The sequence below is a fragment of the Salvelinus alpinus genome, chromosome 2 (genome assembly GCF_045679555.1).
Source record: "Salvelinus alpinus chromosome 2, SLU_Salpinus.1, whole genome shotgun sequence".
NCBI lineage: Eukaryota > Metazoa > Chordata > Actinopteri > Salmoniformes > Salmonidae > Salvelinus > Salvelinus alpinus.
Genome location: NC_092087.1, coordinates 66,345,119 through 66,479,371, shown reverse-complemented (window position 1 = coordinate 66,479,371; position 134,253 = coordinate 66,345,119). Strand labels below are relative to the sequence as shown.

The following is a 134,253-nucleotide window of genomic DNA, read 5'->3' as shown; positions in this document are numbered from 1 at the left end:
TCAATGCAGATAGTCTGTGTAGGTATTTGGTAACTATTTAGCTGTCTTATGGCTTGGGGGTTGAAGCTGTTGAGGAGCCTTTTGGTCAATGACTTAGCGCTCTGGTACCGTTTCTGTGCAGTAGCAGAGAGAACAGTCTATGACTTGGGTGGCTGGAGTCTTTGACAATTTTCAGGGATTTTCTCTGATACCCCCTGGTATACAGGTTCTGGATGGCAGGGAGTTCGGCCCCAGTGATGTACAGGGCTATACTCACTACCCTCTGTATCGCCTTTCGGTCAGATGCCGAGCAGTTGCCATAACAAGTAGGGATGTAGCCAGTCAAGATATTCTCAATGGTGCAGCTGTAGAACCTTTTGAGGATCTGAGGGCTCATGCCAAATGTTTTCAGCCTCCTGAGGGGAAGAGGCGTTGGTGTGTTTGGACCATTATAGGTCCTTAGTGATCTGGACACCGAGGACCTTGAAGCTCTTGACTTGCTCCACTATAGCCCCGTCAATGTGGATGGGGGCATGTTCGGCCCTCCTTTTCCTGTAGTCCACGATCATCTCCTTTTGTCTTGCTCACGTTGAAGGAGAGGTTGTTGTCCTGGCATTGAGATTCTCCTGATTGACGACAAATGGTCCTCCCTAAGCACATCACTCTATGAGTCAGCAGCCCGTGCCATCGGCTACTGAAGAAAGAAACATTACGACTGGTTCAATGAAAACGCCATGTACATCTCCACCCTACATGACAGCATACACAAGGCACAAAAAGCCACACTGCACAACCTCACTTCCGGGGCCCTCAAAAAGAAATGGGAGGGAGGCACTGAGTGCTCTTAGACATCTTCAAAATGAGTGGTGGATCACCAACGCACAAGAAATCCAGTCTCGTGCGGACAGAAATGACATTCACAACTTTTATGAATCCCTGAAGACCACGCACAGCCCAAGAAGTTGCTTTCTCTGTCCCCTCAGAAGCGCAGATGGGTCCACTCTCATAAAAGACTAAACTAAGATAGTCCAGAGGTGGGGTGAACACTTTGAAGCCCTCTTCAACCAGATGAACCCAGTTGACTTCTCAGTCCCGGATGAGCACCCAACCCTGCCCACCATCCAGAACCTTGATCTCCCACCTCTCCTGAGGTCTGCACCACCATCAGGTCCCTGAAGAACAACAAAACTCCTGGACTGGACTCCATCCTTGCTGAGATCCTAAAACGGGGGGGTATCTCTGTACCAGAGCAGTTCACCTGTTCATCTCTGAGATATGGAGACAAGAGAGCATCCGCCATCAATGGAGGGATGCAAACATTGTCACTATATACAATAACCATGGGAACAAATCCATCTGCGGCAACATATCCCTCCAGTTGCTGGCAAAGTCCTGCCGAAGGTCATACTCCGCAGACTCATCGTCCCCATCCCTGAAGACCTGCTACCAGATTCCCATTGCGGCTTCAGAAAGAACAGAAGCGCGGTGGACATGATCTTGTGGGAGTATGGGAGTATCACTTTAATTTGAGATCGCTGTACCTGACCATTCTATGTTGTCTGACATTTCTGGCCGGGGTTCAATCTTGTTCGAATGTTTGTAATGATATATCTGAAGGCCAGACTGATGTACGTATCAAGCGAAGACCCAGAAACCTACCTGGTCATTTCCTTTCATCCAATATGTGTTGTAATGTTCTGCTGGAGCTTATTGATCAACTTGAAATACACCAGAAAACTCAAGATGGTATTGACTCCTGGTATGACAGATTCTGTGATGTGCTATATAGTGAATTGGATGACTGTGTCAAGGCTAAATTTGTAAATGCTTCCAGAAAAAATTAAGGGCCAAAAGTGGGTAAACCCTTCTGGAATAAGGAACTAGATGTGTTATATTCACAGATGAGGTTGTCTGGAAAAAAAAGTTTCTAAAAATAGGAAATAGAAAAGTTGTAAGGAAGACCTAAGAAATTAATTTAAAGCATATTAACATACATTTGATAAAAGACTACGGTGTACAAACCGTAGATTTAGTTGTGGGCAAGCATTACAACTGGAGCAGCTTCAGACCAACAACCCACAACCGTTTTGGGGTGAGATAAACAAGTTGGGCCCCAAAAAGGTAAAGCAAATTCCCGTGGAAATTGTATTGGAAAATGGAGAACTTCGTTATTGAACTGATATTGTTTTTGGGGAAATGGGAAAGAGATTTTGCACTTTTATTTTCAGGCGTTAACAGCCCTTCTATGTTTGATGATAATTTTTTTAAGAAACATGTTCTCGTAAAGATGAGTTGGAGGAGGAAATGCAACAGAAGTCATACTCCCCTAACCAGTATCTGAATGTCAGTCTTACCCTAGAAGAGGTCAGCACGGTGGTCGAGGGTGCTAAACCAAAGAAATCTACAGGAATGAATGATTTATCTAATGAAGTTTTGAAGCCACTTAAATTGTTCCAAATACTATTTGAACTCTTCAAGGCTTGTTTTGATAATCTTTATGGAACATAACCATAATCAAGCCTAACCCCAAATCCTCCAAAGAATGACCCTAAAATCCCATTGAACTATAGAGGGATAAGTCTCACTAGCAATTGTATTCTTGTATTCTAAATAACAGGCTCTCCCACTATCTAGAACTGTCTGGTCAGCTTGCTGATGAACAGAATGGCTTTAGTAAAAGCCAGAGCGTGTATAGACCATATACACTATATAGACAAAAGTATGTGTACACCCCTTCAAATGAGTGGTTTCGGCTATTTCAGCCAAATCCGTTGCTGACAGGTGTATAAAATCAAGCACACAGCAATGCAATCTCCATAGACAAACATTGGCAGTAGAATGGCTCAGGGACTTTCAACTTGACACCGTCATTGGATGCCACCTGTCCAACAAGTCAGTTCGTAAAATTTCTGCCCTGCTAGAGCTTCCCCGGTCAACTGTAAGTGCTGTTAATGTGAAGTGAAAACCTCTAGGAGCAAAAACAGCTTGGCTGCAAAGCCACACAAGCTCACAGAATGGGACCGCCGAGTGCTGAAGCGCGTTGTGCGTAAAAATCATCTGTCCTTGGTTGCAACACTCACTACTGAGTTCCAAACTGCATGTCCGAGCAGCCACACACAAGTGGTGTAAAGACTCTGGAGCAGTGGAAGCGCGCTGAATTACATGGATGAATCTGGATTTGGCGGATGCCAGGAAAACGCTACCTGCCCGAATGCATAGTGCCAACTGTAAAGTTTGGTGGACGAGGAATAATGGTCTGGGGCATGTCATGTTTCGGGCTAGGCCTCAGTTCCAGTGAAGGGAAATCTTAACGCTACAGCATACAATTATATCCTAGACGATTCTGTGCTTCCAACTTTGTGGCAACAGTTTGGGGAAAGCCCTTTCCTGTTTCAGCATGACAATGTCCTCGTGCACAAAGCGAGGTCCATGCAGAAATGATTTGTAGAGATCGGTGTGGAAGAACTTAACCGGCTTGCACAGAGCCCTGATCTCAACACCTTTGGGATGAATTGGAGCGCCGACTGCAAACCAGGCCTAATTGCCCAACATCAGTGCCCGACCTCAATAATGCTCTCGGGGCTGAATGCTCTTGGGGCTGAATGGAAGCAAGTCCCTGCAGCCATGTTCCAACATTTAGTGGAAAGCCTTCCCAGAAGAGTGGAGGCTGTTATAGCAGAAAAGGGGGGACCAACTCTATATTAATGCCCATGATTTTTGAATGAGATGTTCAATGAGAAGATGTCCACATACTTTTGGTCATGTAGTGTATCATTACGAAATGGGTGATGGACATCCACAAATTAATACAAACCATACGAAACGTATTTCGGATTTACTTACAGAATCGTACGAAATGCTCTGAGACCAGGTCCGTGTGTCACAACAGCCGTGTCACAACAAGGCCATGGAAACAGAGAGTGGAGTGACCCTGGACTTCAGATTGGACGGGAACCTCTTCAACATTAAGAGGATCCAAGCTGCCACAAAGCTCAAATCTGAACGCATAATTGAGCTCCAGGACACCGATGATTGCCCTGAAGCGCTACAAGCCAACCTCACAGCGGCTGTGAGAGCATATAGCAGAATGTCTGCTAACATCCCAAAAACAGAGGTCCCATGTCAGGTGGTCAACTGAAACAGCCGCGTTCTCCATCTCAGACTCATCACTTGCCATTGTACCACACTTTAAATGTCTTGGAAGCATCCTCTCGGAAGACTGCAACATCGACCAGGATATCCAGAATCGGGTCAAACAGACCTCATCCTCCTTTGGACGGCTGAGGTAGAGGGTTTTTAACAACAGCAACCTGAACCTACACACTTAAGTTGCTGTCCACCAGGCAGTGTGTGTATCTACACTCCTTTATGGATGTGAAACATCCAGTCTACAGCCGACACTTTAAACCACTGGAGTCCTTTCACATAAAATGCCTCCAACACATTTTGAAAAGGACCTGGCAGGACCGTGTTCCGCACTCCGATATCCTGCAGACAACCAACAGCCGGAGCATTGAGGCGTCCATCACACGCCAGCTTAGATGGCGTGAATGGCAGAGAATCGACTGCCGCGGAAGATGCTGTACTGACAGCTACAACTGGGCCGTCGCTCTGCAGATGGGCAGAAAAAGTGTCTTAAGGACCAACTGAAGACACCAGTAAAGAAATGTGGGATGAGCCCTGCCTCCTTCGAAACTGTTGCTGAGGACCGTTCCACCTGGTGCAGTGGTCCGAGAAAAAAAGACTCATGAACATGCTGCACTGGCCTCAACGGGACAGGCCTTTGCGGGCTCTGTCCGTGGCAGACAGTGCGCATCCCGCATCGGATTACACAGTCATCACCTGACCGTACTGCTGCTCCAGTTTCAATTGTTCTGCCTGCAGCTATGGAACCCTGACCTGTTCACCGGACGTGCTACCTGTCTCAGACCTGCTGTTTTCAACTCTCTAGAGACAGCAGGAGTGGTAGAGATACTCTGAATGATCGGCTATGAAAAGCCAACTGACATTTACTCCTGAGGTGCTGACCTGTTGCACCCTCGACAACCACTGTGATTATTATGAACATTTGAACATCTTGGCCATGTTCTGTTATAATCTCCACCCGGCACAGCCAGAAGAGGACTGGCCACCCCTCATAGCCTGGTTCCTCTCTAGGTTTCTTCCTAGGTTCCTACCTTTCTAGGGAGTTTTTCCTAGCCACCGTGCTTCTACACCTGCATTGCTTGCTGTTTGGGGGTTTAGACTGGGTTTCTGTACAGCACTTTGTGACATCAGCTGATGTAAGAAGGGCTTTATTAATACATTTGATTGATTGATTGATCAGCGAACACACAAGCAGTAGAGGAATTCATCATCGGATACGATGAACTACTTTAAGCAAGTAAGTGTGTGTGTGTGTGTGTGCGTGTGTGTTGATGGGTGTTTACTTTTCATTTAAACCTTGTGGTTTGGTGTCTCGACCGGCTGAATAGAGGCAGATATTTCCTCGTTTCTCACACACACAGACACACAAACACACATACATACACAGAAGCATGTGCACGCAAACTAACAAATGCACACACACACACACACAAATACACACACACACACACACACACTGCAAAGTCTTTGTGAGGAAACAAGTCAGAATTTCACACCCACGGCTCAGACAGCTCGTCAGCCCAAGAACTGTGCCACAGTTCCTCCTCCAGTCCAGACACAGCTAATGGAGGAAAATATGAGCCTTTAGAACACACACACATACACACACACTCACACTTGCAATTACATACACACATGCACACACAGACACAATCCCTCCCCCTACCCACACACAGTCCTACAGTATATAACATATTCATGTGTAGAGTGTATATATTTTATGTACTGTATGTGTTGTGTTTATACAGTGTTAGGTCATGTGCTCAGGGTGCACTGTACTGCAAAGGTGTGTGTGTGTGTGTGTGTGTGTGTGTGTGTGTGTGTGTGTGTGTGTGTGTGTGTGTGTGTGTGTGTGTGTGTGTGTGTGTGTGTGTGTGTGTGTGTGTGTGTGTGTGTGTGTGCGCACTGTACTATATGGAGATGGGACTGCTAAGCAGACTGAATGGAAATGTGCCGGAGGGGCCTGCAGTGCTGGAGCAGATGGGCGGGCCAGCGTGGTGCACCCGCACGCCAGTGTGTGTGTTTGTGTATGCGTGTGTGTGTATGTGCGTGTGTTTCTGTCCCACCTAGCATGCTATGTAAGGCAGCCTGACATGATGAGGTCTCTCTTGTTATCATGCGACCCGCTAGTGTGTGTGTGTGCGTACGTGTGTGCGTGTGTCATTCTACCCCACAGAGCATGCTCAGCGAGGCAGCCTGACATCATGGGGTGTCAGGCCTCTGTTTTGAGGCCTCTGTTGAAAGGCCTCTGTTTTGCCATGTGAACAGCTAGAATCGCGTGTGTGTGTGTGTGTGTGCGTGCGTGCGTGTTTATGTGAGGAGTCGGCAGGGAGGGTGCAGAAGTCCACATTTATTTTCTCAAAGAACTCAGTCTGGCTTTCAACTTACTGTTGAAATGTGTAATAGTAGAATGCACAAAGTGCAGTTTCGAAATGAGGTAGTTCATCATCAGTTCCTCTTGTCATGTTAGTCATTGCAAACCTTAGAGAGCTATTTACAACTTGTCAGAAATGTCCACATCAACTAGCCCATGTCAGCTAACATTTTTTATTGAGTTTTTTTTGTCCATAGAGATTGTTGTAATTTTTTTAGTCACTCAAATATCACATGAATAGACCTTAAACATGGCAGAATGTATAGAATTGCAAGAAAATTTGCTTTAAAACTGCTAAATGTTCTTAGCACCCATGACAAAATGTGTAGATTTGCAGGATATAATCTTTAAACCTGCTAAATTCTCTCTACCAACAAGAGTTGTGTGAACAGTTTGTGTCATGAACAGTGGTTGTGCCCATAGAAATAGACGTGGCGCGCACAGGCGGGGCATGGATGGTTCCCTAATGCTGGAAGGGGGGCACCATGTGAAAAAGTTAGGGAACCCCTGGTCTAACTATTTAATAAGTTCTGGGGGGAAATATATTTTTAATAAAAATTATGCAATTTTTTATCTTAAATGTCAATGATCTAATAACGCTTAAACTCAGATTTTTTTCATATTCACATATGTTGTATTTTAGACTCTATTCTACGTCATCTGAGGTTTTTATGTTGTGCACGCCAACGGTTGAATACAAGCTGGGTGTCATGTTTTGGCTGATAAAGGTAATAAAATTGGAATAGAATTTAAATATCAACTTTCAAATGGTTTCAAAAGATGATTGGAATTCCACACATCAGAGAATGTTGACTTGAATGGGAATATCTGCTGTTTTAAATGATGCGGTCAATCCTCCATTGGAAACCTATTGAAATCATAGAAATATAGGCAATAGAATAGAGATGACCATTCAATTTACATTTCAATGGTGTACCAGCTAAATTGAAGTAGTCTGAAGGGTTAGGCCCATTCTATGAGTCTCTACTTCTATGAATGAAATGACAGCCACCCTGTATTCAAGAGCATGTTGTCTCAGCCAATGGCAGGCACAATACAAAAAAAAACTCAACACAAAAAGTGCCTTTGTTATACACACACTCACACACACACACACTCTCACACACTTTTACAGTAAAGTACACACATGAACGCACACACATACTCACATAGTATTACACAGTGCACACACTCACACATGAATGCACACTCACTACTCACACACACATGTATGGTACACACTCGAATGCGTGCACATTCGTTTCTCACATACACAGTGCACAGTTACACGTGAATGCACAGACGAATAGTCATACACTCGCACGCAAGCACACACACATACACACAGCCCCCAGACAGCTGCTGTTGATATCTCATGCTTTTTCCTGTGTCCTCCTAACCTCTTCTTCACCCTGTTACAAACTGGGCTGAAAAATATTCCTCCCTCCCCCGCTCTCCTTCTCCCTCTCTCCTATGGTCCATGGGCGGCAAAATCATCCTCTCTCTCTCTCTCTCTCATATCCACACAGTGAGGTGGTGACGAGAGCTTCAGTATGCATGACTACCTGCTCTCGACACCACCCCCCATTCACTTACATGTACCTCATGAATATTAAATTGGGGAAAACAGAAGAACAGTATTGCTGATCGGGCCCATGTGTCCGTCAATGACACACCGTGGCCAGACATACACCTATTTTATGAGATCTTTGGTAGCCTCCCACGCAGACACCCACACACACACATGCAGGAATGCACGCACACAAGCGCACACATACACACACACCCCCGTAGCTGAAACATGGAAACCCTTAAATCAAAGCATCAGCATCAGGCCCGAGTTACCAAGATAACCTCTTTCCTGGTTAACCCCACGGGCCCTGGTTGAAAGTAGAGCACTATATGGGGAATAGGGTGCCATTTGGGACGCACCCATTGGGGTTCTCTGGTTTTCTACTCTAACATTTATCAGACTTTTAAAAACATGGCCAAGTCTATATTTGAGAATCAGCCACTCTCACACCCTATTGGTTTCACACATGTTTTCCCATCATACAAAGTCACCACCTGTGGTCTATTGGTCGACACACCCAGAGGCTCCACCCTCCTGTAATAGTCTGGTTTTGGCCTAGTATACCAAGGGGACATAACTTCTGTAGGCCATATATTCAAGAGCCAGCATGTTTATGTGGGAAGCTACAGAGGCCGACTATGTATAATTTTTTACAGTATATTGTATACTGCGTCGCCTTCGAGTTTCGCCTATTCGCAAGTGGAGGAGTTTTGATTTGAGTGCACTGAGTGCATGGTTTGTGTTGGTGTGTAAAATAAAATAAAAAAGAAGTGTCGTTTAAAAAAAAATCAACATTTCTCTTTTGTGCAGAGACTTACGAGTTAGTGTCCGTGTATAGTTTCTCTGTAGAGAACATGATGCATATTTGCATGCACATTTTTACTGCACCGGCTCTCGTCGACCGGTCCAAAGACTGATTCAGACAGTCTGTGCAGTGTGTGTGAGGGTGTGTGTGTGTGACTGTCTTGCGTTTGTGTGGAGGCCAAATCAAACGAAACGCGAACGAGCGTTGCTTCGCGTAGACGCGAGACAAATGGACTTGCTTTCTAATTTGAGGTGCATGGCGCTTTTGACGCCGTTGGCGCTCGCGGCTCGTCTGTTTTCTGTCATTCACTCCGTGCATTCTAATTCCAGCGTGTACACGCTCGTTTGTGTTTCGTTTGATTTGGCTTTGAGGCTACATAAACCTGTCCACACAGCAACCCTACAGCTTGGATGGGCCATCTGGGTTGTCAATAGTACCCTTAGCTACAAACCCCACCACCCCCAAAATCGCTCCATCCCCAACATCAACCCATCTTATCCAGAATCCTTCACTGCACTGCCCCGGCTCTCTACGGCTGACACCAGGTGACAGGATTACAGAGATTGGACTCAGCAGGGGAAGGTGTGTGTCTGTGTGTGTGTTTGTGTATGTGTGCTGTCCCATTTCTCGAGGATACACACCATGAATGAGGGAGTAGGTAAATTGGCCCTAACCACTGATTCAGGATCAGCCACAGATTATCTGATCCTAGATCTGTTGTTATAAGGGGAATCCCTTTCTCCAGCATGAATAACAGAGGAGGGCATACCAGTCATTCAAAACAGACAGGTGATAGCCCGATAAATGTTTGTGCTGGGAGACAGTAATATCCTCTTTATAACCCCCCCCCCCCTCTCTCTTTTTCATTCTCTCTGTGAGATCTAATAATACTATCCCTTAATCTCTCTCTCTCTCTATAACAATATCCTGTCAATGTCATTTCTTTTTCTTGCACGCTCTCCAATAATACTTCCTAAACTCTATCTATCTTTACTGTATTTACTTTCTCCCAAAATGCATTTTGAGGTTATATAACTCCATATGGACCGTGTCCCTTTCCCTGTCTCACTCCCTTTCCCCAATCCTATCTCTCTTTTCCTGTGTATGTTTTGATGTTTTCCCCTCTTCACCGCTCTCTCTCTTCCGGTTCTCCCCCTTTCTTCTGTCAGCCCAATGTTTAGATACTTCAGCCCTGTGATGAAATGCCTCTTCTCCCTCTCTCTCTTCCCCTCTGTCTCTCTTCCCCTCTCCCCATCACAGGGTGGCGTCCAGTCCAGACACACACACCCACTAGGCAGAGTCATCCCCCAGAGCGCCGTGATCTGTGGCGTTGCATAATGTTCTGTAGCGTTGCGTAATGTTCCGTAGTGTTGTGAACCCCCCCTATGAGTTGTAGTTCCTCCACCCGACTCCACAGATGTTCAATCAGGCCAAGCTGTCGGAGCGTTTTCCTGTCTCAACCCTCTGATTTATTTGACTGCAGCATTTTGAGATGGGCCCATTGGTAACAACATGTAGATGTTTTGGTTTTCATAACTACTGTTGTAATGTATGTACTGTACTATACTGTCTATTGGGTTTCTTTGGGGATACATGTGTGATCACTAAATGAAACTAAACCAAAGTTGTTGTTTCTGAGCACCGATAGTCACTGAAAGTAAACCTGAGATTGTCACTAGAATTCATACCTGTACAGTTTTCACACTCAGTCAAAAAAGGTTGACAATGGTATCGAGACGCTGATTAGCTTTCAATGTACACCAGCCACCCCCTTTAGTGTGTCCGCTATATCGGTCCCACCAGAAATGAGCCACGGTGTTTAATCACCTCCACCTCTGTGTTTGGGTTCTAGCTGCGACGAGTGTGTGTGTGTATGTGTTTGTATGTGTATGTATGTGTGTGTGTGTGTGTGTGTGTGTGTGTGTGTGTGTGTGTGTGTGTGTGTGTGTGTGTGTGTGTGTGTGTGTGTGTGTGTGTGTGTGTGTGTGTGTGTGTGTGTGTGTGTGTGTGTGTGTGTGTGTGTGTGTGTGTGTGTGTGTGTGTGTGTGTGTGTGTGTGTGTGTGTGTGTGTGTGTGTGTGTGTGTGTGTGTTAGACCACAGCCTTGTGAAAAACGTCAGAGGGGCCCGTGAGGCTACACCCCTCAGTGGTTTCTCTGATGTTACTGATACTCTCCCCCTGTCCTTCATACACCACTCCCTCACCCCACCACCACCCACCCTTTGAACAGAAAAATAGAGAAATACGCACAGGCACATACGAAGACGCACACAAACACACACACACACACACACACACACACACACACACACACACACACACACACACACACACACACACACACACACACACACACACACACACACACACACACACACACTCACACACACACACACACACACACACAGACTTTCCTGTGGAAACAGCTGTGACCTATCATCTCAACAGGGCCCGGCCCCTTTCTCCCCCCCCCCCCCCCCCCCCCGCATGGAAAACGATACCTTAATGGATCTACCACTCCAAGGCCTCTCAAGTGTTTGGCTGGACTGGTGAGAGTATTCCTGGATGACTGGAATTCATTGTACCCCCCCCAACCCCACATCCCAACTCACCTCCCATACTCCATCCCAAACCCAGAGGCCCAAGGGGGGATGTGGGGTGTAATGAGGGCAAGGAGGAGGGGGGTGGTGGCATGGCAGAGAGAGAGAGAGAGAGAGACTCCTGCAGCATAGCACCCGTTTCAAAATAGCTCACAGCAAATGTACCCTCTTTCCAACCTCTCTCCCCCTTTCCCTCCCTTCCCTCCCTTCTTCCCCGAGCTGTAATGGAAACCACTACTTAACCAGGCCTTGGGACAAACTGTGGCGTTATTGTTGACGAGCGGAGCGACTGAACGGAAAAAAAGGACACAAGAGGGGGCCTGTATCATGTCTGCATTTTGAAGGGGGGGATGGATGGATGGATGGATGGATGGATGGATGGAGGAGGAGGGTGGAGCGCAGCCAGGAATAGAGGAACGCTAATGATGAGAAGTCCATATGTTCACTGCCCACTGCTGCGCTGGTGAACTGTTGACTCTGTCGGAAAACCAAACAGCAACGCCGGAGAGAAGGTTTCTTTAAGGGAACCTGAGGCATGTGTTGGAGAACTGTGCACGTGCATCGTTTTTTTCCCCCTATCACTCAAAACCTCAACTTTGATTTAGTGCAGTTTGTTTACTGCTTGTTTACTTGGTAACAAGCACTGTCTATTGTCGTCACCCAGTGTCATCCTACAAAAAATGCAAGAAAGAGCATGAAAAGATAAAAACTTAGCGCAATTCAAGGATATTGATAGTAGTTCATCAAACAACGAAAACAGAGGGGAAAACAGAGGGAGAAAGCGTGAAAGCAGAAATAGACAGAGGAGGAAAAGCTAAGGAGGGAGAGGAGAGCGAAAGAAAAACAAAGGGGTCTCCAGCTCTGCTCCCGGCAAACATGCCACTGTTGATGAGCGGAAAGTGGATGAAAGAGAGAGGGAGAAAGAGGGAGGGAAAGAGAGACAGTATTGTTGACAAGCGGGAGGACGTCTTCCCGAGAAACAACGGCACGTAACTATGTCTGCCAAAGAAAAGAAAACAGCCAGAGACTGACAGACTGAGAGAGAGAAAGAGAGAGTGGGAGGACTGAGATAGAGATAGAGAGTGAGAGAGTTTTTTCCCCTCCAAAAAGTCCCCAAGCCCCTTGATATCCAAAGAGAGAGAAAGAGAGAAAGAAAGAAAGAGGGGGGGAGAGAAAGAGAGAGAGAGAGTACTTTCCCTCCAAATAGTCCCCAGGCCCTTTGACATCAAGGCCCCAACTCACAACGCTTGCATCGTAAGAGGGGGGGAACGAGAGAAGAGATGAGGAGAGGAGAAGAACAGAGAAGAAGAGAGAATGTAAGCCAGCCCAGAGAACTCCCAGGAGCAGAGAGAGGAAAGAGACATTGGGAGGGGTTCAACAACTCAATCAATTAGCGTGTCATCCGCTTTCACTGGGAAAAAGACAGATCGGTGTTTCTAGTGTGCCAGAGTTGACAAGGGAGGAAGGAAAAGAGCTCAGATGAATTGTTTGGACCTGGGTTCAAACACTACTTTCAAATAATTTATTGGTGTTTGATTGAGCTTGCCTGGCATATAATGGACCACTAGAATAGCCACAAAACTGCAACCCTCTCTCATCTGGCACTCCAGGCAGGCTAGAGCAAATGCTCAAATTATTTGAAAGATTTCAAATAGTATTTAAACCCAGGACTGGAAGTGTTACTGCATTCTTGTGTGATGACTACAAAAAAAGTGAGTGAGTGAATAGAAGCGGAGGCCACACTCTCCACACCTTATCATGGGCAAAGAATGTCTCGCACCAAGGGACCGTTTTCCTGTTTGAACAAAGCGTTTTATTTGACAGCTGCGATTTGTTCATTTGATTTTGCTGAGCCATATCTAACAACTTAAACCCTTATCTGGGTGCTAGCGCCTCAATGTTTGCATTGTTACTGCAAATTCCTCAACAGGTCTTCCCTGAAAAAAAAGGGAAAGAAGACAGAATCATGTAAGGATAAACAAAACCGACGACGACGATCTGACTAGCTGTCGACAAGCCTCGAGTATATAAACAGAAACCGTTACATCATCATACTCAAACAAACGTTTTTCAAGGCCTCACGTACTATCAGAGCGCATGAGAACAACTTGTAGCGGAGAGATATTTTTGACACAGCTAGCTCCCAGGGGCCCGGGTGCCGAGGGGGCGAGGGGGGACTGGGCTTTTCTATCTATATGCAGGAGGTGTAGCGTGAGATACGCGCTCGCATTCCAATCAGAACGAGGTCTTGCAAGCCAAGTAGCTGTCCCATCCAGCCGTCCGATTTTAATCTCCACGTCCTTGGCATATTGGCAGCCCATGCTGCGGGTGAGCGCAGGGTCACACGGCCCGGAACGTCACTCATTTCAAAGGCCATCATCAAGGGCCCTCCCTCTCCAGCCATCCTCCTCCAACAAGGCCCCCTATTCATCGTCTATGGGGCTGGAGGTGATATGTGCCTTGAATTTCATTGGCAGGGCATTGGTTGTTAAGGCATACTAAGCAACACAGCGATGACATTTATGTTTGTGTTTTCGCACCTGCGGGCTAGTAGAGTTGAGCTGTTATGGAGTGTAAATGTATGTTACAGGTGTAGAGAATATATTGACGTGTATGTCGGATTTGACAGGTGTCAGTTTCCAGAGCGCAGATATACAAACTGAATGTTTATGTGTATGTGTGTGTGTGTGTGCATGTGAGGGCATAACACATTTCTACCTCCTACAGTGCTTGGTCCGATGCCAGGAGTACCACTGTTTCTATGGCCATCTGCCAATGTTATCCACTATTATTTTTCACTCACACCTCTAGCGCTCACACCCACATAGTATGCCTTTCACGCAAACACACACACATTAATTTTCACCCCCACGCACACGCACACACACGCACGCACGCACGCACGCACGCACGCACGCACACACACACACACACACACACACACACACACACACACACACACACACACACACACACACACACACACACACACACACACACACACACACACACACACACACACACACAGGGTGCAGTTAAAGGTCACCATCTGATCCAACAAAGTGAGAAAAGTATGTTGGGAGGAAAAATCACCATCAGTGTTTCATAACTTTATCAACAAAACTTGGCAATGGTCTAAAGAGTGAAAAAACAAGGTCAGACAAAAAAAAACAGAAAGAGGGGGCAAAGAAAAAACGCTCACAGCATAATTGGTGGCCCGAGCTTGGATAATTAAACATGTGAGAACCTCATTGGTCAGAGGACAATTTCTGAGGAAAGGGGGTGGAGCCAGTTATGAGTTACAGACAGAAGGTCATGTAGCTGAGGCTGTCTGTGTGTGTGTGTGTGTGTGTGTGTGTGTGTGTGTGTGTGTGTGTGTGTGTGTGTGTGTGTGTGTGTGTGTGTGTGTGTGTGTGTGTGTGTGTGTGTGTGTGTGTGTGTGTGTGTGTGTGTGTGTGTGTGTGTGTGTGTGTGTGTGTTGAGACAGTTGGTCAGCTGATAACGCCATGCACAGCCGTGTCAGTTAGCTTTGCTGCATCGTTTTGATTGATTGGATGTGGGGCATAGGCCCTATTAGCCCGGCTGTTTGCATCACAGGGCTCAAAGGCCAGGGAAAGTTCTGGAAACCCCACTCGGGTGATGTGGTATGTGTGTGTATTGTGTAATTTGTGTGTGTCTTGTAGCTCGGGTCAGGATGGATCCATAGTGGATACTAAGTTTCAGTGACACCAAGGCCGGGTCAAAGGGTATTCCCTCCCTTCCGTTGTCACTGCCTCCCTTCCGTTGTCACTGCCCTTCATTTTTCCTGAACTTTATGTGATGTAAACCACATACCAATGTAAAAAACACTGGCTTTTGCCAAAGCTTTATAGATAGACTAATATGCATTTAAACTTTCAGTTTAGCAAACCAATGGCAGAGGCTGAATTCTACAAATCAATGCGTTTCTAGTCTTCATGCCTGACTCTCATGTATGTAGGAAAGGGTTACATTTTTGGCCAAGTCAGTAAGCATGCTTTGCTTCTGAACTATGGTGTAGAGGGGACGATGACAAAGCATTCTCTGGAACCTTCAGGAATTGCAACATCAGGTTGAGTAACTTCTTCTTTTGTTTCCTAACAGCGAAATGCAATTGAGTCAGTGCCTCAGGTCTCTAGCAGTTTCACTTGAATTACATCCATGTACACACAACTGTCTACTTGTCACAGAGACTGTGGGCCTATATCAACACAGACACACGGTAGCATTTTAAAAGTCGCAGGCTACTCCGTCAAAAGTCATTGTCTGAATTTTACTAGACAGACGTAACATTCCGTGCACAGTTACAGAAAACCATGTATTCACGAGTGGAGCCTCCTCAGAGAAGGAAGGGGAAGACCATCTTCCTCAGTGAATTTCATAAAAATACAAATTGTGAAACATTAAAAAAGTTTTCCTTTTTAGATAAAACTTTACTAAATATATTCACGTCACCAAAAAATGATTTAAAACACACTGTTTTGCAATGAAGGTCTACAGTAGCCTCAGCAGCACTCTGTATGGTAGCACCATGGTGTAGCCGGAGGACAGCTAGCTTCCGCCCTCCTCTTGGTACATTGACTTCAATACAAAACCTAGGAGGCTCATGGTTGTCACCCCTTACATAGACTTACACAGTAATTATGACAATTTCCGGATGACGTCCTCCAACCTATCAGAGCTCTTGCAGCATTAACTGACATGTTGTCCACCCTAGCAAAGTATCAGATAATTAATCTAGTACTGAACACATAAGCTATAGCTAGCTAGCGCTGCAGTGCATAAAATGTGGTGAGTAGTAGACTCAAAGAGAGAGAAAAACAATAGTTGAACATGAAGGAGAAGCAAGAGGAGAGAGAGAGAGTAAGAGAGAAAGATATATGCAGCTAGCTGGTTTAGCCTACTCAAACACTCAGATCAAACAGAGAGGGATGCTATGTTAGCTAGCTGGCTATGGCTATCCAACACTGGAACTCTTCCAAGTCAAGTTAAGCTTTTGGTTTTATTAATTTATTGCCACCGGGAACTGCCGGTGTAACTGCTAAACTGCTTGCAGACTGTACACTGTACTGCATGATTGTAGTGGGTTTACTAACATGTTTGTTCTAGTAGCTATGTTGACGATGACGTTGATAACGTCGTTAGCTAATATGGTGACAACAATGTAGGCTGTGTGTAGCGGGTAGCCGTTATGATATGAAGGTTCAGCTTTGAATGTTTTTTTTGCCTGGTCACAGAAAACTGATGTGTTGTGCACTGAAGTCCACATGCAAAGGGAAAAGGTGAGAGGAGGAGAGCAAGCAAATTCAAGAAGGAATTATACAACGAGCAAAATATTCATACTGTGTGTATGTGTCTGCTATATAAGTGAATCAGGGGTGTATTCATTCCGCCGATTCTGTTGAAAAACATTTCTTAAATGGAAGCAAACAGAACGAAACAGGGATAAACATACCTGAATTTGTCCAATAGAAACTCTTGTTTGCAACTGTTGGACTAATGATCACACCCTAGATCAGCCAGATGCAGGCAAGAGTGTGCAAGGCAGTATTGAATGTGTCACTGTCTGTCACCTTGATTACTTACATTTTTCACTCGACCTGTGCACCTACATTGTAAACTTTCTTTCATAGGCTAGTTTTAGCAACCTCATGATGAGTATAGGGAAAATGTGAGTATCATGTAGTAGCATAAACCTATCGATGTTACATTGAGCTGGGTGAAAGGAATATTAATGACAGTCATCCAATATGCTGTAATAGAAATAAGGCCATGCTCATAAAAAAACATTATTGTCCTCCCTCATCTTAAATGTCACCATCCAGGCTCTGTCACAGCCGGCCGCGACTGGGAGACCCATGGGGCGGCGCACAATTGGCCCAGCATCGTCCGGGTTAGGGGAGGGTTTGGCCGGCAGGGATGTTCTTGTCCCATCGCGCACTAGCGACTCCTGTGGCGGGCCAGGTGCAATGCACGCTGACACGGTTGCCAGGTGTACGGTGTTACCTTCGACACATTGGTGCGGCTGGCTTCCGGGTTAAGCGGGCATTGTGTCATGAAGCAGTGTGGCTTGGCTGGGTTGTGTTTCAGAGGATGCATGGCTCTCGACCTTCGCCTCTCCCGAGTCCATACGGGAGTTGCAGCGATGGGACAAGACTGTAACTACCAATTGGATTCCACGAAAAAGGGGTAAAATATATATCTTTTAAATGTATTCAAATATGGCCTATTATGAAATGTTGTCTTAGCAAGAAAAACTCAATGTCCAAATGGATTTGCCTACCTGAAAGAATTTGACCTACAGGTGTGTCTCTGTTGGTTAATACGGTAACACAGCCAAGTGTAATACTTGACATCCCTAACATTTTGCTCATTGGCTTCAGGGCATGTTAGAGCATGTTAGCTGTTTCAAGCTTTTAGGTATAGTTTCACAAGCAGATCATTCCTCATTTCATCAAAGCAAGGCATCTACTCAAAATAGTAGCCTTTCGGAAAGGCACAAAAAGGTTGTTAGCCAAGGCCACTTTTGCTACAGTTGGTCACTAAGCTAGCTCCAGCATTAGCTTAGCTTGCTCAAGCTCAGCTAGCTCAATCTAGGTTACCTAGATGTAGTGCATTAGCATATGAGAAGCACATGTCCTTAGCATGTTCTCGTTGATTCACTAAGCATGGAGACACAAGTGTCTGTTCACACCAGGAAATGTAGGCTAGGCTACACAAGAAAGAAGACAGAGACAAAAAAAGGGTTTGATCAGGGCCTGTTGTCTGGTAACTCTGGGAGAGATTTCTAATTTCTCTCACTCCAACCCCCCCCCCCCCCCCCGTCCTTTTGATGTACTAGCCTGTGAATCCTCCTACGCCCTACTCCCCACCCAACGACCTTCATGCACCCACGCACATAACCCAGCCGTTACCTGGCAACCCAGCTCCTGCATGGAACACCTCGTTGCCATGTCAACAGAACGCAATACACGTGCAAGTGGGGTGTTTTGTGCTCGCAGTTATTGTCAAGGGGCGGGAAACAAACCTCCAACCTCCAACTGCAGTTTTGATCTCTAGACGTTCTTTCGAGGCTGATGAGGGTCGCATGGGGATGTTGTCGACACACTGCCACACCAGAAAATCCCCCAGATGACTCATATTTCCTAGGTCTCAGTGGAACAATCAGTGTTGACAACTAACAATTTGTCTAAGTCCATTTCTGACATTCGTTCTCTTTTTTTTTGTGTATGTTAAGACATTTTGAATTCTTGGTGTCTTACTTAATTACACATTTTGAGGAATAAAAATAACCCCGGCTTCCCTGTAGACATAAACTTGTGTCTCATCTAGTTACCCTTTCACTTCTACCTATATGAAAGGCACTTGTTTCTCAATCCCTGCTGGGAAGAATTTCACTACACTAAAATATGCGCACAGAGCCTCTTGCTCAAAGGTTCTCAAAGGGTTGGCGGCTCTCTAACGGTTGTCCTGGCAACCATCCTCCATTGACTCTGTATTGGCATTACTTCCAGGGCCCGCCTCAGAACTCTTTCCTACATGCCATATCAGGGGGTAACCTAGCACTCTCACGGTCAAGCTATCAATGTTTATCCCTTCGCTAACTTCCAACAATAGTGTGATGGATGAGCAGGTAAACAAAGTATGCTATACTCCAAAAGTTTGGATTTGAAATCAAACAATGACTAGGAGGGTAGAGTGCAGACTGTCAGCTTTAATGTGATGGTATTTTCATCCATGTCGGGTGAACTGTTTAGAAATTACAGCCCTTTTTGTATTTAGTATTGAGACAAATTCACTTAGTGCATTCGGAAAGTATTCAGACCCTTGACTTTTTCCACATTTTGTTACATTACAGCCTTATTCTAAAATGTATTAAGTCGTTTTTTTCCCTAAAATCTACAAACAATTCCCCATAATGACAAAAAAAATGTTTTTTAGAAATGTTTGCAAATGTATTAAAAATAAAAAACTGAAATATCACATTTACATAAGTATTCAGACCCTTTACTCAGTACTTTGTTGAAGCACCTTTGGCAGCGATTACAGCATTGAGTCTTTTTAGGTATGACGCTACAAGCTTTGCACATCTGTATTTGGGGAGTTTCTCCAATTCTTCTCTGCAGATCCTCTCAAGCTATGTCATGTTGGATGGGGAGCTTTGCTGCACAGCTATTTTCAGGTCTCTCCAGAGATGTTCGATCGGGTTCAAGTCCGGGCTCTGGCTGGACATTCAGAGACTTGTCCCGAAGCCACTCCTGCGTTGTCTTGGCTGTGTGCTTAGGGTCGTTGTCCTGTTGGAAGGTGAACCTTCGCCCTAGTTTGAGGTCCTGAGCGCTCTGGAGCAATTTTTCATCAAGGATCTCTCTGAACTTTTCTCCGTTAGTTTTTGCCTCGATCCTGACTAGTCTCCCAGTCCCTGCCGCTGAAAAACATCCCCACAGCATGATGCTGCCACCACCATGCTTCACTGTAGGGATGGTGCCAGGTTTCCTCCAGACGTGACGCTTGGCATTCAGGCCAAATAGTTCAATCTTGGTTTCATCAGACCAGAGAATATTGTTTATCATGGTCTGAGAGTCTTTAGGTGTCTTTTGGCAAACTCCAAGCGAGCTGTCATGTGCCTTTTACTGAAGAGTGGTTTCCGTTTGGCCACTCTACCATAAAGGCCTGATTGGTAGATTGCTGCGGAGATGGTTGTCCTTCTGGAAGGTTCTCCTATCTCCACAGAGGAACTCTGGTGCTCTATCAGAGAGATAATCGGGTTCTTGTTCATCTCCCTGACCAAGGCCCTTCTCCCCTGATTGCTCAGTTTGGCCGAGTGGCCAAAGAGTCTTGGTGGTTCCAAACTTCTTCCATTGAAGAATGATGGAGGCCACAGTGTTCTTGGGGACCTTCAATGCTGCAGAAATGCGTTGGTACCCTTCCCCAGATCTGCGCCTCAACACAATCCTGTCTCGGAGGTCTACAGACAATTCCTTCAACCTCATGACTTGGTTTTTCCTCTGACATGCACTGTCAACTGTGGGACTTTATATAGACAGTTGTGTGCCTTTTCAAAGTATGTCCTATCAATTGAATTTACCACAAGTGGACTCAAATCAAGTTGTAGAAACATCTCAAGGATGATCAATGGACACAGGATGCACCTGAGCTCAATTTCGAGTCTCATAGCAAAGGGTCTGAATACTTATGTAAATAAGTTACTTAAAATGTCTAAAAAACTATTATCGCATTGTCATTACGGCGTATTGTGTGTAGATTGCTGAGGATTTTTATTTATTTAATACATTTAAGAATAAGGCTGTAATGTAACAAAATGTGGAAAAAATCAAGGGGTCTGAATACTTTCCAAGGCACTGTATATGTGTATTACAGTAATAAAAAGTTAAGTATTTGGTCCCATATTTATAGCACGCAATGACTACATCAAGCATGTGACACATTTGTTGGATGCATTTGCTTTTTGTTTTGGTTGCGTTTCAGATGATTCTACATTATTTACCATTCATTTCTATGTCATTTTGGAGTCACTTTTATTCTAAATAAGAATAGAATATGTTTATAAACACTTCTACATGAATGTGGATGCTACTATGATTACGGATAAGCCTGAATGAATAGGGAATAATGACAAAGTTACAGACGCACAAATATCATACCCCCCCCCAAAGAATGCTAACCACTGTTATTATAATGGTGAGAGCATGTCTTGGGGGTCTCATATTTGTGCGTCTGTAACTTTCTCACTCATCATTATCCACGATTCATTCAGGAATTGGTTGTGATGTTCTACGAAATTTCCCAAAGATGAGTCTGTCTTTAATGCCCAAGTGACATTAAAGTGTGTGAGAGCCTACCTATTCTCCACATCCAAAGTCAAGTCACAGAGTTTAACTGGGGATTAACCTTATAACGCTGAGGGATAACGCCATGGGGAAAAAACCCTAAGGAGGTAGCAACTCACTGGCGTATACTTTCTTTCCAAAGCTTGTGTTTACAGAATTCCGTACCGAACAGGGAGATACTAACTGACAACTGATATATGACAGCTAGGTAATAAAACAGGCCGAAATGGGGAGGTACTATCTGAAGTTGTCCATTCATTTTTGTTTTCTGTTGCTCAACATTTTGAAACGTTTTTCTGCCCTAATTAATATGAGCCTTTTGCAGTAATCACTTCCTCTTTGTACTGAATGTGTTGGACAGCAGTTGTATAACAGCCCACACAAACACAACTAGCTGTCTGGTTATGTAGCTCGTAAATCAATGGGGTATGCTATGTAACAATGCTGTAGCCGCCCCATGGCAACATCAGCTTGGGACGACCTCACCATGCAACAGACAAACAAGACAGAGAAAGAGAGAAAGAGAGTGAGAGAGAGAGAGTTAGAGAGAGAGAGAATGAGGGCAGAAAGGGAAGCTCAAATAAGTCATTACCGAGACCAAAGTGTTGTTAAATTATTGATGTCATTCCGGGAACCTCTTGCCACTAGTCATCTCTCTGGGGTGTTATATCACCCACTACGCTGGGCCGGGGGGGGGGGGTCAAACATTGACGCCAGTCCTGGGATCGAAAAAACAACACATTAATTGATTTGTTAATCAGCTTTGTGTCAATTTAATTCAGGAGGGCTGCGAATTAGCGAAGACAGATTAGCTACGAGGAAGAGAGTGAGGGATGATGCACGAAGGGAAAGAGCGTGTCTTGCTTTTAATATTTGGCCCACTCGCGATTCGCTTCTGATCCCCACTTTCCTCGTCTTCTACCCGCCCTCCAATCTCCCCCGCCTCTCCCCCAACCATCACATTGGCAAAACAAACACGGTTACAGTCGGAAGCTTCAAAGCTCTCGTGCCTCAGATAATGACATCAAAAGAGAGTTATTTTCTTTTCAGATGTAAATTGGGTTTTCAGGCGGCGGACAGAGGCGCCGCTTCTTTGCGCTTGTGTGCAAAAATAAACATGTTTCCACGGTGTCACAATTATTCATTGGCACACACACTCTCTCTCTACACCAGCTGAAGAGAGGATGTGAGGGGCTTTTTGTTTCCTTATTTGGGGATGGGGTGAGGGGGTGGGGGGTAGCTTGACGGACGGGGGTGGATTAGTCAAGCTTTCACAATGGGCTGATAGGATTATGGGGGGTGCGGGGGAAAACAACACTTGTTTGCTGAAGGGGCGGTATCTAGTTTGGCTCATTTGTAATGAGAGTCAGGGTGTGTGTGTGTGTGCAAATGCAAATGTGAAACCAACGTGCCCCCAAAGAAGGTAGCGAGGGTGCAGCCTGTAACCAAAAGACATCCATAACCACCGATAAAGGCCCTATTTTAGGAACCATAATTTCTAGCATAGCATAACTGCTTTAAGTCCAGGGTAACCTAGCTTGGCGCTATTCATTTGTGTGCAAAAAAACTCCATAGGATGCTCATGCAAATTGATACAATGCAACGTAGCACAGGCTACTCACATTGAATAGTCAAAATAGTCATACCGAATTGTAATATAGGGTAGTCGCATAGAATTGTAAGCCAGAATAGTGATGAATAGTCCCATAGTCATGGAGGCTCACAATATATGATATGATAGTCACACAGAATAATAATACAGGATAATCATAGAGAATTGTCAGAATAGTCGTATAGGCTCGTCCTATAGAATAGTCAAAGTAGCCACAAATGTTAGTCAGACATAATAGCCTATAGTCGTGTTGGCTTGCCGCGTGTAATAGTCAGACTGACTCAGGCCACAGCATCTGTCACTGCTCTCCTGTAACATGCGCTCCGCGGCCCTCTCCGATGACAACGTGGCGAGCGCACGGCAGGGCATGCTCCGATCCGTGTAACCCTGGCCATGTGGAAAGGGATATCGACTCGTTTGCCCTTTCCTTGTCAGGGGTGAGGGAGTTGTCCCCCCAGTCCCTCTTCCAGTACATTCGCCTTCATTGGCAATAGAAACCCTGAAGAGGGTGGACTATTTGACTATTTTTACATTGAGCTCATCTTTTTTTGGTGGGCAGCTTGGAGCCATTTTCAAAGGGCTGTTTGACAAACAGCAGCAGTGGACTGTGGGATCTAATACCAAGTCGTGGAGGCCAGGAACATGGAGCCAGTGAGAAGACACAGCTGTGAGATACTCCATCAAAGGACTACCGTATAGTGTTACTGTTGATGCTCAACCAGTTCAATATCAAAATATGCCAATTCCTCGGTTTCTCAGTATCACACACGCATACTGGCATGAAAATACACACATACGATCTACCTCTAGATTGGCTGCACCATCTGTGTTTGTGACACAACGAACCAGGCCTCAAATTAGCTTAATCTCACCATGGAGATCAGGATATGGGTTAGTCTCAGGCTAACGCTAATTGTGGTTCGCTACGCAGCTGCGTATACCCAATTCTGGGAGAATAGCCAAGACTGACTGGGACTCTAAGCACGGAAAACAATGAAAGAATGTCACATTTAGCTGAATATGAACGTTTGACTTTTGACTAAAGCGAGTAAGGCTGAATACCACGGATCAAAATGTGGAGTCAGCGTTCTCAAATAAGTATGTGGAAATGCAGTAACAGGGATATAGCTAAGTTGTTCTGAAAAGGAAAATAATGTTGCCACAAATGTTCACTCAGGAGAAGAAAGTTAAAATGCAGCAGTTGTACTGACTCACTCTCGGTCTTTTAGAGGAAGAAACTGCCGAGCAACAATCAATTTTAGTTGTATTTCTCAAAATCATTGCTCTGAATCTAGATAAATTGGTCAAAGTCAAATAGCCTAACTGGTTGAATACAAGGCAAGAATAGTAGAGATACTCTTAATGATCGGCTATGAAAAGCCAACTGACATTTACTCCTGAGGTGCTGACTTGTTGCACCCTCGACAACTACTGTGATTATTAGTATTTGACCATGCTGGTCATTTATGAACAATTGAACATCTTGGCCATGTTCTGTTATAATCTCCACCCGGCACAGCCAGAAGAGGACTGGCCACCCCTCATAGCTTGGTTCCTCTCTAGGTTTCTTCCTAGGTTCCTGCCTTTCTAGGTAGTTTTTCCTAGCCACCGTGCTTCTACACCTGCATTGCTTGCTGTTTGGGGGTTTAGGCTGGGTTTCTGTACAGCACTTTGAGATATCAGCTGAAGTAAGAAGGGCTATATAAATAAATTTGATTTGATTTGATTTAATTAATGTTTTAAGAATGTTGACCAAATGTTCAAAGAATATTGACCTTTGACCTCTTCTCACTACCTTACTTCTTCGTCCTGTTACAATGTATTAAATTCAATGCATTGGAACAGAAATGCAACCTATAGTATCGACACCAAATCCTCCACTACACCACGCAATTAAAATCCCCATTGGGTATTGTTGTAACACACAAGTGGACCTTCTTGCGCAATCTTCCATCCATTTTCGGAGAGAGGTGTGTGTGTGTGGGTGTTCGTGCATGTGTGTGGGTTTGAGGGGGGTGCAGTAGAGATGAACTCCGTAGAGATGAACTCCCGCAGATGTTTGAGCTCATTCAAGTCAGAGAGAGAGAGAGTGGGTGGTGCCTACACATGCCGAGACCTCAGTCAGCCGAGTCACACAACAAAGACAGAAGAGGAAGAAAAGAGGAAGAAGGAAAAACAGATTTTTTCCCCTTCCTTCTCTCGCTCTCTCTCTATTGGTGCTGTCGACATCAGACTAGGGAAGGAGGGAGGGAAGGGAGAAGAGGGCAGCGAGTGCAGATTGCATCATAAGAGGGCTCGTCTCTTTCATTCGGAGGTTGCCGGCCCCCAGCCATGTAAACAGGAAACAAGAAAAGGGCTGATGATGAATCTGGGAGGGAGGGAGGGAGGGAGGGAGGGAGGGAGGGAGAGAAAAAAAGGCGAGTGCCTTTCATCATCTCAGAACTTGGGAGAGAGGGATAGAGGGAAGGGAGGAGAAGGGAGGAGAAGGGAGGAGGGAGAGACAAAGTAGGTGCGGTTCAGAATGTTTCCAATACCTCCCGTTCCCGAACATGCCCAGAAAACATCGCCTCGGGGCCCCCTTACGAAGTATCCCTGTCCTCCGTAACATGCAACAAAGACTTCAAAGCCTCCGAACATGATATCTACTTTACGAGCTCTGTTTATTTTTAACACGATACTTCTGTATTTTATTGCCAAATACGGCATACATAATGTATCGGAAAGGAGTTTCACCCACCGCACAAGTCCTGTGCTTTTTCTGCAACATCTCAAGGCTATGAAATATGAGATTTGAGATTTGAGATATGAGATAGTAATGAATGTGTTTTGATTTCAATTTTCCTCAATAGGGGTTTGGTTACATGAGGAAGTAAAGTGCGGTTAACATAGCAACAAGCCCTTAGCTTAGCTTTTCCCCTCCTCAAGGCTGTCTGTAGCGCTCGCATGGGTCTGGAGGATGAAAAGCCAGATGGGTTGCATGGCAAGACAGCACAAATAGATTTACGACCGGGCTAGTTTACATATGGACGTGGACACCAACACGGCTGACCAATGCATTTGATGTCGCTGTAGAGACTACAGGGGTTGCTTAAATAACATCAACATTTGTAGGAAAATAATCATTTAGGGGCAACTTGTTTTTCCACCTCAGCTTCAGTTGTGAGAGTCTAGTGAAATCGGATATGGTGGAGGTGAACTGTTGTTAAGGAGGATGTGAAATGCTGGTGGAAACGTCTGAATTCCAGAGTGCACTTTTCAGCCTGGAGCAACAGTGCCCCCTGGGGCTGGTGTACGGTACTACAGTCTGACCTACAAGAGCCTCAAATGAGGTTTATAAGCAGAAATAATGAATGATACGATGTTGCACCTGAAGAGGGGTATACTTTCGGGAACAATGACATGTTTATATAAATGTTTGCATGTGTATCTGTGTGTGAGCATGCATGCAGAATTGGTGGATTTGTGTGTGTGCGTGTGCGTGTGTCAGCCAAGGTCGTATTCATTAGGACACACAATGCAAAAAGAGTTAACACAGAAAACGAAAATGAGCATTTCTCATTGGACAAATCCAGAAAGTCCCTCCCTGTTTCAGTCAGTTTTCTTCTGTCTGGCTCAGGTCTGCTATCAGATATTCTCCTCAAATGACAAGATTGGAATCCTACGAAGGGCACAGCTGTGCAGTTTAGCACGCATAGGTATTCTCCACGCATATCATGAATGTATGGTGTCCCTACTAAGACAGCCTCAGACTGACTCATGTCCTGTTCAGACTGAGACTGTCCTTATATGGACACTGTATTCGTGCAAAGAAAATATGAGTGAAGGATGTGGCTTAATACGATTTTATGTCATTATTAACCCATAATGCCTTGTACTCCTGTATTTAACTCTTTTATTGTCCATGTTTTGTTTTTATTGTGTTGCTGTGTTTTTGCCCCTTGGCTAGGCCGTTATTTTAAATTAGCACTGGTTCTCGGGTTGACTGGCCTGTTTAAGGAATGAAAATGCATAGATTAACCCTAAAAAAATCCAATGTGACATACTGTATATGTAACATTTCATAACATTTTATTAGGAGGGGGAAGAAATCTGCTTAATTTTCATGGTTTCTAGAGGTTAAAGTAGAAATATTTTACCAGGTAAGATGCTAATTATGTAATATATTGACTAGCCTTGGACTAATCCTTCACTGCCACCGACACACACTGTCGAAGTACAGGTCGTCACGGTTACCATGATTTCAGGAGTACCTTGCATAAGATCTGGCTAATTGCACTATTTGCATTTGAGGCACGACGTTATCAGTCGAAGACCTCCTTAAAAGAACACGAGGACCATCTACGTGAGGTGTATCTTAATTTACAGTGCCTTCAGAAAGTATTCATACCCCTTGAATTATTCCACATTTTGTTGTATTACAGCCTGAATTCTAAATGTATTACATTTGTTTTTGCTCTCACCCATCTACACACAATACCCCATAATGAAGAATGGAAAACATGTTTTTAGAAGTTTTTTTGCTGATTTATTGAGAACGAAATACAGAAAAATCTAATTTACATAAGTATTCACACGCCTGAGTCAATACATGTTAGAATCACCTTTGGCAGTGTTAAATAAGTGAGTCTTTCTGGGTAAGTCTCTAAGCGCTTAGCACACCTGGATTGTGCAAGCAGATTTAAGTCAAAACTGCAATTTGGCCACTCAGTGTAGATTTGGCCTTGTGTTTTAGGTTATTGTCCTGCTGAAAGGTGAGTTAATCTCCCAGTGTCTGGTGGAATGCAGACTGAACCAGGTTTTCCTCTAGTATTTTGCCTGTGCTTAGCTCCATTACGTTTATTTTTTAACCTGAAAAACTCCCCAGTCTTTAACGATTACAAGCATACCCATAACATGTTGCAGTCACCACTACGCTTGAAAATATGGAGAGTGGTACTCATTAATGTATTGGATTGGATTTGCCCAAAACATAACACTTTGTATTCAGGCCATTTTTTGCAGTATTACTTTAATGCCTTGTTGCAAACAGGATGCATGTTTTTGAATACATATATATATTTCTTTAAAAAAATAAATTATTTAACCAGGTAGGCTAGTTGAGAACAAGTTCTCATTTGCAACTGCGACCTGGCCAAGATAAAGCAAAGCAGTTCGACACATACAACAACAGAGTTACACATGGAATAAACAAACATACAATCAATAATACAGTAGAAAAATATATATACAGCATGTGCAAATGAGGTAGGAAAAGAGCGGTAAGGCAATACATAGGCTATGATGGCGAAGTAATTACAATATAGCAATTAAACACTGGGATGGTAGAATGTGCAGAAGATGAATGTGCAAGTAGAGATACTGGGGTGCAAAGGAGCAAGATAAATAAATAAATACAGTATAGGGATGAAGTAGATTGGATGGGCTATTAACAGTTGAGCTATGTACAGGTGCAGTGATCTGTGAGCTGCTCTGACAGCTGGTGCTTAAAGTTACTGAGGGAGGTAAGAGTCTCCAGCTTTAGTGATTTTTGCAGTTCGTTCCAGTCATTGGCAGCAGAGAACTGGAAGGAGAGGCGGCCAAAGGAAGAATTGGCTTTGGGGGTGACCAGTGAGATATACCTGCTGGAGCGCGTGCTACGGGTGGGTGCTGCTATGGTGACCAGTGAGCTGAGATAAGGCAGGGCTTTACCTAGCAGAGACTTGTAGATGACCTGGAGCCAGTGGGTATGGCGACGAGTATGAAGCGAGGGCCAGCCAACGAGAGCGTACAGGTCGCAGTGGTGGGTAGTATATGGGGCTTTGGTGACAAAACGGATGGCACTGTGATAGACTGCATCCAATTTGTTGAGTAGGATGTTGGAGGCTATTTTGTGAATGACATTGCCGAAGTCGAGGATCGGTAGGATGGTCAGTTTTACGAGGGTATGTTTGGCAGCATGAGTGAAGGATGCTTTGTTGCGAAATAGGAAGCCGATTCTAGATTTAATTTTGTATTGGAGATGTTTAATGTGAGTCTGGAAGGAGAGTTTACAGTCTAACCAGACACCTAGGTATTTGTAGTTGTCCACATATTCTAAGTCAGAACCGTCCAGAGTAGTGATGCTGGACGGGCGGGCAGGTGCGAGCAGTGATCGGTTGAAGAGCATGCATTTAGTTTTACTTGCATTTAAGAGCAGTTGGAGGCCACGGAAGGAGTTTTATGGCATTGAAGCTCGTCTGGAGGGTTGTTGACACAGTGTCCAAAGAAGGGCCAGAGGTATACAGAAAAGTGTCGTCTGCGTAGAGGTGGATCAAAGAATCACCAGCAGCAAGAGCGACATCATTGATGTATACGGAGAAGAGAGTCGGCCCGAGAATTGAACCCTGTGGCACCCCCATAGAGACTGCCAGAGGTCTGGACAACAGGCCCTCCGATTTGACACACTGAACTCTATCAGAGAAGTAGTTGGTGAACCAGGCGAGGCAATCATTTGAGAAACCAAGGCTGTTGAGTCTGCCAATAAGAATGTTGTGATTGACAGAGTCGAAAGCCTTAGCCAGGTTGATGAATACGGCTGCACAGTAATGTCTCTTATCGATGGCGGTTATGATATCGTTTAGGACCTTGAGCGTGGCTGAGGTGCACCCATGACCAGCTCTGAAACCAGATTGCATAGATTATTCCGTACAGGCTTCCTTCTTTTCACTCTGTCAATTAAGTTAGCATTCTGGAGTAACTCAAATATTGTTGAGCCATCATTCAGTTTTCTTCTATTACAGCCATTAAACTCTGTAACTGTTTTAAAGTCAGTGTTGGCCTCATGGTGAAATCTCCTTCGTCTCTGGCAACTGAGGCAACTCATGCCTGTGTCTTTGTAGTGACTGGGTATATTGATACACCATCTCAAGTGTAATTAATAACTTCACCATGCTCAAAGGGATATTCAATGTCTGCTTTTTTTTACCCATCTACCAATAGGTGCCCTTCTTTGTAAGGCATTGGAAAACCTCCCTGGTCTTTCTGGTTGAATCTGTTTGAAATTCACTGCTCAAATGAGGGACCTTACAGATTGTATGTGTGGGGTACAGAGATCATTAAAAGTGAGTCCATGCAACTTATTATGTGACTTGTTAAGCAGATTTTTACTCCTGAACGTATTTAGGCTTGCCATGACAAATGGGTTGAATATTTATTGACCCAAGACATTTCAGCTTTTAATACATTTGTAAACATTTAGAAAAACATAATTCTATTTTGACATTATGGGATATTTTATGTAGGCCAGTGACAAAAAAAATCTCTATTTAATCCATTTTAAATTCAGGCTGTAACACAACAACATGTGGAAAAAGTCAAGCAGTGTGAATACTTTCTGAAGGCACTGTACTTCCCTCTCCTCTGACACAAACATTGATATACTGTGTGTTAACACTCATGCACACACATGTGCAGGTACACACACACCCCACTTTAACATAGTGTTTACAACCCAGGGGACACACCTGTCACTTCTTTGGTTACAGTACAAATCTCTTATCTTTCTTATGTTGATCTTTCGGGATCCACAATTTTTACATTTTTTATTTAACCTTTATTTAACTAGGCAAGTCAGTTAAGACCAAATTCTTATTTACAATGACGGCCTAGGAACAGTGGGTTAACTGCCTTGTTTAAGAACAAATTCTTATTTACAATGACGGCCTAGGAACAGTGGGTTAACTGCCTTGTTTAAGAACAAATTCTTATTTACAATGACGGCCTAGGAACAGTGGGTTAACTGCCTTGTTCGGGGGCAGAACGACAGATTTTTACATTGTCAGCTCAGGGATTCAATCTAGCAACCTTTCGGATACTGGTCCAACGCTGTAACCACTAGGCCAACGCTCTAACCACTAGGCCAACGCTCTAACCACTAGGCCAGCGCTCTAACCACTAGGCCAACGCTCTAACCAGTAGACCAACGCTCTAACCACTAGGCCAACGCTCTAACCACTAGGCCAGCGCTCTAACCACTAGGCCAGCGCTCTAACCAGTAGACCAACGCTCTAACCACTAGGCCAGCGCTCTAACCACTAGGCCAGCGCTCTAACCACTAGGCCAACGCTCTAACCACTAGGCCAACGCTCTAACCACTAGGCCAACGCTCTAACCACTAGGCCAACGCTCTAACCACTAGGCCAACGCTCTAACCACTAGGCCAACGCTCTAACCACTAGGCCAGCGCTCTAACCACTAGGCCAACGCTCTAACCAGTAGACCAACGCTCTAACCACTAGGCCAGCGCTCTAACCACTAGGCCAGCGCTCTAACCACTAGGCCAACGCTCTAACCACTAGGCCAGCGCTCTAACCACTAGGCCAACGCTCTAACCACTAGGCCAACGCTCTAACCACTAGGCCAACGCTCTAACCACTAGGCCAATGCTCTAACCACTAGGCCAGCGCTCTAACCACTAGGCCAGCGCTCTAACCACTAGGCCAACGCTCTAACCACTAGGCCAGCGCTCTAACCACTAGGCCAACGCTCTAACCACTAGGCCAGCGCTCTAACCTCTAAGCCAACGCTCTAACCACTAGGCCAACGCTCTAACCACTAGGCCAGCGCTCTAACCACTAGGCCAACGCTCTAACCACTAGGCCAGCGCTCTAACCACTAGGCCAACGCTCTAACCACTAGGCTACCTGCCGCCCAAGAAATAATAGGAAACAACTGTACAAAACCTCAAGGGATAATCTGCTTACAGTGAGCGGCAGTGTAATGTGTTTGTGTGTGTGTGTGTGTGTGTGTGTGTTGAGATGGGCAGTATTTCTGTTATGTGTATTTGAAATATGTATTTGAATGACTTCTGAGTGTTTTGTATTACACTGGGCTGAACTACACTCTGCATTTTGTTTCAAGATACTTTCGAGAGCTGTGACTTATATTTTCAAAATACAAAATACTTTTCTATACCATTTTTTTTTAATTTATAGCGGTTCACGTTTTGTGGCCCCCTTTCACCCTGCATTGGAATCAGAAGTCTGATGGCACTATGGTGTGATAAGAGTGCCTGCTAAATTAACTAAATATAAATGTACACTGATTGTACGAAACAACTTTGCCCTCAGAACAGCCTCAATTTGTCGGAGCATGGACTCTATAAGGTGTTGAAAGAGTTCCACAGGGATGCTGGCCCATGTTGACTCCAATGCTTCCCATAGTTGTGTCAAGTTGGCTGGATGTCCTTTGGATGGTGGACAATTCTTGATACACATGGGAAACTGTTGAGCGTTAAAAACCCAGCAGTGTTGCAGTTCTTGACACAAACTGGTGTGCCTGGGACCAACTACCATACGCCGTTCAAAGGCACTTACATCTTTTATCTTGCCCATTCACCCTCAGAATGGCACACATACCCAATCGATGTCTCAATTGTCTCAAGGCTTAAAAATCCTTTAACCAGTCTCGTCCCCTTCATCTACACTGATTGAAGTGGATTAAACAAATGACATCAGTAAGGGATCATAGCCTTCACCTGTATTCACCTGGTCAGTCTATATCATGAAAAGAGCAGGTGTCCATAATGTTTTGTACACTCTGCTCTGCCCCGAAACAAGGCCAATAATAATACCCAGTGTGCATTGCAGTTCATTTTGGTATGTTTATTTTGATTCATTGATCTGGTATTTTGTCATTTTTGCCCATCCTTGTGTGTGTGTGTGTGATGCCTCGCTTTACCTTATTGCTATTCACCAAACATTTAGCCATCCGTCGATGAACCATTTATGGACATATAATGTCTTGTTTAACCTGAGCTCTCATTAAATTTTCATGTGTTCCTTTTACGGCTCTCTGGGAATATATGGGCTGTGTCCCAAAACGGCACCCACACAAAAGTAATTGTGCACTATATAGGGAATAGGGTGTGGTTTGGGACGCAGGGACAGTTATGAAATATTTATCATGCTCTGAGAAAGATTCACACACAAAAATAGAACAAAAACATGTAGATCTCCCTCTCTCACCGCCCTTGTCACTTTCCCTTGCTACATTGCTCTCGCTCCCTTTTCTCTCCCTCATTCACTATATCTACTTTCCTTTCTCTCTTGCTCTCTCCTCCAATCTCCCAATCTCTCCCCTCTCTCTCATTCTCTCCCTCCTTCCCGAAGCCACAGCCACCTCTGATGGGGCCAATAGCATTCCAGGAGAAGTGATGTCACAGCTAGCCGTCTTTAAAAGAGAGAGAGGTTGAAAAATGTATCACTCCAGAACTCAACTCCACGTAAGCTTCCGGGCCTTCAGGGTCCTCATCCTTTTTTAAAAGATGGCCGCCCACACACTGGGGCTCATTAGGGGTCAAGGGTCAGGTGGTCAGGTTGGGATCACATGGCAGTGTCTGTGGTTGATATGGAAGTCACATATGGATAGAGAGTTTAGTAAAGAATAGCCAAACTGATGCATTTGTATGCAGTGTCTGATGTTTTGGATATAAGAGATAGGTATTGTGTAGAGTAGCTGGATATCTCCAATGAGTTTGGAGAAGAAGACACAAGACAAACTGATACATTACTGTGGTATGTTGTGTTTGTTTACTCAGATAATAAGACATGTTACAAGTACGGAGGCAAAAATGCAATATTCTGGATTATCGACTCTACAGTATGTAGCTATATGGGACAGACAATACTTATAGCACAATATACTGTATAGTTTCCGTCCCAAATGGCACCCTATTCTCTTTATAGTGCACTACTATTGACCAGAGGTGGTCTAGAGTTGTGCACTATACAGGGGATAGGGTGCCATTTGGGGGACACACATAGCCCAACTGACCTGACCTGTATGATGTCATGGTGCAGTAGTAATTCATCGCTTCCTGGCCAGAGGGCAGATTTGCTTGGTTATGTTGTCATCCTTCTGATCGATCATACTTGGGACTGAAAGTCAGAGCCAGCAAGGAGTCTAGACTCCAGACTGACATCACATGAAGTAATAATGTATGACTTGAATGCAGCAGAGTCTAGGGTTTCATCTCAAATGGCACCCATTTCCCGATAGAGTGCAATACTTTTGACTAGGGCTCTGGCCAAAAGTAGTGCACTGTGTAAGGAATAGGGTACCATTTGGGATGCAGCCTAGCAGTCTACTCAGTAGACTGTCTGGACTAAAATGGATGTCTACATAGCTTGCCTTTGGCAGGAGCTACAACATAACATTATAGAGAGACACTTATGATGAATGCACTCACTTTAGGACACCCCCGTGCGCACATTTATGTATAGACCCACACTCTCACGTACACACAGTGTATAAATGTCAACAACTACAGGTTGGGAATTCCACTGTGTACCACTGAGAATGCCAACCTGCACTTGTTGACATTCAAGTAGAGCAAATCCTCTGATGCAAAAAAATTAGGCGCTTCCAGAAAAAATTCTCAAACAAAAAAGAAACCATTCCACTGTGTTCAGTTCAAATGTTCACTGTTAGAAAAAGCAGAACATTAATAGTCCTAAAGAGTTAATTTTGCGTCATTTAATGTGAATTAGTCTCGGCAAACAAATGTATTAACTAATATATATTTTTCTGGGGTTTGGACAGGCAATTTACACTTCTAGAAAAAAAGGGTAATACATATTAACCTCACATTGATTTTGGAACTTTTATTTGGTGTTTTAGTAGTAATGCTCATACTTCATCATTGCCATATGGCCCTGTAGTCACTGAGTCAATCTACATTAGGCCCCTTTCCCCACTTTGACTATAACAACCACGAAAACTCAATTACGATGATGCATGGTCTATTTGGTCTTTGGCTTGATTACATTCATGAAGTCAAGGCATTTCATGTTCCTGCCAAAACGTGGTCCCTTAAGATCATACCTTGATGACACGTCAGGTTTTCCTGAAGCCAGATTATGATCGTGACAGTGTAGTAATTATTGAAGCACTTTGAGACCTTGTGAAACACTTTTTCATGAATGTCATTACGGCTAATTAAACTAGTATATTGGTTAGCTTCGATTTTATTGTGTTTGTGGTTTATTACAAAGTGTTAGGTGCACTATACATGAGTGATGCTTATTTTTTTAATTATAAAATGACATTGGGCAAATACAAAGAAATGTTCCTGGAGTCCTCTCCCCCATGACCACAAATAACTGAAAAAACGGAATAGATTCCACTAGAGTATTCAGTATATGGATCTGGATATAACCATATTTCTTACACCTACTGTTTCAAGGCTATTTAGATCAGTGGTCAGACAGAAAAGGAGACAAGGAAAATATTGACTGTTTCGCTACCCCCTATAATCTACAGATGTAGGATCTTAATATGAGCCAGTTTGCTACAGCAGGAAGATAATCCTGCAGCAACAGAAAATGTGAATTATAATGTGGATTATAATTCATAGACATTTTTTGTAGGGGTCGATGAATAGTTTATTTTTCAGCAAATCAAGTCTGAAATTTTAAAGTGGAAATCACAAACTAATACACTACAGGTTTGCATTTCCTGCCGTGCAGGAAAATTCTGAGCAACAGAAGAGTGATCAAATGAAGATCCTACATCTGTAAGTAATATGACACATCACAAATAGAGTTTGCACAGCTACAGCCTAAAGAGGTAGAGGCAAAGCCCTGATCAAAGTTAGCATGACTTTTCCGACCTTGAGAAGAAACCCTTTTCTCTCCTCCAGATGCTGCTTTGCCTACTTTCTCCCCACACAGCAGGCTCCCTTTGGCCTGCTGAAGGGTTGCTATTACTGCTATGGCAGCTTGCTAATTACTGTCTGTCTGTCTGTGTGTCTGTGTGTGTGTGTGTGTGTGTGAGAGAGGACCTCCTGGGCTACCTAGCATTTAGGACAATTAAACACACACACACCAGCAGGATGCCTGTCACCTGTCACAGTTCTCTCGATGACATGTCTACTGTGCTAGGTCATAACCAAACAGCTGTCTAAAGAGTCTGAAGGACATGGGGTAACTGATCCCAATATCCTGAAATCCTACCATGTTTCTAGAAGACTAGAATTTTGTACTGACATATAGCCCTCTAACAACTCAATGATGAGGACAGACAGTAGGACAGTCAGACTGGGTGTGTGTACGTGCATATGGGCGCTCGTGCAGGTGGCAATGTATATAATAATCCTTTGATTTTGCTCTTAGCGAAGCACACTGCTTTTTATATGATGACCAATATAACCGGGAACCCTTACGTTAAAACATTTGCCAAAACAAAGGGTCTGGCAACTCCGACAAATGAGACTTTGTAAAGTTAGTTTGGAACATTAAAGCTCTTCAGTTGAACAACAGGCCCCATTAACTTTCAGTATTGGCGCTCCAAGAGGTCTGTGGCTGCTTGCTTGCTGATTGCGGTGGCACATTAAGCCGGGATCTTTATGCTATTGGAATTGGAAAAAGGGGGTTTGTGATGAACAGTGTGTGCGTGAGTGTTTTCTTTGTCCCCTAATGAACCAATGTAATTTGGTAATGTACAAAAGCACCACTTGAATCAAAAATGACAATTATAATATAGTGTGGTCCTGATTGCAGAGAATCAAGTGGTCCTCTCACTTTCTCTCTCCATGGCCCCCCTCCTGCTCTCCCTCTCTACATCTGTCCACCAGGGTTCTCTCTTTCTCTCTCTCAAACATCCATCCACCAGGGTTCTCTCTCTCTCAAATATCTTACCCCGTTTCCTCTCTCTTCGCCTCCTTCTCAACACGCATTGGAGGAGAAGGTCAGAGGGAAAGAACCCTGGATCCTCTCCTGCAACGCATTTTGAGAGGAAGGCCAGGAGAGAGGACACGAGGAAAGACAATCGTACTGTCTGTCTCTCCAACTACTGTATATTTTGAATGCTCCTCTTTGAGTTCTTTCAGATTATATTCCACAGAGCTTTGTCTCTATTTTTTAACCACCGTTAACACTTGGTAGCATCCATGGCTGAATGTCACAACGAGATGTTTTAATGTTGCAAAGAAAAGCCATTCAATACAGTCACGGGCATAACTAAGGAAAATGAAAACATCCTGCTCCCCAGTCAGAATGAGATGGTCGATATCGTTGGGACGTAATTGGTTAGTCGCATTACGGTTAATGGACCATAAAACTTTATGCTGCCTATCCAATGTCCTGGACTTCGACAATGCAGCACTGGGAGGAGTGTTCTCCACAAAGTCTTCAAAGGTGAAAGAAATAATGTAATGTAGTCTGATTCACGTGTGAAAGCCAACATGGCTGTACATTTAGAAAAATAAGATGACATTCTTTACACATTTTGGGACTAAATATCAGGTGCGCTGCAGTGCTGACTGATATTGGACTTCTTTAACCGTCACAACAGCTCTATGGATCTTGTGCTCCCCCTTGTGGTCAGTGATATAGTCACTTACAATTCTCCATGCAGAAGCACATCTGTTTCTGCATTGTAGGGCAGCCCTTGAAGTGACTCTTTTCATCAACTGTATGCAAGAATTTCCTCTGTGTTGTCATAGGAATTCAGCATTCTCTGTGTTGACGTCTCCGACCCCCATTATCCAGAGGTTACATCATGTAGGTCTGATATCGGATTGGAGGTTAACTTTACAGTAATACTATTGGTCAACAACTCCGATTTTGGATCCTAACAACTCAGATGCTTAGAAAAGGGTCTTAGATTCATTGTTCTTTCTCTTTTTTGTTCCTGATCTGCTGTGGTGAGATACTATTTCTTTCTCTGGACACCCAATGGACTTTTGGGGCATAGTTTTTCAGGGTGATTTCTCACTCTCTCTTTCTGACCATGCTTAGGATAATGCCTTGTAATACTTTGTAACTTAAGCTTTATGCCTTGTACGTGAATCCATTCCCACATACAATGCTTGAAATCAATATTCACTAATATCCAGAAAGTAATACAAATGTACCTGAAATAAGCAGCTGGGGAAAAGAATACCGTTATTCTACAAGGAAAATGAACTTGTTTATGTCACTATGATCCCTCGAGGACCATTTTGGAAATGTGTTTCAAGTGATAGGCCTATACTCTGGGATCAAATGGATGTATTATTTAACCCCCCAAAAATGCAATTCAATACTCTTAGAGCTGCAGGAGTGACTTAGAAATAGGGGCTAGGGGTTGATTTGGAATTCAGAAAGTGATTCACATTTCTCTGGGTTAACCCAGCTCCCTGCCCTGTCAGGGAACATGTCCAGTCCCAAGTTGCAACAATTAGGCTGAGATTACACAGGCAGCCCAACTCTGATCTTTTTCCACAAATTGGTCTTTTGACCAATCATTTCAGCTCTTTTGCCAATAGGACAAAATATCCAAATTTGGATGCTTAAGTAAATGCAGCCTTAAGCACTGCATACAGACTTGTGCTTAGTCTGGAATTCCTCATTTTATTCCACATGATAGAAAGTAGATTGACAATTTTAATATTCTATGCATTCTACACATCTCAATAGGACCTCAGTGCATCATATTAACCACACATTGATTTGGAACTTTGGTGTTTCAGTAGTATTGCTCATACTTGATTGCCATATGGCCCTATTGTCACTGAGTCAGTCTACATTGAGCCCCTTTCCCCTATTTGTAACCCTAAGACTAAAACCACAAAAACTAAATTAGGATGCATGGTCTACTTGTTCTTTGGCTTGATTACATCCAGGAAGTCACGTCAAGGCATTTCATGTTCCTGACAAAAAGTGGTCCCTTAAGCTCAAAAGGACCTCAGTGAGTCAGTGAAGGTGCTACAGGATCCACGCCACAATGAACATTAACACCAAGTCTTCCTGTTTGAAATACATCAGTCCAGTCAAATATGCTAGGTTAAGATACACTACCAAAATTGTTTTCTAGAAGTTGGAATGGTTCTCTTACCAGTATGTCTTGCAGCCTATTAACTCATGAACTTCAGCCTTAAAAGACCCAAAATCAAACCATACAGATTTAAGATTAACAATGCCACTTTCAGGAGGATTGTTCCTAGCTGGGAAGTTCCCCTTTGAATGCAGTCCTGACACTTCAATCTTCAGACCTTGGTTCAAATACTGCGTGTTGTCTAGCCTGCCTGGAGTGGCAGGTAGAATAGCCCCAAAACCACAACCCTCTATTGGTTCATTAAGCCAAGCAAGTTTGGTCAAGCACAGATTTCAAATAGTACTTAGAGGTCTGATCCCCATATGGCAAAAAAGGGACCCATATTGGATTGAATATGAAAAGTTATGCGTTAACACTGGCAACCTAATTCTGATCTTTCTTCTGGTCTTTTGACCAATCAGATATGTACAAGTACTTTGAGGTAGTATAGGAGTCGATTTGCGCAACCTGTCAACAGGTCCTTCCTTTATAACTGATGTCTCAGAGTTCCTATTGAAGGCAATGTCCAAGTCTACAATTCAAAAAAATAAAAAATGAGCATTTGAGTGACAAGAATATTTGTTGTTGCGGAAATCGCTGCGCAACGTCGTGTTTACTGAAGTGCTAAATTTGCCCAATTTCAGTTTGTGACCAAATAGAGAATTCAATGTACCATCTAACCCGCTGTGAAATCACTTTAACCAAATATTTAACTTCAGCTGTTTGAGGCTGGCTTACATACAAAAAAAAACCTCAGGAATAGCGCACAGAACAGATCTACCGCTTAGACATGCTTTGAACGAGAATGACAAACCTACAACTTTTTCTTTGCGAATTTGATTGGTCACCCAAAGTTACATATTTCCGCTTAAATTAATCCGACCAAAGTCATGTAATTCAGAGCATGATCCTCAATAAAGGTTGAAACATTTATTACCTTAAAAACAATACAAAAACATTTCCATAGTAATATTAAATATCCATATATAAATTGCATTTCATATCTATACACGAAGTTCAGTTATTGGGCCTGCCAAAAACTGAGGCCTCACATTATCCAATCCTGTAATTTAGATCTTCTCAAACATTTCCAGCAATTGGCACCAACTCTTCATGGATTTCAACACAATTCCCAAACATTTCTTGAGAAGCATATGTCATGTAGAGAAATCCATCGTCATCTTTGTGGTCCTTGTAGACTTGCGCCATGGTAAGAGACATGCTGGCCAGGCCACTATTATTGATGAGCAGGTAGAACGCTTGACTCTGCATCAGCGACATTCGATTTCTGAAACGAGAACGTGCAGCAAGTATTGACAAGTAATCAAATGTAGAAATTCTCATGCACAAACGCAAGTCATTATGAGTCATTTAAAAAAAAGTGACAGTCGCGCGGCACTCGTGGCTGATTCAGATCAGGTGATACCAAGTTTGAAATTACGCACGAGTTCAACCAAAAACTTAACACATGATGATTTAGGTCAATTTCAGTCATGATAATCCACGCTTAACAAGTTAAACATTCACAGCAAAACACATCGAGACAAACCTTATTATGGTGACAAACTGAGTCATGGAAAGTTCTTGGGGGACCAAGAATTTCGTTTTATCAAGAGGCGGCAAGTACTTCTCCCGTTGATACCTTTCAATTATAACCTGTGTGTGGTTGGAAAGGTCACTTTTAGAAGGTGCAAATTCAATGGAATTTCAGGGTAGAATAATGTTTTAGAAATAAGCGAACTTACAGGAATTTTAGTTGGAAACTTCGTTCGGATCCCCGCGACCTCCTGTTTTCTCGTGGCTGTTTGGGATGGAAAACGTGGTTGAGATTATAAAAGCAAAGCATAGCCTACCACATGCAAATCATTACATAAAATTAATCACCAAAGCTTTTTCTCTGCTTGAAGGACTTGGGGTGCTGTGGCTTCTCAAATGGCGGCATCATGTGGGCAAGTGACTCCTCTCTTCAATTCCTGCTGTCTGATCTAGGCTATAAGATTTGACCAAGCTGATCAGCCAACAGAAATTAAATAGTGTGGTTGCAGTGACGTATCACATGATTACCATGGGGCTGTGTCAGCACGCATCATATGGCTAATGAATTGACCGTGCATTAATGACTCGGAAGTGTGTAAAACCAATCCAAATGCTTAAGATCTAATAAAATACCTGAATGTAATGTTTCATTTAATATATGCTTGAAAATAACAATACATTTTGAATTAGTAAACATTATATAGAGGTAATTTGGTAATTCAAATATCTTACACACAAATCATACATAGAGGCCTTATAATATTCTCACACTAAAGTACGCCCTATCATGTGTAGGCAATATTTAGTTTAATGTATTTTCTTGGATTTCAGGCCATGAAATTTAGTCAGGGGGTCGTGGATGATAGGCGTGTGAGTGTGCTATGTAAACAACTGGATGAATGGCTCTATGGAATGCATAGATAAATTAATGGAATTTGCTATAATATATGAAATATGGCTACCACAGATACACTTCTGTAGCATACATTATGACATTTCCAATTTCAGATACAAACAACTAAAGAAAAAGACAGTAAAAGAGAACAGGCGCATTTTAGTGTGAAAAATGCAGCTCTATCTTCTTTGAACTTCAAATTCCATCATGCGTAGGATACGGCAGTTGTCAACACCACGCGCATTTATTTCCGATTGGCTTATTCCAGTGTGAATCGTTGAAATCGACCAATGGGTAAAGAAAACTCTGGATGTGGGTGGGAGCTCAGTGTGAACGTCACCAATTGACAGCTGGCTGCTCAGACATGAGTGTGCCTGCCCAGTAGAGAGAGCTGTAGGTAGCTATTTCCTTTCATATCACAGGGGCGGCTAAAGGAAAACCCATTCGTCTGAGCACGGTCGTGCCAGTTTGCGCGAACCGAATCCACACACCTGGCCTGGGCATGGACGAACAGGCAGGGCCCGGCGTATTCTTTAACAACAACAACTCGGGTTTGCCTGGCGCTGGCAAAGGACCGCATCAGCCTGGCGACGGCGACGGAGAGGCGGCCAGGGCTCATTACAACATTCCGGGGATATTGCACTTTCTGCAACACGAATGGGCCCGCTTCGAGGTGGATAGAGCGCAATGGGAGGTGGAGCGAGCCGAATTGCAGGTAAACCACGTCAAAATGTCCCGCTTATTTTTGGTGGGGTTTTACGGTGTTGAGTCCGCTCTAGGAAGATTGACATTTGTGTCAGGAAGCCTACTCGCGCGCTATGGTCTATTGTGGCGTGAACTACTCGAGCTACGTAGCTACTAGAGTAGTCTTGGTCGGATGACATTAGTCACTATAGCACAGGGTTTCCCAAACTCGGCCCTGGGCCCCCCCTGTGTGCACGTTTTGGTTTCTACCACACCACAACACTACACAGCTTATTCAAATAACCAACACATCAAGCTTTGGTTAAATGGAATCAGTTGTATAGTGCTAGGGCAAAACACAAAACGGGGGACCTTGCTATAGCAGAGCACTGCCTCTATTGTACTGTACACAACTTTTAATTTCCAAGTGTAGCCTACTGTGTGCAAATTATTCACTACCATTGTTTTTAAATGATAGAACGCTATCCAAATGTGGTCAGGCAGACCCAAGGACCTGTCTGTCCTCGATGAATACCTACGTCTTGGAATGCAGAGAAACATTGCACGATGCATTCCAAAGATATATATCCCATTCTCAATAATATTGGTTGTGTCGAAATGTCAAGCACAAGTGTATTGAACAAGTAACTCATTAGGCCTACACACACTTCATGTTATTGAAAGCTGAGTTCACCTGTGAAGTGCAATGGCATGTCCAGTTTAAGTCGGTTGAACAATTAACAGTTATTCTTATGAACAGCACAGTTGACTCATGCACTCAGTAGGTAGTGACATAGATTTAAGATGAGTCATAAGGCACAAAAACCTATCAGAGGTAAGGCTATTAGCATATTGTGTAGGCCTTGAGTGAGTTGTAGCTCCCAAATATATATTTGGGAGTAGATTGAAATAAATTCATTAGGCCCAAATCTATGGATTTCACAAGACCGGGAATACAGATACCTTAAAAACAAAGTAGGGGTGTCAGTATCTGGTGTGTCCACCATTTGCCTCATGCAGTGCGAAAGATCTCCTTGCTTAGAGTTGATCAAGCTGTTGATTGTGGCCAGTGGAATGTTGTCCCACTCCTCTTCAGTGGCTGTGTGAAGTTTATGAATATTGGTGGGAACTGGAACACGCTGTTGTACACGTCGATCCAGAGCATCCCAAACATTCTCAAAATGGGTGACATGGTGAGTATGCAGGCTATGGAAGAACTGGGACATTTTCAGATTCAAGGAATTGTATACAGATCCTTGCGAAATGGGGCCGTGCATTATCATGCTAAAACACAAGGTGATGGAGGTGGATGAATGGCACAATAATGGGCCTCGTCACACCATTGATAAAATGCAATTGTGTTCGTTGTCTGTAGCTTATGCCTGCCAATACCATAACCCCCACCCCACTCTGTTGTGAGACCTGTCGGACGTACTGCCAAATTCTCTTAAACAACATTGGAAGAGAAATGAATGTTCAATTCTCTGGCAACAGCTCTGGTGGACATTCCTGCAGCCACCATGCCAATTGCATACTCCCTCAACTTGAGACATCTGTGGCATTGTGTTGTGACAAAACTGCACATTTTAGACTGGCCTTTCGTTGTCCCCAGCACAAGGTGCACCTTTTTAATGATCATGCTGTTTAATCAGCTTCTTGATATGCCACACTTGTTATCTTGGCAAAGGAGAAATGCTCACTAACAGGGATGTAGTGAGCAACATTTTAGAGAAATAAGCTTTTAGTGCATATGGAACATTTCTGGGATCTTGTTTTTCAGCTCATGAAACAAGGGACCAACACTTCACATGTTGCGTTTTTATATTTTTGTTCAGTGTACATGAGTGCCTCCGAACATTGCTAACAAAGGACAGTGCCAAGTGCTAGCCTAGGCAACCGATAGTGCATGGGTGCTACGTTAGATCTGCACAATCATCAAGGCTTGATGTGCATTCCCGTTAATACAATCGTGTCCCCGTAGACCGGATTGTACATGAAGCATCATCTATTCAGGCCGCAAAGACATCATTTTCCTACTTAACTAGCTTTAATGGTGGGGATAAATGTGGTATATATATGCATACTTTCTTTATGAAACACAATTTTCCACCAACCTTTTTGGATTTTTGGAAAATTTAGGATGTACACTGTTTTCAGCCAAGGGTGTGCAACATCCAGAATTGTCTGAAAATGGTGGCGTAAAATTGTTTCATAAAGAAAGTATGCTTATTTTCCCCCCAAAATTCTGTCTTCTCGCCATTAAAGCTAGACGACAGTGCATGGGCACTAGATCTGTACAATGGGCTGCCTAGGCTAGCTAAAATAGGCATATTTTTTTCATTTTTAAAGGGCAATGCTTGATCAGATTTGAAATGAATGATGTGTAACTGGACGTGGCATTTGTGCATAATCTACTTTGAAAATGTCCTGCCTCAATCAAAGCAGACTTTCATTTCTTATTATGCCTGGACGAAGGAGATCTAGGCCTAGATGTCGAAGTTACCCTCCTGATTCCGGAGTAGGTTTTGTTTAAGTTTTCTTCCCCATTTACTTCTAGTGCTTATCAGTAGTAGAGGGAGCTCATTGGCAAGTGACAAATGAGTGTCAGAACCGCTCCACTGGCAATGAGCAGAAACCAATTTCATATCTTAATGCATTTGTTCTGCTGCCGTGCTACTATATATTGTAGTAGCGACCCTGCATTCCGTTAAAGTCTTAGCTGAGCAAATGTAAAAATCGAATTGACCGGATATTCAGTGCCTTCAGAAAGTATTTACACCCCTTGACCTTTCCCACATGTTGTTGTTACAGCCTGAATTTAAAATGGAATAAATTGAGTTTGTGTGCCACTGATCTACACACAAAACCCCACAATGTCAAAGTGGAATTTTGTTTTCAAAATAATTAATACAAAATTCAAAGCTGAAATGTCTTGAGTCAATAAGTATTATGGCAAGCCTACTGTAAGTCGCTCTGGATAAGAGCGTCTGCTAAATGACTAAAATGTAAATGTAAATGTAAATACATTCAGGACAAAACATTTGCTTAACAAGTACCATAAGTTGCATGGACTCACTCTTTGTGCAATAATGTACTGAACAAAATGTACACGCAACATGCAGCAATTTCAAAGATTTTGCTGAGTTACAGTTTAATATAAGGAAATCAGTAATTTGAAATAAATAAATGATTGACTGGTCAGGGGCGCAGCATAGGCCCACCCACTGGGGAGCCAGGCCTAGCCAATCAGAATTTGTTTTCCCCCACAAAAGGGCTTTATTACAGACAGACTCCTCAGCACCAAATGCTCACCAACAGGAATGTAAACAAATTTGTGCACAACATTTGAGAGAAATAAGCTTTTAGTTTGTATGGAACATTTCTGGGATCGTGTTTTTCCGCTCATGAAACATGGGACCAGCACTTTTACATGTTTTTGTTCAGTGTAGTTCTTAACAATTTTTGAATGATTATTCAATCTCTGGTTTTACCCCACACTTGCAATTCTATGTAAGGTCCCTCAATTGAGTACTGCATTTCAAGCACAGATTCAACCACAAAGACCAGGGAGCTTTTCCAATACCTCACAAAGAACACCTATTGGTAGATGGGAAAAAAAAAAAAAAAAAGCAGACACTAAATATCTCTTTCAGCAAGGGGAAGATATGAATTACACTTTGAATGGTGTATCAATACACCCAGTCACTACAAAGATACAGGTGTACTTCCTAACTCCGTTGCTGGAGAGGAAGGAAACCGAGTAGGGATTTCACCATGAGGCCAATGGTGACTTTAAAACAGTTAGAGTTTAATGGTTGTGATAGGTGAAAACTGAGAATGGATCAACAACATTGTAGTTACTGCACAGTACTAACCTAAATGACAAAGTAAAAGAAGGAAGTCAGTGCAGAATAAAAAATATTCCACAACATGTGTCCTGTTTGCAATAAAGCACTAAAGTAATACTGCAAGACATTAACTTTATGTTTGGGGCAAACACAACACATCACTGCGTACCACTCGTCATATTTTCAAGCATGGTGTTGGCTGCATCATGTTATGGGTATGCTCATCATCTGAAGGACTAGGGTGTTTTTTTGGGATAAAAATAAACAATCGAGCTAAGCACAAAATCCTAGAGGCAAACCTGTTTGTCTGCTTTCCAACAGACAACGAAAGAGACATTTACCTTTCAGCAGGACAATAACCTAAAACACAATGCCAAATGTACACTGAATGTTCCTGAGTGGCCTAGATACAGTTTTGACTTAAATCAGCTTGAAAATCTATGGCAAGACTTGATCAACAACCAATAATCAGCAACCAACTTGACAGAGCAAGAGTTAAAAAATAATAATGGGAAAATATTGTAAAATCCAGGTGTGCAAAGCTCTTAGAATACTTAAATAAAATACAAATAAATCCTGACTGTTCATTAATCTTTTTAAATGTTCTTTCACATTGACATTACAGTATTTTGTGCAGACTGTTAAAAACAAAAAACAATGAAATTAGTCCCAATTTGTAACACAGCTAAATGTGGGAAAAGTCAAGGGGTGTGACTGTAGGGTTTCACTCTGCAACGAAAGCTTTTTCCTTCTGGAATCTACTGGAGAAAGATGTAATTGAGCAGATGGAGATGTTTCTGAACCTTTGTTAAGGCCCTACTCAACAAGCTGACCTGGAAGTGCCTGCGTTAAAACAACATGTTGGTGGGGAATGCCTACCACAGAGCGCTCAACATTGACGGCACAGAGCTTTAAAAATGTTTTTTAACGTTAGTTAGTCACTAGTATGTGAACACCGGTGGTCACCCCACTCCCTTTTTCCATGTCCTTGTGCAGGAGTGTTGTGACACACCAACCTGGTCTCAGAGCATTTCGTATTATTCTGTAAGTAATCCGAGACACTATATTTAGTATGATATGTTACATTTTGTATTAATTTGTGGATGTCCAGCACCTTTTGTATGAAACACTACATGACCAAAAGAGCATTAGTGAGGTCGGGCACTGATGTTAGGCGATTAGGCCTGACTTGCAGTCGGCGTTCCAATTCATCCAAAAGGAGTTTGATGGGATTGAGGTCAGGGCTCTGTGCAGGCCAGTCAAGTTCTTCTAGACCGATCTCGACAACCCATTTCTGTATGGACCTCACTTTGGGCATGCGGGCATTGTCATACTGAAACAGGAAAATGCCTTCCCCAAACTGTTGCCACAAAGTTGGAAGCACAGAATCGTCTAGAATGTCATTGTATGCTGTAGCACTAAGATTTCCCTTCACTGGAACTGAGGCCTAGCCTGAACCATGAAAAACAGCCCCAGACCATTATTCCTCATCCGCCAAACTTTACAGTCGACACTATGCATTGGGGCAGGTAGCATTCTCCTGGTGTCCACCAAACCTTGATTCATCCGTCGGACTGCCAGATGGTGAAGCGTGATTCATCACTCCAGAGAACGTTTACACTGCTCCAGAGTCCAATGGCGGCGAGCTTCACACCACTCCAGCCAACGCTTGGCATTGTGCATGGTATTCTCAGGTTTGTGTGTGGCTGCTCGGCCATGGAAACGAAAAGTTATTGTGCTGGCGTTGCTTCCAGAGCCAGTTTGGAACTCTGTAGTGAGTGTTGCAACCGAGAACAGACAATTCTTACGCTCTTCAGCAATCGGCGGTCCCGTTCTGTGAGCTTGTGTGGCCTACCACTTCGCGGCTGAGCCATTGTTGTTCCTAGATGTTTCCACTTCACAATAGCAACACGTACAGGGGCAGCTCTAGCAGGGCAGAAAAATGACAGACTTACTTGTTGGAAAGGTGCCATCCTATGACAGTGCCATGTTGAAAGTCACTGAGCTCTTCAGTAAGGCCATTCTACTGCCAATGTTTGTCTATGGAGATTGCATGGCTGTGTGTTCGATTTTATACACCTGTCAGCAATGGGTGTAGCTGAAATAGCCAAAGCTGCTAATTTGAAGGGGTGTCCACATACACTATATATACACAAAAGTATCTCTGGGCTGGGTCATATTCGAAATGGCTGCCTTTGTGACCATTGCTGTCGGAGTTGGACGATAACATTGGACGATCACTGACAGGCACTGGCCTAGCATTTTGACCCCGAAGTACTGCTATTGCACAACACTGGGAATCCATGACATCACATTGAGTGTGTTAAAGAATCACTATGAGCCTCTCTCTGCCTCTGCTCCTCCTTTGCCCCAGAGGATGTCTGGCATCATCACCACTTTTCCTTCCCTCCTTCCCCGCACTATAAATACGTTGCAGAGTAGGCGAAGACGGGAGTGGGTGCAGAAAGAAACAACCAATGGGAGAAAGAACCGACCAATGCTCACCAGCCCCTGTTGGGAGATCTCAGTTTTTTTCTTGCTTTTTTTCTTCTGCATAACCCACACTTAATGTAAGTGCTGGGTCTCTGAGGAAACAGTACATGGGCCTGTTCAGCCTATTTCTTTGCCTTGGCTTGCACTAGGGAGCCATCCCCCCCATCTGAGCTGCCTGTCAGTGTTTGGTATTCAACTCCCTCAGACATTTGAATAATAGTCATTTTTATTCCTTGTTCAGAGACATTTGTCGTCGAGAGGGCGGCACAGAGGCGGCCCGCGTCGTTGGGATCTTTCGGATCTCACGGCTTGTCGGCTTCCGCGTGTTCTCCAACGACCCATAACAACCAGTATGAGTTTTGGTTTCAAGTGACTCATGCCACAGAGCTGACACGGCGGATGTCGTGGCTCCCTGCCCCGTCGTTAAAACGGAGCCTGATGTTTTTCACAGGAGCAAGCTCCAGGCTGAATCTCAGGTAGCTACTACCCAGTGCTGGTGAGGTGTGGGAGGGCGCCATGCAGTCAGGCATTTCAAACACACAAGTTCTCGAAATGCTGTCTCCTCAGCATTTTTTCGTGTACATACTCCGCCACACTGACTAGTATACTTGTCGATGTGTTATGCATACTCAAGATACTATTACTTCCTGGCCTTTTCTGGGTCATCACATTTAGTCATTTCCCCACAAGTGTTTATTCCAATGACTCCCTTCGACCGCCCTGGTACAGTATGTCCATTCGAGAATGTGGGAGTGTGAGAAAGTCCTCTCTGAAGGAGAGAGTGTGCGTCTCCAATGGCACTCCGTTCCCTATTTAGTGCACTACTTTTGACCAGATAGCTATGGCACCCTATTCCTTGTAAAGGGAATAGGGTGCCATTTGGAAGGTATCCAGAGAGCGTTCTCTCAGGCAGTTGGGTTTACAGTAGCCCGGCACCTCCAGTCTATGAGTAACCGTGTCTGGTATTCTAACGAGAGGCCCACCTGCTAGCCCTATGAACACCATCACTGTGTTTTACAGGTGTTTATATCGGAAGGTTCTGTCTGGCACAGTGGACAACACTGCAGTATTCATACTTCGTTTTTCTGTTGTTATTTCTTTGCATTTTCTTCCACAATGCATTGGCCTTTAGATGATTTAGAGATTGCACTTCATGAGTTGTTTCACAACATGAATAACTTTTTACTTCAGTATCACTTCATTTTTGTCTTTGGACATTCAGTTCTATATACTGTACACAACACAATGCCAAAGCCAATGCTGGACCTCCCTCAGTGCGTGGATACTCAATAAGATAGAGATGTTTATTCAGTAAACAAACACCGGCAAGAGGTCACGGGCCAATAGTTAGAAAAGGCGACATCAAACCAACAACTCGGAAATCTCAATTAGAACTCTTCATAATGTAAATGTTTTACTAAATAACACCTTTTTATACTTTAATGATTTGCATACCACCATGCTTTCCGTGTGTGGGCCATCATATCATGACACTTAAATTATGCAAAGTTATGTAAATTGGGATAGGCTATGGGGGGTAATAAGGCTGCAGGCTACTATTTAAAGTATCACTGCTTTGGCGTGTAATTCCAATGCCCTTTATCTTTTTAAGTATTATTTTTCAGACTATTTTCATCTCACTAATTAAATGATATCGTCAAGAGACCGATGTGCAATAGCCTTTGCTGTGTGTAGACAGTATGCCTAGGATTATGCGTAACTGACTGCATGTCAAGGCAAAATCTGGACCTTGCTGTCATTGCAGGGCATACGTCAAATTCCAGATTGCTGTTTTTATGGCTTCCCATCATTATCCCATGTAATGAGGTAGTTTATGATAAGACCAGACTATTATCGTTCTGCTGTCTGAGGTGTGTTTTATTTGCTCAGACTTTGCACATTTGCACATCCACCATGTTTTGATGACATGACACAAATCGGTATACTCGCCATATGTTCAGGAGATCAATTGACACCCAGGCAGCAATTTTCCCACTCTGGGGAGAAGGCGTGGAGTCCATCAGACTGGGGATAGTGCATCTATAAGCAGTCTCTCTGACCTCTGGATCGATGGGGGAGATTTGAGACCGAGTGCCCCAGAGCCTGACAGTCTACTCCAGTGGAACTCGTCTAGCAGCTCCAGAAACACTTGGCCCTGCCACAACATTTGTCAGGCATAAATAAATCTCATAAACCAATTTTAGAATTTGGAAATATATATCTTCCTGCAATTTGTATCGTAAAAGTGTTACAGTACGGATGGTACCTCACCTCCAAAGCATGACAGAATATAAATAATCTACATTTAGCTAGGTTTCCATTCATTTGGCGACAGATTTTCCATGTGAATATTCTAAGATCTGCATTTTCCCAGCAGAGGTGGTTTTCCATCAAACTGACTTGTTGTGGATAGAAGGCTGGGAGTTATGTAGTGCACATAAAAAGCTTTTTCTACGCTTAAGTTTTCATGTACCGAATATTATTATTTATTTATTTTACTCTGCCGATGCTTTTGTTACAAGAACGTATTTGATAAATAGCAAACTTTCCCAAGCTGTTTTTGGTGCATGCTCTCTAGACCAGTGGTTGCCAACCTGTACTGCAGGTTGGCACACATATGTGTGTATATATATTTTTTTCAAAAATAATAACAGTTGGGAGTATTAATGGTATTATAAGCAATTTTACATTACTTTTCACAATGCTAATTGTTTATAATAATAATAGTCCTTTAATTTGTTACATTCACTGCTATAATTGACTAAGTTTGACCAGCAAGATATTTTGTTTTAAAATGTAACTCTGCAAATTGTGGTCCTCAAGCTTTTAACAGTGATTTGGTGGTCCCCGGATCGGTAAAAGGTTGGGGACCACTGCTCTAGACAATAGTTTGCTGGTAAAGTGGACAGGGTATGTTGTATGATGAGACATGGATAAGATAATTTATTTTATTTTATAATAGTCAGCCAAGCACCGATCATCATATCTTCAGCCTACAAATATTACCCTGGATCTATTTGAAATTTGCATTCATTTCATCACTGTGCACGAAACCACCATGTGAAGTTCATCATGACTCCTATTTTGTCTGCATAGTAACTTTACCTCTACCTACATGTACATATTACCTCAACTAACCTATGCCCCTGCACATTGACTCTGTTCCGATGCCCCCTGTATATAGCCTCGCTACTGTTATTTTAATGTTGCTCTTTAATTATTTGTTATTTTCCTATATTTTATTTTGCTTTTTTTTAATTTTATTTTTTAAACTTCAGTTCATTTTAGTAAATACTTTCTAAACATGTATTTTTCTTATCTTCATTGTTGGTTAAGGGCTGGTAAGTAAGCATTTCACTGTAAGGTCTATTCGGCACATGTGACAAATACAATTTGATTTGATCTGCCTAATAAACTATTTATGCTTTTCCACGTCATGGTGGGAGGACAACACAACTTACCCTCTTGTGGCTCCAAGTTCACTTCGACATGATGGTTATTAAATCAATATTCACTCATAAAACGCTTCCAATGCAATTGTCGCATAATCTATTTCACTGGCCAAAAAAGTATCATGTGACTTGGGATGGTTGACAACCAGGCGGGCTGCTGTGTTCTGGAGTTGATTTATGCGTCAGCTAATTCATCCAAGTTAATATGGTTGGATGGAAACCTGGTTATTGTCTAACATTTATTGGTGGGTAGGTTTCTAGCATGCAGGTGAGCTGGACAGGTGAGCTTTTGAGAGCTTATTTTAACCATTAAAATAATCCCTCTTGCTATTCTGGGAGAGTGCTGGTGGCTATTGTTTTGAACCCTTTCTTTGAAGATATGCCAACACCAAAAAGGCTTTTCAGAATTGTACAGGAGCGCCTTGGAATTTGTTTAGCTTTTCTTGGTCCACTTGCTCACAATGTCTCACATCACCTTCGTGTCTTCGCTGTAGCGGTGACAATGTCAGGTATAATATTACTGCAGCAGTGCGATCACGGAAGAGCCCTGCCAGCAGTTAGTGTCACATTCCCCATAGATAAGTCTCCTGACATTGGAGATGGAGGGAGTGCGGGCTGCCTTACGTGTCTGGACAGGTGAGCGAATGTCGCGGTGAATGCACACTGCTCTTGTCATGTGGAAATCACAGGAGACTCCCACGCGTCATTTCACAATTGCCATTAGCAATACCACCCAGTCTGTGGCAGTAATGCTGCTGACTGGGGTTTTCAGGTTTATACCCCATGATGCATTGTCTAAATAATGTAACTTATATTTTAGAAATTTAGCAGAGTGACTTAAAGTAGTGAGTGCATACTTTTTCGTACTGGTCCCCCGTGGGAATCGAACCCACAACCCCGGCGTTGCAAGCGCCATGCCCTACCATCTGAGCCACACAGGACCACTTGTTGGGGCTAATCTTGGGTGGATGTGTGGGATTGAGACGACGCATGCTTCTTAAGCAATGATGCATCACACGAGCACTCTCGCTTATGCAACACAGGCCAAAGCAAAGGCCAGGTTTATACCTCTTCCCTTTGACGTCATTCAGAGGCTCCCTTGTAAGGAATGGTATGCACACCTGCTTGTTTTGCCATGTAATGCAAACAGCCGAGCCAAATGCACCACACCCTGGGTCACGCCTAAGCACCATAAGCACATTACTATTATCGTCAACAACAGGCGGTGCCTGGCAGACAACGCTCTGGAGAGTGGCACTGGGGCGTCCATCTTACAATGTGTACCGGGCCCGTGAGTGTGTAAGAGTGACTTTGGGTTTGTGCAAGAGCAGATGTGAGTTCTGGCATCCCTGTGCATTGTCAACCTGATGTATGCCTAATGATGAATCACATATGAATTACAGTCCAACTGATTTACCATGTAAGTATAGTACTGTTTCTGTCCCACAGTTTTTGAACACAATAATCAGTTGATTCTTATAACCTGGATCATGTGATGATGGCAGCAGCGATGACACATTAGTGATGGATGCGATTGGACTGGTGACCTGATTTCAAGATTCAGTTAGATAGCCCTCCGAGAACTAACTGGTTGCTCCACTTAGCCAAGTGCTCCAGCTCAGTAGCCATGTTGGACACAAAATCATGCATACAGGTCCTGGATCTTTCTGGGGGGCTTGCTGTTGCTTTAAGAAAGGGCTTTGGGAAGAGTGGGTTTTTTTCTTCTGAGAGGAAAACCCTACCACCTCTGCAGTACATAGCAAGGACAACTAACGTGGTAGAAGAAAAGGATGTGGAAGCAAGAGAGAGACTAAAAGAGACTTCACTTCACGTGGAGGAGTCAGTTCTTACTAGTCGGCACTGTTAACTGCTTTCTGGCCCTTGTGATATTATCCACGGGTTACAACTCATGGCAGTTGTCATCTGTTCCTCAAGCATGTGGACCAGATGACAACAGGCTGAGAGCGAGGCATAGAGAGAGAACATGGGAGGAGGATGAGAAGTCGTCAGGCTCGCACCACAGAGCGAGATGTAAGAAAGGGCCCTGTGGCGTTCTCCAGACAGAAAGTACTTCCTTCCTACTCCCTTCTTCGTGCCCCTCAGGGGAAACCGAAAACCAAAAGGGGATTATGAATCCTGTAATTTACATTTTGATGTAAACAAGAGGACTAAAAACAAAACACCCGCGGCTTTCTTAGTCTCCCAAAAAATCAGTTTGTCAAAGCCCCTGGTTGGTCCTTCTCCTTTGGAATTGTTTTGATACATTTTTGTTTCTGATCTTTTAAAGTGTCTACTGGTTTTATAAAGAAAATATTGACATAATTTCTAGAGACTGTCAAGCTATATAAAATGGATGTGGGTGTATTGAATTAACCATACCATTAAACACAAATGTTTCCTTTTGAGTTAAGTAATCACACAGGCGTATGCGTGCTCTATCCTCCAGATGCTCTTCAATGTCGGTTGCCAGATTAAAAGGAATCTGAGCAGACAATGTGTGTGTGTGTGTGTGTGTGTGCCTCAGGGACACCACCTACTCTTGTGGTCCGCAGTCTCCACACACAGCATTGGTGTTTACACTCTGTGTGTGTGTGTCCTTAGTTCAGACAGAGTGTGTCAGGGGACTGCTCCAGCCGTTTCGGTATTCATCTGAATTAAGGTTCAGCACTGGAGAGAGACCGTGCCGACGTTAATACCGCTTTGGCAAAGCCTGCTGTTAGCTGTCATGTTTCTTGTTTTGTGTTGGGGAAGTCTCAGTGCTCTCTCAAAACCTTTTCTAGCAGGCTACCTATAGAGGGATTTTCACACTACGGAGTCAAACTGCACAGAGCTGACCTGGTTATGTATCCAGCGTTGTTGCTGTAACCGTGCTTAAGAGAACAATGTGAAAATAAAATACCCGAGCCGGCACGGTTGGCTTTGGATCGTCACAATGGTGTGAAAAGGGCATTACAGCCATCAAGGGACAGGGGATACATAAATTAGTAACGCTGCAACGTTGATGAGCTCTTCATCTTGGCACTCCTTTGTAAATAAAACAACTGCATTGTCATTAAAAGACTGACTATTGTGAGCGCTGCGTGTAACAAATCCGGTATCAGGATAAATAAAAAGCAAGGTCTGCTAACTTTCTTTAATTAGGTTTAATTAATGCAAACAATAAATGGCAAATGCAATTTTCGTATATACGGGTTCACTGTATCTCCGCGCAGGGTAGAACAGAGAACTGGCAGGAAGTACGTAAACAGTTGTTCTTATACCGTGATGACGTAGTTCCAACGCGTCTGTTGGCCGATCACAGTAGAGGCTGAGCGCGGTTTAAACTTTGCTCAGCCTATGCTGGCACTCGGACTTGTCCAAGTCCCTTAGTGCTCTCCTCTGTCCGCATCTGGTTGTTGGGTAGATTAGATCCGTCTTGTGTCTCCCCCGATTCTACACTCAAACAGTCCCTTATTTGGTATTGATCAGTGCCCTAACCTCCATGGTTGGCCTAGAGATATGCACCCCTCCCCTCTCCAGATTGACCACAGCTTTTATGGCCTGTCACTCTGTTGATCAGTCTTTACACACATACACACATCTGCATTGTTTGTGTGTGTGTAACAAAACAATATTCATCTTCATACAATATGGTAGCAGGCTATAGTGCATAAACATAAATCCTAACACTATTCAAATCCAATGTACCAGTAATCACTTTGGAGATGTTTTGACGGTAACGACAAGCCCTAGAGTTACATACAGTAGGTGTTTGGGATCGAGTCTTTGTCTTGCAGACCGACCGATATACAGATCACACGGAGTCGTCATTTAGGATGCCGGGTGATTTGTAGATCAGTCAGGCTGCAGTTGCCAAATGCACTTTAACTACTCCCTGAGAGTGCACTGTTAAGAGCCCGACTCCGCAAGGATCCTTGGCCGTTACTCCTCTCCCAGTTGGCCTTGTCGGCTCCAATTGCTGCCGCGTGGCACAGAAATGGCCCGCAGGATGCTCTTATCCAGGTTATTAAACAAAATGAATTGAGACACCTTTGCGCTGTGGCTTGTCAATGAGCGTCCGCTTCGTTAAGCTGTGCTGAAGGACCGACCAGAGAAGAGAATTCAGGATCGCCTTGTGCCAGGGAGGTGAAATACAGTAATAGTAAAACCTTGTTCAGGTCCGGTATGTATCAAGCATCTCGGAGGTAGGAGTGCTGATTTAGGATCAGTTTTGCCTTATTAGACCACAATGAATAAGGTTGCATGGATGGGGGCAGCTGATCCTTGATCAGCACTCCCATGCTGAGGTGCTTGATACATACGGCCCCTGGTATCTTAAAGCTGTTGGGTTTTGTTTGTTAGTCATCTAAATACAGCCACTCGTGAGTGACCGCTTTGTGTTTGCCTTACAGCACATTTTATCTGTCAAAGCTGTGTGGTTTGTTTGTGTGTGTGTGTGTACACCACACACTCTCTTCTAATCCCTAACCCCGTTGCTCCCCGCTACTGTATTGTGACATGGAGGGCAATACTGATTTGGCCGTGCCCTCTATGTATATTCTCACACAGGCCCACGTCCTGTCAGTCATATTGTCACATTCAGTATTCCGCAAAGACCTTTAGGTCGTTGAAATGGAGCATTGTTTTGAATTGAGCTATAGCTTGACAACTCCATAGTCATTATGTCGTATTCTAGTACTTCCAGATGAGTTTAGCCTCTTACTAAGCCGTGAAACCAAGTGTTACATTATACTAATGATATATCAGTCAACATAATGGCGGCGTCTTTGCTTGAACTAAGCAGCTCTGAAACCTTTTTTAAGGATGAAATACATTTGGTGGCTCGTGTGCTGGAATCGTGGACGGTGTATGGACCGTGTGCATAAATGTGGCACAATAAGTTAAACGCAACAGTTTCATTGGCCTCTGCTGTGTGACTGACAGTAGAGAAGCTTTTTGGACTCTGCAATGCCTCGCCATTGATTGGCTGATGTTTTTGGCGGGATAATCAGACTGCTTCCACAGACACTACCGCTTTGTTTTAGTTCAACACAACCTGTGCAAGACTTCACTGTAGAGCTAACCCCGGCTGGCTGGCTGTGATCAGCTAACCACTCTAACCACAACTTTCATCTTCTCGTTCTTACTCACTTAACCACCTCGTAACGGCCGCCGGGTAGCTCAATGCCCGTGCTGTTGCCCCGTAATCCTTGGGAGTTGACTCCTGTCAGCCGCCGCGAATCAAAGGTACAACGGGCGCTTTGTGCCTATGTGAGCCACTATGTAACGCTGGTTAAGCTCGCACGCATACCGTCATCCACAGCCACTTCCTGTGTTTGCCATGCTAGCTCGCTATGCTATGTTGCGTTCATTCTGTGAGTCCTGGCTGCTCTCTCAGGCAGAAAGACCCGAGAGAGCAGTTTTTGGTGCCTCACTCCATCTGGGTCAGCAGTGTATAATCTCAATTTGGGCCAGGTATAGCCTAGTGTATGAATGCATTATGGAGTCTGTTAGAACCAGAATGTACTAATTGCTCTGATTCTTCTGCCATGAGCTGCTGAGGTTACTGAACATAGAGGAAAATGAAGTCCCACTCAATACACGGCAGTCCTTCAACAGTTAATTTTGGGTGTTGTTGTTCAGTGTAACTGTTGAATAATTGTCTGACAGTTAGTGTGTTGGATTTCCTCCTCCCTACTACTGCACCATATGTTGTAACACCTTACACTCTTTGTAGGAGCCTAAATCATATTTCCTCAAACTCTGTCTGCTCTTTTGTATTGTAGGTAATGAATGTCCTTAACATTGATTTATTTTGGAAATGCCAAAGACACCAATTTGAAGGCATAGCTTTTAAAAGCCTTACAGGATAGGCTATATCAGCTACCTATACTAGTAGTGTGTGTGTGTGTGTGTTTTCATGCATTTCAGGCATACACTCCACTGAGCTTCTCGAGCATCAAGGAAAAAAACAGAACGTACTGTTTTAACAAGCATTCAGTTCCTTATGTCAGCATAGCAGCTCCTTTTCCCAAGGGCCTTGCTGTTTTCGCCCATCAAAGGGGGAGTATTTGAGTACACGTGTTTACAAGTGCGGCTGGGCCCAATTTAATGCTAATATGGCGGTGCCTGCAGAGCTGGGGGAACTGGCCAGGGAGCGGGGGCTTTAGTCCCGCAAACATCATGGTCCCGCTGAGCCAGACCTTACGTCATGTCTCAGGCATTTATAACCCCCCCCCCCCTTTTTTCATTCCTCCCCACCTCAAAACCCTTTCCCCTGCAGCTTACTGGAACAGAGAGGATCGGCAATGAAAGACCCTGACTTATATGTGATTGGGGCTACACACAAACCCCCCCCCCCCCCCCCCACTCTACCCAAGCCCAACTCCACCCCCTCTGACATTGCCTCCATGCTCCAGCCACAGCTTAGTGGAGCAGCGACTGTGTACAATTTACAGACCTTCCCTGCTGTCTAAATTCTCTAGTTACTGTATACTTGTGCACTTCTCCCCATGCATTTGAAAGCATTGGTTTGGCGTCAGCATGGGCTGAGTTTCCACTGTATTTATTCTACCTTTTTTAAATCCATGAAGGGAAGTAAGAAAATGCGCACTTGGGCAGAAGTGTAGAGGATTGGGACACAACCGACTTGCATGTAATGGGGTTACACATTTTCTACACTGTCATGATGATTGGTTCCCACTCGTCAGATGGTCCTTCTGTTCTGTGCAATGCTGTACTGCACATCACAGGACTAACTTGCAGGGTTTTTCTCAAGCCTCTCTCGTGTGTGTGTAAGGCAGAGGGAACAAGCGACGCGTGAGCTAGTCATAGTGTAGTCAGTTCATTCCTTCCTTTCACTTATCTACTTGCCTCCAACTCAGATAGTCCACTCAATAAAACTCTACAGCCAAAGAACGTCAGCAAACGAAAAGCTGCCTGGATTTACTTAGTTTGTTCAGTGAGCGGCTTGTAAGTTGTGCATATTTACATGTAGGCCTAGTCTTTGCTCTATATACTCTTTCCGAACTCAAACACACACAATCTGCAAGGGCTCCCCTCCCCTCTTCTCCCTGCCCCGGGCTCCGAGAGTTTCGCTGTTCTAATTAGATGTTGCCCTCAGAAGTGTTCTCATGTCAGCGCTCACCCCAGGGCTGCTGCGTCACTCCGCTGTTCCTGCCATTCCAGAAGCCTAGCTCTTACTCTCTCTCCGAGCTGAACGCAAAAGGCCTCGTTGAGTTTACTCTCCACTCCTCCCTTCCTCCTATCTATTAGTAGCAGTTACTGTGGAGCTGGGGAATTTGGGTTCATCACAATGCCAGTGCTGTGGGTATCCAACTGAAGGTAGTCCCCTCAGGCACGTGTTTGTGTGAGTGAGTAAGCAAGCAAGTAAGAGAGTGAAAGATTATTTGTTAGAGGCAGGAGATTTTTTTTCTCCCCCCGGAGGGTTTCTCTGTTTCCTTTGACGCTCCAACATTTTAGCATAGAGATTCTTTGCATCACTCCGGTGTAACCACGGCTGGTTTACGGGAATGCAGACCATCCACACTGTCTAGAGCAGAGAGCAGCGATCAGGATCTAGGACAATGGATCTAGTCAGGCAGATCTCACAAAACACATCTGTGATTACAAAACAAACCTGTAGAGGAAATACTGAAGACGTGCATTCCCTCCCTAGTATGAAAGATTGAAATAGTCGATGTGTTCTTTGTACATTTTGAGTTACCAGAGCTGATAGCTGTTTGGTGTCGGTGTGTTCAGGTTTCCACGGTTACCTAGATTTTGCATTTCTATCAAAGGACTCATAAGTACAAGCATGAAGGTCATAGGAGCATATCGAATTGGGTGTCAAACGAAAGCTAAGAGTCTCAATATTTTTGCGGAAATAAAGCCATTGATACATTTTTATCTTAAACAGGCATATGTAAAGGATTTGATTTCTGGGTAAACAGATGGAAAAGGGTGTCTTATAAAACATCTACCAGGAAAAAGTATCAGAAATACATCGAAACACAATGTTGATGTGAAGACCTCTGCCAACTAATAACAACACTTATTAATTTGTTTTGGAGAAATTGTTTACCTTCTGTAAGTTTAAGAAATATTGCCCAGTGTCTTGTCATTCTGTTACCAAAACCCCACATATCTTTAAGATATTTTCTAATTTCTCTCCCTCATGAGGGAGGATGATGAAAGTTCACAAAAGTAACAAGTAATGGTAGACCTACCAATTAATTATATTGATTTTACTGATATCAATTTTGTTCATGAATTATTAGGTGACAATCTCGTAATTCCATTACCAAATTGGTAACAGACTTAACAAAAAATCTGTATCTGAATTACCTCACCTGAGTTGTCGACAATGGGAAATCATAATAGTATTTTTTTTACTGTTTATGTTCAGCTCATAACTGTTTGTTTTTACACTCTTGGTTTCACCACTAGAAAAGCAATCTGAGTCTGGACAACCCCTCCCCCCTCTCTCTCTGCTTCTCTTTCTCACTCTCCAGTTACTGTCACCACTCCCGGCTCTCACTGACACCGACCTAAGAGCCCACTCTTTCCATTTACTGTAACAAACATCCTCACCCACTGAGCACCGGCCGACACCGGATGTCCATGGATGTTGAAATTTGATCAGTTCTCCCTGGCCTTGATGTTAACTTCCACAGACTGACTGGACTGGATCAAATCTGAAGCTATCATAGATGTATGTTTCACAAGTTTTGATAGTACAGTACTGAGTATTAGTGATGTGGGGGAAAAATCGATACATTTCACAATCGGAATATTGTGACGATATATCATTTTGAAAATGTGCTAGTTTTCTGTACCTGCACCAAAACGCCAGTATTTCTCCAACATAGACAATTTGTTTTCTCATCGCTCGCTCTTGTCCCTCTGCAGCAGGCTTCTGGTGAACAATATGTTTGAAACGCAATAAAATCACAGTATGGAATCGTTATACATATAGAATCGTGAGAATCACAATACATTTTGGCACCAAAGTATTGTGAGGTCCTTGCCCTACTGAGAACAGAACAGTGAGTAGAGGACAATAGAGTACGGTATATTGTACTGTAGGACTTGGAATTTCCAGGGACCTCACGATACGATCACAATACTTCAGTGCCAATATACAGTTGAAGTCGGAAGTTTACATACACAGGTTGGAGTCATTAAAACTCGTTTTTCAACCCCTCCACAAATTTCTTGTTAACAAACTAGTTTTGGCAAGTCGGGTTAGGACATCTAGTTTGTGCATGACACAAGTAATTTTTCCAACAATTGTTTACGGACAGATTTTCACTTATAATTCACTATCACAATTCCAGGGGGTCAGAAGTTTACATACACTAAGTTGACTGTGCCTCTAAACAGCTTGGAAAATTCCAGAAAATTATGTCATGGCTTTAGAAGCTTCTGATAGGCTAATTGACATCATTTGAGTCAATTGGAGGTGTACCTGTGGATGTATTTCAAGGCCTACCTTCAAACTCAGTGCCTCTTTGCTTGACATCATGGGCAAATCAAAGAAATCAGCCAAGACCTCAGAAAATAAATTGTAGACCTCCACAAGTCTGGTTCATCCTTGGGAGCAATTTCCAAATGCCTGAAGGTACCACATTTATCTGTACAAACAATAGTACGCAAGTATAAACACCATGGGACCACGCAGCCGTCATACCGCTCAGGAAGGAGATGCATTCTGTCTCCTAGAGATGAATGTACTTTGGTGCAAAAAGTGCAAATCAATCCCAGAACAACAGCAAAGGACCTTGTGATGATGCTGGAGGAAACAGGTACAAAAGCCCCGTATCCACAGTAAAACAAGTCCTATATCGACATAACCTAAAAGGCCGCTCAGCAAGGAAGAAGCCACTGCTCCAAAACCGCCATAAAAAGCCAGACTACGGTTTGCAACTGCACATGGGGACAAAGATCGTACTTTTTGGAGAAATGTCCTCTGGTCTGATGAAACAAAAATGGAACTGTTTGGCCATAATGTCCATTGTTATGTTTGGAGGAAAAAGGGGGAGGCTTGCAAGCTGAAGAACACCATCCCAACCGTGAAGCACAGGGGTGGCAGCATCATGTTGTGGGGGTACTTTGCTGCAGGAGGGACTGGTGCACTTCACAAAATAGATCTCACCATGAGGGAGGAAAATTGTGGCTATATTGAAGCAACATCTCAAGACATCAGTCAGGAAGTTAAAGCTTGGTCGCAAATGGGTCTTCCAAATGGAGAATGACCCCAAGCATACTTCCAAAGTTGTGGCAAAATGGCTTAAGGACAACAAAGTCAAGGTATTGGAGGGTCATCACAAAGCCCTGACATCAATACTATAGAAGATTTGTGGGCTGAACTGAAAAAGCGTGTGCAAGCAAGGAGGCCTACAAACCTGACTCAGTTACACCAGCTCTGTCAGGAGTAATGGGCCAAAATTCACTCGACTTATTGTGGGAAGCTTAAGTAAGGCTACAAGAAACGTTTGACCCAAGTTAAACATTTTAAAGGCAATGCTACCAAATACTAATTGAGTGTATGTAAACATCTGACCCAATTGGAATGTGATGTTAGAAATACAAGCTGAAATAAATCATTCTCTCTACTATTATTCTGACATTTCACATTCTTAAAATAATGTGGTGATCCTAACTGACCTAAGACAGGGAACTTTTACTAGGATTAAATGTCAGGAATTGTGAAAAACTGAGTTTAAATGTATTTGGCTAAGGTGTATGTAAACTTCCGACTTCAACTGATACTCACAATTCTTTGTGTATTGTGATTCGATACTGTGATTTTTATTGCGTTCCAAACATATTGCTTACCATTGTCTGCTGCAGAGGGACAAGAGGGAGCCATGAGAATTCGTTTTAATCAGTCATGGAAGTAAGTGCTGAAAAGAAATTGGCTCCCTATTTAAAAAGATGGTTAACAAGCAATAAAGGAAAAAGTGTTAGTGCAGATACATCCAAGTAGCGCAAAAAAAAAGTGTGATGTTGTCAAAAAGATACAATATCATCAAATAATATCCCAATATGTAACTATCCATTTTTTTTATACTATTATACTGAACTCTACCCTACTCTGCTGTGCTGCTCTGTGATGTCCAAACTTGTGAAGCAAGAGAATGACATTCATATACATAATGCATTTCTGTGTAGTACAGTTCAGGGACCCATGATGTCATTTCGTTACCGTGTAAATCCACTTCACTTAATGTAGTTCAATAACCAAAGTTATTATTATTTTTTTTTTTAAACTCAAGGTGCCATGTCATTCGGAGCAGATATTTAAGAGTTTTTGGAAAACGTGGTCGCATACAAAACTGAGGGAGATTTTACCCTAATTCCATTAACAAAGTTTGCGTCTGCACAGTTCTTCCACTAAATTAGTTTTTTTTAATTCTTCAGTTTAAATTGTTAAAAGTAGTCAATTTGTATGGAGTTGTATGATTGGTTAACCTTTTGAAATCAATGGTTTTCGTTTGGCATACATTTTAAAGTGGAAAAAACTGAGTCAAAGCGTATTTCCCTTACCATGGAATGTCCCTAAGGTTACTGGTCCTCAGCTCACTGCCAAATGGTTTAACTTAATTTCTAGTTTGGACTGAACACACGTAGGCCTATAGATATGACTTTGTATACAGACTGTACGAATTCAGCCATGGTCATTTTGGCATAAGCTTTTTGCACCTGCTGCAATACTTAAACTGAATGTGATGTCTTTTCCTCAGAGTTAGAGCCGGTGCTCTGAGTAAGCTACTGTTTGTCATGCACCGTTCCCTCTCTTGCTCAGCACATCCTCTAGTTCTCTCTTCTCTTCCCTCCGTCCCCACTCTCTTGATGATTCATCCCTGTGCTGCTCCAGATTTTGACGAGGGGACATTTCCCCCTCAAGGAATCTGTTGCTGCTCACTTTATATCCTGAAAATCCCTGACTTTCTGGGATAGTAATGTGGCAGAGGGGTTACTCATTGCCACCAGTTTGAAGTTTGGTTGCAGAATAATTGAGGTTTGGATGACATATGTGGTATTAGGCAAACTGGATTATTGGGCTGCCTTGTACTGCCTCAGCACCTGATTCAACCTGAAGGGGCTAGTCTTGCACTCCACACACAGGAGGTGGGGCTGACATGTTGGTTATAACAGGTTATGACAGGTGCTCAGCTGGAAATTACCCCGGGGATATTTCGTAACCTATACGACAGCAGAAATGTCATGATTCTCCTGAGATTCACTCTGCATGTCTGGTGATATTCATAAGAGGGTCACTAGTCGGTGCCCATTTACTCTGTGTCCTCCGTCATCAACTATGCATCCAGCCCCAATCCAAGATCTACTATGCTTTGGGCTATTTCCCAATGCATGTAGGTCAGCTTTTAGACACCATACACATGTTCACAAATTTCCTTATGAGGAATAACGCAGAAATAAACGCGTCAAGTAAAAACTGGAACACTGCTCTGTAAAGTCGGAACAGTCTGTCTTTTCATTTAAATGTAATGTTGTCAGAAGGCACAAAGACGCTGTTGGAAGGATATGAATCGGAGACTGTCAGTCAAATGTTTGCTACTTCCGTCCCTTCATGTAGAGCAGCAACTCCTAAAGACAAGACCAAGGGAATTTTTAACAAGTGGGTTACCCAGTTTTCCTGCATGTAGGCGAAGGCACCTCCACATGAAGGCCTGCCAACATACAATTTTTTTCTTTTAGGACCAGACATAGCCTGTACAAGTCCCCTGGGGCGAAGAGAGATTTTTCAGGAATACATTTTCCTACTTTTAAGAGCATAGCTATATGCTTTTACTCATGGGTGTGGGGAGTTGTGCCCCTTTCTGTCCAATGTGGTAATTTCTGGACAATATATCTCTCCATTTAGGGGACCCTCTTGGTAGAGCACCCCCAGAGGCAAAAGTTTAATATAACACTTTTTAGGAGCAGTAAACCTAGGTTTCTTAATTTAAGTCTAATGTATTAATCAAGAAGAAGAAGGCCTTAGGATGGATTTTTCTCTAGTCACTTGAAAATAACTAGAATACTAAGGCCTCAACAAATGGGCTTCCTGAATCCATACAGAGCAGGAGCATGTGCCCAAGGATTTAATGTTCTGGGTTACTGTTTTCTAGCAAAGTCGTCTAACTAGATCAGTGACTCAACTATGACATAATGAGATATTTTTGAATCTGTCGCTGTATCGAGTTGTTCCTAGTGCAGGGGTGATGGAGAGACAGTGGCTCATCATTGGAAGACCTGCTCTCTGCCCGTCTGCCTTGTGCCTCTGCCTCGACCAAAAAACCTTGTCAGTTGCCTTGGTAACCTTGCACATTAGACTGCCAGAGAGGCAGGCTTAGCATCATCATGTGGGTGAAGTTAAAATTTGGGCCCTTTTTCTATTAGTGGACGAAGCATCGTACACAGAGAACGTTAGGAACACCTGCTCTTTCCATGACAGACTCTCCAGGTGAAAGCTATGATCCCTTATTGATGTCACTTGTTAAATCCACTTCAATCAGTGTAGATGAAGGGAAGGAGACCGGTTAATAAAGGATTTTTAAGCCTTTAGACAATTGAGACCTGGATTGTGTGTGTGCCATTCAGAGGGTGAATGGGCAAGATAAAAGATGTAAGGGCCTTTGAACGGGGTATGGTAGTTGGTGCCAGGCGCACCGGTTTGAGTGTGTCAAGAACTGCAACACTGATGGGTTTTTCACTCAACAGTTTCCCCGTGTGTATCAAGAATGGTCTACCACCCAAAGGAAATCCAGCCATTTTGACACAACTGTGGGAAGCATTGGAATCAACATGGGCCAGCATTCCTGTGGAACGCTTTTGACATCTTGTAGGCTCCGTGCCATGACGCATTTAGGCTGTTCTGAGGGCAAAAGGGGGTGCAACTCAATATTAGGAAGGTGTTCCTAATGTTTTGTACACTATATAAACATTGTATAAGAACATTTCTATATACTGGGGATGATCAGAATTATTAGCTGTGCTATGTTTCTGAGCAGCTATGGCTACTGGCAAGAAGCTGTAACATCACAAGACTCACTAACTGCATAATGACTATAGGATATTGTTTTATTTCTCACAATAGTTGCTTAATACAATGTTGAAAGAGCTCAGTTTGCCTGAAAGTAATGTGCCAATCATTACTGTTTTTTTCTACATAATTTGGAATTCTCTATTCCTAGATAGTCTTTGGGTGACTAGTACAGTTTGCCCCCCGAAAAATCATTCACTTAGCATTTTTCAGTCGAAGCACGTAATCGCCTGGCAATGCACTTTGACAACAGATCAGTGTGCTCAAAGGCACAGCAGATTCCTTCTAGTTAAACCACTGCTGGATAATCAGGGCCCGAGCTTAGAATTAAGAAAAAGTCTGAGCAAACGCACACATTTGCACTAGCACACACAAACATGTATGCATGCACACACACGCACACGTGCAGGCTTGCTTTCTCTCACTCACATAGTCAAAACACGTCATTTTCCCGTACACAAACAAATTTGAGAAGCCAAGTATAAGAAAAAGGGGGGAAGATTATGACAAAATTAGCCTTAAGATAAGTCCTACTGTGACATCACTCCAGAGGCCTCTGCTGGGGTCAACATCCTATCTAAATGCACTAACCGCTGTGGCCCATGCAGGCGTTCACTGAGCTGTTGGCCCTCGCGTATAGCATCAAACCATGCTGGGGTGAACAAAACGTGAAAGCTCCTGTCTTGAGCGATGATGGTCCGGGAAGAATGATGCACTATTGTTAGAGGCGATGACAGTAACTCCTCCTACTGACTTCAACTGGGTTCCTAACTACATAATAATTCATTAGAATTGATTGGATTTATATAGTGCTTCTCCAGAGCTGAAAGCACTTTACATAGAAAGGGTGGAAACTCCCATCATCCACCACACAGAAAATCAATGAGTTTAGTTGAAACGGTGACTTGAAATGAGAGCGGGTAATGCAGCGAAGTTAGCGGTTACGTGAAGGGGCTAACGCTCTGTCTTGAGGAGGAGTTTAACAAGGGAAATTGACAGTGACTGCTTGGAGAGAGGAAAAGCAGGGCATTGCTGCATTCTTGGCCGTGTCCATGGGGCTAAGGAGGGTGGGTGGTGGGTAGGGGTGGCATTCCCCGCTGCGGTTTGTGTTTGGATGCGAGTGAGCTGGCCGCATCATACCGCTCCATTTGGAAACTGTGGGTGTCTCGCAAACAAAAACTGGCAGCAAGAGAGATGAGCTTAAGGCAATGGAAGATAAGTGTACTCTTAAGCGGAGAGGAAACTGGAGAAGAGAAGCGTAGGAGCAGATATTGGGGAAAGGGAGCAAGGCATATGGGGAAAATGTTGTTTCTACAAAAGCTGAATTGCAATGCCTACGGCAGGTACAGTACTTTTACCCACCGGTACACCTCAGTATGTCATGTTGACACAACATCGTCACTTTTATAATGTGTTATTGGCCCATATGCGCCAACCAATCAAGCCTCTCCTTACTATCTGGTCCTGTGTGGCTCAGTTGGTAGAGCATGTTGCTTGCAATGCCAGGATTATGGGTTTGATTCCCGGGGCCACCAATATGTCAATTGTATGCACACATGACTAAGTTGCTTTGGATGAAAGCTTCTGCTAAATGGCATTTTACTCTAATGTGTTCACTGGCGCAGAATTGCTTCACTTGAGTGTTGGCGCTTAAGTCCCTTTTAGCCGCCATATTAAGATCATTGACGTTTTTTTCTTCTCCCACAGCTAAGCTAGTATCGTATGTCACATCAGTCAGTGAACACCATTTTGACATGTCACTTTTGAAGTTAAATTGGATCAACAGACTGAGAATTTTAAGACTTCTCTCATTAACGAGTCACGAGTGCGCAGTCAGAGCACGTCCTCGACGAGGGGAGCCAGCCCGGGTTTTAGATATGTGGAATCCCCCCTCCTCCTTTTCCCAGGTGGCTTGTGCTATCTGGGATGCCTAGAATCAGGCCAGAAGTCTTAAAGCAAGAGATGGAGAGGCTGAAAGACTGCAAAAGATCAAGAGAAAGAGATCGAGGGAGAGAGTTGGGGAAAGAGACAGAGGGCTGACATGAGATACGCGTAGATTGGGAGAGACCGAGTGAGCGAGGCGGATAGAGAAAGATAGAAACGGAATGGCTAAAGAGTGAGACAGAGAGGGAAAGCGAGTGGGAGAGGGCGGGATCCAGAGACACACTAGGAGACCGAGAGAGAGCTATTGGGAAAGAGTGGTAGAGACAAAGAGGAACGCTCAGTCTGGCTTGACACTGACCAGGGCAGACATTTATCACCTAATTAACAAGAGTCTCGTCTGCATTCTCACCACCATGCCAGCAAAGACAGGGGTATGGGGGGACTCAGCCACGCAGGCTAAAAATACACTAGCCTCAGTGCTTTAGAGGCATGACCCTGGCACAAATATAGCCTGGTCCCAAATCAGTTTGTTCCAAGTTGGCTAGACAGCACAAACAAATATCTGGGATCAGGCTAGTGTGAACAGGGCTCTGCTCAGGATATGATTCATGGCATGTTGCATCATAACATTGAGTTCAAGGTAAAATGAAGTTAGATTAAATCAAATAAAAGTGTGTTTGTCACATGCGCCGACTACAACAGGTGTAGTAGACCTTACCGAGAAATGCTTACTTACAAGCCCTTAACTATATTTCTGGAACTGCATTGTTGGTTAAGAAAATATTTAAATAAACTAAAGTTTAAAAAAAATAAAAAAAATAGAAAAATCTAATAAAGTAACACAAGAAAATTACATAACGAGGCTATGTACAAGGGGTACCGGTACCGAGTCAATGTGCGGGGGTACAGGTTAGTCGAGGTAATTTGTAGCTGTAGGTAGGGATAAAGCGATTATGGATAGATAATAAACAGCGGGAAGCAGCAGTGTCAATGTAAATAGTCCGGGTGGCCGTTTTTGATGAATTGTTCAGCTGTCTTATGGCTTGGGGGTAGAAGCTGTGTCGTGGAAATTCTAATCAACCTCTAGGTGATTCGTTGAGAACTCAATGAGCGGATTTGAGCCGCAGCATTTTATAGCAAATGTTCATGACAAACATATGTATGGAATGGGTCACAAGGTTAGGACTCATATGATAGATACTAATAATTAAAGACTGTAGAAACCAGGATCTGGCCCCCAAAACAAAGTTCCTCTCATAATTATCCATACTGGAGCCATCTCCACCCGGGTACCTCAGTACAGAAACACCAACTCATGCTATGGACTGTGGTCTTGTTAGGTTTATCACCCAAGGCAGTGTAAATCTTCTGTCAGCATTAAGCCCCCAGAGGCCCATTCTCAGTAGAACACACACAGATTAGTGTTCTAAGAACCCCATATTCTATTCCATAGAACAACCATTTGATGCAATTACAGTATTATAACAATCTTGCAATTTTTGCTCTCACAGCTGTTAACCATTCTGGACTACCCATCCAGGATCCGGGATCATTGTCATCAGAAACGCTGACTAGCATAGCCTAGCCTAGCGCCACAGGGATATAATATAATATAATTTCATGAAATCACAAGTCCAATACAGCAAATGAAAGATTAACATCTTGTGAATCCAGCCAACATGTCTGATTTTTAAAATGTTTTACAGCGAAAACACAACATATATTTATGTTAGCTCACCACAATATCCAAAAACACACCGCCATTTTTTCACAGCAAAGATAGCTTTCACAAAACCCACAAATAGAGATAAAATGAATCATTAACCTTTGAACAACTTCATCAGATGACAGTCATATGACATCATGTTATACAATACATTTATGTTTTGTTCGATTATGTGCATATTTATATCCACAAATCGTGGTTTTACATTGGCGCCATGTTCAGAAATGGCTCCAAAATAGCGAAAGTAATTACAGATAGCCACGTGAAATACAGAAATACTCATCATAAACTTTGATGAAAGATAGATGTTTAACATATAATTAAAGATACACTGGTTCTTAATGCAACCGCTGTGTTAGATTTAAAAAATAACTTTAGTAAAAAGCACAGCATGCAATAATCTGAGACAGCGCTCAGCCATTCTCCGCCATGTTGGAGTCAACAGAAATACGAAATTACATCATAAGTATTCCCTTTGATGATCTTTCATCAGAATGCAGTGCCAGGAATCCTAGTTCCACAATAAATCGTTTTTTTGTTTTATAATGTCCATTACTTCTGTCGAATTAGTAACTTTGGCTAGCATGTGTAGTTCACGTGTCCATAGAACTTTACGCTAATGAACGAAAACTTCAAAAAGTGATATTACAAATCGAATAAACTGGTCAAACTCAGTTGAGAATCAATCTTCAGGATGTTTTTCTCATATATATCCAATAACGTCCCAGACGGAGCATTTCTTCATATCTATATAACCGATAGCAAGGAAGGACATCACATGCGTAGTGTGCGTGGCCAAGAACTGGCAATATGCCTGACCTGTCACTCCAAAGGCTCTCATTCGGTCCCACATCAGTTTAGACGCTTCATTCCACGTTCTACTGCCTGTTGACATCTAGTGGAAGGCATATGAAGTGCATACAGATCCATAAATATAAGGCAATTGAATAGGTGATGCCTTTCACAGCGACCCATTTCAGAATTTTCACTTCCTGTTTGGAAGTTTGCCTGCCATATGAGTTCTGTTTTACTCACAGATATAATTCAAACAGTTTTAGAAACTTCAGAATGTTTTCTATCCAATAGTAATAATAATATGCATATCATATGATCTAGGACAGAGTACGAGGCTGTTTAATTTGGGCACCAATTCATCCCAAAGTGAAAATGTCGCCCCCTATCCCTAAGAAGTTTTAAGGAGCGTTTTGGACCTAGACTTGGTGCTCCGGTACCGCTTGCCGTGCAGTAGCAGAAAGAACAGTCTGTGACTTGGGTGACTGGTGTCTTTGACAATTTTTTGGGGCCTTCCTCTGACACCGCCTAGTATATACAGTGGGGCAAAAAAGTATTTAGTCAGCCACCAATTGTGCAAGTTCTCCCACTTAAAAAGATGAGAGAGGCCTGTAATTCCTCATAGGTACACTTCAACTATGACAGACAAAATGAGAATTTTTTTTCCAGAAAATCACATTGTAGGATTTTTAATGAATTTATTTGCAAATGATGGTGGAAAATAAGTATGTTCTGCAAATGTGAATGTTCTGAGTCCTGCGGCCTTGTGAATGTTGAATGTTTAAAGGTCTTGCTCACATTGGCTACGGAGAGCGTGATCACACAGTCGTCCGGAACATTTTGTGCTCTCATGCATGCTTCAGTGTTACTTGCATTTAACTCGTCTTGTAGGCTAGTGTGACTGGGCAGCTTGTGGCTGGGTTTCCCTTAGTAGTACGCAATAGTTTGCAAGCCCTGCCACATCCGATGAGCATCAGAGCCAATATAGTAGGATTCAATCTTAGTCCTCTATTGACGGTTTGATGGTTCATCTGTGGGCATAGGGGGATGTCTTATAAACGTCCGGATTAGTGTCCCGCTCATTGAAAGCGGCAGCATTAGCCTTTAACTCGGTGCAGATGTTGCCTGTAATCCATAGCTTCTGGTTGGTATGGTCACTGTGTGGACGACGTTGGCTATGCACTTATCGATGAAGCCGTTGACTGAGGTAGTATACTCCTCAATGCCATTGGATGAATCTCGGAACATATTCCAGTCTGTGCTAGAAAAATAGTTGTGTAGTATAGAATCCGCGTCATCTGACCTCTTCTGTATTGAGTGAGTCACTGGTATTTAGGTCTTGATTACTAAACATCGGTTTGTTGTGTGCACACCCACACACCGGCTATATTTGCCCTGTTAACTGAAAGTGTACCCGGCCACCCGAGCCTCGACCAACTAGAAGGCGGAGACAGTACTGGTGCATAAAAGCTGGGACTGAGAAACAGCTTCTATCTCCAGGCCATCAGACTATTAAACACTCACCACTAGCCGACCTCCGCCCAGTACTCTGCCCTGAACCTTAGTCATTGTTTCTAGCCGGCTACCGCCCGGTTACTCTACCCTGCACCTTAGAGACTGCTACCCTATGTACATAGTCAGTGAAGACTGGTCACTTGCATAATGTTTACATACTGTTTTACCCACAGTGCATTCGAAAAGTATTCAGACCCCTGGACTTTTTCCACAGCCGTATTCTAAAATGTATAAAACAATATATATCCTCATCAATCTATACACAATACCCCGTAATGACGAAGCAAAAATAGGTTTTTAGCCATTTTTGCAAATTTTTTACAAATAAACATACCTTATTTACATAAGTATTCAAACCCTTTGCTATGAGACTCGAAATTGAGCTCCGGTGCATCCTGTGTCTATTGATCATCTTTGATGTTTCTACAACTTGATTGGAGTCCACCAGTGGTAAATTCAATTGATTGGACATGATTTGCAAAGGCACACACCTGTCTATATAAGGTCCCACAGTTGACGGTGCATGTCAGACAAAAGAACCAAGCCATGAGGTTGAAGGAATTGTTCGTAGAGCTCCGAGACAGTATTATGTCGAGGCACAGAGCTGGGGACGGGTTTGAAGGTTCAGCATTGAAGGTAACCAAGAACACAGTGGGTTCCATCATTCTTAAATGGAATACGTTTGGAACCACCAAGACTTCCTAGAGCTGGCTGCCCGGGCCAAACTGAGAAATCTGGGGAGAAGCGCCTTGGTCAAGGAGGTGACCAATCACCCGATGGTCAGTCTGACAGAGCTCCAGAGTTCCTCTGTGGAGATGGGAGAACCTTCCAGAAGGACAACCATCTCTGCAGCACTCCACCAATCAGGCCTTTATGGTAGAGTCGCCAGACGGAAGCAACTCCTCGGTAAAAGGCAGATGACTGCCTGCTTGGAGTTTGCCAAAAGGCACCTAAAGACTCTCAGACTGTGAGAAACAAGATTCTCTGGTCTGATGAAACTAAGATTGAACTATTTGGCCTGAATGCAAAGCGTCAAGTCTGGAGGAAACCTGGCACCATCCCTACGGTGTAGCATGGGGGTGGCAGCATCATGGTGTGGAGATGTTTTTCAGGGACTGGGAGACTAGTCAGGATCGAGGAAAAGATGAATGAAGCAAAGTGCAGAGATCCTTCATGAAAACCTGCAGAGTGCTCAGGACCTCAGACTGGGGCGAAGGTTCACTTTCCAACAGGACAACAACCCTAAGCACACAGCCAAGATAATGCAGGAGTGGCTTTGGGCCAAGTCTCTGAATGTCCTCGAGTGGCCCAGCAAGAGCCCGGACTTGAACTCGATCGAACATTTCTGGAGAGACCTGAAAATAGCTGTGCAGCGACGTTCCCCATCCAACCTGACAGAACTTGAAATGATCTGCAGAGAAGAATGGGAGAAACTCTCCAAATACAGGTATGCCAAGCTTGTAGCGTCATACCCAAGAAGACTCAAGGCTGTAATCGCTGCCAAAGGTGCTTCAACAAAGTACTGAGTGAAGGGTCTGAGTACTTATGTAAATGTGATATTTCAGTGTTTTTATTTGTAATAAATTTGCAAAAATTTCAAGAAACATGTTTTTGCTTTGTCTTCATGGGGTATTGTGTGTGGATTGATGGGGGGAAAAACGATTTAATCCATTTTAGAATAAGGGTGTAACGTTAAAAAAAGTAAACTTTCCGAATGCACAGTATATACTGTATTCTAGTCATGACTCATCCTGTATAACTGCTGCTGTACACACCTTGTTCTATTCATGTTCTTACACACCATTACATGTACAGCATATACAGTACCAGTCAAACATTTGGACACACCTAGTCATTCCACGGTTTTTCTTTATTTTTACTATTTTTTACATTGTAGAATAATAGTGGACACATTAAAACTATGAAATAACACATATGGAATCATATAGTAACCAAAAAAGTGTTAAACAAATCAAAATACATTTTATATTTGAGATTCTTCAAAGTAGCCACCCTTTGCCTTAATGACAGCTTTGCGCACTCTTGGCATTCCCTCTGCCAGCTTCAGGAGGTAGTCACCTGGAATGCATTTAAATTAACAGGTGTGCCTTGTTAAAAGTACATTTGTGGAATTTCTTTCCTTAATGCGTTTGAGCCAATCAGTTGTGTTGTGACAAGGTAGGGGTGGTATACAGAAGATGATCTTTTACCGAATAGGGCTAAGTCTATGTTATGGCAAGAACAGCTCAAATAAACAGAGAAATGCCAGTCCATCATTACATTAAGACATGAATGTCAGTCAATCCGGAAATATTTCAAGAACTTTGAAAGTTTCTCCCAGTGCAGTCGCGAAAACTATCTAGCACTATGATAAAACTGGCTCTCATGAGGACCACCACAAGACCCAGAGTTAACTTTGCTGCAGAGGATAAGTTCATCAGAGTTAACAGAAATTGCAGCCCAAATAAGTGCTTCACAGAGTTCAAGTGACAGACACATCTCAACATCAACTGTTCAGAGGAGACTACGTGAATCAGGCATTCACGGTCGAATTGCTGCAAAGAAACTACTACTAAAGGACACCAATAAGAAGATACTTGCTTGGGCCAAGAAACACGAGCAATGGACATTAGACCGGTCTGTTGGGTCCAAATGTTAGATTTTTGGTTCCAACCTCCGTGTCTTTGAAACGCAGAGGGGGTGAACGGATGATCTCCGCATGTGTGGTTCCCACCGTGAAGTATGGAGGAGGTGTGCTGGTGTGCTTTGCTGGTGATACTCAGGTGTGCCTTGAATTCCAAATAAATCACTAACTAGCATGGCTACCACAGCATTCTGCAGAGATACGCCATCCCATCTGGGTTGTGCTTAGTTGGACTATGATTTATTTTTCAGCAGGACAATGACTCCACACACCTGTGTAAGGGCTATTTGACGAAGGAGAGTGATGGAGTGCTGCATCAGATGACCTGGCCTCCACAATCAGCTGACCTCAACCCAATTGGGATGAGTTGCACTGCAAAGTGAAGCAGCCAACAAGTGCTCAGCATATGTGGGAACTCCTTGAAGACTGTTGGAAAAGCATTCCAGGTGAAGCTGGTTGAGAGAATGCCAAGAGTGTGCAAAGCTGTCATCAAAGCAAAGGGTGGTTACTTTGAAAAATCTCAAATATATTTTGATTTGTTTAACACTTTTTTGGTTTCTACATGATTCTATGTGTTATTTCATAGTTTTGATGTCTTCACTATTATTCTACAGTGTAGAAAATAGTAAAAATAAAGAAAAACCCTTGAATGAGTAGCTGTCCTTAAACTCTTGACCGGTATTGTATGTTTTGGAAAATCTCTTTATAAAATAGGTTAAAGTTATGTATAGTAACCCTAGGTAGTAAAATAGTTTTTAAAAATGGCTACTTCTCAGAAAGTGTTAAACTGTCAAGAGGAGTAAAATAAGTGTCCAAACTTTTGACTGGTACTATACATAAACAAAACTGATAATACCCAATCCCTAAAAATAAAGAAATTAAGAAATATATCAGAACGAGCAATGTCAGACGGGAATATAAACAAACAAACATCTGCAAATCTGTGTTTTCGACCAATAAACGTCTGATTTGAATGTACAGCGTAAAATATTTGAGTTAGGCTAACTCATATTAGTTAAGCTAAAATCAGGTTAGTTCATTGATCTGAGCATATGTTTTAGTACACAAGTTCACTAAATTTGTTCTATTAGCTGAATGTGATTCTTGGTACTGATTTGTGGCATGTTAACTCATGTTGAGTAAGTTTAAATCAAATCAGGCCATTGATGACACGGAGTGACTTTTTTTACTGGGTACACAAGCTTGGTAGGCTTATATTTAGACTTCGCTAGTTAACGTTTGTAGGTAGTGTTCAGAGAATTTACTCTAGTAGTCCAGCCTGAGAACAAAGTTGCAAAACTCAAGACCATTCAACCCCACAAAGGCCTAATTTAAAGTTTAGTTTAAATGTTTTTGCTGTTACACAAAATACATAAATTATGAGCTCTACAAAGTCTAAATGGCTTAGAAGGACGCATGGTCCTGACCTGGTTTGAGTTTTTGGACCAAAGGCGGCTTGTTTTGGCTGAAGTGCTTGGTATGTCAGTGCATTCCGGTGTTCATGGGTTACGTGGGGCTTGAAAGCCCTGCGGTTCTCTACAAACCAACAGGAATGTGTGGAGAGTCAAGTAGATGGCAATTTTGGAGATGAATAGCACAGATACCATGGTCAACCCTTGCCATCAGCAACTGGGTAACTGGAATTCACTGTAAATGTTGGGGAGTGGAAAGGTCATTCTGATTTTGGTTTGGAGTGAGGGTTTTACGAGACAGGGTTTGATCAGTGTGTGTAGTATACTGTGTGTGTGGTATACTGTGTGTTTAGTATACTGTGTATGTGTGTGTAGTATACTATGCATGTAGTATACTGTGTGTAGTATACTGTGTGTGTGTAGTAGTACACTGTGTGTTTTGTAGCCTATTATATACAGTCTGACTTCAACTGAAGTGTTAAATAGGCCTATTATTCTAATTAGACTAATTTTCTACTAATTCAAAGTTACTACTAATTAATAACCTTAAGTATTTAAAGCAACTTTCATTTTGTTGTACAATATACAGAGAAGAAAATAGGCTGTTTTGGGGGGGTGTGCGAGCGTGGGTGGAGGTATCTTATTTTACTGGTTTAGCAAAATGGCTCAGTATCGCGATACGGCCCGATGCTAGTCCTAGAAAACCGTGTGTCTGTATGCGACTCGTGTGGGTGTGTGTGTGTGTGTGTGTGTGTTATTGGGGAGGAAACAATTCCTTTTTGTGTTTATCCTTAATCGGATTAGTTGCAATTTAGAGTGCTGTCCCTGTCCCTGGCACAATTAGCCCATTCACCCCAGTGACAGATCCGGGATCAGTTCTGCCTATCTTAACCTTAACTATTACGAGGTGATAAACAAGATTGGTCCGGATCTGTCCTTTTTAAATGCAACTTTCACAAACACCCACTCAGTGAGTACATCAGTCAACCATCAGCTGACCAGCTACGATGCCTGGAAGCAGTTAAAATAATCCAGATCAAAACAAACAACAGGAAATGTATCGCAGTTGAGTAGCCTATGACTTGTGTTCGTCCCAAATGGCACCCTATTCCGTATATAGTGCACTTAAGCCCTATGGGGCTTTTGGTCAAAAGTAGTACACTATAAGGAATAGGGTGCCATTTGTGTCAGACTGTTGAGATTGTGGACATTGTCAGCTTTAAAGCCACAATCAGCACAACTAAATGAGCACCTAGCTAAATATTGTGCAGGTATTTCTCTTCTTTTGCTGGCCTTTGTTTCACCCTGCTCCTATGGACTTTTGTTAGATGTGTGTCCTCTTTATTTGTACTGATGGCTTACGTACCTTCTTCTTTTGTCTCTCCTGGTCTAATGTTCACCTTGAGTTAAACACCTACAGTCACTGCTACAACTGCTGCTACTGCTGCTGCACTACTACTGGTACTACTGTATTACAACTACTCCTCTACTACTACTGTACTACTCCTCTACTACTGTACTACTCCTCTACTACTGTACTACTCCTCTACTACTGTACTACTAACATTACCATTGCAATCACTACTACTTGCACTGCCATAAAAAGATAGCTCAGCTGAAGGAAACACACACATTTTTCTTCAGGAAATTGACCTTTTCGCTCTTCTTTCCTCCAGGCCCAGATAGCCTTCCTGCAGGGCGAGAGAAAGGGCCAGGAGAACCTGAAGAAGGACCTGGTCAGGAGGATCAAGATGCTGGAGTACGCCCTCAAACAGGAGAGGTGAGGACCACATTACACTAAACTACAACACACCTTCAGTCTTTACGCTAGGGATGGGCAACTCGGGGGGGCTTTGGTCCTAGGGGGGGCTGAGTCAGTGTCTGCTGGTTGATTTTTGTCTTTTGCCCACACTTGTACCCTTTTCACACTATCATGCCGAACTGTACTATGCTGGCTTGAGTATTTCCCTTACACATTGTCCTGTGCAGTACTGTTCCAGAACTGCCGTGGCTGCGTAACCAGGCCAGTGCAGTACAGGTCAACTTGGCTCAATTCAGCTCAGTAGTGCCAGTTTCCCAGGTCTAAATCAGATGAAAACCAGCAGACACTCAGAAGGCCTCCAGAACTGGAGTCACCCATCCCTGCTACATGCTGTCCCGAATATGTCAACATAGCTATATGTCACACACTGCATGCCAAACAAAACTGTAGGTGCTTTGTCATTTTCTAAGCATGTAGCAGCGGTACGCTAGCTATGATCGAATACATTTTTATAGACCTAAAAGCTGAAGGGGGACTCAACTCTCACTCAATATTTTTCTCCACAACAGCAGGCTGCTATACTGTAAATTGATGTCTTACTGGAGGGAAATCCAACACAGTGGTTTCTCAGGACCAGAATAGAAAAACACTGCCCCAGTAGCGCGCGCACACACACACACACACACACACACACACACACACACACACACACACACACACACACACACACACACACACACACACACACACACACTGTGGAAATATTAGCATTGAGACATTACTATTTTATCCCATCACATACTGTGTCTTCAGAAAGTATTCAAACCCCTTGACTTTTTCAACATGTTGTGTTAAAATTGATTAAATTGAGACTGGGAACCATTGAACCTGCTTCAGAGTGCAAATGACCTTAGACTGAGGTGAAGATTTACTTTCCAACCCGACAATGACCCCAAACATACAGCCAAAGCAACGCTGGAATGGCTTCAGAACCAAGAATGTGAAAGTCCTTGAGTGGCCCAGCCATTGCCCTGACTTGAATCCCATTTTAAAAACTGTGGAAAGACTTGAAGATTGCTGTTCACCACTGCTCCCCATCTAATCTAACAGATCTTGACAAAATCTGCAAGGAAGAATGGGAGAAAATCCCCAAATCAAGATTAGCTTTGCACATACAGACTCAAGACGACTCAAAGTTGCTGCCAAAGGTATTGACTCGGGTGTGAATACTTATTTAAATGAGATATTTCTATATTTTATTTTCAATACATTTCTAAAAGCATGTTTTCATTTGTCACTTTGGGCTATTGTGTTGTAGCTGGGGGAGAGAAATTATATTTAATCAATTTTGAATTCAGGCTGTAACTAACTCAACAAAATGTGGAATAAGTCAAGGGGTATGAATACTTTATGTACACACACACACACAAACACACACTCACGCCCTGTGGTGCCATATCGTAACCTCTTGTCCCCTACACAGGATTATGTCCCATGTTAAAGACGCACACATACATTGTGGGGAAACGCAGCACCGAGGCTGCGCTGTGTCCCCTATAACAACATTCCCACAGTCATGTGCTGCTCACACCTTATCATGGGTAATGCAGCATGGCGTCACACCCCTATTCCACCATATAATTGCATGTAGCACATCTAGAATAATTTAATAGGATCTTTCTCTGCTACACACTACTAGGCGACCTGCGGATTAGACTAAACGGACTACATGGGAGACTCTGACTGGTCATGTGGTTTGGATGGCTAAAACCTAGCCTGGAATCCAAACTCTCATATGCTCCGTTTCATTTTGAATTCCAGGCTAGGATGGAATCACTGGTGAAACAGTATGCCAGTTTGGAGTCCAGTCTTTACAATGTGAAACGGAGCATACAAGTTTGGATTCCAAGCTTTAGCCATCCCAACCATGTGTCCAGTCTCCTATTATCAGTTTGGATTCCAGGCTAGCTAGAGCCTCACTCTGAGTCTTAAACCTACAGAGTCTGGTAGGGTGGATGAAGGAATGAAGAGAACCTGAACGACATGGTCTTTCTGAGAACCTCCGCCACTCGCCGCCATGTGATTATAGCCTCGGAACAAAATGTTCCCGGCAACTCCACGTCACTCAGCCACCGTTTTCTTGCTCACGTTCACGGTCTTATTCTCTCTTGCACTCTTATTCTCTCTTGGTCTCCTTTGCCCTCTTGTTCTCATTCTGTTTCTCTTTGTCGTCACTCTTTCTGTCCTTATCTCACTCTCTCTCTCCTTGTCCATCATTTCCCCTCTCTGACCCTGCCCGTCTCCCATCTGTTTCACTTTCTCTGCCCTCTTTTCCTCGCCTTTCTGTTCTCCATCTCTTCCCTTTTGCACACTTTCCTTTTCTCTCCCTCGCTCCCACTCTCTCTCTTTCTCTCCCTCACTCCCACTCTCTTTCCCTCTTTTTCTCTCGCTCGCTCCCACTCAATTGAGCATGAGTCATTCTGCATCGTTCTGCGTTCCTACTGGTATTATATGTTTCTGTTTTTGCGTTTCCATGTAGGAGAAACCTTGAGCATCCAACCTACAGTTTATTTCAAATCAAACGGTCTGTCCGTTGATATTGGAACGCTAACATTTCATTGTGCATCTGTATCAGTTTGCACCTACTGTGCGTAGGAAAGCTAACATTGCTTTGTGTATCTTTAATCAGTTTGCCCCTACTGTGCGTAGTTGGCATTTATTGATTTATGCCGAAGTACTTCTTCAGTTGTGTCATTTCCTTCATCTGCATTCTACACTAAAATGAAAGAACTAGAGTTAAAAAATGATGACTAGTTTGAGAGAAGCATCCACAATATTACGTTCACCCGTGTAGAAATCAGTGCAGATGAAGGAGAGGAGATGAGTCGAGGAAACTACATTAGACTACTATTTTTGCAGTCTTGCCAACTCCTATGGTCACTGTCATGTCAAATGATGGGAGTTGGCAAGACTGCACAAACAGATCTGGGACAGGGCTATAACTCCTGGACTGTGGCAAAGTCAAGGACTGCGTCCCAAATGGCACCCTATTCCCTACATTGTGCATTACTTTTGACCAGAATCCTAAGGGCCCTGGTCAAAAGTAGTACACTAGGGATTAGGGGGCTTTTTAGGATGCAGGCAAGGTCACCCCCATGGTTAGCAAGAAGGGTTTATTTTTAGTTGTCCCCCACAATGAAATCGGGGAGGGGACTGTGGATGTGTGTCCGTCTGTTAGTCACATGCGATATCTCAGACAGCACTAACCCGATTTTGATGAAACGGGTAATGATCCATCACCCCGTTTGACCTAAAGTCATGCAATTCAGTACATTGGTCCCTCCTCACAAGGAACAAATTTGCCTCGGGGAACCATAAGGTCCGCCATGACGGATGTTCCGCCATTTAGAATTTTGTGAAAAACACTTAACGCTACTCTTCTGGCACCGAATGACCGATCTATAGGAAACTTGATATGTGGCATCTATGGACAAAGGCTTCTCAATGCATAGAATATATTTTTTGTACAGCTTAGGTTGTTATGAGTGTACTGATAAGTAGACAACTGTGAGGGAAAAAACTTGATCGGCGTTGTGCCTGTTGTTCACACGCGTATCTGCCCTGTCATTGGCTAGAATGGTCCCACCTGATCTTGCCTCTTCCCGACTGCCTTCTATTCTGAGTACCAGTCTCTTTAGCTAACATTCCACTTCATGCCACTCCTTGTCATTGCCAAAGAGACTGCCCTTTCGGTGATCTCTATGTTCAATATGCGCTGGATTTAAAGCGGAGTTGCTCGTTGGTTGGTGTTCACGCCACATGTTTCCATGACAACATGTGGAGCCTCAAATAGTCAAAAAGAAACATTTAGCTGTTAGCTGGGCAAGTTGTTGTATAAGACGTTTTCTGGTTGGAATTGCAGTCTTTGGCACATGACATGAGGTACAGAGAGTGGATTAGCTAAAGAGACTGGTACACCGGCTAACTGCCTTCCATTTTTTTAAAGACATTTATTTTCATTGTTAGTGACCACTTACGTATCTGGTCAATATAATGGATAATCTGTGGTCACACAAGATAACTGTAAAAAAACAGAGACGCAACATCGCGAGAGCTCTGGGAAGGCTTGCGAAGCAGACTAGGTAGACCAGGTCGGGGTTTGAGAAGTCAATGACTTTGAAATCTAAAGGCACAACCTAGATTTGAGCCAATGTCTTAACTATTTGAACATGTTATTATACTAACTTCGTGAAAGTGACAAACTGACAAGTTTTTTTTATTTGAGTCAAAAACGACTATATGGAAGGAGTGCGTTTTATTTGACGGCCTGCACATGCGCAGTTAGGCGCGAGATGACCGTTAGACCCGATGACGTGTTTCTGCGGCTGAGCTTAGCTAGCCAACGTCGCCATGACATCGTCTGCAAGTGTGATCGGGGATTTCTATACTGTATTTGACTACTTTTTGGGGAGTGCTCTTGTTTTGGATGACCTCTGGTGCTCTCCGGGGTGAAGTTTCTCCTAGGTAAAGATCTAGGCTAATCTTCCCCTCCCCAATCCTTACCTTAACCATTAGTGGGGGAAGTGCAAATGTGACCCAAGATCAGCATCTTGTTTTGAATGACCTCTCCTGGTAATACTGTTACTGACAAACAGAGACCTTTAGTTTTTGGGGCTGACAATTAGTGTTGATGATATTGATGATGATAATGAGGATAAGAATCACTGGAAATGAGCATAAGCTAGGGTGTGATGCACTTGACTGTTTTACATTCGATGTGTCAATGTTTTAATTAGAAATCCCTATGTAAACGATTTGAAAAACAAATGAGTTAAATTACGATGATGATGATATTGATGAGGACAATGATGGTGGTGAAGTGATCCATCATCCCCTCAGTGTCTTATCCTCTTATAGAATTACAAGCACTCCACTCACCTAATCCTCTCTCCTCGTGGCCTTTGTTTGTAGTGATTTAGACGTTTGAGTGACGTCAAGTCGCAGTCTAGCTAAGCAAGTTTTTAAGTTTACATTTAAGCGCATCTTCCTTCACAAGAGTACCCATCCAGGGCCTGAATTCATGAAGCCTATCATAGTAGGAGTGCTGATCTGGGATCAGTTTTGTGTTTTATATTATAAGGAATGGACAGGGCGAGGACCTGATCCTAGATCAGCACTCGTACTCTGAGACGCTTTATGAGTAAAGACCAAGATATCACACACTCCTCTGGCCGACCTAAAACATATGTAATATATAATTTGTGTGCTATTTGGGTTGTGGAAGCAATCTTGTGCAAAAACCCCTCAAATGGCTTAATATCCACCATTAAGTTTAGATTAATATCAACCCAGTGAATTAACAAATTAATTTCTAACCCCAGCCCTTGCGTAGCATCCCTCCCACCTGTTCTTAATATAATATATGCCATTTACAAGATACTTATTCAAATGTATGTGTGAAGCCAGATAATTTACAGATACAGTGAGATGGTTATCTTCTGTTAGATCATTAATGAGCTGTTAAATCACTGTGGCTGCCTTGTCATTAAAGCTTTTTATTTATCTCTTTCTCTCTTTCTATCTCTCTCTCTTTATCCCTCTCCTTTTCTCTCTTCCTTTCACCCTCAGGTCAAAATACCACAAGCTCAAATATGGAACAGAATTGAACCAAGGAGACATGAAACCTCCCAGCTACGAAGATTCTGGTAAATCTAAATGTATGGATTATTTGAAGGAAATGCTATAACCACTCCACAGCCACATCTAGCTAAGTGGATGGGTCATTGTTTTCTAGACATGTACACATATTCATGAAATACAATAGATGGCTGTAATCGCCCCCAGACACACCTGGCTGACTTGATGGGTCATGTAATCATCTGGCGAAGTGGAGTCTATTGTTTAGACATGTAGGTAGCTAGCTAAACAATGAACCGGAATAATCTCAACACCTACTACTACCAATACAAACATTGTCATAGCTGTAGTATGAATCTGCAGGTAGCTAAAGAGCTAACCAACTAGGTTCAATGTTAGCTAGCTAACATTAGGCTATAACTAGCAATGCAAATGGATTTCTGATTCGAATAATAATACTACACAGATCATGCAAGTAACGTTAGCTAGCAAGCTAACGTTCGCTAGCTAGCGAACAGTACACTTTAACTTGCAATGAAAACAACTTTCTGACAAAATTAGAAACATATAATATCTGAAAATGTAGTTAGACTCTTACCTGTATACATGGATGAACGCTTCACGGCAGACTGGAACCATTTAACTCTGTTTTGTTTGTAGCTACATTTTGTTTGGCCAGTGTTGTCAAGTCACTCTGGTTCATGCCACCCTGACCGTGGCATGTGCAGAAAGTAGCCCATCACTTTTTCCAACTGATCTGTCAATAGCACCTGCTAAATTCAGGGCATCAATGTTGTTGAGAAAAGTATCAACACTTTTGTAGTTCTCAATGGCTAACGTTATATCTTTCAAAAATGGCACAGTAGAAATGACTATCAACACATGCTGAGCAGTTCATGTAATAGACAGAAGCAAGCTACATGGCAGACCAATCCAATGTCCAGCACATGCATAATCTCAGCCAATCATGGCTAGCGGGAAGGTTACTGTCATTTTCCGTGGCTAAACCAACTAGGCTCGTCATTTTAAATTTACATTTTTTAGGGCCCTATAAAATCAGTTGTATTTTTTTCCCAAATTCATTTTTTTCCGTTTGAATGTTTCTGAATTCTGTGTTTTACGATTTACGCTAATTTTATCATCAGAAAGTGTGTCTAATAATTTGAAATTAATAAAACGTTAACAATTTAATAAGATAAAACAGTAAATTTGTAATAATGCAACACAACATTGCACTGTTTTTTTTATCAAGGCAGTGCTTCAATACAGAGTTCTACTAAGTGTTTCATTATAAATGAATAAAAGTAATGCAAGAATCTAGGCAACAATGCAACAAGCATTAGGGAAAACCTAGAGTTATACTTATGTAAAAACAAATATAAGAAAATGTTGCATTCATCTTTTTTTGTAAAATAAAGTGCTTCACATAAGTGTTTCATTATAAATAAATAAAATATTCATGCATTCATGAATCTAGGCAATAATGCAGCAATAGGCAAAACCTATGGAACTACCTTATGAGCTCCTATGTCTGTCCATTTGTAAGTTTTCCGTCTATCACGGACATCTCCATTGAAGTACATGATTGTCAGCCTCTGTGTTGAGCTCGGTGAGTGCCTCGCGCTTGTTTGTGAGCAGAGTCTTGCATTTGCTGAAACTCCTCACTGTCGACTGAGCTGACTGGGAAGTAGATGTAGGGCACGGCCACTTCTGCAACTCTTTGGAATCTCTCTCACTCAGGCCCCTCCAGTAACCAGCAAGCTCCAAAGCAGGTGAGGGCTCACTGGACACACAGTGCTGATAGGCAATCCATTATTCACTGAGCTCTGTTGATGGTCTTGCCATGGGTTTCAGTTGTGTAGGCTTCAATCTTCTTTTCCATGGCTGGAGCCTGCCTCGGATCGAACACCCTAGCCAGCCTGTAGACCTCTCTGGCTGGATGTGTGTCCCAGTGCTTTGAGAACTTTGTGAAGGCCAAGTGGATGCATCATGGAGTTGGTCAAGCACCTCCCTCCTCTCTCCAATCCCCATCTTTCTCAATAGCTCGTCTGTCTTGGCACCATACCCACATGTTTTTGCCGTTCCATTCACTCGGTAAGATCCTACAATATTCCAATTGTATGCAGACACTGCTGTGGGACGGTGAGTTCCTTCCAGGATTGACAGAGCTGTCATCAGTTTGGAGCAGCCCTCAGAGATGAAGGTTAGCTTAACAGTGAAGGCCTGCACAATATAGATACAGCTATAGTTAGCTAGATGGAGAGGCAGACAGCTATTGACATTATGCATTGTTATATTTCACCACGGTAGCTCATCGTTTGGAATATCACAATTTGCATGCGGACAATTCATATTGCAGAATGTAAATGTAGGCTATTGCAACGGTATATTAATAGGCTGTTAAATTAACTCACCAATGATAAATGCTGCAATCTCTTGCATCTATTGTCTCGTCAACAACCACAGCAAATTTCTTCCCACGGATCTTCTGTAGAACGGCAGGGGCAGGTGAGTTTGACAGAGGCTGCTCTCATTTTCAGGCAACGCTCCTCCCTTATTTGCAATTCTTTACTAAAAAGTCCTGGATAAATTCTCGTCTTGAATCTGCTGATGTGCTTGCACTAGTAATGGTCGTTTGAAGAGGCATCCTCTGGCTAACACGGTGCTTTTCCTTGTTCTTTCACATGGGCTTTAGACTTTAAGTGGTGATCACATGTATTTTTACAGGTCCAATCAATAGTGTGTTGACAGAATTTGCAAAACAGCTTATCGCCTGACTCATAATAGTCTTTTGGGTATTGCTCAGCTCTGAATTTAGGGGTTAGCATCACATTTTAGTTTTTTTGAGGACTTCGACGGCCTCTTCGGCATGTTTCTCAAAATGACAGCCAAGTTTTGAGGTAAGGGTCCCACGGAATTATTTCCCTAAGCCTACTCGTCTGTAATTTTACAATTATGAAATCATTTAGGTTACTACAATAATTGGGCCTACTTTAGATTTTTTTAAGCAATTTCAGCCAAATTATGGAAAATTCTGCAATATTCCATATTTACAGTTGATTCCATTTTTATTACCAAATCCTGTGATTCCGTCTGTTTTCCACATCGCGGAAAACATAGGGCCCTATATTTGTATTTACGGATGGAATAGAAGTTTGTTATTAAAGCACATGAAGGCCTTTTTGCCAAAAAATCCCACATTTTCATAAAAAAATAAATGTTTATGTTCAAATGGCTCTTCTGTGAAGTAGTGACGTGCGACATGCCTTGTTTCCTGAAACGAGTCACATTTGTGCATGTCAAATGTCACAATACTGACATGTTTTGTTCAGATGTACTTTATGCATTCTGATAGGTCAGGACACATGGTGCAATCCAGGTTAGACTATGTTTCAATTGGAATTTTGGAATGAAATTGAATGCAGCACAAATACTGTATGTCAGTCCATGCTTCAAGACTGTGAGTGGAGCCTTTATAACACGGTGTATCTCTCTCTCTGTGTCTGACTGTCTCTGTCTGTGTGTCTCATTCTTGTTTCCCCTCCATCAGATGAAGGGAATGAAAACGAGGTCCCGAGCGCCCCCAACAGTAGTCAGCTGGGTTGGAAACAGGGACGGCAGCTACTCAGACAGTGAGTGCAACACACACACCTTTTTTGTCTTAATTGTGCCCAATGGCTGTACACTTTTAAGGGCTTTGAGACCTGGTGACCTTCTGATCAGCAGGTTTGCATGGGCAGGAGTTTCAGCTTTCCACGGTGACATCACCATGTGGAATATTGGCTAATAGACCAATAATAAAGAGCGTTCCAAACCTCTGCCAATAAAGGCCAGTTTTCAGTTTTCCCCTTCCCACTCAGACCACTCCCAGACAGTCCTAGCAAAGTTGTTGCTGGAGAAATTGTTTTTTGTCGAAAAGCTATTTTTGCCAATTTGAATGGAAATCCACTACAATAGGTACTTACACTGAACAAAAATATAAACGCAACATGTAAAGTTTTGGTCCCATGTTTCATGAGATGAAATATAAGATCACCTACATTTTCCATACACAGAAAAAGCGTACAAATGTATTTACATCCCTGTTAGTGAACATTTCTCCTTTGCCAGGATAATCCATCCACCTGACCGGTGTGGCATATCAAGAAGCTGATTAAACCGCATGATCATTACACAGGTGTACCTTGAGCTGGAGACAATAAAAAAGGCTACTTTAAATCATCACAATGCCACAGATGTCTCAAGTTTTGAGGGAGCGTGCAATTGTCATGCTGACTGCAGGACTGTCCACCAGAGCTGTTGCCAGATGATTGAATGTTAATTTCTCTCCGTTGTTTTAAAGAATATGGCAGTATGTCCAACCAGCCTCACAACTGCAGACCACGTGTATGGCATCGTGTGGATGAGCGGTTTGCTGATGTCACTGTTGTGAACAGAGTGCCCCATGGTGGCGGTGGGGTTATGTATGGGTAGGCATAAGCTACGGACAACCAACACAATTGCATTTTATCATTGGCAATTTGAATGCACAGAGATACCGTGACGAGATCCTGAGTCCTATTGTCATGCCATTCATCTGCCGCCATAACAGTAGGATACAGATACATCAAAGTATACAAGTGACGTTCCACTCCAAAATAAAACGGTCCACTGAAATGCCATTGAAGAAGAGTGGGACAACATTCCACAGGCCACAATCAACAGCCTGATCAACTCTATGCGAAGGAGATGTCACACTGCATGAGGCAAATGGTGGTCACGTTGTTGCATGGTGTGTTTGTTTTTGTTCAGTATAATTGTTACCCAGAAACAATTTGATATTGATATAGAAATGTTTGCATTGGGCCTTTTTAAATGCAATCCTTTATAATCTATTTAGTTGTCTCATTTCTAGCTGGGAGATGTGTGGCGAAGTGTACAATCGATATTATCCTGCATCTGGGTTGTCACAACAACCACTGACTCAATAGGGAAGGCCTCTGGGAGTGGTTTACTGTATGCCACTGGACTGTCTGTGTGTGCTTGTGTTTCTATTGACCATCTGTGTGTGTGTGTGGCTGTAGTCATAGGGCACCACCATCAGCTGCAAGTGTCTGTCTTAAGACAAAAAGCCATCAAAGGGAGGAAAATCTTCTGAATGGAGATTAAGAGCTTTGGTATGAATAGAGTAAGGGAGTAATCCCCCTGAGACTGGTGTGGATTGTCAGACACGCATGCACACACACAGAGACATATAGAGTAACACACACAGAATAAAATACGCGCGCACACTTAGACACATGCTCACACCCACAGTCTGAGACACATACATACACAAAGACTGACTGACACACACACATGCAGACACACACACACTCACATACTGTGTGTTACTCCTATCATGTGAATGTAAAGGGGTGTGAAAGCTGTTAAAGGTTTGTGCTTTGGTGCCCTCTGGGTGTCAAAAGTAGGCAGGACATAAAATGAGCGGAAGGGGGATACAGAGAAAGAGTGTGCAAGCTTGTGTGTGTGTGTGCGTGCGGGCTTGTGTGTGTGCGCGGGCTTTTGTCTGCGTGCGTGGGTGCGGGCGTGCGTGCGGGCTTGTGTCTGTGCGTGCGTGCGCGCGGCTTGTCTGTCTGTGTGTGCGTGTGTCTATGCGTGCTTCCGTGCGAGTGTGTGGGTGTTGTCGTGGAAATGTAGTACTGAGAGAAATTTGGTCATTTCTTCAAACAATCATCTTTATTTAATATTGATTAATTATTGCAATAATGAGGTTGGTCGGCCACTCCCCCCCCCCCCCCCTCTAAGTGTTGGACCGAGTAACCTAACCTTTACACAAATGCAGAGTTCTATATATAACTGACACTAACAATGCTCAGTCATGGTTGGTTCAAACCCCCTCATGCAGATTGGTGCATCATATGCCACTCTGGGTTCATCCTGTCGTTATCCGCACGTGGGTTGTTGTTTTATCCCCACTCTGGCTTAGTTTCCCAGATGCAAGGATGATTTTGAGACAATGAGGGATTGTTCTACTCATAAACTATCTCTAGTAAAACACATTCTTGTCTATGTAATGCAGTCTTTAACTAATTTGTCAGCTCAAGCCATCTCCAGTGACCATACGCCCAGATTATCTGCAGGGAACTAGTGGAAACCATCTCTTTACAGAAACACAGGATTAAACAGAACAGAAATGTCCTATTTAAGTATTAATATCAAACAAACCAGGTAAATATGTAATGTTTCTATCACATTCCCCCATTTTGAGAATTCTCTCATCTTAACTTTAACTTTTTAAAGGTTTAAAAATACATTTATTCCGTTTAGTGCCAAATGAACATGACCCAGGACAAGCATTTTCAATAGGATTGAGGTCAGGGCTTTGCGATGGCCACTCCAATACCTTGACTTTGTTGTCCTTAAGCCATTTTGCCACAACTTTGGAAGTATGCTTGGGGTCATTGTCCATTTGGAAGACCCATTTGCGACCAAGCTTTAACTTCCTGACTGATGTCTTGAGATGTTGCTTCAATATAGCCACAATTTTCCTCCCTCATGGTGAGATCTATTTTGTGAAGTGCACCAGTCCCTCCTGCAGCAAAGTACCCCCACAACATGATGCTGCCACCCCTGTGCTTCACGGTTGGGATGGTGTTCTTCGGCTTGCAAGCCTCCCCCTTTTTCCTCCAAACATAACAATGGACATTATCGCCAAACAGTTCCATTTTTGTTTCATCAAAAAAAAATCTCCACATTTTTCTCCAAAAAGTACGATCTTTGTCCCCATGTGCCGTTGCAAACCGTAGTCTGGCTTTTTACATTGCGGCTTTGGAGCAGTGGCTTCTTCTTTGCTGAGCGGCCTTTCAGGTTATGTCGATATAGGACTTGTTTTACTATGGATATAGATCCTTTTGTACCTGTTTCCTCCAGCATCTTCACAAGGTCCTTTGCTGCTGTTCTGGGATTGATTTGCACTTTTCGCATCAAAGTATGTTCATCCCTAGGAGACGACTGCGTCTCCTTCCTGAGCGGTATGATGGCTGAGTGGTCCCATGGTGTTTATACTTGCGTACTATTGTTTGTACAGATGAACGTGGTACCTTCGGGTGTTTGGAAATTACTCCCAAGGATTAACCAGGCTTGTGGAGATCTACAATATTTTTTGAGGTCTTGGCTGATTCCTTTTGATTTTCCCATGATGTCAAGCAAAGAGGCACTGAGTATGAAAGTAGGCCTTGAAATACACCCACAGGTACACCTCCAATTGACTCAAATTAGGTCAATTAGCCTATCAGAAGCTTCTAAAGCCACGACATAATTTTCTGGAATTTTCCAAGCTGTTTAAAGGCACAGTCTGCTTAGTGTATGTAAACTTCTGACCCACTGGGATTGTGATACAGTGAATTATAAGTGAAATCTATCTGTAAACAATTGTTGGGGAAATTACTTGTGTCAAGCACAAAGTAGATGTCCTAACCAGCTTTCCAAAACTATAGTTTGTTAATCTCTCTTGGGTACGTGAGACGTTAGTGTCCCAACCTCTTCAACAGCCCGTGAAACTGCTGGGCGCCGAATTCAAATACAGAAATACTCATTATAAAAATTCAGAAAACAAAACATATTTTACATAGGTTTAAAGATTAACTTTTGTCAGATTTAAAAAATGCTTTACGGCGAAAGCATACCTTATGATTATTTGAGAACATAGCCCAGCAGACAAATCATTACAAACAGTAACCAGCCAAGTAGAAGAGTTACACAAGTCAGAAATAGAGATAAAATGAATCCCTTACCTTTGACGATCTTCATATGGTTGCACTCAGCAGACATTCATTTACTCAATAAATGTTCCTTTTGTTCGATAAAGTCTCTATATCCAAAAACCTCCGTTTTGGTCGCGCGTTTTCTTCAGTAATCCACAGGCTCAAACGCAGTCAAGACAGGCAGACAAAAAATCCAAATTGTATCTGTAAAGTTCATAGAAACATGTCAAACAATGTTTATATTCAATCCTGGTTGTCTTTAGCCTAAATAATCTATAATATTTCAACCGGACAATAACGTTGTCAATATAAAAGGTAAACAAGAAAGGCACTCTCTCGGTTGTGCGCATGAAAAAGCTCTGTGACACTTTAGGGTCCACTCATTCAGACTGCTCTTACTTCCTCATTTTTTAGAATACAAGCCTGAAACAATTTCTAAAGACTGTTGACATCTAGTGGAAAGCATAGGAACTGCAATTTGAGTCCTAAGTCAATGGATACTGTAATGGCATTGAATAGAAAACTACAAAATCAAAAAGAAAACTACTTCCCGAATGGATTTTTCTCAGGTTTTCGCCTGCCAAATCAGTTCTGTTATACTCACAGACACTATTTTAACAGTTTTGGAAACTTTAGAGAGTTTTCTATCCAAATCTACCAGTTATATGCATGTCATATCTTCTGGGCCCGAGAAGCAGGCAGTTTAATTTGGGCATGCTTTTCATCCAAAATTCAGGAATGCTGCCCCCTACCCTATAGAAGTTAACAACAAGAAATTTGTGGAGTGGTTGAAAAACGTTTTTGTAATGACTCCAACCTAAGTGTATGTAATCTTCCGACTTCAACTGTAGTTCAGTTCATTTCTGATTCAGGAAAGAAATCCAAACAAATTATCTACCGTATGAAAAATTATTACTACTACCAATATTCTTAATCCAATGTTTAAAACACATGTAAAATTTTAAAAAAAAAGAACATCACAAAAAATAACATCACTTTCTGTTGAAACAATTTTCCCATATTGGTTTATACTCCCCTTATCACAATGTCAACCTCATTGCAGAATCATAGGACCAGTCACAGGGTCAGGAAGTTATCCTGATCATCCAGCAGACCCAATCTGGTGAGATTTTCAAAACAGAACAAACAACGCAACAATACACTCATTCATATATCACTCGATGCATCCCTACATATCACTCAAGGTGTGTACATTTCAATCCAAAACCCCTCAAAATGACTGGTAATTCCCCCATTTTGACACATGACTCACCATAGTGACTGTGTAAAAACAACAACACTGCAAATCCAAATTGGAATTACTACCCTTAACCTCTCTAGGGAAACCACACACCCTGAGGCTGCATTCATCGTAGCTGGGGATTTTAACAAGGATAATCTGAAAACAAAACTCCCTAAATTCTATCAGCATATCGATTGTGCTACCAGGGCTGGTAAAACCCTGGATCATTGTTATTCTAACTTCCGCGACGCATATAAGGCCCTCCCCCGCCCTCCTTTCGGAAAAGCTGACCACGACTCCATTTTGTTGCTTCCAGCCTACAAACAGAAACTAAAACAAGAAGCTCCCGCGCTCAGGTCTGTTCAATGCTGGTCCGACCAATCTGATTCCACGCTTCAAGACTGCTTCGATCACGTGGATTGGGATATGTTCCGCATTGCGTCCAACAACAACATTGACGAATACGCTGATTCGGTGAGCGAGTTCATTAGAAAGTACATCGGCGACATTATACCCACAGCAACGATTAAAACATTCCCAAACCAGAAACCGTGGATTGATACATTACTCATCTCATATGTATATGTATATACTGTACTCTATATCATCTACTGCATCTTGCCATCTTTATGTAATACATGTATCACTAGCCACTTTAAACTATGCCACTTTATGTTTATATACCCTACATTACTCATCTCATATGTATATACTGTACTCTATACCATCTACTGCATCTTGCCTATGTCGTTCTGTACCATCACTCATTCCTATATCTTTATGTACATATCCCTTTACACTTGTGTGTATAAGGTAGTAGTGGAATTGTTAGGTTAGATTACTCGTTGGTTATTACTGCATTGTCGGAACTAGAAGCACAAGCATTTCGCTACACTCGCATTAACATCTGCTAACCATGTGTATGTGACAAATAACATTTTATTTTATTTGTATGTGGGACATTAGCGTCCCACCTCGTCAACAGCCAGTGAAACTGCAGGGCGCCAAATTCAAAACAACAGAAATCCCATAATTTAAATTCCTCAAGTATTTTACACCATTTTAAAGCTACACTTGTTGTAAATCCAACCACAGTGTCCGATTTCAAAAAGGTTTTACGACGAAAGCACACCAAACGATTATGTTAGGTATGAGCCAAGTCACAGAAAAAGACAGCCATTTTTCCAGCTAAAGAGAGCAGTAACAAAAAGCAGAAATAGAGAACATTTATCACTAACCTTTGATAATCTTCATCAGATGACACTCATAGGACTTCATGTTACACAATACATGTATTTTATGTTCGGTAAAGTTCATATTTATATCCAAAAATCTACGTTTATGCAAGACGCTACTGTATAATTGGCAAAAAGCCTGAGAAAATGAAGGGCGCCAAATTAAAATGAATTACTATCAAATCAAACTTTCATTAAATCACACATGAAAGATACCAAATTAAAGCTACACTGGTTGTGAATCCAGCCAACATGTCAGAATTCAAATAGGCTTTTTAGCGAAAGCATACGATGCTATAATCTGAGCATAGCACCATAGTAAACAAAAGAGAGAAAACATTTCAACCCTGCAGGCGCGACACAAAACGCAGAAATAAAAATATAATTCATGCCTTACCTTTGACGAGCTTCTGTTGTTGGCACTCCACTATGTCCCATAAACATCACAAATGGTCCTTTTGTTCGATTAATTCCGTCGATATATATCCAAAATGTCCATTTTATTTGGCGCGTTTGAGCCAGAAAAACACCGGTTCCAACTTGCTCAAACGTGACGACAAATTATTTTTTAATGTTAATAATCGATAAAATTGAAGACGGGATGATATGTGTTCAATACAGGATTAAAACGATATGTAGCATGCCTTCTGTTTGATTGAAGCGCATGTCCAGGACACCTGGTGTGCCTCGACTTCAAGATGGCCGTATTTCTTCATTACACAAAGGAATAACATCAACCTATTTCTCACGACTGTTGACATCTAGTGGAAGCCGTAGGAACTGCAAGCAATTCGCTTAGAAATCTGGTTTCCCATTGAAAACTCATTGAAAAGACAGTGACCTAAAAAAATAAAAAATCTGAATGGTTTGTCCTCGGGGTTTCGCCTGCTAAATACGTTCCGTTATACTCACAGACATGATTCAAACAGTTTTAGAAACTTCAGAGTGTTTTCTATCCAAATCTACTAATAATATGCATATCTTATCTCCTGGGGATGAGTAACTGGCAGTTGAATTTGGGTATGCTATTCATCCAAACGTGAAAATGCTGCCCCCTACCCTAGAGAAGTTAATAACAAAAAAAAACATTTGTACCCATAACTTTATAGTAAAAATAGACTAGAGACAGGTCTATCCTTCTCGTGGTCCTATTAGTTACAAAACTTCTCTGTATTTATCAGTATTCAAATCGGTATTAAATATGACCTTTAAATCATCATCCAATCATCTCTCGGCTTTCCAGTGAGGGCGATCAAACCACACTAGAAAGTCAGGACAGAGGTCAGAGGTTATTCAAACCCTTCAAAGAAGTGTTTCTGTCTATATTAGATTAATTATGTAAAAACAGTCAACATTTCATACATTTCTATTTCCAGGTTCACAGTAAGTTTCTTCAAAACATTTTATCAGAATAATTCACATGTTCAATTAAAACTCAAAAAATACAAACTTCAGAAAATTCTGTGTGTGTGCATGTCCCTTTAAGATAAAATAGAACACTCACAATAAATCAGACATAGTAGTTTTTAAATTACAAATAAATATTCATAGCAAGTGGGTGCCTGCAAACCCTATGGTAAAAACAAACAAAAATTGCCTTATTTAATTTGGTAACTCCTCTTTAACACCGAATCCGGATACCTTTTATACCTATAAAACTGCTGAATATCACTAACCCGTCTCCCAAGACCATAGCCTCAGGAGACATTTTAAAGTGAGAGAGAAATGGTTACACCATTCTCCTGGAAGAGAAAGTGTCAATTTCTTTAGCATTCACTATACTAATATCATAATCAGCAACCCAAATGTTTTAACTACAAACAAAACATAACGATAAGTCCATTGTACTCCCTCAAATCATTAATCATTTGTTTTAATGTACCCCAACGTTTATGTGCTCTTAATTTAGCGTGCAACGTATCTCGCCACCGAGTCTGACAATTCACTCCCATATCGTATTATTTGACTGGTCTCTCCATTCATAACCACGTAAACTTATCCTGTTATCATTACTAGACCAACATCCAACAGCTCTTTCGCCATAGATTGTTCCTGTTGCCACTCTAAATGTAATACTGTTTTCTGTCGCAAATGTAGTGTGGTGGTTAATTTCTTTACTATCAAATGAGGAGACAAACTTCTCACACAAGTCAGAGTTATACTTAAACTAAATCTTTATTCACTCATTAATAAGGGAGCAGGTCAATACAACGCACACATATAAAGTGAATCGATTGAGTGCTCTACGATAATGATGGCTGGTCATGGCTGGTCGACGATTCACGCTCAGATTCGTTGAGAGCCCCGAGACAAATGTACAAAGGTATTTTATAGCCAAGATACACCCCTTTAAACCTACATAACAAACAACCGATATACAGAATGTCACAAGGTTAAGATCTGTATGAAAGATACCTATAATACATAGCAGACAGTATCTGCTGTGTCAACAGTTTTCATTGTGTAGAGACCAGTGTCTGGCCCTCCAACTCCAAACTAGGACCATCTCTCCCTGGTACGGTATAGAACAGAAACATTAACTCATGCTCTGGAATGCTCTTTAGGTTTTATCACCCAAAAGACATCTTAAATCTCCTGTCAGTGTTATCTCCCAGAGGGCCATCCTCAGTAGAACACACACACAGTATATAGAACACACTATTATGTTGCATAAAACAACCATTTCATGCAATAAAAGTATTATAACATAATCTTGCAATTTTTCCACCATAGTAGTCAATTTCTCAGCTTAATAAGGAATCAGTGATATTTGATCACAGGCATCTAATAAAAAGTTGTTTGAGACATGGTCTCCACGTCTCCCTTAATTAACAAACACACGGTATTGGACTTCCATCAGTCCTGGAAGCAAGAATCCTATTCAAGACACATCAGATAATACCGTGTTCCATTAAGTGGAATCGACCCCGTCTAAAATAAACAATCCCTGTACAACCTGTAATTAAAAACAATTTTTGGGGGGGTTGTATCATTTGATTTACACAACATGCCTACCACTTTGAAGATGCAAAATATTTTTGATTGTGAAACAAACAAGAAATAAGACCAAAAAAATGAACTTGAGCGTGCATAACTATTCACCCCCCCCAAAGTCAATACTTTGTAGAGCCACCATTTGCAGCAATTACAGCTGTAAGTCTCTTGGGGTATGTCTCTATAATCTTGGCACATCTAGCCACTGGGATTTGAAGGCAAAATTGCCCCAGCTCCTTCAAGTTGGATGGGTTCCGCTGGTGTACAGCAATCTTTAATTCATACCACAGATTCTCAATTGGATTGAGGTCTGGGCTTTGACTAGGCCATTCCAAGACATTTAAATGGTTCCCCTTAAACCACTCGAGTGTTGCTTTAGCAGTATGCTTAGGGTCATTGTCATGCTGGAAGGTGAACCTCCTTCCCAGTCTCAAATCTCTGGAACCTTCAATAATTTCCCTGTATTTCGCGCCATACATCATTCATCATTCCTTTCATTTCTTCAATTCCTTCAAACCAGTTTCCCAGTCCCTGCCAATGAAAAACATCCCCACAGCATGATGCTGCCATCACCATACTTCGCTGTGGGGATGGTGTTCTCGGGGTGATGGGAGGTGTTGGGTTTGCGCCAGACATAGCGTTTTCCTTGATGGCCAAAAAGCTCAATTTTAGTCTCATCTGACCAGAGTACCTTCTTCCATATGTTTGGGGAGTCTCCCACATGCCTTTTGGCGAACACCAAATGTGTTTGCTTATTTTTTTCTTAAAGCAATGGCATTTTTCTGGCCACTCTTCCGCAAAGCCCAGCTCTGTGGAGGGTACGACTTAGTGGTCCTATGGACAGATACTCCAATCTCTGCTGTGGAGCTTTGCAGCTCCTTCAGGGTTATCTTTGGTCTCTTTGTTGTCTCTCTGGTTAATGTCCTCCTTGCGTGGTCCTTGAGTTTTGGTGGGTGGCCATCTCTTGGCAGGTTTGTTGTGGTGCCATATTCTTAAAATTTTTTAATAATGGATTTAATGGTGCTCCGTGGGATGTTCAAAGTTTCAGTTATTTTTTATAACCCAACCCTGATCTGTACTTCTCCACAGCTTTGTCGCTGACCTGTTTGGGGAGCTTCTTGGTCTTCATAGTGCCGCTTGCTTGGGGGTGCCCCTTGCTTAGTGGTGTTGCAGACTCTGGGGCCTTTCAGAACAGGTGTATATATACTGAGATCATGTGACCGATTATGTGATACTTAGATTGCACACAGGTGGACTTTATTTAACTAATTATGTGACTTCTGAAGGTAATTGGTTGCACCAGATCTTATTTAGGGGCTTCATAGCAAAGGGGGTGAATACATATGCACGCACCACTTTTCTGTTTATTTTTTTTTAAATATATATAATTACTAGTTATTTTTTTCCATTTCACTTCACCAATTTGGACTATTTTGTTTATGTCATTACATGAAATCCAAATAAAAATCATTTTAAATAACAGGTTGTAATGAAACAAAATAGGAAAAGCACCAAGGGGGTGAATACTTTTGCAAGGCACTGTATTACCATTCACATACTGTCAACACTTATTAAGTTTACATCAACCCTCCTTATCAATATTACCCCCCAAAAATGTATACCAACCTCTGCTTCACACTCATTAAACATCTGTTATTTTAAGATTAACTTGTAATGCCCAAATGTACAACATACATTGTGGGAATAATGCTCCACACGTATCCTCAACGGTTCCTAGACTTCCAGAAATTATAGACTTGCAGCTATTTTCTAAAATAACATCTAGCACTTAATAATACCACCCCTTGATATTCTATGATGGGCAGTGTTGAACGGACCCCAAGATAACGCTACATATCTTATTATCCAAATGTAAGATTAACCTCTTTCAGCTAGGGGGCAGAATTTTTATGTTTTGAAAAATAACGTTCCCAAGGTAAACGGACTATTTCTCAGGTCCAGATGCTAGAATATGCATATAAATGACAGATTAGGATAGAAAAAACCCTAAAGTTTCCAAAACTGTCAAAATATTGTCTGTGAGTATAACAGAACTGATTTTGCAGGTGAAAACCTGAGGAAATCCAAGTGCCTTTTATTTGGAAAAATCCCTGTTCCATTGCCCGCCCCTCCTCCATTTAAAGGGGTATCAACCAGATTCCAATGGCTTCCTCAGGCTGTGACCAGGCTTTAGACATAGTTTCAAGCTTTTATTTTGAAAAATGAGTGAGATTTTTCAAAACGCATCAGGTGTCCTTTGATTAGTTCCTGCACACGAGAGATGTAGCTCAACATTTTCTTTCTCTGTAGTATTGAATAGGTTACCGTCCGGTTGAAATATTTTCGATTATGTATGTTAAAAACAACCTGAGGATTGATTATAAAAAACGTTTGACATGTTTCTACGAACGTTACGGATACTTTTTGGAATTTTCGTCTGCCTTTCAGGACCGGAACGAGCCTGTGGTTTTCTGAACATAACGCGCAAACCAAATGGCGGTTTTTGGTTATAAAACTAATCTTTATCGAACAAAAATAACATTTATTGTGTAACTGGGAGTCTCGTGAGTGCAAACATCTGCAGATTATCAAAGGTAAGCGGTTAATTTTATTGCTTTTCTGACTTTCGTGACCAAGCTAATTTGCGGCTAGCTGTTCTTACTGTTTTGTCTAGTGATTGATAAACTCACAAACGCTTGGATTGCTTTCGCTGTAAAGCATATTTTCAAAATCTGACACAATAGGTGGATTAACAACTAGCTAAACTGTGTTTTGGTATATTTCACTTGTGATTTCATGATTATAAATATTTGTAGTATTTTTTTTTAAATTTGTCGCTCTGCAATTCAGCGGTTGTTTACGAAAATTATCCCGCTAAAGGGATCCGTGCGTCAAGAAGTTAACACTTATTTCTGCCCTCACACACTCTAATTCGCATTCACACAGTACTGTTCCCCAAACATACTTCCCTCACAGACTCTCGTATCACATTCACAGAAAACACAAACAAAAAACAGAGGGGAATGAGACAGACGAGGAAAACCGGTTAGGGCTGTTTTTAGATTTCAATACCCTGTCTATATAAACAGGGAAACCCATACCATTATCAAAATATTGCCTAATTAGTGGTCCCACAACGGCTGTTGTATCCACACTGGGATATCGCCTACTGCGATTACGATGGTATAGAGTATCTTCCATCTATCCAAATGTGCAAAACTACCTACAGCATGCCCATGTCTGCTATCTAACTTTGTAACACAGTCCCAAAAATCCTATCTTACCTCGTGTTTTCTAAGTATCAGGAATATCAAAACACGCACAATAACACCTAAAAATAGTAACCCGGGCCATACCTGTTAACACACTAAAAAACACATAACTAACACAACACGTTATAATTAGACTTCGCCAGGGCCAGTGTCCTTTCAGGTGTCACCGGGTGCAAATCCCCTCGTCTAATAGAACTTCCCCAGCACTAGTGCCCCCGCAGGGTGTCACCAGGCTCTGGTCCCTTGTTCCCACAAACCTTACCAGTCCTACTGTGATCAATTCAGTACTACGGGCTGGACTTTTGGTTTCCCTCAACTGGCTAATTAACAACCATTCCCAAGGACACCTCACTTAAGAACACTCTTATCAACTCAGTCCTGCTAGTTACCTCAGCTGTGGCCCTCTTAAGGAAGAACTTGCTCTGAGCGTACCTTCAATTTTTATTTTTTCTCTTCGTAATGTCATACACTTATTGATACATTGTCCAAGCCTACCTCTCTCCGAACTCTGGTATCCACCCATGCCCACTACCTTTCAGATCATAGGAGGGTCCAGCTGCTCAATAATGAGTGTGTTTTTTCCCTGAGATCCAAATTTCTGATCCCCTGTGCACAGTTTACCCAGATCGTCAGGAGCAGGTTGAAGTTGCAGAGATCCCATCCTCATCGCTAAAAATGGCGTGGAAATTCAGTACTGAGAGAGACTTGGTCATTTCTTCAAACAATCATCTCTATTTAATATCGATTAAGTATTGCAATAATGAAGTCGACAACCCCCACTCTTAAGTGTTGGACCGAGTAACCTAACCTTTACACAAATGCAGAGTTCTATATATAGCTGACACTAACAATGCTCAGTTAGGGTTGGTTCAACCCCCTCATGCAGACCAAGGAGCATCATAAGCCACTCTGCATTCATCCTGTCGTTATCAACAGCAGCATACCACCCTGCATACCACTGCTGGCTTGCTTCTGAAGCTAAGCAGGGTTGGTCCTGGTCAGTCCCTGGATGGGAGACCAGATGCTGCTGGAAGTGGTGTTGGAGGGCCAGTAGGAGGCACTCTTTCCTCTGGTCTGAACAAAGATCCCAATGCCCCAGGGCAGTGATTGGGGACACTGCTCTGTGTAGGGTGCCGTCTTTCGGATGGGATGTTAAACGGGTGTCCTGACTCACTGAGGTCATTAAAGATCCCATGGCACTTGTCGTAAGAGTAGGGGTGTTAACCCCAGTGTCCTGGCTAAATTCCCAATCTGGCCCTCAACCATCACGGTCACCTAATAATCCCCAGTTTACAATTGGCTCATTCATCCCCCTCCTCTCCCCTGTAACTGTCCCCAGGTCGTTGCTGCAAATGAGAACGTGTTCTCAGTCAACTTACCTGGTAAAATAACGGAAAAATAAATAAAAAATCAACACAGGGTTGTTGTCTTATCCCCACTCTGGCTTAGTTTCCCAGATGCAAGGATGATTTTGAGACAATGAGGGATTGTTCTACTCCTAAGCTATCTCTAGTAAAACACATTATTGTCTCTGTAATGCAGTCTAACTCATTTGTCAGCTCAAGCCATCTGGGCGTATGGTCACTGGAGATGAGCTGCAGGAAACTAGTGGAAACCATCTCTTTACAGAAACACAGGATTAAACAGAACAGAAATGTCCTATTTGTTAAGTATTAATTGCTAACTATTAATATCAAACAAACCAGGTAAATATGTAATGTTTCTGTCACAGTGCGGGTGCATGCGTGTGTGTGCGTGTGTGTGTGTGTGCATGCATAGGAGTGAGACATATAGAGAAAAAGGAATGAACAGAGAATACTGTGATGGAGCAATGAGAGAAGTGTGTGTGTCTTTGCTCATCCATTGCAGAATCATCCACTTGTATTATCCCAGCCATCCACACACAGTACAATCTATGGAAGTACAGACTATGGTTAGCACCGCAATTCCTAACACAGAGTGACTACACACACACACACACACACACACACACACACACACACACACACACACACAATCCTCTCTCTCGCTCTCTCTGCTATGCCTTCTCATGATTCACACAACTCGTAGAGCACACCAACAGCAGCAGCACACATGGCGTGGCCACATCTCGGCTCCACAGAGTGGTCAATGATTTCACATGTCGGAGCACTGTTACACACAGACACACAGCACAGCAGATAGTCCACGCAGCCCCAAACCTAATCTCATCTCGCCAGCCCACACTATGTAACAGGGTTTTTCTTGTCGATATTACTCCGGTCTCACTTACATGGGCTGCAGAACGTACAGTGTACAGTCGTGGCCAAAAGTTTTGAGAATGACACAAATATTAATTTCCACAAAGTTTACTGCTTCAGTGTCTTTAGATATTTTTGTCAGATGTTACTATGGAATACTGAAGTATAATTACAAGCATTTCATAAGTGTCAAAGGCTTTTATTGACAATTACATGAAGTTGATGCAAAGAGTCAATATTTGCAGTGTTGACCCTTCTTTTTCAAGACCTCTACAATCCGCCCTGGCATGCTGTCAATTAACTTCTGGGCCACATCCTGACTGATGGCAGCCCATTCTTGTATAATCAATGCTTGGAGTTTGTCAGAATTTGTGGGGTTTTGTTTGTTCACCCGCCTCTTGAGGATTGACCACAAGTTCTCAATGGGATTAAGGTCTGGGGAGTTTCCTGGCCATGGACCCAAAATATCAATGTTTTGTTCCCCGAGCCACTTAGTTATTACTTTTGCCTTATGGCAAGGTGCTCCATCATGCTGGAAAAGGCATTGTTTGTCACCAAGTTCATCAGTTCATTTGCAAAGAGGTAGTTTGTAATTAATTGCAATTCATCTGATCACTCTTCATAACATTCTGGAGTATATGCAAATTGCCATCATACAAACTGAGGCAGCAGACTTTGTGAAAATTAATATTTGTGTCATTCTCAACTTTTGGCCATGACTGTGTATATATATATCTGAGTGTGTGTGTGTGTGTGTCAGCGTGTTTAAAATAAAGTCCATGTGTGAGAGTGTGTATGTGTGTTTCAAAATGGCAACCAAGCCCTCAAATGGGATAAGAGAGAGGGTGTGTGTGTATGTTGTATCTGTCTGCGTGTGTGTGTCGCAAACAGTGACATGAGCGGCAGCTACAGGCAGGCACTGAACCACTCAAGGGACAGGGTCCCTCACTCCCCCCATCAGAACCATGAACTCACTGAACCGGACCTGACAGAGAGAAGAGAGAAAGAATAGGGGGGAAAATAGTGAAGAGTGATAGGAAGAGGGCAGAGCAGAGAATCATGGAGTGCAGCTAGTCTGAAGACAGTTAAAAGAAGAAAATAGACAAAGTAAAGTTCAACAGACACTTGATCAGAGTCCAACATTCATTGTTACACCTATTGACTTCTGGCTCTAAAATATTTGAAATTTTCTCAACAATTGAACTAAAATTGTTTTAATAATAAATACTAGGTTTTGGCTAATTTACGTTCCTCTGTGCATGTTATGAGCAGTTTTACCCATTGGGAAGTTGCACATAGCTCCAATACCTACAGCATACAAGGCCTTATGTTAGCAAGAATATGTGCTTATTGCCAAAATAGATCAAGCAATAAATCTGGGCACTAAATTGTATTATCCTTGGATGACGTCCTTGGATGGATGAAGGAATGTGAATGCAGCGTCTCATTGAGAGGAAATGTGTGTGTTGTGTGTGTATTGTCTCTGGTGTGTGTCTGTGTAACGAAGCACAGTGTCCGAGACCAAGATGGTGTTAGCCCATGAATGGAGGATTGTGTCGGGGCATTCAGGGCTCCTGCAACTGGAGAGGCTGGTACAGCAAGAGACGGAGAGGAACTTTTTTTTCTCCTCTCCCCCTTCCCTCGTTCTGTTAAAGCTTGCACAAGACGCTGTTTTATCAAAACCGCCGACCTTGGAGCATCAGCATCAGAACTTAAGCGCGTCTTGAAGGAATCAGGATAGAAGGGTGTCATCTTGATTTTGGTTTTACCTACCAAGTGAGGTATGTTGTGGTTTTGGAGAGCTTTCATGAAATTTTGCATTTGATCTTATTAAGTTGGCTTAAGATTCTATTCATGTGTCGTTTTAATTGGTTCCATTATGCAGTACTGTTTCATTCCCTTGTTGTGCAGTGACTGAAAACTGTTTTTTTTCTTCTGCTCGGAGGGAAATAGTTTGCTTTCAATTGCTTTCTTTGGACACTATGGTATATAAAGGAACATGTTTGTTTTCTTCAGAAACTGTATCCTATAAAGTAGGCCATATTGATGAGTTATGGCTTGTTTGCCTTTAACAAACCTTTTTTTTCTCCAGGATTTTGTCTTTGTTGTCTAATCCAGTACATCTTGCTCCTGAAATGGTCAATGTCCTGCTCTATCCTGTCCGACTAACACACCAGGAACTCCACTTTAAATACAGTTAACTCCAAATAACTCTACTTAAATATGAATGAAAATAGTTTTAGAAACACTTTCAAGTGTAATTTTATCCCTTTAATCTTGACTCTAATCGTCTGTTTTGAAACCTAATTTACAGTGATTAGCGTGACACACCAAATATCATAATCAGTCGTAAAAATATGACTAATATAGTCATGTCGCTTCTGCAATGTTATGTGAAAACTAGAGTAGATGGAAGTTGCACCTAGGATTTAGAGCTGGTCCTAGATCAATGCTTAAAGACACTTCTCCCTCTACGCACAAAATCTCCAAATTATTAGCCAATCTCTCCCGTAACATTCAGTCGGGCCTTACTTTCTCCACTCCTCCAGGTACCTTCAGGAGGTGGGCTACACGGACACCATCTTGGATGTGAAGTCCCAGAGGGTCAGAGCGCTGCTGGGCCTGGCTGGAGACTCCGGAGAAAGGCCGTCGGACAGGAAACCGGAACCCATGGTGAACGGCACTGAGCCATCTTTGCTGAAGGACAGCGGCATGATCAGGTGAGCAACTGCTAATGACTATTGCTGTTGTTATTGCTAAATGCTGTTGTTGTAGTTGGTGCTAAATTTATTGCCATCACTAATGCTATTGTTGTAGCTATTGCAAATGCTATTGTCGTAGCCATTGCTAATGCTATCACTAATGGATAACTAGCATTCATCAAGGAAATCCAGTGAGAAATTGCAAGTGTAGAAGTCCTGCATTGTTTTTGTGTTCTCACTAACATCTGTCTCGCTTTCTCTCTGTTCTCTCCATCAGTAAACCTGACATGTCTGACTCGGCCACTGTCCTTGAGGCCTTCAAATTCATAGAAAGTGCCGCCGCCGAGTTTAGCGACGAGGAGGACGACGAAGACAGCGAAGGGAGGGACAAGACTATTATGAACTTGGCCACTGTAAGCAAGGACACACACACACACACACACACACATTCATGATGTGACTTTGGCTTCTTCATGGGGCAATTCTAATTAGCCATTAGCAATGGCTACAACAATAGAGTAACAGCCGGAACCCTATTGAATTAGCGACAGGCAGCAATAACAGTCAAATAGAACCAGTAGCAGTCACAAGCCATGTTGGCTCATTCCTCGTACTTCATTCTAGGGTGGTGATAAAATTAAGTGATACAATTTCACTTATGTTACAAAATACATTTTACCAAGACAAATATGAATATTCATGTTCTGAATCAGTGGTGTCTTTCTCTAACATATTAACATTATATTCAAAAAGTTAGAATTCGTATGCGAATACATCCGATAATAAGCACCAATCAGTGTTGACATAGTGGTGCAGGTTTCTCTTAACTTTTGAGGATTTTACATTTTGTGGTCGTTGTCTCCCAAGTTGTTTCTGTGTGTCACAAAAAGCGAAGTTAGCATGACACAAGCTGAATTAAATGTAAAAGTATTTTAAAATTAAAAGCTTGGTATAAGCTCCATTGACATTTCAGAGAAGCTTGTTTTTGTGAGAAATCTTTAAACAGGAACACGAATTTCAAATTAATACGAAAGCGTATACTACAATATGAAAATACTACATGTCATGTCTCAAAATGGATATACATCTTACTTACAGTTGAAGTCGGAAGTTTACATACACTTAGGTTGGAGTCATTAAAACTCGTTTTTCAACCACTCCACAAATTTCTTGTTAACAAACTATAGTTTTGGTAAGTCGGTTAGGACATCTACTAGTAATTTTTCATGGCTTTAGAAGCTTCTGATAGGCTAATTGACATCATTTGAGTCAACTGGAAGTGTACCTGTGGATGTATTTCAAGGCCTACCTTCAAACTCAGTGCATCTTTGTTTGACATCATGAGAAAATCAAAAGAAATCAGCCAAGACCTCTGGGAAAAAAATTGTAGACCTCCACAAGTCTGGTTCATCCTTGGGAGAAATTTCCAAACGCCTGAAGGTACCATGTTCATCTGCACAAACAATAGTATGCAAGTATAAACACCATGGGACCATGCAGCCGCCATACCGCTCAGGAAGGAGATGCGTTCTGTCTCCTGGACATGAACGTACTTTGGTGCGAAAAGGGCAAATCAATCCCAGAACAACAGCAAAGGACCTTGTGAAGATGCTGGAGGAAACGGGTACAAAAGTATCTATATCCACAGTAAAACGACTCCTATATCGTCATAACCGGAAAGCCCGCTCAGCAAGGAAGAAGCCACTGCTCCAAAACGGTTTGCAACTGCACATGGGGACATCATACTTTTTGGAGAAATGTCCTCTGGTCTGATGAAACAAAAATAGAACTGTTTGGCCATAATGACCATCGTGATGTTTGGAGGAAAAAGGGGGAGGCTTGCAAGCCGAAGAACACCATCCCAACCGGGAAGCATGGGGGTGGCAGCATCATGTTGTGGGGGAGCTTTGCTGCAGGAGGGACTGGTGCACTTCACAAAATAGATGGCATCATGAGGGTGGAAAATTGTGGCTATATTGAAGCAACATCTCAAAAAATCAGTCAGGAAGTTAAAGCTTGGTCGCAAATGGGTCTTCTAAATGGACAAGCATACTTCCAAAGCTGTTGCAAAATGGTTTAAGGACAACAAAGTCAAGGTATTGGAGTGGCCATCACAAAGCCCTGACCTCAATCCTATAGAAAATTTGTGGGCAGATCTGAAAAAGCGTGCCCAAGCAAGGAGGCCTGCAAACCTGACTCAGTTACACCAGCTCTGTCAGAAGGAGTGGGCCAAAATTCACCCAACTTATTGTGGGAAGTTTGTGGAAGGCTACCCAAAACATTTCACCCAAATTAAACCATTTAAAGGCAATGCTACCAAATACTAATTGAGTGTATGTAAACTTCTGACTCACTGGGAATGTGATGAAAGAAATAAAAGCTGAAATAAATCATTCTCTACTATTATTCTGACATTTCACGTTCTTAAAATAAAGTGGTGATCCTAACTGACCTAAGACAGGGAATTTTTACTAGGATTAAATGTCAGGAATTGTGAAACTGAGTTTAAATGTATTTGGCTAAGGTGTATGTAAACTTCCGACTTCAACTGTATATATAGTTTTTTGTCCTTTCCCCGTTTTTGATTGGACACCCTACTCATTCAGACCTACACTTTCACTCAAGTCATTCAGTCACTCAGACCCCCTCTCCGTCTCTTCAACCCTTCCACAGATGGTGAGGAAGAAGACGTCTTCGTCCCCCTCCTCATCCTCGGACATGAGTGACGACCAGGACACGGAGGAGGCCCTGAAGGGCTTTGACTTCCTGGCCAGCCCAGATGAGATGGACGGCTCGCCCGATGTCCGGAGTGCCGAAGACAGAGGAGACTGGGGTGAGGGGGGCTTGGTTGGTTGGTTGGTTGAACACTCAAACTAGAATGGTAAAGTTTACATGTGGGCCAAAGTAACTTATTGGGGGCAGTGGGTCGACTAGTAGGCACAGTCAACAGTGAAGGGGAAATGTTGACCGCGGATCATAATTGGAACAGTGGACTATAGTGGCCATAGTAGGACTATAGTGGCAAGTAAGTGGGGACAGGCATGTATTCTCAGGACACTAGAGCATAAAAGGGAAAGGAGGGCCATAGAAAGAGGACAGTAGACCAAAGGGAGGACGAGAGGGCCATAGCAGGGACAGTTGGGTCAAGAGAACATTGAGCGTAACTAGGTTTCCTGCTCTAGCTCCACAGAACAGTCCCCACTGAGGGGACCTACCCTTCCCTCAATCGCCCACTCACACAGAACCCTGTATTCTATGACCTAGTCTTTCACACAGACACAGCTGGCCACCTGGCTACTGTGGCTCCTTTATCCCCTTCAGCTAACAGAGAACCCCCTTCACTCCCGTCACCTAGCAATGCCTTGTGTTTATCTCCACTCAGTGACAAAGGTCATTCCCACGCAATCAGTGAGTCAGCGTGTCACAGGTCAGGCAGCAGTCAGTTGAGTTGCACTGCCAAAGAGGAGCAGATGATGTGGCGTCGCTGGTTGTGTGACAGGAAGCCAGAGGGATCCAGTTGAAGGCATAGTATGCATATTGGAAGATCGCCTATGTTCATAGTAAATACTAAGTAATATGCTAGTGTAGACATTAGAACACAGCCACAACAAATGACCAATTGTCTATGATGCATTGACCCACTGACTAGATGTTGACAATCCAGTTAATTTTATAAATATTATAATTCAATAGTAGTTCATATAAATAACGGTGACAATTAAAAAAAGACTATTCTTGTGTTATTGGGATAATTAGGTCAGCTTGCATGCAAAACTGAGTTGTTTGCATTTCTCTATGTTAACCATAATTGAAGAAGCCATGAGCTGAACACACAGCAAAGGACGGCTAGATGGATGGATGGTATTAAAGGTCCAGCGGCAGCGAGGCGCTTCGCTGATCAGTTATGAAACAGAGTTGTCATCAGCAGCTCTGTGCTCTCAAGTGTTCATCTCCTCCGCTTGATCCCACACACTGCCACTACAGACCAAGGATATCTTTTTTTTTTCATCTTTATTTAACCAGGTAGGCCAGTTGAGAACAAGTTCTCATTTACAACTGCGACCTGGCCAAGATAAAGCCAAGCAGTGCGACAAAAACAACAACACCGAGTTGCACATAAACAAACGGACAGTCAATAACACATCAGAAAAGAAAATTAGGAAGATCTATGTACAGTGGGTGCAAATGTAGAGGAGTAGGGAGGAAGGCAATAAATAGGCCATAGAGGTGAAAATAATTACAGTTTAGCGTTAATACTGGAGTGATAGATATGAAGATGTGTAAGTAGAGATACTGGGGTGCAAAAGAACACGAGGGTATGTCCTAATGGCACCCTATTCCCTATATGGTGCACTATTTTTGATCTGAGCCCTATGGACCATGTATGATTATGCCTGCATTTGAACTTAGGAATAGTGATATGCTTATAGGTATAGATAAAGATAACTCCCCCACATAATTTGAATTTTTTTGTTGAAATACATTATTTGTTGTGTTTTTAGTTCTTTAGCCAGCTCACACTATAAAACCTATATGGTTGCTACTTTTGACATATAGAACATTTCAAAACATGATGGACTACTGTTGAATGGCATTGCATTTTTGGGGGGGGGGGGGGTGTTGAATGTTATTTGCATTGTCTTAACATTAGCATGTTATGCTGTTATTGACGTTGCGGCACAATGGACAAAGCCTTGCAGAGACTTAGTGAGGCATGGCATGACGGCTGTTCACCATATGCTTTGTTGTCACTTTATTTGGCTGGACACAGCTTTCTTTGACATGAATATTTTTGAATACATTAACGCAAAAAATGTCAGGATTGCTGCCGGCCATCAAATTCAACATTTGATGTCAGCTGTATTTTTTTTGTCGGAAGCCAATCTGGCTTTTTACAACTCTCCCCCCCCCCAAATCCTTTGTTTAATGGCAGTTTTGTGTTTTGTGTTTCCATATCGAGTGGCGCAGAGACGGTAACCCTCAGGCATGATTCTATTCTCCTGTTCCATCCCTGTTTGTTGTCATATGAGGAGAATTTTACCGATTCTCTTCCTGACTGACCCCAATGTGTTGACATCACCACCCCCCCCCCCCTATATTTGCTTTGAGAGAGGCCCGAAGGCCTGTAGAAAACATAAACTTGGGGCTCTCGGTGGTGGGGGGGGGGGGGGAGTATTACAGGAAGAATTTCCATCACACACTTTTTTACATACTGCAGCAAATGGCAATAATGCAACATACTATACATTGCCGTTCTCAAACCCAGATCTTCCTGCCCGTAGGCAAACTCGCTAACCACTGCTCCAATAGGGGTAATACACATGGTGGGGGGGGGGTTGTAGGCAAGTGTCTCTGCAATACATTTTACAGGTTATATATATATATTAGGATTAAAGAGGCCATCTTCACTTGAACCACCTTTTAATTTCATAACACTTTGGATTTGAGTTTTGTTTGGTCTGGTTCAATAGAAAGTTCTGGACACTGACCGGCTTCTCGGTTTCTGCCCCCTTCCCCCAACCCCTTCCTTCGGGTGTAGAGAAGGAAGAGCAGTGCCCCATGCCCGAGGCCTGGGACGTGGACCAGGGCCTCATAGCCCAACTCAAGGAGCAGTACAGGAAGGAGCGCAAGGGCAAAAAGGGGGTGAAGAGTAAGTCTGTCAGGCCTCCCCTTCTTTCTTTCTCACCATTGCTTTCTATCTCTTTCTTTCTCCTTGTCCTGGCGATAAGAGCTTCTCTCTCTCTTCTCTCTCTTTCTCTCTCGGGTGAGGTCAACTATATCATGCAAAAATTATATTTAACAGACACGTTAAGCATGTTAGAGACACTATTCCTCCCATTGCTTCGTTTTGGCGCTCCTTTTCGGCCATCTGGCACCACCTTCTCCATGTTTGTCTGCTTCTGTGTGTGGCTCCGCGCGTACATGTTAATGGGATTGCAATACACTGCCTCTCCTCACAGTGCTCAGACCCGCGCAGGACAATTTGATCACTCTTGTAAGTGATCGATCACTATAACCACATTCACTATAAGAAAAGTGCACTGTGCTGCATTCCTAACCCTCTCGCTGTATCAACATTACTCATTGCTGTTTTAAGTTGCACCCATAGAAATATAGTTACTAAAAAAGGGCATAGCCCGTCAGACCACAGCAATTTGACTGCACCCTCGCGGGTACACTCAGTATGAGTGAAATGGCTTACCCATTATGGCCTCATTGTCTTGAATGGGCGTGCCCCTTCTAGTAATTCTATGTCTATGGTTGCACCATCCTACACTTGAGACATTCCATCCCGCTTCGTCGTGTTTGTACCTGTCTTTATTATGCCATAGGTTATCAGCTGCACCTGTGTCTTTGTATGTGTGCTGGTTCCTTTTTTCTGTCTCTGTATTTTTCAACCATTCCAACTTCTTATTTTCCCTGAAAGTATGCCGGTGTCAGTGACTTAACGCTCTCCTTTCCTCCCAAACTTAAGTTGCTTTCGTTGTTCTATGAGTGCCAAGCATCAGCCATAGACCCGCTCTTCAATCTGCTTATTTGTGTCTTCAGTCTTATAAAGTTTCTGAGTATTTAAATAAAAAATAAAAAAATAAAAAAAAGTCCCTTTATTTAACTAGGCAAGTCAGTTAAGAACAAATTGTTATTTTCAATGACGGCCTAGGAACAGTAGATTAACTGCCTTGTTCAGGGGCAGAACAACAGATTTTTACCTTGTCAGCTCAGGGATTCGATCTAGCAACATTTCAGTTACTGGCCCAACGCTCTAACCACTAGGCTATCTGCCGCCCCTGAGTAGCAGTGCTGAGCTAGGATCAGGTTCCCCCTGTCCATAAAATCATATCAATTATTATCTAAAAGGCTGAACTGATCCTTAATCAGCACTGTTACTTTGTGATGCGTTATGAATACGGGCCCTGTTATCTTGTCCATTCTCTGCATCACTTTTTGATTGTGTTCAATCAGCCTTCCAGCAGGGGTCTCCAACTCCCAGCTACTTGGAGTGCAGTCTTTTGTTCCAGACCAGCACTAATGCACCTGATTCAACTAATGGTTCAGACTGAAAAATGTGGATTATTTGAAACTGATTAGTAGTGCTGGGCTGGTACAAAACTCTACGCACCCAGTAACTCCAAAGAGCCGGTGACCCCTGCCCTACGGTATTTAAGATGAGGATTGCGTGCCCTTCTACTCTAAGATGATGACCTTCCATTCTCCTCTCCTCGTCTTCCTTATCCCTCTCCTTTCTTTCTTTGACTCTTCTCCTTCCTGATCCTCTCTGTATACTGCTACTTCTCCTCTTCCTCCTTCTTCCTCCCTCTCCTTTCCTTCTTTGTCTCCTCCTTCTCCTCCATGATCCTCTTCTTATCTTCCTCCTCCCAGGGCCTAACCGGTCCAAACTGCAGGATATGCTGGCCAACCTGCGAGATGCCGAGGACCTCCCCTCCATGCAGCCCCCCGTGACACCGCCCTCCCGGCCCAGCGTCCCCAGGCTCAACGAGCACGAAGTAGGCCACCCCGAGGAAGGTAAGACGAGAGCTTAATTGTCCCCAAAGGGTTTGAATTTACAGAGTGCACAATTTTCAAATATACACAATTGACTGTAAATAATTTAATTTACAAATTGACACCATCTAATAGGCCAAATACCAGTAACTGTCATTTAGTGTTTTGACTTCTGTTTGTCCGTCAATTTTTACCTACTTTTCTGGTATCTGCCTGTCTAATTTGTTTGTCTGGCTCTGTCCCTCTGCCTGGTCTGTCCATCTGCCTATTTTGTCTGGTCTGTCCATCTATCTCACTGTCCGTCCATCCATCCCAGTGGAGGCCATGACGTTTCCGCCCACGTCAGGGAAGTCGTTCATCATGGGGCCGGACGAGGCGGCAGAGAGCGAGCTCGGCCTGGGCGAGCTGGCGGGCCTCACTGTGGCCAATGAGGCAGACAGCCTGGCCTACGACGTGAGTACCTACATCTGCAGGGAAGGGAGGATAAGGAAGGAAGAGGGGGTGAGGGGGAGTAAGGGGGGCGTGGCCAACAAGGCCGACAGCCTGGTCTACAATTTGAGTGGCGTCAGTCCTTCCTTACACTGGGGCACCAACCACTGCCAGATGCAATGGCAAGGCAGCTAGCAGTGAATGAATAAATGAATGAAAACCTTTATTATGACATAAATGACACACTTTATTGCCCCAAAGGAAATTTTATTTACATATCAAATTGTATTTGTCACATGCGCCAAGTACAACAGGTAGACCTTACAGTGAAATGCTTACTTACAAGCCAACAATGCAGTTAAGAAAATACCTAGGGGAAAAAGTAACAAATAATTAAAGAGCAGCAGTAAAATAACAATAGCGATGCTATATACAGGAGGTTACTGGTACAGAGTCAATGTGCAGGGGCGCTGGTTAGTCGAGATAATTCAGGTAATATGTACATGTAGGTAGAGTTATTAAAGTGACTATGCATAGATAATAAACAGAGAATAGCAGCAGAGTAAAAGTGGGGTTGGGGGGGGGGGCAATGCAAATAGTCTGGGTAGCCATTTGATTAGATGTTCAGGAGTCTTATGGCTTGGGGATAGAAGCTGTTTAGAAGCCTCTTGAACCTTTTGAGCATTTGAGGACCCATGCCAAATATTTTCAGTCTCTTGTGTGGGAATAGGTTTTGTCGTTCCCTCTTCACGACTGTCTTGGTGTGTCTGGACCATGTTTGTTTGTTGGTGATGTCGCCCCCAAGAACTTGAAGCTCTCAATCTGCTCCACTACAGCCCCGTTGATGAGAATGGGGGCGTGCTTGGTCCTCCTTTTCCTGGAGTCCACAATCATCTCCTTTATCTTGATCACGTTGAGGGAGAGGTTGTCATGACCACAGCAATCATTAAAAATGAAGGAAAACAGGCGACACGGACATGGCAATCTTTTGACAGACAGTACAACATTCAGCTAATCAGATCAAAGGGCACCACCACCAAACAGCGGGCAGCAGCATTCACAAATTACATTTTCTGCTGTATATATAAATATGGTGTGTTCGCACCCAGGTAAATTAGCTATTTATCTACATGACCTAAAGCCCTAAAGCCTGTGGAGCCCCATGGACAACTCTTTCAGCACTTAGGTCCCTCGGGGCAGCAAATATCTACTGCTTTACATTTCCATGTAGAAAAATATCAATTGATTGGCTAGATTTAGAGACTTTGAGCTTCTAAACTAGAACACTAAGTCGAAAGGCATATACAGTGCCCTCAAAGTATTCAGACTCTAAAATGGATTAAATAAAAAAAATGTCCCAATCTACACACAATACCCCATAATGACAAAGCGAAAACAGGTTTTTAGACGTTTTTGCATCATGCAGCAGGGACTGGGAGACTAGTCAACATCGAGGGAAAGTACAGAGAGATCCTTGATAACCTATTCCAGAGCGCTCAGGTTCACCTTCCAACAGGACACCGAGCCTAAGCACGCAGCCAAGACAACACACGAGTGGCTTCGAGACGAGTCTCAATGTCCTTGAGTGGCCAAGCCAGAGCCCGGACTTGAACCTGATTGAACATCTCTGGAGAGACCTGAAAATAGCTGTGCAGCGACGCTCCCCATCCAACCTGACAGAGCTTGAGAGGATCTGCAGAAAATACAGATGTGCCAAGCTTGTAGCGTCGTACCCAAGAAGACTCGAGGATGTAATCGCTGCCAAAGATGCTGTAACAAAGTACTGAGTAAAGGGTCTGAATACTTATGTGAATGTGATATTTTATATATTTTTGTGGAAAAAGTTATGGGGTCTGAATACTTTCTGAATGCACTGTATATATCTAAAGGTCCAACCTATTTTTCAAAGCTTTCAAAATGTCAATATTTAAACAGGCTAGTCTGATTAGCATGGGCTTTGACTTTCGCTTTTATTGACACACACACACACACAGAGGCACTCGCACACACAGAGACACAGGCACATACGTGCACATACACACTCCAGATCAATTGAATGTGAAGTGAACTGCGGTTGTATTGCTGTGGAGAGCTAGCATGCAAATTGAGGTTGTGGTAGTGTCATATTGCTCAGTTGGACCCAGTGTGGGAGGACACCTTAGTGTTAGAATTATATTTATATGATGGACACTCATCTCAAAATAGGAATGGATTTGTGTGCGTTAGATAACATTAACATTTGTGTGGTAACTTTCATACAAAGATGTTGCAGCTCTAACAAGCAGGAAATTAAAAGGATATGCAGTGACTGGGGTCTACCGGGGTCAAGCCCAAGAGGCACATTGCAGACATATTTAGCAGACTCGGTGAAGAGCATAGCGCCACTGAACTTGCATTGCAAACAGGAACAACCCTTTTTTTTTTTAAGTCTGGCGTGACCACGTAAGTTAGTTTTTGTAAATTGAAATAAGTCAAAACTAGTGACTCCTAGCTTGCTATACCTTCTGAAACATTATTGTACAGCACTTAGGCTTGAATCCTAATAATAAGTGCTTGCTTGAGAAAGCTAAACAAAAACAAGCAAATAACAGCTGTAAGACAGTAGGTCTGGACTGCGATTTTCAGCTGGAGTTGGAGCCTCAAACAGATGGAGAGACAATCAAGAGGGAACCACATGGCTTGAGCAAAGGGAGGAGGTGGTCAGAAGGGGGACATCTGTGGGCATAACTTGCATTTTGTTGCATATCTCCAATTGACATCAAAACTCTTTGTCATTTTAACTCAGGTGACCAACAGTCAGGATGCGCTGCGGAAGACATGGAGCCCCAAGTTCACGCTGCGGAGCCACTTTGACTCCATCCGGGGCCTGGCCTTCCACCCCGTGGAGCCCGTCCTGGTCACTGCCTCCGAGGACCACACCCTCAAACTGTGGAACCTCCAGAAGACCGCCCCCGCCAAGAAGTAAGAGCTCACATAGGCCTACCCTGTTGTCAGTCAAACACCTGGGTTGTATTTACTAGACCCAAAACAATTCAAATGTTTGCCTTTATTTAACCAGGTAAGTAATCGAGAACACATTCTCTTTAACAATAACGACCTGACCAAGATAAGAGCGATACACAGTAGTAAAGAAACTCTCGGTGTGCACTAATGAATACGACCCAGCTGTCAGTCAAAGAGAATGATGCTTTTAAGCAGGTACCTAAGTAGTGAAAGTGGGTAACTTGGTCACTTTCAATGGGGTAAGAGTCATTTGGAATTGTTAAGAGCACTATTGCGAAAAGACAATCGATAGCTAAAGCATGCCTTTTTCTGCTTATGCATTTCTGATGGCTGTAATGGGCCATTTTGTTCTACTTAGCGTATGTTCGTTGAATATGTACATCAAAGGTAGTTATATCCCCTGTCTGTCTTCCTAGGTGTGCTGCCCTAGATGTGGAGCCCATCTATACATTCAGGGCCCATCGGTGAGTAACCTTCCTTATCCACTAATAACCCAACCTTTTTATAAATGGACAGCTGGACCGATACTCTTGTATACATGAATCATTTGTTCAAGAAAATTAACTTTGTATCTTTGCATAAGTTTTTAAAAAAATTAAAAAAAAAATGTTTTTTATAATGACAGGTATTGCCACTTTCTCCTGTAGCGGTGTTGTGTTTTGTCTTCCCCAAAACAAGTTGAAGTTAATAATGAGATGAGTTTTCCTGTCTTCTGTAGGGGTGCGGTGTTGTGTGTGACCATGAGCTCTACAGGGGAGCAGTGCTTCAGTGGGGGGGTGGATGGAACCATTCAGAGTTGGAACACCCCCAACCCCAATATCGACCCCTATGACTCATATGGTACGCCCCCAAGATGCCTTAGCTACACCTCTGATTATTAGCACATTTCTCTTGTTTCATATTCTCTTCATCTCTTTACTGATCTCTTGACTCTTTCTTTCTCTCTCTACCTCTGTTTTCCCTTTCCCTACATCGCTCTCTAACTTTCCACCTGACACTCCTTTCATCCTCCTCTTTCACTCTTCTCTTTTTTCCCCCCCTGTCTCCACATGATCTTTCGTTCTCTATCATTCCCTCTCTCCTTTTCCCCTCCCTCCTTTTAACTCTCCCCACCTATTAATTCTGTATCTTTCCCTCATCTCTCTTTCCCTCTCCCTCCTAACTCTCCCTCTCTCTTTCCTGCCATAGAGCCCTCAGTGCTGCGGGGGGCGCTGCTTGGTCACACTGACTCAGTGTGGGGAGTGGTCTACAGCTCGGCCCACCAGCGCCTGCTCTCCTGCTCCGGGGACGGCACTGTGCGCCTGTGGAACGCTGCCAACACCTCCCCCGCACTCGCCGTCTTCAACGAGAAAGGAGGTGAATTGCTGAACTCAGATCGACGAAATGATCCCCCCAATAGACTTACTTTGTCTGCCCCATACAAACACTGCCCTAGGATCAGTTCATAAAACAGATGCCTCACACATTTTCACCTAATGTTCCACAACGCCTGCTCTAGAATCAGCTTACAAAGCACCTAATTGACCCTCTTACACAGACTTCTCCACATAACCACTGCTCTGGGATCAGCTTATAAAATATTCGTAATTTCACACTATACAATGACCTAGAATCCGCTCCATAAAGAGTTACTCCGGGGTTTCCCAAACTAGGGGTCGCAACACCATGTAGGGTCGCCTGATGGGGGGGGGGGGGAATGGGGTCGGGAGAGAAAATTGACGCTTGGTTCATAGAAGGTAGCCGATAGATGCGGTTGTAAGAATCAGAGGGGTTTCTGTTTTCTTCCTACAAATGTGTACATCTTTTGAATGGTTTATGCTACTATGCCCACAAGCCATTAGAACAGAATTGACAAGACCAGGCACTAAATCAGACTGGGGGGGAAAATAACATCATCAATGATGATGTTCTTTTCTACACAGAAAGCCATACAATATTATTGCCTGCTGATCTTCTGAACTTCCCAATGCCTTTCTGGTGCATTTCAGTCACTTCAAACCATACTGTCTTCAGATTGAAAAACTGTCAAAAATACTATGACTGATTTGTAATAGACTGTCATAGTCCCAATTTTAAAAAAGTAAACATTGGCCGTTGATTACACAACTTTTTTTACATGGTGGGGTCGCGGGTCAAAAAAGTTTGGGAACCTCTGAGTCAATTCAGAACACTACGTGCTCCAAAAAGAGGTCTGACCTAGGACCAGCCAGGTCCCCACAGCCAAAGCCTAACCTCTGTCTGATTCAGAGCGAAACTGATCTAGAATTAGCTCAATTTGGGACACTATCAGCCCCATAAAAAAAGGCCTGACCTAGGACCAGGTCACCACCATAGAAATAGATGTATAGAATGGCATTCTATTTCTATGGTCACCACACTCAAATCCTGCCCCTTTCAACAGAACTCCTGCTCTAAGATTAGCTCATAATCTTTCCAACTCTGTCGGTTTCAGAGCTGGGCGTCCCCACGTCAGTGGACCTGGTGTGCAGTGAGCCGGCCCACATGGTGACGTCGTTCAGCACGGGGGAGATCGGACTCTTCAACATGGAGACGCGGCAGCTGATCCTCAAGCTGGACCAGACCGGAGAGCCCGGTAAGCTCCGCTGCCATTTCTACACAGTGACTGTATAGATTTGTAACTCAAAAGAGAGTAATTGAGTGCACTATGCGCTCACTGCCTATTCTTGCGCTCTCCCTGTCAACGCCCTTTTACCCCTCTTGTCACAACATAAATGTTTGATTGTGCATTAAAAGTCATACTTTTATTTTGTTGGTGTACTCTCTTCAGAAAGTTTCCCTAGCTTATTTCTTTGTTTTATTAGCAATAGGGTATAGCAGCTGGTATATTAGTACAGTCTGCAATATAACCCTAGTGCCCACCAATTATGTTATAGCTCTGTGGCTTTTCCTTTCAACTCCCTACTTTTGAATCATTTTGTCTCGAGTTATAACTCCCATTTATCCTGTTGTTCTGACAAATGACTAAAGGGCAATGTTCAATTGAGTTCCATGTCTTGTCACACACAGAAGCCCCGTGCAAGATCAACAAGGTGCTGAGTCACCCCACTCTGCCCATCACCATCACGGCCCAGGAGGACCGACACATCCAGTTCTTCGACAACAACACGGGTGAGCTAGACAGCGGTCATTTTGAACCGACATTCCAGCTGGAATTAAAATGTAAATAAAATGGATACATAGTAAGACAAACACATTTTGTCACACTATAACGTGTACTTATAACAGTTGGTATAAATACAACATTGAGGACAGTGATTTTTGTACTCATCCCGGGTTCATATTACAGGGAAATGTATTCACTCCATGGTAGCCCACCTGGACGCAGTCACCAGTTTAGCTGTGGATCCCAACGGCTTGTACCTGATGTCTGGCAGTAAGTATTTATCTGGAAACAGGGAAGTACTAGTGTTTATGTTGGTTAGCGTTTCATGTAATTACAGCAGTATTGTTCCTTGCATAACTGGAGATACAAACTGACAGTGTGGCAAATATCTGAGCACAGAAACGGAAGCCCCCTTCGATCTTTCTTGTGGTAACTTTTACTAAAAGGCAGTTTTAGAATTGTAACGTCTCCCTCTAGCTCTCTTTCTTCCTCTCTCACTCTACCTCCCTATTTCTTTATATTTTTGTTCCTGTTTCTTTATATTTTTGTTCTCACCATCCTCCGCCCTGTTAGGCCACGACTGCTCCATCCGCCTGTGGAACATGGAGAGCAAGACGTGCATCCAGGAATTCACAGCGCACCGCAAGAAGTCGGACGAGGCCATCCACGACGTGGCGTTCCACCCCACCAAGTGCTACATCGGCAGCGCCGGGGCCGACGCGCTCGCCAAGGTCTTCGTATGACCGCAAATCCCAATGGCTAACAGCTGCGTCCGGCTCGAAGGACCATCAAAAAGGGGACGAGTTGTGTTGTAACTGAAGGGAGAGATGGGAGTTGGAGCCCAACTCAAAGGCAGTGTGGAAGGAAATGTAGTGAGGTGGATGGGTAACTAGCCACTGGTGTCTGAGTCTTGACCAGTGGCAGTCGAGAGGGATGGTTAGACATCTGATGGTTTGAAGGCTGAAAGGGGTGAACGTGAGAGAGTTTTGAGAGAAAGAGGGCTGCTCTACCATCTTTCCACCCGGGCGGGCCTGGGTGCTACAGCCAAACCAGAAGGAGATGTGGTCAAACATCACAAAGACCAAGCGGATATCCAGGAAATTCTCAAGACCTGTACTCTCGTTTAGAAACATTGCGTTCGTTTCCTAACTAACAGAAACACAATACTCGTATTCTGCCCCCCCCCCCCCCCTCGGCCACCCCTAAGACTGCCTGTGTCTTCAATGTCATCGTTTTCAAAGATTTCATGAAAATGTGCCTTTTTCGTCAGTCTTGCAGACAACGTTATTTTACAGTTTGTGTGCAAAGTAGGAGTGGGCAGGGTGTTCAACAACAAGTTATAATTTATTGTCCAACATAGTACTGGACATTGTCTATTCCATTTGATCCATAAAACTGAGTTTGAAAATAATTATATTTGCATCAGATGTACACAGCATATATACGGCTAGTGGTCAATAGTCACAGTACTGTTTAAATTATTGAACGAGTGAGTTGAGATCCACAATGCCCTCCAATCCACTGAAATATACAGTAGCGTGCAGAACTCGAGTGCCCCTGAATAAGAAAAATGGTAAATAAGTTTAAAGAAACCTGAAAGTCAGTTTGAAGTTGAAGTAAAGGCCATGAGCCTGCATTTCCTTGATGTGTGATTTATTATAGCCTTTTGTATATGTCAATGTGGTTTTGTATGTGATCACAAAGAATTGGACATGACTCCATTAATTCATCTCTAAAACAAGTAAAAATGTAGCTTTTAAGTGGTGCCTATTGTCCATACTCTTGCTTTGTATCTTCTTGAAAAGCCAACCCCATGAAAATAATTGAATTGTGTGATGAAACTTTTCTAACTAAATTCCTACATATTAGCCCATATGAATCTGTCACCTAAGTGAGCAAGCCATCCTTGTATTCCAGCTTGCTTTGCTTCGGTGTTGAATCAGTGTTCAAATCCAAATTGCCTGTACACAGCCAAAACACTGACTTACCCAGGCCACATCCTTTCTTCAACTTCATTTAGTTTCCAATTAAATTGTAAATGCTTTTATGCTCCAGCTTCAGCTCGCCTAGGTACAAGGAGTGCCTCTTTTGTTGTTTGGATGTTCCATTCTTCACATAAATAGGACAACAACATTGTAATATACTGTACCAACATAAGTAGAAGGGTTAACTCTTAACAAGATCTGTCCTGTGACACTTTGCTAGCGGTAGATTAATTACTCAAACTTTGTTTCACAATTTAACGGAATTGATTGATCAATGTTGTGGTTTGACCTAATTTGAATACATGCTGCTTTATCGTGTATTTATAGTTCAGCAACCAGACAAACTGCACTAAAAAATGGTTTGCAGTGAAACAATTTATTCATTTGATTTGTTTTTTTATTTGAGCTGTGTATTTATTTATGCCTCCGTGTCATTTAAGCCAAAAGAATCAACCAAGTATTGTCTTACAACGACAAGATGCTTCACAGAGAGCCTGCACATGTAAAGTTTCCTGCGACCATTAAGTTGGCTCTTTCAGCTTATAATGCTAAGTTAGCTATTTTGCTAATGCTAAGTTAGCTATGGCTGCTAAGAGTTTCTTCATAGATATCCTGCTTGCCCCTGTGCTGAGTTAGCCCCTTGGCTCCCATTTTTGACAGCAGAACTGACGTCTCTCAGTACTCAACTGCACACAAGCTACGCTCCTGTGTTTAGGCGATATGACCAGCTCTGGTCAGAAAGCAGGGTAAATGCTTTAGGTAATAACTGTTTGAAAATAGAATTTTGTCAAATTATTTTGAGCAATTACTAGTTTTTTATTTACTATACATGGTTGGTGAAAAAGGTAAATCCTTGTTAAATACAGGTAAATATTTTTTTAAAGAATATTTTCTGTTTTACTTGAACATTTAGGAGTTATTCCTTGGGATTTGTGTACTTTGTTTCTTTTGTAGTGGAATGGTTGGAGATTTGCCGGTCTTATCACAAGTTGTATGCCTTTGGTTGTGAGCACTACAGAACAAGACAGATTTTTGTCATTTATTCTCAAAGTTGTCTCATCTGCAGTTGAAAAACTGAGATTAGGATTTCGCTATCTACCAAATGCTTTGGTCTCTAAAATAAGGACTGTTGAATGACGAGGATGGATCAAAATCTGTGGGGAATTCGGTGTGCTTGCGTTGTACAAAGATATTTTTTCCTTTTAATTTTTCATTGGTGTCAGGTAATTTTAGACAATGTAAGGGAGCGAACAAAAAACGTGTACAGTTTTAAAGTATATAAAAAAAAAAAAGATATTTATTAACACAGTATATTGAGTGGCTAAACATGGTGATGTGAAATGGAGTCCGTATGTATGGTGCGCTTGTCGTGGTAAACGTACAGTAGTCTCATCACAACACTGAGTAGTTGAACAAAAGAGGAGTAGGTATATGGCCCCCTGCTGCTCACAATGTGGAAGAACCATATTTCACCAGGTTGGCTCACATTTCATGTCTTTTAATGGGCTGTATGTCCATTTGAATGACAGAATAGTGAGGGCTGACCATAAACTAGTGTTTTTGTTGTGTGTTTTTGGTCGTGGAGAACCACTTTAAATACTAGTTTTCTCCAAACCAGTTTGATTGAGCTGTCGTTTTTGAGACCTGTTAGTTCGCTGTGTGTCCATCAAGACTGCATACGGTCCTCAATTGGAATAATAATAACCAAGCAAACAGTGGTCCTCCAGAACCAGGAGTCGGACAAGAACTAGGCTTTGAACAAATAATTATCGTGTTGTTATAGGCAGTGTAAAAGCAGAATGCTCTAGTCTAAGTGACTCATAGTGACTCATAGATATGCGTCTAAAATTCACTTGTCCGTTCTGAGCAGCAGGGGGTGTTGCTTACAAGCACTACAAAGTGTATGAAAAGAGATCACACAAAACAAAGAACATATTAATAACCAATGGGAAAACAAACACAAAGCATTGGGCGAAGCCAAGTTTGCCTGTTGTACATCAAAAGTAATTCCCCTTTTAACCTCCAGTTGTATAGAGAATTCTTTTAAGATGTGAATTTGATAAATATGCTAATTGGACTGTACATACAGTACATATAATTATTGTCATTTATAGTTTATTCTTTTTTCATGATGTATTGTATTTTTTCTCAGATGGGAGATTGACAGATTTATCAATAACAACAATAAAGGAATATGTTGTATATCATACTGGTAATGTAGTATTTGTTTCCCACCTTCAGAATAATGCCTTTCATTGCTTCAACATTCACACATTTTCCATTCAAGTATATACTATAGTGTACCTATAGGAACAAATATTTGTATTTGATTAATACTTTAAGTACCCCATATTACATATTAATTGTAATCCAATAGCAATGTTTATACCATGCAAAAGTCCTAACAATAAGACTTTTCAAAACGTGTTTTATGTTAACATGTATATTATTTAAATACATATAGAGCTGGTATGTATGTAAGTACCATTTGTTGACGATGTAGTACTTCTCCCAGTGTGTAAGAGAACACACACACCAGAACGATGGTCAGCCGAGCGAAGTAGTAGGCCGTTCCATCAATTACTTCCGCCGTGGGGTCATAGGGAGCAGTGCCTGTTTTCTTTGCCAATTTAACATGTAGAATCGTTGGAAAATGACCAGAAAATGCTACCTGATATTCTGGTCAGAGGCACTCTGTTGTACTCTCAGCTGACTGTCGTTTTGGTGTGTTCTACTTAAGGGTTCAGTTTTGGGGCTGTGAGTTGAACTCTTGACAGATGTTGTGTACGATAGTGGGCACCAGCTTATGGAGGTCATCAAAGTCCTCCATGAAGAACGAGTGCTCCTTGACTGGCTCACTGGCTATGTCTTCTAGCTGCTCCTGGGAAGTCCAAGCAAGAGCAATGGAGTAGGCAATTATACCTGTTTACACACACACACACACACCATATATCAGTTTCTTGCTCCATTCAAATACTTACATTCAAATGAACCCTTTCTACATCAAGGTAGTCTCTGATGTGATTAAATGGATGAAAGCAATAATGTGGAAAGTGAAACCTTGCTTTCATTCACTCAAGTCACCCAAATGGTACCTTAAAAATGAAGGAGAGGTGTATTTTCAGTCTGCAAATGTGGCCTCTGCCCTGCTACAATTCTTTTCCACCCCCCATTGTTCCCTTTTCGCCAATCAGCTCTTGAAACCTCCCTCCCCACCTTACTTACCTAACTGTTGAGTGGCCAGAGCAGGGGACCTGACGTCGTCATATGAACTACTATGACCTTCTGCTTACTCCTGTTCGGTTGGCTGGAAACTTCCCGGGTGGTGAACGCAATGGCCACCCCTGTGCTAGTCCCCCCGCTCCAGTAGCTTATCCCCAAAATGGCGTCCAACAGCTCCTCCTTTCCACCATATTCCCCAAGGGATATCTCCAACCTCTGCTCATATGTGTACTGCACTAGCGCCACGTGTCCATGGTGGAGATGTCGAACGTCGACGTAACATTGGCGACAAACTTGAGTAGGGTGGCGAAGTGGACGGTGCCCATACTGCAGGAGCCATCCAATAGGAAGATGAGGTCATGGGCATTTGAGGCAGGTGGCGCTACACACCAGGCGGGGCATGGAACACGCGTTCCATCAGGGGCCGTACGGGGGAGAGTAAGGAGAACCAACTGGCAAAGGGCAGGGAGAAGAAGACGCCGGCCCCACACACCACCTGAGGAAGGGAGAAGAGATGAAGGAGAAGACGAAGGAGGTTGTCAATGTGTTTAACTGATGTTTCAAATCATGAACTGAAAGATTCCTCATCAAAAAGATTGGAAAATTGTCCAATATACAATGACGACACAACAGTGGTAGGCCTGATCACCGACAACGATGAGACAGCCTATAGAGACGAGGTCAGAGACCTGGCCGTGTGGTTCCAGGACAACAACCTCTCCTTCAACATGATCAAGACAAAGGAGATGATTGTGGACTACAGGAAAAGGAGGGCAGAGCAGGCCCCGGTTCACATCGACGGGGCTGTAGTGGAGCAGGTCGAGAGTTTCAAGTTCCTTGGTGTCCACATCACCAACAAACTATCATGGTTCAAACACACCAAGAAAGTTGTGAAGAGGGCACGACAACACCTTTTCCCCCTCAGGAGACTGAAAAGATTTGGCATGGGTCCCCAGATCCTCAAAGTTCTACAGCTGCACCATTGAGAGCATCCTGATCGGTTGCATCACGGCCTGGTATGGCAACTGCTCGGCATCCGACCGTAAGGCGCTACAGAGGGTAGTGCGTACAGCCCAGTACATCTCTGGGCCAAGCTTCCTGCCATCCAGGACTTATATACTAGGCGTGTCAGAGGAAGGCCCAAACAATTGTCAAAGACTCCAGTCACCTTAGTCATAGACTGTTCTCTCTGTTACCGCATGGCAAGCACTACCAGAGCCAAGTCTTTTCCCTCCCATTTCTCTGTTTAATGCGGCTGCATATCCTGGAGAGGCAACAAAAAAAAAACACAGTACTGTGAAGTGATGAGCTTGAAGACAATTCAACTCCCCCGGCTCCCGGCTTGGTGTCACTCATGGATTTTAATGAGTAAATGTGAATTATATGAATTTTAAGTAGATCTACAATACAATTTTATGTACATTTATTTTGATTGTCGTTTTTCAATGTGTTGTTTTTCAATGTGTTTTTAAGCGATTTCGATGGAGATTCTCATGTGTGTTTTTTTTTTTTTTAAATAGATGCAGATGAAGGAAGTCTCTTTGTTTAGATTAAGGCTGCTATTTAATCAAAGGTTTCTCGGGGAAGTCAACCATCTTTGTTTCACAAAGTAAACAAAGTTTGGAGGATTACACAAATCTTGAAAGGCATTCTTGCAAGAGACTTATTGTGTCTAATCCCTGGAAACCCATCCCACCCAAACCATACTATTCATGTTCTTTTTCTAAATTGCAATGAGTGTCAACCTTGCCTGCCTGCCATCCTGTTGCACACAAACTTGATAAAGCCTTGAGGCTGATTTCCATTATCTTTTTACATGTGTATAGTTCCTCTGGCTGGAGCAGCTTTATATCTATTTTTTAATTGTCAAATAAGTCATTTAAATTCATGTGTGGCAACTCACCCACATTGGAATGACCCCCTTTTTGGATGATACGCTCTACACAGATCCTTATATTTCTATTTATTTATTTAACTAGGCAAGTCTGTTAAGAACAAATTCTTATTTACATTGACGGCCTACACTGGCCAAACCCGGACGACGCTGGGCCAATTGTGCGCCGCCCTATGGGACTCCAAATCACGGCCGGTTGTGATGCAGCCTGGATTCGAACCAGGGTGTCCGTAGTGACGCCTGAAACACTGAAATGCAGTGTCTGGCAAAAGTGTCCCACTCGGGAGCCAGATTTTAAGAACCCTGGGGTTGAGATTGGCCTTCAGTCCAAACTATCACTGGGAAAAACACACCTGTACTGTATTTGAACCGAGTTAATAATGTCTACCTATAGTAATGAGTCAATTCAAATATGAGGTCTTACATTGCAAGGTGGCTGAGTGTGTTAGACCATGGTGCTGGCAACACCAGGGTGTTATTGAAGAAATGGGTCACTGTCAGTGTTGGTAGATACATTAACATTTCATTCATTTAGCACACGCCCTTATCCAGAGCGACTGGATGTGTGTACATTTTTCATAATGGTCCCCCGTGGGACTCAAACCGACAACCCTGGCATTGCAAGCGCCATGCTCTACCAACTGAGCTACACGGGACCACAGTTCTGTGAGTTGCTTTGTTTGCATGCACGCATGTCCTAATGACCATATCAAATATCTTGTCGGACATTTCTCTTGTTCTCTTCTAGTTGAGGGGGAAAGGGATGCAGCGCAGTTAAGTCTGACATGTATTATCTCTCCTCCCCCTCTCTCCATCATTATCCATCACTCAATCTGTCAAAAATGTCTCTCTCAGGATGTTCATTAAGCATGATGGTGAAGGAGGAGGCCCGGAGTGTGTTCCAAATGGCACACTATTCCCTATGTAGTGCTCTACTATTGACCAGGGCCCATAGGGCTCTGTTTTAAGTCTGTTTGACAGCCCTAAGGGGGGCAGTGTTGTACAGATGACGAGTGGTTTGTAGACTACATGGCAGCACCTCACCTTAGTCCATTTTCAGTTAGCTTTTTTAAATTTATTTTTATTTCACCTTTATTTAACCAGGTAGGCTAGTTGAGAACAAGTTCTCATTTACAATTGCGACCTGGCCAAGATAAAGCAAAGCCGTTCAACACGTACAACAACACAGAGTTACAGCTTTGACATGTTGACACCCAATCTAAGCCTAGGAGATGGATGAGTGGCCTAGTGTGCTTCCCAAAGGCACCCTATTCACTACATAGTGCACTTACTTTTGACCAGAGCACATGGTCAAAAGCAGTGCACTAAGGTTATGTAAGGAATAGGGTGCCATTTGGGAAGCATTAGTAGTGCCCATGTGCCAACTAGCACTACCTCTTTCGATCTTTCTTCTGCCCCGTCTTACTCTGTTCTTTTCCTGTCCTCCTTTCTCCAACCGCTATAGCAATCGCCCGTTCTGTCCTCTATCCCAGTATTTTGTTTACCTTTCTGCCCATCAGACTCCACTGCTCTTTCTTATACCTCATAAAGGTAATATGTTTATACTGTACTTATAACAGTGGCTAGTTAGATATATCCATTTAGAGTTCAAAATACTGCTTGTAATCAGCACAGTGGGTGGGGGAACAAAGAATATTTTGAGATAGTTAACATTTCTCTCTCTATTTTCCTCTATAGATGCCACTATGACTTATACCTGCAGCCTAATACTGTAGTAATTATGGTGATTGCAGCACTGTAATCGAGTTCAGTTGTGCGAAGCTGGGTATTTCAGTTACCCGTACTGAACGACTCCCATTATGGCTCCGGGCACGCCCACATTGATAACCCGTAACACCGTTTTCTCAACGAGATCATTGCACCCAAGAGTGAGCTACAACTGGCTAGGCAGTTGGGCTGCTTTTTAAATTATATGAGCAAAAAAATATTACATTTTATTTGGAACGGCAAGCCAGACAAAATTAAACGGGCCAATTAAAATAATGAATGTGAATTTGGAGGGCTGAAATTATTAAATATTAAAGCATTATACCGCTCACTAAAGGCGTCAGTCATACAAAAGTTATACTTAAATCCAAACTTGTTGTCTAGCAGATTAGTAAGAATGTCTCACCCTATGTTCAAGAATGGCTTTTTCCATTTTTTCAGATTACAACCTCTCACTTTCGGTTCTTTGAAAATGAAATAATTACCAAAATATTTTTAAAACAAGCCATAGAAAGTTGGTTGCAATTTCAGTTTAATCCACCAATGTCAATGGAATATTTGTGAGTAAACTTGCGTTATACACTTGGAGGTTTTAGGGCCATAATGAACATGTACAATGACTATTTACATGTGTTGGAAATAAATCAAATGTACACATTACTGCTGTTGTCATTGAGTTTTACGGCGAATTCCACTATAATCATATGCTGTGTGTGAAATATGTTGATTTATAGCCAAGGTGGCAGCGGCGCTTCACCTACAATGCTAAGTAACAGCTGGTTACTGTACAACCCTTCAATATCAGCCCAATTTTTCTTCTCTCCAATAGAAGTTAAACAGGTTGATCCCCTGCCTCAAATCCCACTGAACCCCCAACAGATCAGGCTAAATTCAATTCAACCGGCCGCATTCGGTTCAAAGCTCTCTGTGTGTGTGCTCCTGTAATCTGTAATGAATGGTGATGGTAGAGATTAAAAGGGTAATGTGATTTCTTGAAGGACACCTACAGACACAAACAGAGCTGAGGACTGTCCTGTACATCACCACTGCAGAGTTGAAAGCGGTTTGGAACCTCTTCAGTTGAACCTACATGTGGGCACAGTTGGAGAAAGAACACGTCACGACGACTCACGACGCCAGTGATGTAATATCCCCAAAGAAACAATCTTAATTTAACCGTCTAGACTAGTAAACTGTTTGTTGTAGACACTACAGCATGCTCTAATATCAGGCTAAAGAATCCCTGAAGACCTGAGGAGGACTGAAGTCTGCTTTCATTCTATTGAATTGTGGCATAAAGTCTATGCAGGTTTACGTACATTGTGTGTGTACACGATTGGAAGGTTTTGAAGAATTGCAGTAATGACCACTCTTATTTACCAATCTGAGGAATCACAGAAAGCAGGAACAGTCTCGTGGGTCAACAGGGTGGGCTGTTTTGACAGGGTTCAAATTACAGAGGTGGCCAGTTGTGTGGCCACACCCATAAGCATTGATATGAATATGGGCACCTCATGATCGTTAGAAAATAATATACAGTATATCACAAAAGTGAGTACACCCCTCACATTTGTATAAATATATGAGTATATCTTTTCATGTGACAACACTGAAGAAATGACACTTTGCTACAATGTAAAGTAGTGAGTGTACAGCTTGTTTAACAGTGTAAATTTGCTGTCCCCTCAAAATAACTCAACACACAGCCATTAATGTCTAAACCGCTGGCAACAAAAGTGAGTACACCCCTAAGTGAAAATGTCCAAGTTGTGATCAAGGCACTGTTGGGAATGAGACCCTGGCCTCAATGGGTTTTCCCTGAATAAATAAAGAATAATAACAACAAAAATAGGCGTACCACATCATTCCTTTGTCAAAGTAAAGACGTATGAGTTCATGTTTTTCTGTCTGTCAAGACATGTAGACCTGTATCTTTTTCATAAGAAGAGCTATTAAAGCAGATCACGCTGGAAATCCCCATGTTGAGTTCACCAGATTCAAAAGCACACTGGAATGTTTACTTTATCCAATGAGTTAACACAGGCCTAACAGCAGACTTATTATATGGGGGTGTTCCTTTAAAAAGGAAAAACAGGAAAAGCACTAACAGTCGGCTATGCTTTCACAGGGCAGCTCAAGTCCACACTTGTCTTACGAGACCTTGATCGTGACTCTCAGTTCCATTTCATTACACATAAGAGTCATTGGACGAAGGCGTCTCCTGTACGGGGGAGTGTTGCTTGCGGTAAGGTTTTGGAAGCATAAGGACCTTAATCTTTCATATCTGCGAGAAATAATCAAAAGAATGATACATTGACACCCACCTTTATAGGGTTAGAGTTAGTGTTCCCACACGGCCATACTGAATATACTGTACATGTTACAGCGCGTGATTACGGAAGACATGCGGAATTAGTTATCTAGCACGCACCAAACACCTGCGTAACGCAAAGAGGCCGCCAGAAATGTTTTGTCACTGAAAAATACTATCGGCTGCAACTGTGATAAAGCCAGGTTAAAACAGTGTACAGTTGCTGTTTATTTTGCATTTATATGTGATATGAAAGTAAAGGGTTTTATGTTTCTAGAACCGTACCTCAATTTAAAACCGATTCACGTTTAGATGGAGTATTTGGCTGTTTTGGCTGCCAGAACCTACCTCTGAAGATATCATACACTGAACAAAAATATAAACGCAACATGTAAAGTGTTGGTTCCATGAGTTGAATAAAATATCCTAATATCCTAGTATCCTAATGTTGAGCACAAATTTGTTTGCATCCCTGTTACTGAGCATTTCTCCTTTGCCAAGATAATTCACCTGACAGGTGTGGCATATAAATAAGATTATTAAACAGCATGATAATTACACAGGTGCGCCTTGTGCTGGGGACAATAAAAGGCCGCTCTAAAAAGTTTTGTCACACATCACAATGCCACAGATGTCTCAAGTTTTGAGGGTGCGTGCAATTGGCATGCTGACTGCAGGAATATCCACCAGAGCTATTGCAAGAGAATTGAATGCCTCAAACATTGTTTTAGAGAAATTGGCAGTCTGTCCAACCAGCCTCACAACTGCAAACCACGTGTATAGCATCGTGTGGGCGAGCGGTTTGCTGATGTCAACATTGTGAACAGAGTGCCCCATGGTAGCGATGGGGTTATGGTATGGGCAGGCATAAGCTACGGACAACAAACACAATCGCATTTTATTTTTATTTTTTATTATTTTTTAAATTTTACCCCCTTTTCTCGTGGTGTCCAATCGCTAGTAATTACTATCTTGTCTCATCGCTACAACTCCCGTACGGGCTCGGGAGAGACGAAGGTCGAAAGCCATGCGTCCTCCGAAGCACAACCCATCCAAGCCGCACTGCTTCTTAACACAGCGCGCCTCCAACCCGGAAGCCAGCCGCACCAATGTGTCGGAGGAAACACCGTGTACCTGGCCCCCTTGGTTAGCGCGCACTGCGCCCGGCCCGCCACAGGAGTCGCTGGAGCGCGATGAGACAAGGATATCCCTACCGGCCAAACCCTCCCCAACCCGGACGACGCTATGCCAATTGTGTGTCGCCCCACGGACCTCCCGCTGCGACAGAGCCTGGGTGCGAACCCAGAGACTCTGGTGGCGCAGCTAGCGCTGCGATGCAGTGCCCTAGACCACTGCGCCACCCGGGAGGCACAATCGCATTTTATTGATGAAAATTTGAATGCACAGAGATACCGGGATGAGATCATGAGGTCCATTGTCGTGCCATTCATCTGCCGCCATCACCACATGCTTCAGTGTACACGGCCCCATGTTGCGAGGATCTGTACACAATTCCTGGAAGCTGAACATTTCCCAGTTCCAGACATGTCACCCATTGAGCATGTTTGGGATGCTCTGGATCGACGTGTACGACAGTGTGTTCCAGTTCCCGCCAATATCCAGCAACGTCGCACAGCCATTGAAGAGGGGTGGGACAACATTCAACAGGCCACAATCAACAGCCTGATCAACTCTATGCAAAGGAGATGTGTCGCATGAGGCAAATGATGGTCACACCAGATACTGACTGGTTTTCTGATCCACACCCCTACCTTTTTTTAACGTATCTGTGACCAACAGATGCGAATGTGTATTCCCAGTCATGAGAAATCGATAGATTAGGGCCTAATGAATTTATTTAAATTGACTGATTTCCTTATGTGAACTGTAACTCAGTAAAATCGTAGAAATGTGTTGTATGTAGCATTCATATTCTAGTTCAGTGTACTAGGTCCTTGGACCTTAAGGAGTAACGGTAGGCTCCTTAAAGGAAAATACAGAAATCATCCCGTATGACGCATCATGAAATAAGCTGAGGGAAGCATGAAGATAAAGAAGACATAAATAAAATCTGCCAGCCTGTTGTCCTGTGGGTCATCGAAGACCCTTTCAACGTATTTTTTTTCTTTCTCCCTCTTTCCAACGTCCGAGTTGATTTAGACTACTTATTAAAGCAGCCTACAACTTCACCATCGGCACAATCAACCTTGCAGTCAGTCGCCTTTGATAGTAGATTGTGCATGTGGAATGGATTGTTTCGTGCCAAACCCACAGGTGGCCAACATGTGAGCATATTGCAGGGTCTTGAGAAGTATCTGCTTTTTGTTTTGTATTAATACAGCTCTCTTGCGTATTGTAGGTTATACTTGTAGCCTATCAAGGATGAACGCACTTTCATTCACTTCAACTGTTCCTTATGGTACATGTCCGACCTGAGGTAAAGTTGGTTTGTGTGGAGTTCCTTGGGGAACAGATTAATCATTTTTTCACTGGACGAAAACAAGTCTACCCATGAAGACACGCCTGCCTCACTCAAGTAAAGTTATCATTAGAACTGGTATGTCGCCTATGTGTGAGCTGAGCATCTCAGAGCATTTTCATAAGAGACACACTTACACTTCTGTAATGTCTTCTTCTATATTTGCTAATGGGGTTGAGTTATTATGTTGGACAGGAATTTATTTTAAAAGAGTGACAATTTGAGTATTGATATTGCAAGCATCTTTCAACTTGTTCCCTTTGAATAGAAACAGTTTAATTCACAAGTATAAACACAATTCATTAAGAAAATAACAAACTGTATCAACAGGTATACATACTTACACAAATCAAATACAAAATAGCTATCCTTAACATTATCCCCTAAAATTCAAGGAGCCACCTTTCTAGTAAATTCCCATGTGTTTTTTAAATAAAAAGGTAACACAAAAAAAAACGGATTGTTCTTAGAGTCTGTCACATTCCCACTCTGGCCCATCAGACAGATGGGGCACCTCGATAAGGGGCACCTCGATAAAGTACATCTCCTTGTTGGCGGGGGGAGTACAGGGGGGGCTCCCCACTCCCGAATCTGGGCTTGGGGCAGCCTTAGTCGCCGTGAGCGGATACGGATTTCCAGGGGCATACTTCATCTCCTTCATCTCCTTCTGGTGATGAGGAGGTGCTTTGAGTCCATTGCCTCTTCCGGGGCCCTGGTGAGCCTCGCCTTTCGGCTTAAAACGCTTGAGCTTGACCGTGTCCTTGCCATCGCCGGTGCAAGGCAGCAAGGTGGCGACGTCCTTGCGGAACTTGGAGCTGAGGCCGAAGTAGATGAGCGGGTTGTAGAAGCTGGCCGACTTGGCGAAGAGGCGGGTGAAGATGCTGGTGAGGCTGGGTACGTGGAAGCCACAGGCCGACCACATGGAGACCACGGCGTACGGCGACCACGCCAGGATGAATGCTGTGCAGATGACAATGGATACCTGGGAGAATGACCTACGTTAGGTTGCCCGTTAAATCATAGCCCTTCCTTTAAAGCTTGGTCTATATGTAGTATTATTTGTACATGTGTTATTTTCTGGATTCTGACACAAGCTCACTCTAATATATCTACTCTGGATTGTTTATTTGACTCTGTCATTTCTTGATTTCTTTTTGTATTGTATTTGCAAGACATTCTACTGCACTATTGGAGCTAGTAACATAAGCATTTCGTTGCACCTGCTGCAATTCCTGCAAATCTGTGTATGTGACCAATAAACGTTGATTTGATTTGAATCCTACTCACAATGGTGACGTCCCTTTCAATCTTCCTCTGCCTGTCCGTCAGGTCTCCCTCAGCGGCCATGGCGTTGCCTCTCTTCACTGTGTTGATGATGGACACGTAGGTGAAGAGCATGACCAGCACGGGGACCAAGAAGCAGAAGATGAGGATGGAGATGATGTAGGACTTGTAGACGGTGGAGTAGTTGGCTTTGGCCCAGTCGATTTCACACGTTCCATATCCACGATCTAAAAGGAGGAGGTTGAGCCACAAACACATTGTTCATGTGAAGATTGTTTAACATTTAAGAAGAATTTCCTCTATTTTGGCCCTTAGAAAAGTCAGGGTAAGTGTGAAAAAAAGGTCCACATATGTCAATATGGTCAGTTCTCGTTTAAAGATTGTCTTCTGCTAACGTTTTCGATAACTTGCTTAAGGGCTATTCTTGTTTTGTCGTCATTGTGCACATACAAATCTTGAAAATGTTGCCCAACCAGAATGTTACAAGAACCTAACACAAGTAAGTGCCCCTGTATCAAATAGTATGTCACATGATTACTAGCCATGTTCATCTCACCTGTGTAACTCCCCCAGCCCAGAAGGGGCGCTGCCGACCAGAACACAGCCCCTGACCAGATGAATATTAGGCACATGCCTATGGTTGTGTTGGTTATGCAGTGAGCTAGGTAAAGGAAAAAAGTTGATAGTTAAAAGAAAGTTTCCCACAACATTATGTCTGACCAGAACATCTAGCCTATAGGGGGCATTTTTCTGGAATTATTGAGATGAAGATTAAAGGTTA

General features: G+C 42.9%; 3 protein-coding genes across 5 annotated transcripts in view; 1 reads left to right on the top strand and 2 right to left on the bottom strand.

Moving 5' to 3' along the window:
- Positions 1–39,682: 39,682 nt before the first annotated feature.
- On the bottom strand, positions 39,683–40,810 carry map1lc3c (microtubule-associated protein 1 light chain 3 gamma). Its single transcript, XM_071388582.1, has 4 exons — positions 40,652–40,810; positions 40,513–40,568; positions 40,317–40,423; positions 39,683–40,055 (listed from the first exon to the last, which is right to left on the bottom strand). The coding sequence occupies exons 1-4, from the start codon at positions 40,710–40,712 to the stop codon at positions 39,848–39,850; spliced, it is 432 nt and encodes a 143-aa protein (XP_071244683.1). The 5' UTR covers positions 40,713–40,810; the 3' UTR covers positions 39,683–39,847.
- A 748-nt stretch (positions 40,811–41,558) lies between these two features.
- On the top strand, positions 41,559–122,761 carry strn (striatin, calmodulin binding protein). 3 transcript variants are annotated; one of them, XM_071388561.1, is made up of 18 exons: positions 41,559–41,913; positions 77,357–77,460; positions 83,071–83,147; positions 86,630–86,711; positions 104,358–104,528; positions 104,788–104,923; positions 107,184–107,343; positions 110,050–110,160; positions 111,891–112,034; positions 112,330–112,466; positions 115,228–115,403; positions 115,862–115,909; positions 116,164–116,285; positions 116,634–116,801; positions 117,898–118,038; positions 118,473–118,574; positions 118,753–118,839; positions 119,143–122,761. In XM_071388561.1, exons 1-18 carry the CDS (start codon positions 41,701–41,703, stop codon positions 119,310–119,312), a joined length of 2,349 nt encoding a protein of 782 aa, XP_071244662.1. In that variant the 5' UTR covers positions 41,559–41,700; the 3' UTR covers positions 119,313–122,761. The 3 variants fall into 3 exon arrangements, with proteins under 3 accessions (XP_071244662.1, XP_071244653.1, XP_071244670.1); XM_071388552.1 differs by having other exon boundaries at positions 83,071–83,159; XM_071388569.1 differs by lacking the exon at positions 110,050–110,160 and having other exon boundaries at positions 83,071–83,159.
- Positions 122,762–132,413: 9,652 nt separating this feature from the next.
- The window catches only part of LOC139567075 (opsin-5-like), an 8,708-nt gene continuing 6,868 nt past the window's right edge, over positions 132,414–134,253 (bottom strand). Inside the window, exons 4-6 of the mRNA XM_071388536.1 lie at positions 134,029–134,133; positions 133,476–133,699; positions 132,414–133,170 (exon numbers count right to left, since the gene is read on the bottom strand). Of these exons, the coding sequence (XP_071244637.1) occupies positions 132,655–133,170; positions 133,476–133,699; positions 134,029–134,133 (845 nt within the window). The 3' untranslated portion in view covers positions 132,414–132,654. The remainder of the gene's footprint in view (positions 133,171–133,475; positions 133,700–134,028; positions 134,134–134,253) is intronic.

Bases quoted from the DNA above. Each gene is read 5' to 3' on its own strand.
- map1lc3c (XM_071388582.1), bottom strand. From the start codon at position 40,712: ATGATGCCGCCATTTGAGAAGCCACAGCACCCCAAGTCCTTCAAGCAG. The intron at 40,569-40,651 runs GTGATTAATTTT...CATCCCAAACAG, and splicing joins CAAGCAGAGAAAAAGCTTTG to CCACGAGAAAACAGGAGGTC. The intron at 40,424-40,512 runs GTAAGTTCGCTT...AACCACACACAG, and splicing joins AGTTTCCAACTAAAATTCCT to GTTATAATTGAAAGGTATCA.
- strn (XM_071388552.1), top strand. From the start codon at position 41,701: ATGGACGAACAGGCAGGGCCCGGCGTATTCTTTAACAACAACAACTCG. The intron at 112,035-112,329 runs GTAAGACGAGAG...CATCCATCCCAG, and splicing joins AGTAGGCCACCCCGAGGAAG to TGGAGGCCATGACGTTTCCG. The intron at 115,404-115,861 runs GTAAGAGCTCAC...CTGTCTTCCTAG, and splicing joins AAGACCGCCCCCGCCAAGAA to GTGTGCTGCCCTAGATGTGG.